Raw genomic sequence first — 121,896 nt, 5'->3', positions numbered from 1 at the left:
ATGAGGCTGTGTTAATGGGTGTATTCTCTAAGGCATACTTTTTTTACCATCTCCACCTGTCTTCGTGCTCTTTAGGGAAATTGCAGTGTAAAATCCATCACTGTCATTTCTTTTGAAGCACATACTCAGGACTGCAGAATTGATCCTCAAAAAAGTCTTGGCTTTATCATGTGGAAAATAAATAAAAGTGGAAAGATTCATTTCAAATATGTACACAACTTTGGATGCTTGGCTTTTCGCTATAGAAGTCGTGCTCAGAAGTCCAAATTGAAGGCCCTCATGAGCAGGTCCAGATCCCCAATGCTGGCTGCCTGGAACAGCTCAGGCTGGTCCATCATGGAGAGGGCTATCCTCAGGGCAGCCCAGATGTTGCCAGATGTGACCTGGTGGGAGAGCTGCCGACTTTTGCTCTTCCTCTGCAGGTTCAGTGCTGTGAGGAAATTACTTGCCGCCTCCCTGCAAGACAATCAATCATTACATCTTGATTTCCCATACAGTGCAGCTCCACCAAACTCATTTCTCTTGAACATGTGATTTGGTGACTGTAAATGCTTGAGGTACCACATGAATTTTATATCAGTGGTTGCCTGGATGGTGCTGCTTGTGGTCCTTGCGATGAATTTTAAGGGAATAGGACACATTTTAATAGACACCACACAATGGGAGATTATGCAGCACTACATATCTGGTCTTCCTATAGTTCTGCACTAATGTTGACATCTTCCAACATCCCATGTCTTAGAGAGTGCCCCTTTTGGTCATTCTAAATATCTGAATAAATATGACCACCCAAACCAATGTACCTATTCCAAGGTGTGGCTGCAATAATACACTTGTTTAATCAGAGTTGGATGTTGTATTAGAGAAAAGCATCTGCCAAATGCAAAAATATAGAAATAGTGGCTTTGCATTCACACACACACACACACACACACTCGCTGAAACCGCTTGTCCCAAGCAGGGTCGCGGCGAACTGGAGCCTAACCCATTTACATTTATTCATTTAGCAGATGCTTTTTATTCCAAAGCGACTTCCAATGAACTCTATGTAGTGTTATCAGCCCACACACCTAGTGATTGACATTGCTAGATACACTACTTACAATGGATCACTCATCCATACATCAGTGGAACACTCTCTACCACCAGCTATGGGGGAACCTGACCAGCATGTCATTGGGCTACGTTTTCTGACCTATAGCAGGATGGTTTAAGCTTTAAGCTTTAAAGCTTTAGAACATGGTACTAGTAAGGAGGGAGAAAGATCCTCTTTCACACACTTAACTGTGATTCCACCTGTCCCCTCTGACACTTATGTGTAACTCCACCTCCATAAATATATCCCCACCCACTAGCATATCTCTTTGCCCCCATGCTTTGTTGCCCCATCCATGCTGACCTGTGGGCTCCCAGGTTGATACAGCTGATGCCTAGATTGTAGCGAGACCTGATGAATCCTGGTTGGAGCTCCAGGGCCTTGGTGTAGGCGTCCACTGCCTCCTCACTGCGGTCCCCATTGGCCAATGTGGCCCCAAGTCGGTTCCACAGAAGATAGTCCTGGACAAAATTCCGAAGGAAATAAAGAGGTAATTATTCATTCAGAAGTACACACAGATTTATATTTGAATTTCTTAAAAAAAATATGCCTCGGTCTAAAGAGTAAACAAATTAAATGAAATTGTGCAAAACAAGTATATTAACTTTAAAACTTACAGTTAATGTAATGAAAGTGTCATTAATTCAAATAGAAAAAAATATTATTCTTAGTTTGATAAACTATCATTATTATAATATTCATACAAAGGCATACAGAATGCAAACTACTGCAGTATTTTTTAAAATACTTTATTTCTGAGTACATTTTAACAAACAGTGTTATGCAACAATTCTATTTATTCTTATAGAATGCTCTCCTCCTCAGGACGAACAGAGTATTGAACAAAGTAATATAATGATACAACAGAGAGAGGCAGCAGTTACAGATACACACACACACACACACACACACACACACATTTTCAGAACCGCTTGTCCCATACAGGGTCGCGGGGAACCGGAGCCCACCCGGCAACACAGGGCATAAGGCCGGAGGGGGAGGGGACACACCCAGGACGGGACGTCAGTCCGCCGCAAGGCACCCCAAGTGGGACTCGAACCCCAGACCCACCAGAGAGCAGGACCTGGTCCAACCCACTGCGTCACCGTGCCCCCCTCGCAGTTACAGATACAGCTATAAAAAATAAGATAGCTGGCAGCTGAGGAGAAGAAAACAGAAAAACTCTTACTGTTAAGAAGAGGACTAAAATAAAACTCTTGCAGTCCAAGTACCAGTGGTTACTACAACTTTCATACACATCACAAAGCAGACAACAGGTAGTCCTCGACATAAAATGGAGTTCGACTCTGACAACATTTTAGTAAGTTGGAAGTGCCTTTATATTGTATTATTAAAAACTACTGTATATAAACCATTAAGTTCTATAACAGAGCTGTGTTACATTTTCTTACAAATTTTGAACATTAATCGTTAAAATAATAACAGAATAATAATAATAATATAAATACTGGACAGTATTATAGTTATATTTTCACGGCGCACTATTGCTTTTACTTTCTTTTGCTTATTCTTTTCTGCACCACCAGAATACTCACGCTTTTGCTTGCAAGCCATTGTGAAAAAAATTGCTTGAATGGAATCAGAAATGGGGCAGCACGGTGGCACTGTGGGTAGTGTTGCTGCCTCACAATGCTTTGGTGGTGTGCCAGAACGTGGGTTCAATATCTATGAGGAGTTTGCATGATCTCCCTGTGTCTGCATGGGTTTCCTTCAGGTGCTCCAGTTCCCTCCCATAGCCCAAAGACATGCAATTCGGGTGGACTGGTGACTCTAACTTGTACATAGTGTGTGAATGGCTGTGTGTGTGTGTGTAAGACTACTCTGTGATGGACTGGCGTCCCAACCAGGGAAAACTCCCCCCCCCCAGCCTTGCACTCAGAGCTTCTGGGATAGATTGCAGATCACTATGACCCTACTCAGTAAATGAAATTGGATGGAAGAAATCACAAACAAAATGTTCTGCAAGACAATCAAAGTTTTGTACATAACATAGAATTGCTGACAAATACACTGAGTCAATAAGAAAAGTTGGTACCTTACGCCAGTACAGCCAGCTGATGTTATTGTACAGCAGATGCAGTGTTTGTTATTAAACGTTATGACCAAATGTCAAGACTTTGAAAATATAAGGTTGGGACAATGACTCACAGCACCTTTGCTGTTTGGGTATAGGATTGAGTCAGGCTCAGTCTGGGTAGAGTGTACCTGTTCCACTCACAGTCCAAAGACATGCAGTTCAAGAGAACTAACCACTCTAAATTGCCCACAGAGTGTGAATGGGTGATTGTGTGCAAGTCTGGCAACCTTACGACTCTCTCGTGTCCTGTCCAGAGATGTAACCCAGCTTTGTGTGCCCAGTGATTCTATAACAGGCTCCGGACCATTGTGACCCTGACCAGAGCAAGTGTTTAGTGAAAGGAAATGAATGGGACAGCTGTTGTAAGTCTGACTCGTTGTAAATTGTATATGTCATAAATGAAGGAATACCTATAATTATGAAGCTTCATTGGAGCCCCAATCCATCTCCAACTCAAATTCTCTGGAAGGACATTATTATTTTACCCTTATGGACCAGCATCTGAATAATGTCACTGACATCCAGTCCTGTATGCAATATTCTACATTCTGTGTACCAAGCAAGCAAAATATGAGTACCCTTGCTGAAAATTTTTTTTCTCCTCATTGAGGCATTCAGTTAATAAGTGTGACCAGGAAATTACACATGTCTACCCATCTCTTCTGCAGCAATTCCCAGAGATTTAGGATGCTCATAGGTTGCTTTACCACTGCTCTTCTCCCCAATTTGTCCCATGCAAATACTACCCCTGTGTGCTCAAACTTTTGACAAGGTGCTGTATTAAATTAAAGCCACAACAAGTTATTTAAGTGAAAGGATCTGGAAAATGTCAAAACAAATCTTGGACATCAAGAAATGGGCCTTATGTGTTGTGTACCAGTGTCAACAATTTGCATTGGGTGGGTTGCCCGTCACCTGCGGTCGAACAGACAAAGCTTTGTTGAAGGCCTCCACGGCCTTGTTGAACTCAGAGCTGAGGTTATATAGCACACCCAAGCCTGTCTGCAGGTCAGGGTCAATCACATCTGCGTTCTTCATTGCTGCCTCCAGGAACAGTTCCTTGATGTCTGCCATGAGGGTGCTGAAGAAGTAATGAAAGGTCAGCAGGTCATGGAACACCCTTCCTTCATGCTTCACATATACAACCTTACATCAAGGATCCTCAACCCTTGTTCCAAGTGACCCCTGTGTCTGGCTTATTTAAAAAACTGTTCCAACTAAACTTTTAATTAGTTTTTAATTAGGGACAATTGAGCAGTCAAATTAATTCAGCCCATGATTTGAATCTCTTGACCTTCCAGACATTTTTTCAGAACTGTGTTTGTGAAAGTGGAAAGAAAAGACATGTTTGATTAGATTTATTCATCTTCTGACAGTTGAAAGATAATACCATGTCAAACAATTATAATCAGTTATTTAATTTTTGATAACCCTTCATTACTCAGGCAAGTGAATGATTTATTAATCCCAGATAAGATGAATTCTAATTTGTAAAACAATTTAACTAAATCATGTTAAGGTAAAATACAACATTTTTATCTTAACAAATAAGTTTTGTTTTAAACGATTTGCTGTGCAGCAACTGCCGCTGTAGAACCTCATAGTGTTTAACTTCTGTGTTGTTTATGGAATGCTTGGGTTGCATCACATAAAAACTGAACTTCAGTATTTTAACTTTTGATAGCTGGTTAGTCGGCAGATAATATTTTAACTTCTGTATCTTAACTTCTGATTTACTTTGCAAAGTGTGGTAAATCTTCTCACCCCTTATATATATATAGATATTTTGCTTAGTGACTTCTTTTCAGACCAGATGTAGCTACAGGACCTTGAAATAACTTCCAAAAAAACTTTTTCCTTTTGCAAAAATAAAAAAAATTATTCGCTGAACTGACACAAATAAGATGCTTAAACAAGCAGGCACAAGAAGTAAAAGAAGAGGCAAGACTGTTCTGTGATGCATTTCAGTCATACTACATGTGGCACTGTGCTATATTTACATTCCTGCTGTACAGCCATAGTGAATTTTTATCTTTCTAGCTACTGAACAGAGTAAAAATGGAATGGCACGGTTAAATCAACTCCAGAGACTTGAATCACCTTTTTGGACTTTTGGACACACAGGAGAAATACAAATGTCCTTGGAGTATACCTCATACTGCTATTTTTACAATGCATTTACAGGTAATGTAAAGTCCCTCAAAGTCCATTTACAGCAACATTGGCTGATTTACAGTAACATCTTACTGAGCATGTGTGGTACATGGGTCCCATTTTTTTGAGATCCATACCTACTGCTGGCAGAGGCCCGAGACGCCTTGTGCTGGGGGCCCGGCGAGCCAACGCCTAGGGCCTGACGGCCCTTGAGCAGGTACTTGTACTTGGGGTGGTAGCGCAACCAGCCCAGCAGGGCCTCGCATGCCTCCTGCCGCATGCCTGAGTTGGTCAGGCTCACAGCCAGCGCCATCAGGGCCTGCAGGTTGCTGGGATGGAGTTCCAAGCACCTGAAACAGAGATCCAAGGTTGTAGACCATACTTTGCAGCCAAACCTTCTTGGTGGGACAGTCGCCAAGCGTGCTGGGCGTCAGGTAAGAACTGCCAGAGACAGCCTGGTATCATTGAAAGTATCACCGAAAGTCCCACTGGTCATTTCGGACCAAGGCTAGAGGACCACCCATTCAAAGTGCCTCAGATCTGTGGCTTTGACACAAATCATTTCTGAGGCCCTCAAACATAACTGTTTTCATGTGAAGTATCCTGGCTAAGAGATGCATTCTTTTGTGGTCCTTAGTGTTTTTAAGCGCTCCGTAGGGCCTTCATTTGCATTCGCTCATTGCTGCAGCAACCTCCCCCCCCCAAGGGACACTAAAAAATTACTGTCGGTGAAAAGAATCTCTCAATCTCACACACACACAGTCCGAACCCCTTGTCCCATACAGGGTCGCGGGGAGCCAGAGCCTAACCCAGCAGCACAGGGCGTAGGGCTGGAGGGGGAGGGGACACACCCAGGACAGGACGCCAGTCCATCGCAAGGCCCCCCAAGCAGGATTCGAACCCCAGACCCACCAGAGAGCAAGACCCGGTCCAACCCACTGTGCCACCGCACCACCACGCCCCCCCCCGGGTGAAAAGAATCTCTGAGATTTAAATTTAGTCTTACTCATTATGTCTGCCTACTTGCATTGTTATCAAATTAAAAAAGGAGGCATGTATCTCCCTCTCTTTCCTACGAAAGGCCTTTCTTCACCTTTACCTGCTCCTCTTTCCAGCTTCCAGCATCACATTGACCCAGTGTGGTTGTGCTCTCAATATTTACAGTGTCCTTCAGAGTGACTGCTAGAAATCATGAAAACTGCTAAATTAAATCTTTTATACAGTCAGTGACCTGTGGGCCATGCTGTCTTGCACTCTAGCAGTGCTATTTTTTTGGAAAAGAAGTTTATAAGAGATCCATGGGCAGTAGTAGACAGGAAAAATAAAAACATAATTTTGGTCATACACAGATAATGTGCAGGTGACATTTACTGAATTCTCAAAAACTTGGGCATTTGCACAATTTACCATTTTGATCTCAGCACTTCTGGACTTTAGGAAGAAAATCCAAGAAAAAGTCAAGATGGATTTAGAAACAGAAACTTGGCAGTTCCTGTCCTTCTGCAACTTAGGGCCATCCATCCATCCATCCATCCATCCATCCATTGTAAGACACGTTGTAAGACAAATCCCCAACTTGCATCTTCGATTTGTTTCTATGGAACAAACTGTCGAACCATGCATTAAATTTATTTGCTCAAATATTGAAGTTATGTCTTGAAAATATGTTTCGTTTTCAGTCTGTTTTCAGTGAAAGTATGAATCTGTGTATATATAATATTCACATAGGTGTTTGCAACGAATGCTGCCTGTGCACCCTGCTTCGCCCCATCTAAACCCGAAGTGCAGCGCACTACAGTATGTTTGACAAAGGAGTCATTCCAAAATAACAAATGTGCCACAGAATTGTGACTGCATATAACTCCATTACTATGACCGGAATGAAGTAACAGTGCTTCATTTTGGTGAAGTCAAACTAAATCACAGAGTCGGGACCGGGGGTTTACCGCTTTAGGGATGACACTGGTGATAAATTAACCTGCCTGCTCTGGACTTTGCTGCTGCAGCTGCTCAGAAACTTTCACGCGATTAAAGTTCCTTCTTTTCCTTCAAGGATCACAATGTCTCCGAATTTGCTCTCATAAAATGCAGTTTCGTTTGATCTCCTGTTTATTGTACTAGAGCCTTTGAGAGACAAACCACCATCGTTCAGAGTCACGGCTTGTCCGAAGAGGTGTGTTCTATACCTGAGTTGCCCCGTTGTTTCGAGAATGTGAAACGCCAACACAGCGACACCCTTCTCCACTGCAGTGTTTATGCTTCTAGGTTTCGTCTGCTTTTCTACGCGTCGGAGGAAGAAGTGTGTCACCTCTCTGTGGGGAATGGTCCCAGAGCAATCGTCACCCTGCTGTTTCCCAGCACCATGACTGCCGTTTTACAGGCGACTCACTCAGGGTCTGCCTGATCAGCTATGCTGTCAGAAATTTCCATTTTCCAAAATGGCTCCACCAAAAAAAATGCTGGAAGCTGTTGTTAATGCATCATTGCACATGTTTGCATCAACGGGGAGGGTGTCGTTTTCATTCCATGACGGGCCGAACTCAACGTTTACTGCTGTATTGTGACCGCTGTTGAAACTGCACGTGTATGTGCACAGGAAAGGTAACAGTATCATTTAGAAAAGCCATGTGTACAGTTCAGTAATGAGTTGAGAGAAAAACAGTAAAATTTTTACATTTCATTTAGAATTTACATCATCAAATTGCATGTGATAAATCCAAATTTCACATTAAAAATACAATGCTTCTGCTCTGCAAAGGGTAATAAGACCTAAATTGCTCTTTTCACTTCATAAGGAAATATCTTGTTATTACTCTACATCCTATATATGTGCACATTTCATAGTAGCTTAATTTTTCCAAAAAGAGGCAGAAGCAAAACAAAATGAGAGTCAATTATGACCAATGCAAATCCATGCAAATACACCAATCCCTCACTTTATAGTTGATTTGTTCTAAGAAATTACTCAATCAAGAAAATTTTTGTTGTGAGGGGACTGAATTAACGTTATTTTTCAAATTAAAAATTGCCAATTTTCAGACATAAAATGTGTCACGTAAAATTAATTATAAAACTAAAACAAAAGGTATTTTATTCATGACAACGACAACACCAACATTTATCACATTTTTAACAATGAATCTGCTGTTTCAGTTGTGGTATTAGACTGATATTAATCGATAGCTGTAATTTTTTGAGGTTGTCAATAAGACATTTCATTGATTTCTCAAGTTGCCTTACAATGTTCATAATAATAACAGACTATATATGACGCTAAGTTTGTGCGTGGTTGTATAGCCTGTACAAAAAAGCCACTGTACTGATGTCATTGGCCTGTTTTATGAAAAAAAAAAGGTATATATTTTCACAAGTTGTTATAGCCATTTTTCATTGTATGGGATCCAGTACTGTGAGGGATGAGCCATACATTCTACATGTTATTCAGTAACACCTCCTTACCTCTGGAGGCATACAATGGCTGCTTGCTCATTTTCATTCTCTGCCTGGGTGGTCCCCAAAACTTGCCAAGCCTATAAAAGGAGACAGTAGAGTTTCAGGGTGTCCCTCAGGAGGATGGGGATGCGTTCCAGGAAGCAAAGCCAAAGTACACAGAGTGTGTGACAATGACACCTTCAGCTTATACACTAGCCATCTGTATGTCAAATCTTTCAATTAAAGCCCAGTGCAAGAAAGCCATCAAAACTAAAAGATGTCTCACATAATGTGGTTTTTCAAAAACCAAGAAATTACTGAGCAAGAAAATTATATGAAAGGTATTTTTATTGAGCTGTGCTTTTGGGAATAAGTTCAAATTCCATGCAGGACATGCATGGTCACAACCGAAAGACATACTGATTACTCCGTTACCATGAAAGTGATTACTTGGCAATCGAATGGAGTCAAATTCAAGTTGACACCAGACAAATTAATGGGGTAATATTTTAAAAATAATTATAAGCAGTCCTATATATAACATAATTGCCAAACCGATTACAGAATCAAGCCACATTTTTGTCGTCTTTCTTCCCTACAATAGGGATATCTTTTAAAAGCATGAGACAGCAACCTATCAGGCAATTTAAAAACTGCAAGTTAAGGCTTATGTCCTGTCTCAATAGGCCCGCTATTATAAGTCCAGTATTAGAGGAATGTTAGAAGAACCTGGCATCACATAAACTCTATTTTGCAAACTTAATGATTCATCATTTCTCATTAAGGAGAGTCTTTATTGGAATGAGTAGAACCGGACTGAGTGGGAGTAAAAGCTGAGCCATGCTGTTTCAGTGATTTTTTTGTGCTTACACAAATAACAGAAGAACTTTATTATTGCAGGAAAGTTAATAAGGCCCAAAACATAAAACACAGACAGCAGATGGCGTAGTGGTGAGAACTGCTGTTGCGCGCTTAAACAACCTTGGTTTGAAAAGCATTGCCTGCTGTAGTACCCTTGATAAAGATACTTACTATAGTTTGCTCCAGTAAAATTGACCTAGCTGTTAAAATACTGTAAGTAGCTTAACATTTTACGTTGCTAAATGTAGATGTAGCAGTGTTGTTCCCATTGCTGACCAAAGACTGGTCCCATGCCATGGCTGTGTTAATCAGTGCGTTTCATTATTGCATGTTGTAACACCGAGATTCAACTAGCGATACATTAAAATGCTATTAATGAAACATCCCAAAGGTCTTTCACAGTCAGGGGTGCGCTACTTAATCATGTTGGGAGTATGTTCAGAATCAAATTAGTTACAGAATAAGCTTAATAATCTTTACTAGAAAAGGGGAATATTCACATACGCTATCTGGGACACTGAATATAATTCACAGCACATCCCTGCCATAAACAAAGTGGTTTCTTAAGGGAAAGAAAGGGGGAACTAAAGTGCCAGTTTCCTTACCTGAAAGGACATTATTATAGACAAAGGAGGCAACAGATTTGTAGTAAATTTCATTTGTTCATTCCAGCAACACACTCAACACACCAGCTTTCGGGAAATCTTCATGTTGCTATACAGTATGAGCAGCCAATGTTTCTTTAATTCAAATTCGTATACAGCTGGCATTGTCTTTCATAAACTATGGAGCGTGGGCCATGCTGGGAATGACCTGATTGTAAATTAGAGCTGGGGTAGAGAGTTGTGGTTGGGTTACTGAGTTAGCCAGTACTACCTAGTAAGGCAACATGGTGGTGCAGCAGGTTGCACTGGTTGCTGATGGTATCTGGGCTGTATTGCTGGACATCGGTTCAGTCTGCATTCAGTTTTTATGAAGATCGCATGGGTTTCTTCAGTGTGCTCACAGTCCAAAGACATGTTTTAAATGAATTGGTGGCTCTCAAGTGTGTATTCTGCCTTTTTAAGGGGTGAAAAATCAGTTGAGTGTAGTACAGTGTATCTAATATGTTTTGTCGCCTTGGATAAAGGTGTCAGCTAAACACCACATAGTAATCACTGTATTTTGTTTTCGAGAATAATACTCAGTGAATGAATGGGAATGTGCTCTCAGCTCACCTCTGAGTCCTGAGGGTCCTGGAGGATGGCAGCCTCCAGGAGCAGCACAGCATTGGGAAGATCTCCCTCTTTGACCTTCTTCACGCCCTCCTCAAAAGCATTGGTCCAATCTTTGAATGGGTTGTCCGTGTGAAAGTAATAACCCTACCGCAAATAGAATAGATGTTTGAGCCATCTACAACACTTCTGTTTTCCTTATAATCAAAGTTAGAAAGTTAGAAATGCAAAATATTTGCACAGCGTCCTACTACCTCTGATTACCATTGGCAAAACCCAGTGAGGTTTGATGCTCTTTTTAAATGTTAAACTTTGCATTTCTCCTCTTATTTTTCCACCGATTTGCTTTTCGTACAGAGGAGCAGCATTACCGAATGGATTTTTTTACCCCAATTACACATGGGATTAGGTTATATCAGAAAGCTGACATTGCAAAAGTGTCTCATTAATTCCATGGAGAAAGTCATATAAACAGAGAGTGAATATCACAAACAACATATGGCTCTGAGACTCCCACTCCATACTGGAAACCACAGGTTTAGCCGATAGCAAATTCCTGCTGAAACCCCACCTGCACATCGGAACAGTGTACTGTAGCTATTAATGCGATCGAAAATAAAGGCGTACAAATTAATTGCGGTATGAGGGTGGTACAACAGATACTGTAGTTGCGGTACCTCATAGCACCTGGACTGTGGATTTGAACATGGACTGGAATCTGGCTTACTTAGGAATTTAAATGTCGTCCCCTTATTTGCATGGGTTTCCTCTGGGTGCTCTGGTTTCCTTCCACAATTCGCAGGTGAATGGGGACTCTGAACTGCCCTTGGTTTGTGTGTGTGTGTGTGTGTGTGTGTGTGTTTGTGTGTGTGTGTGTGTGTGTGTGTGTGCGTGTGTATTTGTGTGTTATACTGCTCTGCTGTAAAGATGGGTGAATGCTTATAAAGAGTTTAGAGCTGTGTATGTATAATAATAATAATAATAATAATAATAGTAGAACAGAATAATAGAATAGAAGCAATAGTAGTAGTAATAATGAAGCTGGATATAGACAATCAAACAGTGGAGGGTCGATAGATCTAGAAGGGCACCTTTTCGTGAGGCGAGACGTTAGAGGGAATCTGCGGCTGCTCGTTCTCACTCAGCCAGTTCCTACGAGCAAGTTCTTCCCACTCGGCCTGCATCTTATCCCAGAACTCTGTGTCGGACTGGACAGTAAGGCAGGGGGCAGAAAGGAGAAACAAACTGCTGAATGGCAGCTTCCTACAGGTTATCAGAAGGAGTCCTCAAAATGGACAACATTTATATACTCATGCCCGTGACAGATACTGCAGCTGTTGCTGGAGTGGGTCTTGTCACTACAAACACAAAGAAGATACACATTGATACAAGTAATGTTTTGTTTACAGTGCTTCCCAGTTCACTAGTACACTAAAGCTAAGAAGTAAAAAAAAGTATTTGATTTGAAATGTTCATCCACTATGGAACTCTTGCATTTGTGTTTGTGAAATGTTAGCTTTTCTATATGGGGCATCTCAGTCATGCACTGGATGCATTGCCTCTCTTTGAAAAGTGAGATTTTTTTATGTTCTCCTTGTCTTCAGTTAACAAGTGGTACAGAAATAGCACAATGAATTAACCAGGAAACCTTTACACAGTTGCCTAAACTGTATTCTGTAACCAAGTAGCTTGTTGCATAAGTGAGAAAAAAGATGGTAGAGCGCTTTCAAGCTTGGAGAAACAAATACTTCAATTTGTACAGCATGGACGAGCTTTGGCAAGATGCCTTCCTCAGCATGTGTATACATTTCACAAAGAATGATACACCCACACACACACACACACACACACAATACACATAGTATTGTCTATATATATATATATATATATATATATATAGACCAATAGCAAGTTGTGTCATTATTCTTGGACCAGCAGTTGACAGCAATACATAAATGGTAATCATAACACAAAGGTAGCCTGAATAATTTGAGGGTCATGAGTATGAAAATAAGTGCAAAATTACATTAGTGAAAATAATAGAATGAGTTTGTGACTGACTAAAAAGAGACTAACTGAAAAATACAAAGGAGTCAGAAAGGACACCTTAAAATTGATAGGCAATCAAAACACATTACCCATTGGTGAAAATTATGCTTGCTGTGAAAACTGGATTAAGAAAAGGGTTACAAAAACAAGTTACAAAAAAAGGTTAGAAAATAATGTAGGGACATGGTGCGAGACCGTTTGGTGATATGGTGTTTAAAACATTTTAAAAACATTTAAAACATGAACGTATCACTCTGTCCTCTGTAACAGATGTGTGTCCTTGCCACCTTTTCTTCTAGATAACTATGAATTTGAGACCCATAAAATGGAGAGCACTAACGTCTTTGTTTCCAATAAAACATTTATGCTCAGCAATCCTCGATTTTAAAACCTTTTAAGGTTTTCCAGCATAGTACAGGTTATATGCACAGCGTAAGATAATTGATAATTCTGTTGCATATAACAAAAATATACTTTCATATTTTACTTTAATTGCTATATATGACAAAGTCATGCTTTTTCCAAAGCAATCCCCAAAAGTGCACAGAAGCATTGCTATATTTGGCCTTGCAGATGAGAAGAAGTCCACCAACTTCTTTCAGTGATGCTCCATATTTCTTTTAGACTATTAATCTCAGGATCAAACAAATACACTCAATGAGCAAAAGTGTCTAGTGCGGCTAGCGTTGCTGGTAAATTCTAAATTTAGCACATTTTTTGATGCTCATGCCTGCTACATAATAATTTATGAAGACCCCGTGGAACTTGGTCTTCAGATGAAAATTATTTAGTGCAATTCTGCTTAGCTGACCTGTAGTCCAATTCATAATTGTAGCTCTAAAGCTCTGAGAGGTGTGTATAATTGGCAGAAATATGACTGCAGGCAACGGGCTAACCCCTGGTGGCTCTGAACACCATCAGATCAATGAGTCACAGCTCTCAGGTAAGCATAATATGAATTTTATATTAACAGAAGTATAGATCAGAGGTGAAGAACATAATCCATTACAGCAAACTGAGAAACAAACTGGAATTGTATATTTCACCATGTTCCCTGACTGCTGAAATGTGCATAGCTGTGACAGTGATTCAGGGGAACTCTCTAGTGAGGCTTGTTTCTCAGACAGGAAAACATCTTAGGTAGCTGATTTGTTTTCCACGAGCTATTAAAGTTCCCTTTGAAAGAATCTGTAATTTCCTTAAAGTGATGCACTTGCGCACAGATTAATAATTTGTCCTACCGCTGTGTAACCGCTCACTATGGTCCTTTGAAGTTGTTGAGGGGTATTTAAAGGAGCACACATCTTACACTTTCTATTTATGGGCATCTAATGCCTTGCTTCCCTTTAGGGATCAATTAGATTGCTGGATCTTATTGTGCAGAAAGGGGGGATGGTCGAAATAGACACGGAACTGGACTTATAAAAAATGTCCTTCGTGTGTTGCACAAATTGCAGCACTGTCCGTCTGAGCAAAGTGATGCGCTATAAGGAAATCCCATTACTCCTTACTGGCATTTTTGCCATAATGAATAGAACTACCAGTAAAGAACCATAAACAACGAGTGGGGCAAATCTCCAACTTCCAACTAGGTGCAATTTCCTGTCTGCTGATATCGGGCAAGGCATCCATCATGCTGATGCCGATTGTTCTGTTCCTGCCATCGGGATACATGATGCCCTTCTGCCTCTCTTGTCAGAGTGAACGATGACTTCATGTGTGTGATTAGGATGGAAGCATGCTGGGAAAGTGGAGCTGCGGAGCTCTAACTGTCATCAGAACATGACAGCCTGCTGAACCGGCGGCTTGCTGGCGCTTCCGGGGTCTGCAATCCACTACCTCACCCTCTGAGCCCTATGACTGATGACCTGGCTGTCCCCCCTGCTGTGGGTGAGAGATTGGGGTAATTGGTATCTACTCGGTGAAACAAATTGCCTGCTGGCTTATTAGTAGTGTCTGGGTTTCCCTGCTCTAAGGGGGCTCCATGGCTCTGGGACTGGGCGGGGCTGGGGGTTGGCAAGCACTGGGTGAAGACATCACTGCATCACGGCTCTTTTGAATATTTCGACTGCAATATCAACCTGTGATTAAGGCAGCTGTAACTACGACTATAATGTTGATCAAAATTGTGACCAAACCCAAAAGGAAGTTAACAGGTATGTCTACAAACATAACCCACAATTCAAGCAAAGCCTACACAAAGACCACAACTACTAGCATAATCCAGAAACCAACCACAGTATAGAACAAGACTACCAAAATGAACATATTGCATAAGCCTATACCAAGATCACCACCACAAACATAAGCCACAACACACACACACACACACACACAGGAGAAACGTTATAGATCTTTTTTTAATGTGCATAATGTGCATAAATATTCATTGGAGATTGTCATGACCCAGAATGATTCAATGGATCATGAAGGATGCTGCTCCAGGTCCACCTGATCCCAAATTAATGACCGGCTCTATAACACGGGCAAAGGGGGTAACACTGCAGATTACACACACACACACACATTTTGTCCCATACGGGGTCACGGGGAACCGGAGCCTACCCGGTAACACAGGGCGTAGGGCCGGAGGGGGAGGGGACACACCCAGGACGGGACGCCAGTCCATCGCAAGGCACCCCAAGCGGGACTCGAACCCCAGACCCACCGGAGAGCAGGACTGCGGTTCAACCCACTGCACCACCGCACCCCCTCTCACTGCAGATTATTAATATTTATATTAATAATTAGAACTTATTTATATTATACTTAATTTAATATTATAACAGTTAATTATACTTATATTAATTATTAATTATACTGTTTCGGATTATTAATCAGGGTTCAACAGCCTTACCTACAATTTTGCAAAAGATCCTTGTTTATTACCTGTTTCCTCTAAATCTTCTTCTCTGTGCATTTACGTCCTTGTCCTGTCTGCACCAGTCCTTCGTGCACCTGTCAAGGTCCCATGTTCCAGCCCTGTCTCCGTCACGCCCCTGTGTACTCGTTCTGGTCTCATGTGCCTGTTTCACTTATTGTCCACGTAAGAACACTGTTTGGGTTTCTTTGTCCTGTGTTCATTGCATCACTCGAGCACTTCACTTGTTAATCTGCACAGCACACTTTTATTTACACTCTGCATTTGAATTTCCACTACTTTCGTCCATATCTGGACATTACAGTAAAATACCTCCGTGTTTGTGTTACGTACAGACATTACATATTGTTTCTGGATGCAATATAAAATGAAACCTGACCCACTTAACCTTACAAACCATTCACAACGTACGAGGTTATCTTGATGAATATATTATTGCCAACATAATCAGTAATAGGTGTCCAATATGGCAGGAATGACTCTTGTGTGAGTGATCAATCTAAATCTGAACGAGAAGGATGCACTAGCGGCTTCTGGTTTCATCAATTCAGGAAAAGTAACTTGTAAAATTTGTGTACTTTCTATTTTTCATTTATGTACTACATACATAAATGCTAGCAGTGTGGCATGGTGGCACAATGAGTAGCGCTGCTGTCTCACAGCGCCTGGGTGGTGCGAGAGGACATGGGTTTGATCTTGCTCAGTCTGTGTGGAGTTTGCATGTTCTCCCCGTGTCTGCGGTGGTTTCCTCTGGGTGCTCTGATTTCCTCCCACAGTTCAAAGACGTGCTGTTCAGGTTCCCCCATAGCGTGTATGTGACACCGAGAGAGTGTGTTTCACTGATGTATGGATGAGTGACCCATTGTAAGTAGTGTATCTAACAGTGTAAATCACCTTGGTGAATAAGGTGTGTGGGCTGATAACACCACAGGAGAAAAGCATCTTCAAAATAAATAAATCTAATGCAGCATATTAATGGCACTGTTGTAAACTATTTGACTTCCAACAGAAATTTAGGTTGAAAATATCTGACTTGCTTAAACATTTGCCACCAGACAGCACTGATTTGCAACTGAGTTCTCATAATTGGATTTGTTCTCTGAACCTTGCGGTTTCTGCAATCACAACAGGCCAACCTCTGCAATCAGCATTCCAGCAATAAGTTATAAGTGCTACAATTTCCAGTGTTTACTGTAACATAGGGGCTCGGCTGTCAGAAAACAGCACTTGCGACATTGCATTAATCCAAATGATCACGTTCAGCTCCGCCAGGCAGCAATTATGATCTTGGGTGATACAGAAAAAATAACACCTTCGCTGATATTTTGCCTGTGACAGATTTTCATTTATTATTGAGACAAAATAGAGCCAACGTCTTCGTATCACTGTGAAGAAAGCTCCAGATTACAGCAACTCGTTTTTTTGGTTCCATCTGTTAAGGACAGCTATGAGAACCAGGCGAGGCTCCCTGTCACAGGTGTATCTAAGTATTACTGTAAAACGTATCCCTTTCTCTCTGAGGTTTTGTAATAGGGTTTTTCTGCATTTACAGGAATATGACTGAATGATTTAAATGTTAGGTAAATGACTGAAATGATTGAAAACACACAGCTCTCGTGAAATGAATCAAAATAATCAGGTAAAGATTAAAATGGTTTTAGCAGGGCTAGCTGGTGACACAATAAAATTCAAAAATGCACATGGAAAATATATAAATATCCTCATATGAAAGCCACAGAGCAGAGGGAGTCAAACCTCTAGGAGGTCCGCAAGGCCTGCAGTCTAACAGGTTTGAATCAGTCCACATTTTAACTAGAATCTGACTTAAGTCGTAAACACCAGGTGATGTGATTTACATCCTAAATTGCTTTGAAAAAGCAATTAAAATTCAAGATAAAAAAAAAAAACAGTTTACAAAGTGGTCCCTGAGGATGAGCATTAGTTACCCTCATCCCACCACTTCACCACAAATTTTCAGACAACTCATTGGTTGTCTGAGTGGTGGGGGTTGAAATCTTAGAAATTCTTAGAAATTAACTATGGTTAATTTCAGCCTAAAAACTGATAGCCTGGATAATTTATTAATTTAGGTGATGCTTTTTTCCAGAGCAACTTATAGCATTAATTTACTCACAATTATTTACCCATTTATACAGCTGGGTAATTTTACTGGAGCCATTTAGGGTAAGTACGTTGCTCAAGGGTACTACAGGCGGAGGTGGGAAAAGAACCTATGAGTCCAAAGGCAGTAGATCTAACCACTACACTATCTGCTGTCCCATAATACAGAGATGGTAAAATTAAATGTTAATTGCTTTGCTTATGTAAATATTTGTCTGTGCGCTATATGCACTGCTACAGTTGTATCTCTAGCAGTTCATAGTCTATTCACCTAATAATGTATGCACCTAGATATCAGCCTACATGATAACTGGCCCCATTTTATCATGTTAATGCACCTGCCTTTTAGAGTGGCTTATTCCTGGTTAGTGAGCTTTTCAGCAGATGAAGAAGTCAATACTATAGGGGTCATTAACACTCATTCTCTTTAGCTGAGGATAATAAATGACATGTAACTGTTAGTATCAAAACTGTATTTTAATTATTATTGTTAATAATTTGTATCCCTCCATAAAAAAGTTTTCATAACTGATCACAAATGTCAATTTTAATAAACAAATGATAAATTTCTATATGATGGATGCAGGGACAATATGGACATTGTCTGTGGGGAGATTGTATACCCCAGTGTTGATACCAAAGCCATTACCATTCTGATTATAGGTCTGAAACAGCTTGTCTATGGAAGTACAGCAAGAAACACTGAGGTCTTTGTGGTGTCTGGGTACACTGAAATTCATAGAAAATTATATGGTTATGGTTAAGATTGGATAACTGTTTCATGAGAGGAGGGAAAAATGAAAGAGTAATTCCTTGTGTTTGCATCATGATAATTACCTAACAAGACCAATTCAGAACTTGGAAACAGTGACTGTTGCCTTAAAAATCTTAGTAAGGATGTCACATGTTAAAAGGTGTGCTGTTTTACTATAATCTTGGAGAAAGAATTAATTTAATCCTGACTTTCACTGGGCTGTGCTCGTGGGCTCTCTTACTCGATGCAAAACACCATTCTTTCAGTAGAATTAACCTTGTGGCTTTTATTACGAACTCAAGTGAATTTTTTAATAGGGCAGGGCTAACTTCATTACCGACTGGTAATTTCCATAATGCCACATTGCTTCACCAGCCACATTCCTGCCTTTTGCAGGCCCATTCATCCATATCAGCGTGTATCAGAAACATACCCACTACTCTGTGATCTTTACTCCACAGCAATTTTATGCTGTCTTGCGTTTTCAATATTTTCAGGTTAATTGCACAGCAACCAAAACCAACACACTTCTGCTGTTTTACTTATTAATTATAACTTCTTACTGTGTAATGTTACTGTGTATGGCTTTGAAACTCTAGAAATAAGATACACAGAGCAGATTATCTAAAACTGGGAAGAGGAACAGATGTTATCTCGCAGGTTCATAATTCCTGCTGTTATTATGAAAACACACATGTGCTCTTTAAAAGGTGTATGTACAGTATTCTTAATAAATATGCCTATGTGTAACTTCTTGGGGGACATTGTCTGCGAGGAAGAATCCTACTGTTGAAAGCCAAGTCTTTAAATGGCACACAGTGGAAGTCATCTTCCAAGCCTGGACTGAAGCATGGCATCGTGTTACTGATCGATCTTTCTTTCGACTGGAGTCATTCCGGAGTATCGGTACAAACTGCCAGTACTGGTGTCTGCTGAGATCTAATGGAAATTCCAGTGATGGTTACTTGCAGTTCAGCAAAAGAGCATGTAACACTGCATGGCCTGCTTCTTTCTTGAGTCACACTGATGCAGTACTACATGGTCATGAATCAATAAAATTACAAATAAAGTAAAAGATGATGAATGAGATCGTTTGAGAAGCTAGGATTAGAGGAGAAGGGTCACATGAGTGCACATATGTGTTTACAGTATATTTAAACAACTGGTGGTACCTTTTTTCATCTGGTGGTACCTTTTTCTTGCTATCCAGAACTGTTATCATATGTATGAAATATGGGAGGGCAGTTACATAATATGAATTATTGTTCACAAATCTTAACCATGAATTCTGGAGTTTAATGTTTCTTGAACTGGTCAACAGTCTTATGACAAATAAGCTTGCATATCTTGTTTCTGTAACAAGAACTATAAATGCGAAACTGATATGTTTGTTATAGATATGGCAGAGCTGATTAACCCTCCCATTGTTCTGCAGTGGAACCTTGTGGAATTTTTAAAGTAATAGCTGAGGTCATTTACACTACACACAGGTTGTATTTCAGCCTCGCATTTGAAATTCAGCCAAAAAGAGTAATTAATACTTCAGCCACTATTGTCGACGATCCTTTAGCTGCAGGTGAACAGAGGTGGGAGGAATAAGAGCTTGGGTCCTTGTGAGCTGCAGATTGAAAAGGAATATATTTACCATGCCATCTTGAAAGAACTTAAGGAAGAAATGAGGGAGAATGAATTGCAGGCTCAAATCTCACTAAGGGAATTAGTGTTGTACCCTAAAGCAAGGTACTTAATTTTAATTGTTTCAGTAAAAATTTTGCTGTCCACTTGGGTCAAAGTAGAAGCTCAGTATGTTTCCTTGGATGAACTTGTATGCCTCATTGTACCCTTAAGCTAAGTATTGACCTTTATCATTTCAGCAAAAACCCAGCTGTATTAATAACTGTGTGTGAATGATGTTGCATAAATTTCAGCACATGGCAATGTGAAGAATTATTAAAATGACTGATGAGTTACTTACCTCTACAGCTGCTTTGGCTCGCTCAAACTCCTCTTCCAAGGACTGGTTTCGGGACAGCAGTGCGCTGCCCCACCTCTGCTCCTTGCTCAAGCGACCCTGATGTGGGTAAAGAGACAGATGGAACTGCCAAGTCAGCCACTACCACCCCAGTCTGCTGGGAAGAACTGCCTTGGCAACATGCTGACATGCCAAGGAGACTGGTAGGAATGGCTCCCCCTGCAGCCCTTAGTCTCAGCTAAGATGCTGATCTCAGCTCTAACTCTCCAACCCTCACTTTTAATTAGAAAATCGTGAATTCAAATAGTGAACTGGCCCTTTAATGCACTGTGCATATCTATTAATATTATGGATATTAACAGGTCGAGCCAATTGCATTTCTGTCAGAGAACTTGATTTGCGACAATGCTCAAGTTGCAGGGGCCACCTGGAATTGCTCCAGTAAAACTAAAAATTGCTTAAGGATAAACACACACACACACACACACACACACACTGAACTGCTTGTCCCAGACAGGGTTGCAGGGAGCCAGAGCCTAACCCGGCAGCACAGGGCACAAGGCTGGAGGGGGAGGGGTCACACCGAGGACGGGATGCCAGTCCGTCACAAGGCACCCCAAGCAGGACTCGAACCCCAGGCCCACCAGAGAGCAGAACCCAGTGCAACCCAGTGTGCCACTGCGCCACAGCACCCCCCTTGGAAAAACACCTTCTTAGCAAATAAATAATGTCACCTATTTGTTATTGTGATAAAAATTTGCTTATCTCTCCCTTTTTGAGAACTAATACATCCAGCCGGGTTTACTTTTTGGCTGGCAATAACCTCAGTTGTAATGAAATCCTCTACATACAGTTTTCTAGGAGATAAAATCCCAGCCATCCCATTTGTTTATTAATTGTCTACAACAGAGACTGACTTTAAATTCTAAACACAACCTTGTTGACAGGCAAGGATAGTGTTTGTCTTATCTACATTTACATTCAGTTATTTATTTAGCATGTCCTCAGTGAGGAGGCTTGGTTAAAAGTACACTATCAATGTACATTCTTAAAATAATAAGTAACAAGTAACACGTTCACTTTAAAGCAATGGAATACAAAGTGCAAATTAGAAAACAGGTCCATAATCAAAGATTCTAATTAACAACAAGGTAGAACGCAATCCTTTTGTTCATTCAGCATTTTGTTTTCTGCCGCTCTGTACATTGCAGCAGCTGCACAGGGGAGAAGTGTAATGAATTAGTATTACTGATGATGTGGGTACATGCAGGGATTTGGGGAGTGTGTGTGGATTCGAAATGCATTTGGAATGCACAGTCACAGCTGATGGTGTTACATTCAATCACATATAGTGTTGAGGAACTATTCATTCCACAATGCATGTTTAATTACAGTAAATAAGTAAATGAATATTTGTAATAACCTCTGATGTATAATTTAATATATATAGTGATTCTTTCAGGGATCTAAAATATATTCCTCATAATATATACATACATTACAAATATACACATATATAATAAAATGTATATATTATATATTTATAGTTACATATATATATAAGAAACTTTTTATACATAGCCCACATTTTAGACTTCTATATATAAATTTCATGTACTGTCTTTTGGAGCAGTTATTGGCTGGTTTCAAAGTGATATATAGGTTGCTTGTTGTAAGAGCTGCCCTTAACCATAGATTTTGATCTCCATGAACAGGACGTTAAAAAAATGGTTCAAGTTTTTTTATAAGGTTATATGGTGATAAGTTAAACAGGAATTATAAATTCTATTAGCTTTCATTCTAACATATTCTGTGGTTATATTTAGTTTTCCATCACATGCTGCACACTAACACTATCACATAGTGTAACGAATTCTGTGATTAGGGACGTTTTGACAGAGATCAGATTTAAAGTTTTAAATATATTTATCTGTTATTGTTATTATTGTAAATGCATATGATGATGTCAGTAGGGTGGTGACAACTGTATTATGAGAAATAACTTAGAAATATTCTTTGTTTAATGGAAATTCACCTATCAAAGAAATTGTCAGCAAAGAACTGTGTCCAATATTTTAGGGAAATGTAAAATATCTACACAGATCATAAAAACAAGGTTTTTTACCTGAGAAAAAGGGAGTGTTTCCACTTCTATGTTGGCATTTACTTCCAGTACATTTTTTGTGGTTGATTCAGATGGAGTTTTGTACTCTGTGGACCTACAGGCAGATAACAAATACATTATTCCTTCTTATACAGAATCACTTAGACATAATGCACTTCCTTAGGTTATACATTGAGTTTTTGGGATATGTCAGAATGCATAGTTATGCTGTTTTAATTTCTCTAGTACTGCAGTTCGTAGTACATCACAATTCATCAAATTAAGTGCTGTTTTTTATTCTGTTCAATTCAGCACACAGACCCTCATGTTTCACTATGGATAAATCAGACATTAACATTTTACTGATTTTAATTATTGTTATATTAATATCATATGTACCTTGTCACATGTGTTTTTGGTTGAGATATTGATATTTTGGCTATGATATGTTACACTGTTCTAAGTTTCATTCCATGCCCATGCATACACTATGGACCAAAATGAAATGTTTGAAAAAATTTTGAAGTTTTGTGTGTTGAATACATTTTGCAAGCTTGAAGAAGTTCATACAGATTTAGAGCAATGATTTTAAACAAAATAATACACATATGAGAAATTGTTTTGTAGATTTTTTTTAATTTAACTACATTTTAATGTCTGTCATAGTTGTAATAAATATGCAGTTGATTAACAAATTGAGTGAATCATAGGCAGAAGCTGATGAAATGTAGAGGAAAACCGCTTACCACAAAAATTCACTTGAGGAATTCTTTGAAGAACGCCGTCTTTCCAATTTCCATTTTCTGCTACTGTTCCTCTCAGGGTGGAGCGTCAGATCCTCCCATTTCTCCAAGGGAGAGGACACATTGACTGCAGTGTACCAGGAGAAAATCAAGTTATTGAGTTTATTGCTTAGAGCTTAAATCTGTGTAGCAACTTTCAAGATTCATGAAAAGATGTTCACTTTTTGAAGAATAAATTAAACCCCGAAGATGGAACGTATGTGGAAAAGCTATGAATAAAACACACATCACCAGTTTGCTATTTCCTAAGCAAATATGTACAAATATGAACACTATAGGCTACAGAAAAACTATATATTGCAAGAGATACTGTATTGGAGTTAAGGCTTCCGTTATGTAGCACATCTGTTAATATGGCACCTTTGTTTTATTGCTGTTACAGGCTCATCAAGCTCAACAAACCCAACAAATGCCTTTCCCAAGTTATTGCATCATTTTAGAGTAGATCCATAAATATCCCATTTTCTAACCCAGCACAGCCTTCTCACAAAATACTTCTTCTCAATTAGATGCATGTTTCAGATGGGCTCTGAATGTGACTTTACAGCTGTTGAATGCTCTACTTAATAAGGGAATGAAAAATATGTTCATTCTATCATGGCTCAATAAAAAAACATATCTTTCCATTGTCTTCAGAATCTTGGAGAGATGGTTTGATAGGACTAGCACAGGGTCAACACATCTACAGGGCATGATGTAGTTTTTGGGACCAGAAGGTAGCATACAAAAACTGAATACCTGAATCGAGTGACACTCTCTCAGGAGTCCGGGAACTGGGAGCACTTTGTTCAATATCAACCTGGATCAGCTCTGTCTCATCGGCTTTACTTCTGTATGGGGCACTTTTAGAGCTATCGCCACAAAAAGCCATTAGGTTCTTCTTGTCATTACTTTGTTTCTTCTCATTGGGTTCACTGAGGTCCAGTAGATCCAAGCTTGATGACAGGACTAGATATGGAAAAGTAAAGCATTTTCATAAATTAGTTTCCATAGAACTCTTTATAATCTTAAACTCATTGTCATATAATGGTACATATGGGTGATTTTGGTAATATATATTGTAATATATATTATATATATATATATATATATTGGAATAAAATTTTAGGGGCATGAGAATCCAGTGATTCCACATGAAACCACAACAGAAGGCCAACCACTGTGTAGTGTAAAACACATCACATTTTTCCTCTCATCTGGAGGTTAAAGATCTACATTTACATTTACATTTATTCATTTAGCAGACGTTTTTCTCTGAAGCGACGTACATCTCAGCAAAAGTACAAAATATCTTGACTCATTTACTATAAAATGAATACCTTAGAGACTTTGGCGATGGTGTAGTTTCCAGAAAAAAACCACTTCCCCAACTCTAAACACCATTCTTCCACATGAAATCATCCAGCTCCCCTTGAATGACCTCAACATCCATTGCCCCTGAAATAGGCTTATCATACATGGGCATGATGGACCTGAAGTGAAAGGTTGATTACTGCCCACTGGGAAGGTGCTTGACTTGGTCAATTAAGCAATTCTAATTTGGGCCATCAGATTGGCAAGGACAGTGTCACTCTTTTTGTAATGTGTTCCCCCTTCTTATGTCATTGTGTTTTAATCACATTTTTTTCACTGGCAGGCAAAGTGTTATTCCCTTCTCCTTTTAAAAGCCTGGATTGACACAGATTACATTATCATAAGCCCCTGCATTAAAGAATTGTGTCCAAATTAGCAAATCAATTTCTGATTCCTGGCACTGATGGCAATATTCCATTTTTTTAAAGCTAATTAATTTATTTAAATTGTGTGGCTGCTTGCCTTGAAACTGGTTGTAGGCTTCTACAGCCCTGCTCTGCCCTGCCCAGCTATGTAAATTGACAATTGTGAATTGTTTCATATTATGTAGATAGACTGGGCTTTAAATACTTTGATGGAGCCAAGCTTAGATGGAGTATGAAACTGAGAAGTAACACATTGTACAAGCATCCTTAAATATTGAAAGCTATCAATCACCTTATGTTAACTCCAACAATATTTTTTTGGACTGAAGTTGCATAAAAACAAATGACTACTACTTCTCCAATCATAATTTATTTTGCAGAGCCTTTAACTAACCCTTAAAGCATTTTGAAAACTTGTGCAGTTTTATATATGCAATTTTTAGATATGAGTCAATGGGCAAAATGAACACCATTTCTTAATCCAAGACATTTTCTTTTTATAAATTATGTTGTATTTTTACATATTCCTATACTTCTATAAGTGAGTGAAGGAGTTTGAGGCCTGATTCATGTATTTAGACAGCACACCTTTTCACTCTCCTTAATCAAATCACTAGACCTTTCTGGTTAGCGAATCCAACAGGACTGTGCTAACAGGACCTTTGAGTCCTTGCCAAGGGATCCTACTGCTCTAAAGTGACCTTCTTTGTCTTCTATAAAACAGCAATATAGTTCTCTCCCAAGTCTCCTCACAAGCAACATGACTCCACCAACAATAATATCTCCCACTTCGACTTGTTACCCCTAGATTCAGAAGGCAAAGAAAAATGAATTTTGCTTACATAGAGAGAAAAATTTATCAACATCAAAATGTTGCTGTACATTTGGTCTGCAGTCCCTGGGTGCTCAACAAGCCTGTACTCAGCTGTCTGTGATACTGTAGTCTCTGCATATATCAGCTACTTTTATCACTAGACTCATACTGTCTCCTTGGCAAAGACAAAGGCCTATAAGTTCTTCAGTTTGTCTATGGTATTTCTCTACCATAACATCTAGACAAGGGTCTAGGTTTGCTGAGTGTAACAGTTGTTCATATTCAGAGGCTCATGGGAGTTGGTTAAAGCATTGTTTGTAAAAATGCTGTTCTATTGTCATAATAACCCCTCATCACCAGGCTGGATCTCATGGAGTTCTGCAAAGTCAAATTCTCCCCTTCAGGCATATAAAATGTAGCCTCTTACATTTTCTCATTAACATCTCATCTCAGGATTGCCCAAGTTTTCTGTTAACAGAAAGGTACAATAGAATAGAAATTATTCTCATAATTAAAAAAAAAAAAAAAACTTTGGTATAAATATTTTACAGGATTACTGCTCTAAAATAATAAATTATTAATATATAAAAAGAAACAAAATGTTCTCAGTAAAATAATATTTTATTGTTCTCTATCTAATGGCTTCCTCTTCATCCTCCAACTACAAGCCGAAACAAACCGTAATATCTGCTGCAATTAAAACCCAGAAAATGCACTACTTTTAGCTTTTAACTTTTTTCTTATTTTATTCTGTTCTCTTCTCTGCTCCTGACAGGCACGTTCTTTTGGTTACATGACTGGCATTCACCAGTTTGCACTTGTGGAATTTGTGAGTTAGCAGCTCACTTGCAAGTGCCAGAAAGCCCTAAGTTGCTGCTTATGTCACTTATTAGATAGGGCCAAGTCGGCTCCATCATGCCCATCATGCCAAAAGAGGAAAACTGGAGCATATCTTCAACAGCTGCACAAGTGCTAAGTGAAGGCTGCCATCACTGGTCTCTTGACCACATGCTCAAGGCTGTGGCAGAATCTATTAGTGTGGAGAAAGAAGTAGGATCTGCAGGCTGACAAGGCAGGTTATAACACTTATCAAGGAAGGTGAAAGAAGAATTAACACTCAGCATCAGTTAAGAGCATCTTACGGTGGTGCTAGTCTGGCAGCTTATGGCTGACTTAATAAAGCAATTTAGATTTCCAGCTACCAAAATGGAGACTCTCTAAGGCTAGACATTGTACTGATGTCTGAAACGTTTCATCAAGTTATCATGTCTTGGCTTCCTTGGGAAGAATGCATGAAAGAGTGTAATGAAATAAAGGTGGTCAGGTATGAGGAACTGGTGAGCAGTGCCACTTGATAAGCTGGAGGGTAAGATATGTGCCCACTGAAGTAGGCTGCACGGGTTTACATGAAAATGACTACATAATGTTGATATCATAGGCCATTGGAGGAGGAAGGCTACAAAATGTGTACTGGAGCCATGGGAAGAGCATGTACATAGCTATGGCTCAGAAGAGGTACTGTGTGGGTTCAAGGTAGTGTTATCTGGATGCCAGTCTGATCAGCTATTGTTGAGTTGCCTGGGTGAAAGTGTCTGATGTTGAAAGGCCAAAAACACCTAGTGACCCCAGGATACTTTACAGATGATATGTCATTTTGAATCACAAGTGATGTGTAAAAAATTAATTGCATCTTGTATTGAGCACAGAATGTATATGTAATTAGCTTATCTAAAAGTTAATTTTCAGTTTACTCACTGTAGAACATAACTATGAGTCAAACACATAATTAAGTACAACTACCCTTGCATGTCAAGTTGTATTTACAGTACAGTGATCCATTTAGTACATTGTTTTAAAGTAGAGTCACTGACCTTTGAAGCTTGAAATCGAATAACTAAAGGTCTGCCATATTAAATCCTTTCAATCTTGCTTGAGCAGGGCACAAAAGTTGAAGCTTAGAAAGTAAAACTTAAAGAGTTCTCAATCATCTACTCTACATCACTATTACTACAGCACTATCAAGTTTATTATTCAGCATACCTGACTTCATAATTTACTGCTCAAGACTGTTATGGTAATGATCTATAACAAGAACCTGGGAGCTCACTTTTATAGCAAAATAGAAATATCTGTTCAAATAGAGTATTCAGACCCTTGACCAGTTCTCTCATTTTACTGAATCACAAATGGTAAAGTGCAGTTTTTCCCTCTTTCCTATTTTATGCAAAATTCAAAATGCTATATATGGCACAAGCCTTATACTGGCTATGTCTCAAGGAATACCATCCCTGCAGTGAAGTATGGTGGTGGATGCATCATGAAGTGGGGCTGCACAGCAGGGACAGAGTATCTTGTTAAAATACAGGAAGAACTGATGGGGTATATTTCAAATATAAATACTGAGAAATACTTACAGAAAACCTAATTCAGTATGTAAAAAAATTGGAGCTTGGGAGAAAGTTCACCTTTCAGCAGGACAATGATCCCAAGCAATAAGCCAAGATAGAATTGGAATAGCTAAAGAAAAAAAAATGAATATCTTACAGAGGCCCAGCTAAAATCTTCCCACCGAGAATCTAAGGCACAATTTAAAATTTGCATCATCCAGCCAACCTGAACAAACAGAAGCAAACTTACCTAGATCAGTGGTTCTTAACCTTTTGGAACTAAAGCCCCCCCAAACCTCTCCTATTATGTGGCAAGCCCCCCACCCCCATGACTAGATAGATAGATAGATAGATAGATAGATAATTTTTTTAGATTTTTTGTTTTTTGTACTTTTTTTTTAACTTTTTTAACTCTTATGTTTTTTTTTTCTTTTGAAACTATATAAAGGACAATAGTGGAACATGCCCTTAATTTATCAAATAGTTTTTGAACAATATAGACTAATTTGTAACATTTTGTGTAATGTAATGTGATATTCAAACTGGGACGTAGGGTACGTTTCGCTAGCCATGCCATTATAAATTAGTGGGAAACCTGCGCTTGCTACAATGCGCGGTTCAATGTCGGACAGCGCAAGCCTGAGGTCATCCTCCACCTGCAGGCGATTTCGGTATTTTGTTTTCAGCACAGTCAATTTTGAAAACTTGGCCTCGCACAAATAAGTTGAGGTGAATGACTCGTGTCTACACTGCCAGCTATACATAAAAGACGGGCTTAAGCGCCGCCTCTCCAGCTCAAAGAAAATGCAGAGGGAGAAGGAACACGTTTTTCAAAATATTTTTAATTATAATTATTTTAAGGGGGGTATGGTGGCGCAGTGGGTTGGACCACGGTCCTGCTTTCCGGTGGGTCTGGGGTTCGAGTCCCGCTTGGGGTGCCTTACGACGGACTGGCGTCCCGTCCTGGGTGTGTCCCCTCCCCCTCCGGCCTTGCGCCCTGTGTTACCGGGTAGGCTCCGGTTCCCCGTGACCCTGTATGGGACGAGCGGTTCTGAAAGTGTGTGTGTGTGTGTGTGTATAATTATTTTAAAATATTTTTTAAATTATATTTTTTAAATAATGAAGAGATTTTTACATAGATTTTTCTAGGTTTTTAATTTTTATACACATTATAACTGAAAAGCAATTAAATACACTGAGTACCCAAATGATGACCTGTCTCTGTGCTTTTTTCTTGGAAACAATTTGCGCCCCCCCCCCCCCGTTAAGAACCAATGGCCTACATGAAGGGGTTGAAAACAAGTGCAAAAAAGTGTGTAAAGCTTGAATATACTTGGCCCAAAGAATTACTATTACTATTGCATTTACATTTATATTCATTCATTTAGCAGATGCTTTTCTCCAAAATGACGTACATCACAGAGAAGAAAAAAGGTGGAACTTTAATGAATTCTGAGTATCAGTGTTTTGAAAAAAAATGTCACAGAGAACAAAATGTCATTGTACTTTTTGTGATTCAGTAAAGTGTTAGAATTAATTAAGGGTCTGGATACTTTTGCAAGGTGCTGTATATTCAGAAAGACACAAAGTTTATGCTGCAAACATTTTTCTTTCCTCATATGGGTAGCTCTTGGGATTGTCTCCAACAGTTATAAAGTATTTATGCTTTGCAACACTTGCAACCTTTTTTTAATTCAAGGGTGGATTTAAAAGAAAAAATGTTTGATAAAATCTGAACTTCCAGTGTTCTCATACAAACAGAAAAACTGACAGTTACAGACACAACAGTGAAACAGAACATGGGCATGTCTCTACAGAAAGGGCAGTGCAAGCCATACCTGCTGTGTTGGATGTCACAGGACGGACCGCAGCATCACACTTGGTTTCAATGAGGAAGTCATCAATGGAAGGGCTCAGCAGGGGGCGACTCTCTTGTTGTTCAGTCACCAGCTGAAAACGGAGGCAAAGAAATGTATCTTTAACAGATCTTGACTTGAGTTTTATGCTATTCGCTTTGGTAGTTCCCCTTCAATCCCTTGGTCACAATGATAAGTTCATCCTCTTTGTTTCATTTTGAAGTTATCCCCTCAGAAATGGGATTTCCAGTGATTATTCTGCTGGTGACATTTATTTGCACTTCATTAGCTGATCTACAAATACAAACAAAATAATAGGGCATTCTTGGCAGGGCTTTGCGTTTGACTGAGCCCTCAGGGGCTCACAATGGCACAGCAACTGCGGGAGTGCCTGCTCTGCAATTGGGGCGCTCCTCGATGCGACCCTAAAAGCATCACACACTACCCAGCTCTCTTAATGCTTATTATACACAGGCCAAAGGAAGCTCTTCTTATGTTTAATTGCAATGCCAATCAAAGCATGTTCACTTGTCACATGTATTCACTGGCTTTTTAATAATTTCTTCTGTTTTGTATTTATGCCCTAGTTACAGGGTTCCTTTCTAGTAGTTCTCAGTAAAAAATATTATTTCGTAAACATTTTCCTCCTTTTCAGCACCATTTACTCCCTCTCACGATTGCAGCAAACTGCCAAAACCCGAAAAGCTGTTTTATAGCACTTCTGTGGAGTACAAGGAAAAAAAAAAAAAAACATTCCATTTGCTTCACTTTCTAGCTTCGTTCAGTAATGGGGTGTTAATGAGGGCAGTAAAAAAAGAAAACTAATTACCAGCCATGAGGTTATGTGCTGTCATAAGAAAGGTGTCCTATGCTTCATTTGTGTCATTTAAGAACTGTTCACATGACTTAAGTATATGTGCTTTAGTTTTCTGGCCCATCATACGCATACCCATTTTGCACTTTTTACATAAATGTTGTTAGAAATTTGTGCAATCACACACGGTGCTAAAATATATATATACTGTAAGTCAGGTAGGTAGCTGTGAAATACTGATTCTACTGGCTTGTATTAATATTTAAAAATGAAATGTGCCACTTAAGACATGATACAATATGTGCATTGCCTCTTTTAAGATAAACTCTTTGTGAGCTTTGATACATATTGTGTTAGTACATAGTTATGGTATTATAATCATCATTATTATGTATTACGGTTTTGAATGGTCTTACATATTACACACACCAGGCCTCCACGAAATATCTGAAAAGCTTGCCACCTCCCCCAAGACTGATAGCTGGCATCCATAAATTGAGCATCATCCTCCAAAAAGAACATGAATGAGACATGCAGGGTTTACAGTAAATAACTACATAAAAGACATGTGCGGATGACTGCAAATATTGCTCTGTGGTTTTATGAGCCTTTTTGCACATTTCTAAAGGCAAGGTAAAGAAGGAACATTACATAGAGGTGCAGATTTGTCACCTGACTTGTGTTGTCCAGAGGGAGAAGGGCGCACTGCTGGAGAGAGTTATGGCAAAGGCATTGTGCAGTTGTCTGATCGTACATTTTCCAAGACAATCCCGCATCAGTCCAAACAGTTTTATTTTTCAGCAAATTGTTACATCACTCCAAAATTTCATTAGTGAACTTAGTGAACTGAACCCAAATTCAACAGACTCTCCAGTCAGTGCCCTGGCTGTATGACTGCAGATACTCTGAAGTATTATTGTCAGTATTCATACTGTACCTCTCAATATTTAGGACAGTTTCAGAATCACTTACATAAAGGCTAAACAAAGTTGTTTTTCATTGTTTCCAAATGATTTTACAGTCACTGTTGTCTATCCTCTAACATTTTTATATCCACTGTCAGGAAAAAAGACATTATTATTATTATTATTATTATTATTATTATTATTATTATGTCTTCGGCATTTCATCAGTTCAGAATCAGGGACAAACACTGACAACAAAGGTAAGATAAGGTGGTCCTAATAACAGTTTATGAAAACTGACAGCATTATGTAAAATGGCTAGGAATACAAACTCTAAGGCTGCAATTTCACACAGTCTGTGGGACCTTGCTGTAGTACCCTTCAATGTAGTACTTAAATCCTAAACTGCTGCAGTTTAAAATTTTTATATAGCTATATATAAGCAGTAAATTACTTTGGATGTAAAGTACTGGTGAAGCAGTAGAGAAAAGCAATATCCAAAGGTTTGTGACAGTGATGTCTGGATGCATGGTAGCCATGAAGTACAACACCAGTTACAGTTTGCAAAGAAATTGCTTCATAAATTGATAACTGTCCCACTTGGGTTTTACAGTATTTTGTTCATGCATCCTCATTAAAAAATCCTTTTGCATAATTGGTAGAAAAATATGGCCCCTGATGAAAGGAGAGAATGAATTCAAGTGTCTTTTAAGACCCTGGCAGTTAATTAGATGACTTTCCCCCTTTTCAATTAAAACGATTCTGCACTTTCTGGCACAAATATAAAAGAACTGCTGACATTAATGAGAATAATTAGGGGGCCTGCCACCATCATGTTAATGAGAAAACACAGCTAAAAGTAAAAGCACGAGATGACTGAATTGCTTAAGGACACAGAGGAACAAACAGCTTCCTTCCATTTCCCTTTATTAATTCATTGCGGGAAGACTGGGCTTAGAGATCCTGCTTGGGTTTGGTGGATATAATGTCCCTCTGTAGGAGTTCTAAAAGAAGAACATCAGAATGGATTAAACTGTTCAAAAACAGCCAGATGATACTGAACCAACCTTTAATTGCAAACAGATTCACATCTTGATTTTACTTCACCTTAACACCAATTTCTCAACCACTTCTGTGGAACAACAGCAAGTGGCCAGACATCAGGCGGCAAAGGGTAGCCATGTGGCTTTTACAGTTTGTTTTCCCACACAGTAAACACAAACGTGAAATTGCAATAATCATGTACCACAAAGAAAAAAACATTTTAAAATGGCTATAACATTAATCTTCTGATTCAGAAAAGACCCAACTTGAACCAGTACAAACACATCTCCTTCAAAAAGTGCTCCAACTGGATATAAATGGCAAACCATCAGTCAATAGGATGGAGGTGTCGCTTACATTGTCACAGCTTCTATTCTAGAAATTTCATTGCTTCATATCTTTTGAAGCATGGCAACTCTCATGGCCTTTACTACTCTTGACATATTTCTCTTAAACTATCATAGTTCTTGCTAAGAATGTAATATTTCCTTAATTATCTGTTTATGACTATTTGCCTGATGAGCAAGCGCAATCTCATCATGAGATGTGATAGGAAACAAATCATTGTTGACTTTTCTTCCTCTTTCAAGAAAAAAAATGTTGAATAGCAGTGGAAAATATATAGAATAATGCTATTTTATTGGGGAAACCTATGAAATATGTAAGAATGCAAATTTTTGTGACATATCTCAAAGAAGATACGGCATCCTCCAGATTTCTGAAAGACAAGAAACTGAGTAATAGTAACAAAGACCATATATAAAGCAGAACATGTTAACGCATCTACTTTTAGAGTGTATGAGACTTTATAATGTACATGAATCAATCAAACTCATTAAAGATTGATTTTGATTCATTTACGGTGAATGGAGTCTTCTCTGTCACCTTGTTTTGAAGACATCCTTACATTCTTTGTTGTAAAGCAAGCATTTGAGGATTAATTCTCAAAGGATAATAAATAGGTGCTTTAAGTGAAGAATATTTTTTCTCAAGTTGCCTTTATTGCTGGCCTTACTTGCTCTCCATGTTCTCTAAGAGCTACTGATATGGCATTCTTAGCCTTCTGCAGCTTGGTGATATACTGTACTAATCAGCAATGCTCCACCCTGCAGCAATACAAATGCTAATGTTTACACATCAGTAACAGGCAACTTTAAAAAAAAAAAATTGTTTCAAACAACACAAATCTAAGGTTAAAACTTCAGAAAAAAAATCATCTTGGTTGTTTCTTTATTCAGGAGGAAATAAGAAGGCAAATACATTTTGTTTGTTGTGCATCTGATGGTGAGCTGCAGTTATTCTTAGTTTGTTGAGTATCAGTTAGAAATTGCTGCTTTCAATGCTTTTAAAATGCACAAAAAAATAAAATCAACAGCAATGGGCTCACCAGTCAGAATGATGCAGGAGAAATCTTTAAGTGCATTATTAGCGTGAGCCACACCTATGTGTTAGCTGCTGTTCTCTTTGTTAGGAATGAGAAAATCTCCCCAACCAAAAATAATATGCAATGTCTGCAGAGCCCTTCTTGCAATACGCCCTTAAGCGTCGAACTTGTGCTGAACTGCACACATAACAAGGTTTGTGTACTGTCACTTCTATCCCATTGGGTGTGAAACCTGTTTTAATGTTTTGTACGTGATGCTCTGGCCCTGTGTATGTCACTCAGTCGCTTTGTATACAAAGGCTCTAGGGGTAATCCAGAAATTATGTAATGGAAAACTCCAGCTAATTGTACCACCTGGGCATGACTCCAAGAGAAACGTTTTAGATGCTGCTGTCAAGGGAGTCCAGGTCTGCTAAAGTATCACAAGGGTTTCTGGGAGGAAGGAAGGTGGGACCAAGAGGCCTGTCTACCGAGGGAGATCAGCAATGAATTTATAGCTAGCCTGATGACTAGACATTTCTAAGGACATCGCATGCAGTACACTGGCCATTCTTGAAGGGAAATCCTCTGAATGATGGGTTTTTATGTAGACCAGGAGGTCTACCTACATGTAGATTACCTGCTTAGGTTACCTGAATGCAATTTATGCAGAAGTAATTTTGAACATTGTTCATTTGGAGATATGAATGCCACAAAATACCTTAATTTAATACACCACGAAAGAAGCTAAGGTAAATATCCCCAGTTTGCATATATTTGCAAAACAGAGACAAATTTCCATAATACATTACTTCATTATTTATCTCACTGTAACACACATTTTAATGAACTTACAACATCTAATATAAGTGTGGTCCAAAATATTTTATTTTCAAATATCTTTCACAGTTATATCAATTGTTCTGTCAGAAGACCATCAATTTTAGTCCACTATATATTTTGTATGGAGGATATATATATATATATATGTATATATTGTAGGGAAAAGTATATCTTGCCCCCAGACGTTCCCAGACATATTTACATAACAAACTTCAGCTGAGGTATGCAGTATTACTGTGCCCGAAAATTTCAGGCCAGTCCTGTTCTACAAAACACACATTCATAAGCATAACTCTCAAACCCAAGGCAATGTGTGTCACATTTTTCACAATATTGTTTTATTAGCTTCATTTTACTATTCACTTATAAAATATTACTTATTTACGCAGTACTGGGGGGGTGCAGTGGCGCAGTGGGTTGGACCGGGTCCTGCTCTCCAGTGGGTCTGGGGTTCGAGTCCCGCTTGGGGTGCCTTGTGACGGACTGGCGTCCCGTCCTGGGTGTGTCCCCTCCCCCTCCGGCCTTACGCCCTGTGTTGCCGGGTAGGCTCCGGTTCCCCGCGACCCCATATGAGACAAGCGGTTCAGAAAATGTGTGTGTGTGTGTGTGTGTGTGTGTGTGTGTGTGTGTGTGTACACAGTACTGCAAAATAATGGACTGGGGTCCCGTCCAGGGTATGTCCATGACTCGTTGCTGGGTTAGGCTCTAGTTCATAGTGACCTTGCTAGGGACAAGCATTTTCAGACTGTGTCTGTGTGTGTGTGTGTTTGTGCGTGCAGTACAAGGCTAACTGGAATAAGGTGCAGTATTGTCTCATCAGTATACTTCTTAATGATAGTTTACAAGCAGTTTCCTTATAAGATCATGTCAGAATTTCAAAAATTAAATAAAGAAGGGAAAAAATAGATGTTAAGCAGAGATTAAAAAAATAAAGCCCAGTTTCACTTTTTTATTTGTATATGTATTTCTAACCACAAACACATGCAAACTTATTTGCTTGGGTATGATTACTCAATTAATGTTACTGAAAATACCTTAGAAATTGTGATATTCAATTTATGATTGCTAAATATGTAACTTTATGCATAAAATCGTAATGTGTGGTCCCCCACTTACAATGGGGTTACGTTCCGCAAAACCCGTTCTAAGTCAAAAATTTCGTAAGCTGAAAATGCATTTAATACCCCTAATACACACCTCTGTGTAACAGACTAGGAGATGCGGATCGCTGCCGCTGCCCAGCATCGCGAGAGAGTATTGCCAGCTCACCATCATAAAGTTTAAAAAAATCACAAGTCGGATACCACCTGTATGTACAAAATAACAATAATACTAACAAAAATAACAACAATAAAAATGATATCAACTATGGATCTCTTGAAAAGATCAGTTACTTCCTGTGACTATTACCATAATGTGAAGAATCTTCAAAAAGCATCACTTTTCAAGTCCTGCTGTTTCAGTGGTGCATACACTGCGCACTCTTCTCAACTGGGTGAGACGCTTCTCATCAAAGGTACAAAGCCATTAAATGTGGGTGACCTGGACAGCGAGCGAGAGCAAGCTTCCTAATTGAAGACTTCAGCGTAGTAAAAAAACAAAGTGAAACAGGAGACAGGAAAAGCTGGCCGAACTAATAAGGAGGAAGAGCCAAGGCCAATACTAATGAGCTTTCAAGAAAGACACATGCAACGCAAGTCAAACAAACCTCTCAATCAGCACCTCACTGCAAAAGTGCAAATCTTACATGTCCAGGTGACATACCATCGCTTGAAGGAAAATTTCTAACACATCATCTTAGGAAGAGTGAAAATTTTAAAACCAAATGAAAATAATATAGTATATCACAACAATTCACACTTGCAAGGCTGGTAATATAGAATCATTTTAAAATTTAAGTATATCACATGATGGCTGAGAAAATGACGAGCAAATGCATATGGATGCACGTCAAAATGAAATTCACAAATCGAAGAGCGAGAGCACACACAAAAGCAAGAAATTTAAATTGCCTGCAGTACCAACGAATTGGTATCCAGTTTACTGGGAATGACAATGAAATTCAGCATGAAGCACACTAAATATTAATTGTGTGCTGAGTATCAGAATAACTTCAACTCATAATTTAATTCTGCGCAGTCAAATTTTGCTGGAAAGGAAACAATTTTAGCTGATTATGAGATATAAAAGGGTGTTTCTAACATTGTGTGTGGGTGTTCAATTATTTCTCACCCACCTGGGTAACAGCATTCACTTTTCCTGATGTAGTGATGGCTCAATGAATTAAGCAGAGATAAACCTGTCAGCCGGATATTGCAGTTGTATGGCCACACTGTTTGCATGGGAATCTTTAACGAGGCACGAGCTTAGTGAAGGAAATATCCTTGTTGCTAGTTTAGAATGGGATGGAAACATCAAAATTGAAGATTGCCCTTGGATTTTGAAAAACTTAATTAACAAGGAGAAAACTAAAAGAACATAATATTGCTAGCACTACAATTGGCTTCGCAAAGATAATAGATGGCAGCACTTTTTTTAATTTGGTACTCAGATGTTAGATGGCTGGAAATGTATCATGCTATATCACTCAGTGCCTGGCTGTTTAATTTTTACTTCTTAGATTAGTCCCTGAAATGTATATCCTGTGTAGTATTAGGAGCCAAAGCAAACCAAAGGGTATTAGATCACAATACTTTTCATGTTTCTGGAAGTGTTAAATATACTGAAATTAAAATGCTGTGACTGGAGTTTAGGGATAGGTATGGGATGTTCAAAGCCTTTGACTGATACTGTAGTCACCAAGCTAGAAAACTATTACACCTATGTCATTATAACGGTTCTGCCCACCTTGGTTGTCACAGTGAGGAGGGGTTTTCCTTCTGAAGACGCCTTACTTGGTATCTCCTTCAGCACCATGGCAACAGCCTTATCTGCCGCCCTAGAGTCTTTCCCCTACAACAGTGAAATCAACAACGGCTTGCGTCAGGACAATTTGTTCAATGCCTTACTCCCTCCAGCACCAACTTTAAAAAATGAAAGAAAAAACAGTATTATTGATCTTATTTACACTCACCAGCCACTTTATTAGGTATACCTAGCTTGTAGAACACTCTTTTACATCCAGAACATCCTGAATGGAGCAGCAAGGTGCTGGACACATTACACAAGTTTTTTTTGTCTAAGCTCGCTTCACACCTTCAATTTTTGCATATTTTTGGCAAGACATTCCTTCTGTTAACATCACTTTCCACCTTATCCCAAAGATGCCCTATTGGCTTAAGAGAAAGAGACTCTGCAGTGAAGTAAAGGCACTGTTATTTTTCTGCAGCAAGGTGGTTGTTTTTGGGATGCTGGAACCAGTTTTTCTGGTGTCAACAATCAAACCACGTTCAAAGTCAGTTGGATGTGTCCATTGTAATGTTCATTTGAAATATAACTGGACCTTTTGATCTTGTCTGCGTCCTTTATGGACCAAATACATGTGTCTCACTAAACGTGCATATGGCAGGGTGTATCTAATACAGTGGCTAATGCTTGTATATCCTATCCTATAAAAACAGAAGTGCATATTTTAAGTTTTCTAAGACATTCACAGAAAACAGACAGCACTGATGATTTGACCCCATCAGCGCACAAGTTAACTAGTTATCCTGTCTCTCTATTCTCTTTCTGTGTGACCATCCGATCCACATTTGGGCTCGAGGGTCAGGGTTATCTCCGTGGCTCAGATTCCCAGGATTTAATCAGGGTGTCACCAAGAGCAAGTGAATAGTATGTGGCTGCCGAAGAGAGGAACACTTTTCCTTTAGAATATGAGTCTGTATGTGGAAAGGGGGCAGCCTAAAAACTAAACATAAGGTTATTTTATATATTGGATTCACATTAAAATCCTATACATGTATACAAATAGTGTAATTCCACCAACTGAGGGAAACAAATGGAATTAAACAAAAGGTAATATTTTGCATTTTGAGTTCTATCAGGGGTACTAGATCCTTTTATTTAACATCATTTGAATATCAAACTAGTTTCACATGATGGCCACGCAAATTCAGTCTATGCAATACATAGCTCTGATATTAACCTGTTTACATGTAGGAGTTTACATATTTCTACCTAAAGTCACAAATGTTCAAAGGAAAATACATTAATGAGATGCATCTATTACTTTATACCCAGATTTTTTGACAAAGCTGTCTCCATTGATTATGTTGTAAACGCTGATGCAGAATCTTGAGGGAACACCTCAGTAGAGGTTAATAGCTTTAATAAACCAAAACAGCACCTTGTGCACAGATTCAGAGTTCATTTACAGTAAGTACTCAGCACTGACAGAGCCATTCACAGTGCAGTGTTCATACACTAAAAATTATGCAAACTTCCCAGAGGAAGACACCCTCTTCTATAGATTTGCAGTGCTGTTTGTTTGATTTGTTGTACATGCTGCACAGTTGACACTGAAAAGTTAAACAACCACCCTTACATATTTAAGGGTCTAATTTGAATCATTTGGTATTCCTATCCTCCAACTCCCTTCTACTGAAATACAACAGTCAGTTAATAAACACAGTAAGAAGGTAGGCTGGGGGGCTAATACTTTTCTGTAAAGTACCCTGGGAGTGGGAAGCTTGACTTTCAGACATTTTAAATACCTGTGCCAACTGAGCTCAAGAAAACTCAGCAAATAACAACAACTCAAATATTCAGGTAAGAAATTTAACTTGTCAATGGATGACTGAATGATTTTACACTGCTCTTGCTGGGGTGATACAATGACAATTTAAGTGACAGTCTTCAACAAAAAATATTATTGTTCGTTGCACATTTGTTTCCTTATTATATAACGTTACACACCTTGAAAGGGTTTTGTTTTCCAGAGCTGATCAGACTGGAGAATAGAGTTTTATTTTTAAAATGGGTCTATGTGACTCTGTCCCAAAGGACACGGCTCAAAAACATGCCAGAGTAATTACATTTGCAATGGGTCTAAAATCTACTGGTGTTCCAATGTGGGGTGCACCACTGGCCACTTAAACCCACACTTGCGGGTGGTTGCTATGGGTCATGTTTGACTCGACAGCATCAGCAACAACATGTTTATTCATTTAACTGACACTTTTCTTCAAACAGACTTCCAATGATCCAATGAATACTGTGTAAGAATATTTAGCCCACACCTTCCCACCCAAGGTGACTTACAATGTTAGATATGCTACCTACAATGACCTACAATGTCACCCATCTATATAGCAGTAAAACTTCTTACACTGTGTGCACATTTAGAGTAATCTATTAATTTAAACCCGTATCTTTGGACTGAGGGAGGAAACCCATTTAAAAACAAGGAGAACATGTAATCTCCACAGAGACTGAGTGGGGATCAAAACCACTCCCTCTTTGACCATCCACGTATTGTAAGTCAATAGCACCACTTGCCATGCCACTGTGCTATGCATTTTGTCTTTAGGAATTCTGCAAAATTGAAATGAGTAGCATCAAATCAGATGTGTAGCTACAATGACCAACAAATACAATGTCAGTCAAAAGTCTGAGTAAACCTGAGACAAATCAGACAGAAGAACAAAATCAGAGCAACCCCCAAGTGTCTTACATTTTTTGGGAATTTCTTCAGAGCAGCTGGAAAGCCATGCTGAGAAATTCAATCAAACATATCAATTTTACTGTAACATGACTGGATTTGACTAACCCTACAATAGTAAAACAAACTGCCCGTGATACTTTTTGAGACATTACAACAATTTATTTAAAATTTTGAATAATGTATAAGACAAGTCAGGCTTAATTCAATGTTTACACCTTTGTACCTAGTCTGGTTTTGGACTCTGTTATTACACCTAAAGGTAATATCTGAACTTTGGTTTGATACATCTCCAAACATGCCCTTGGCAATAGCCTCGTGAGCGGTCAACTCCTGCAGCGCTTCAAAGACCAAGCTCACAGGTCACTTCCCAGTCCCCACGACTGGAAAATTACCTGAATTCAGTCCAAAGACAGGAATGCACTATGTACTGCTTTGACAGCACCCTGTTAGCCTGAGGACTTGCCAGCAAGTTGGCTCCATGTGCTGGAGGGACACCAGACACAGATACAGTTCTCCTGAAGTTAAGGGGGGTAGCCCTCAAACCCCTACAGGTACTCTGTCACTTCCCACTGGGAGGCCATGGTGTTTCTCAGCAGATAAGCCTTGGACATTGAGACATGGCCCAGGGATGCCAGGTTTTCTCTGTCAGCACATTCCTTTGCTGTGTGTCTGCCACCAAAGCTTACAACACAACATAAATACACCACTGTGTCTTTCAGTGATCTTCCAGCAATGCTTTCAACAAATCTGGCAGGTAGGCTTTCGAGAAGAGTCGTATGTGTCATGTTTTTACTCTAAGGTTTATTTTTTTGAAAAACACCACAATGGACAATTAAGGCATTATGAGTACAACAGTAAGCCATATTAGGGAATGGTCTATCTATCTATCTATCTATCTATCTATCTATCTATCTATCTAACTGTGTAGGCAAAGAAGCATATAGCTAATAATTCTTACAATGCACCCACACAATTTTTTTTTAATTTCATAGGCTCTTACCCAGTTCCACATATTGGGAATGTACGACGGTTCCATGATCCCATTTGCATGTATTTCTGCAACTGGAATTGGCGAATATTTAGTCTTGATTAACAAGAAACGAAGGTAAAGTTGTTTGCTTAAAAGGAATACTTTCCAGGCCGCCAGAACAGGCAGTTCCATAGAGATAAGCCTGGGTGCCGTTTTAAATCCCTCTGTCAACAAAGGTTTGGAAGCCATTTGTTAAAAGCAGTCCTGCAGGGGTGGTATGTGTGTATGAATGAGTGTGTGTACACATTAAACTGCTTGTACCTGTGCAGGTAGAACAGAGGTAGCTAAACATATATGCTAACACTAACCCTCGGGGCAGTAGTTAACATATTTATATCATCCAGAGTGGTAGACAAAATGCAGATATTTAATCTTATTAAGGCTGTTTTGGACATTACCAATAGGGGTCAAATGTGCTTACTTTTACAAAGGCAGCCATTAGACCAAAGGACAAATGGCAGACAAATGCCAGACTCAGCATAACATTTAATGTAACACAGACATACAGTATGTTAAAGGAATAGGTCTGACTTTGGGTCTCTAAAAACCCATTTATAGTAGGAATTTTAAAACTACTAATTTTAGAACTTTTACAACTGCAGTAATGTGACAGTGCTGAACTGTACCTTGTTCAGCATTACAGGAAGTGCATGTTTTATGAAATACCTTTCATAAAAGAGCCTCAACCTTTGCAGTTTTAAACCCTTTCCCATTTAGTTCATCAAGAGGCTGCATTCTGAAACAACACTTTTTATTTTTTCACATTTCCAGCTGTGAAGATGCTAATGCTTTCTAACGGGGGTGGGGAGCAGAAAGGGTTCCTCTGAGGACAAGCAGGCTGAGCTGGCCTAGAGGCACCCTACGGAAAGAACAAAAAGGAAATGTAGAGGAGTGAGTCCCTGAGGATCTCTCAAGTTTACGGGCATGGAGTGCCAATGAGTCTGGGAACTTGAACTGTGGTTCAGTATTCCTCCCCCCAGGCCCTAGTCAAAAGCATCTGGTTAAGGGATCAGCTCTAGGGCTTTGTTAGCAGAGGGTTATCATTGGAGAAGGAGGGAAATGAAGATGTTTCAACATCACGCCTGTCGAAAGTACCTCGTAACTCAGGAGCGTCCAACCTTTTTTGGCCAAGGGCTACTGTGACAAATGTACTGCTTGTGGGACAAGAGGATACTCATTCAGCTACAGCCATTAGTACTAATTGCTGTTCCTCCTTGGCACCTGAAGTTCTATTTGAAAGAAGTGAAAACCTTGTCCTTGATCTGTTCAGATGTTCGGAATCATCAGATTTGTGCAATGAACAGTTCAGGAAAGACAAATTTCTGAACTGCTACAACAAAAATGTAAATGTAATGTAAACCAGGGGATATTCTTACCACATACTTGAACCACACCAACTGACTCCTCTTGATCCAGAAGATCAGCTAATCTAATTTGAGACTCTCCCAGATTGCTGAACTACTCGCCCTGTCATGAAGAGTGATCCCAGTGACCCTGCGGAGGAACCTGATTTTGGCGACTTGTATCTGTGATTCCATTCTTTTGGTCATTACCCAAAACTCTTGACCACAGGTGAGGTACAGGATTTAAACTGAGCAATAAACTGTAAGTTTTGTCCGAGGAATCAGCTTGGACTTCACCACCATCAGTACAGTGCCTGCAAGACTGCTAATGCTGCACCAGTACATCTTTCAATCTCCTACTTCCTTCTTCTATCTTCTTGTCTGCTTTTTCCAAGTCCACAAAGTACATGTAGACTGGATTAGCATATTCCTATGCCCACTTCTGGTTTCATGACCAGAATAAGATCGACATGGTTCCTTCTGAATCTGAGGCTGAACCAGAGGATCTCGCCTCCAATACTCTAGTATAGACTTTGCTCGGGAGGCTGAGGAGTGTGATCCCACATAGCTGGAACACATCCTCTGGTCTCCTTTTTAAAATATAGGACCATCATTCCAGCTTCCCAGTCAAGAGGTACCTTATCTGCCTTCCATACAACATTGAAGAAGCATGTGAGCCACACTACCCCGTACTATATAGTACTTTCAGCATCTCTGGATGAATCTCATCTACCCCTGCAGTCTCACCACTCACTATGGCAATAGCAACTTCAGGACAAGTGATGGGTTTTAACCTGCCTTGAGTATACGTAGTATAGATTAATATATTTAAAAATGTTTTGCAGGCTGCAATACTTGAAATGGCTGCATGCAGCCCTTGAGCCAAATGTTGGACACCTCTATTTTAACTTGTTTTGCAACTGTGATTAGAGTCTTTCATTTTTCTAGAATCACATCCTTGCTGGCAAGGCAGAAGCTGGATCACAATAGCAGCACTGAGCTGGGAGTGCCAGCTGTAGAAATAGTTAAACTAATCCAGAGACTGTCTGAATTCAGTGGATGAAATCGTAGTGCAGGGAAGCAGGATACACCCTACATGGGGCGCAATCACACACATTCACTGTTGCATACACACAAAAGGTTCACAGTTACCAGTTCACCAGAAACACATCCTTGAACTGTGGGAGGAAACTTAAGCATACAAACAAAGGGAAACCATGCAGCCTCCACCTAGACTGAGCAAGACTCGAACCCGAATCAAACGCACAGCCCAGCAGTTGTGAGCCATTAGTACTAACTGCTGTTCCTCCTTGGCATCTGAAGTTCAGATGTTCAGAATCATCAGATTTGTGCAATGAACAGTTCAGGAAAGACACATTTCTGAACTGCTACAACAAAAATGAGCATAAAAAGGAAATCACCAGGGCATGGAACCTTTAGGCTTGGCATTAATTAATATGGTACAAGCATGAGATCAAGTTAACCAGTACAACTGAATGTTGAGGTGTATCAAAGCTGGCAATGCATACACCAACATGCTTGTTTTGTACACTGTGCCAACACCAGGAGGTCACTCTACTTTTCTCTGTGTCAACCAGATGGAGTTACAATCATTATATGGAGTGATTTCAGAAACCCACTACTCTGGTAAGATGTGAGAAAACCTTTATTTTACTATATGAATTGCATTGTGTTGCACAAATGGCCCTCTGATTCCATATATTTGTCCTAAGCTGCAGCATTTTACCATGACATTGTAGTTTCACTCTGAAGGATTTATTTAGTTTTATTTCAACTTCATGTTTTTCAGTTTTACTCTGTGTGGCCTTAAGTGTAAAGTCTTAGTGGCTGATCATGATTCAGAACTTGGTAAACTTCAGATTTGAGCTGTGTATCTACACCCCCTTAACAAGGTCAGTTGAGTGCAGGACACCGCCTCCTTGAATAAGATACGGTAGCTCATTTTACATTAAAAGAAAACCTCTGTCATTGCTAAAGGCATTTTTATGTTGAAAGACCACCGCCACGACTGGATCAATAAATTACCATCCTAAAGGATGCTGCAGGGACAGAGTTAAATGCAACAAACTTAGCGATGGTAAAAGTTTGGTCCAAACTGAATTGCAAATTTCAGATGACTCACTGCTCACTGTGCTCAAGCCTGACCTTGACCACAGAGGTAAAGCTGGAGGCAGCCTGACCAGAAGCTGCATTCCATAAATGCTTGTAGAGAGAAATTTTGTATTTCACCTAGTGATTTTTCTTTATGATGGCTGGAGGAAACAGGCATTCTTTCTGAAGAAGAAACTGAAAAGAAATGATGCACTGCATTTGTGTTGTCACTCCAAAAAATTCAACACAACAAATGTTAGTGTTACACCTATGGTGTTAAGGTAGACTTTAGTGACTGTTTGTCACACAATAAATCCCTCATAGATCATCAGAAACAAATACACACACACACACACACACACACACTTTCTGAACCACTTGTCCCAGATGGGGTCGCGGGAAATTGCATGTATACGTAGCACAGTGTAAAACCAAACAACATCTTACTTTATTAAAATGCAGTTTTGATTAAGATTCTTTGTTCTTGAATAAAACATTTCAGAACAGCACATGATAACACAAGCTTTTCACTAAGAGCTTGATGACTTAAATGTTAATCATTTTGTCTGTGAGTAATAGGTCATTAAAAGCTGTCAATTCCACTCAAAGAAATATCAGCACTCTATAATCGTATTTGAGTGTCCAGTTTGGGATCAATGCAAAATCAGAGCAGTTAAAGAAATAATTGAATTTGATAATGATCTCAGTCTCTGGCAACTGGATGTGTCTGAGTGCTTTCCCTTCGTATTGATCAAGACAAATTAAATGAATAAGCATGAAGAAATCTGTTGTTTATAAAATTAAGCAGACAGAAAGTAGAACAAACATCTCAATGTCTGCCTTTTTCTAAAACAGTCATGGTTAATGTGTCTCTTGATCCCATTAGTGGGGTAAGAATAAGCAAAAAAAAAAAAAAAAAAAACCACAAACTTTGTGGAAATATAGTCAGTATAAATTTTAGGAATATGCTCATGGTGTCATCGAAAATATAACCTCAGCATTATTAATTACTTTCAAAGGCACACGAGCCTGGCCCATCTATCTATGCAAAATAAATGGACAATGCTGTGGCACGAAAATACATAAATTAAGCTGCAAGAAATATTTACCAGCAACTTTCCCCACTTTGTTGGGCAGAAGTATTGTCAGACTGAAGGTGTTAGAGCATATTAACACCCTGGCTTCCTACGTATCTGAAAAATGAAAAAGCAGCAAGTCCACCCATCCATCCATCCAAAATGCCTTTAGCAATGAAAAAGGTTTTATTTTAATGTAAAATGAGCTACCGTTTCCATCCATCCATCCATCCATCCATCCATCCAATTTAAATAACCACTTTTCGTGAGCAGGGTTACAGGGTCCCAGAAGCACTGGACGTAAGGCTGAGGGGAATACACCATGAACAGCATGCCAGTTACATATGACTAATGTAATGAAATTTACCAGACATAAAATATTTTCTGCATGCTTCAGCTAGATTTCTGGATTCAGTACCATACAAAACAATATAATACAGTTTATTCTTATTCATGGCTTTATCCTAAGGACAAATTCAGAGTGAATTCACTACACGATGGATAAAGTAACTGACAAACCATTCCATGCAACATATATTTGTAGTAAACATTTTATATTTTTTAGGAATTATTACAACTTCATTTACATTTAGTCATTTATCAGATGCTTTTCTCCAAAGTGACGTACATCTCAGGAAATACTCTGTATGCATTACATTAGCATAAATGGAGACTCAGGTTCAGATGCGTGATTCTTAAGTACAGTTAGTTTCTTTCCGCTATATCATCCAATGTACATGACATGAGTAGCTGTATAAAACTTTATCCGAATATCAATGAATCCTTCCTAGTAATATAAATATATTTTTAATATATATATATATATATATATATATAAACATTTACAGTACAACCAAAATAATAGGATCAAATGCAAACAGTTAAATAAGTGAAGGGATAGTTCGATAAATGTAAGAAACGAAATCATTTATGATGTACTTCATGATGATGAAGTAGTCCCATCAAAACACAAAAAATGTTTTATTAGGAGAACCATTCTTAAATAAATGGTCTAGAATGATTTGAAGACAGATATTGCCATAAATCCTTATCAGAAATTCTTAAGTTACATTAAAAAAACTCTGTGTGTTGTACCCAAACTGGTAGGCTCTGATAGGTTTGTTAAAGTTATTTAACAAACCAAAGATGAAGTTAAAGTTATTTCTCTGAGATGTATGTCGCTTTGGAGAAAAGCGTCTGCCTAATGATTAAATGTAAATGTAACGTAAAGTGAGAAACCAATTTTCTTCCGCATCATCCTTCAGCTCTAGGTGATCAGGGTTCTGTTTTAGTATGAGTAGAAGGGTGGGGTTATAAGGTTATTTTTAAGAATATAAGCTGCTTGGACAGTCTCTTGTATTGAGTACCTAAATCAGGGTACAGCTATAAGCAGCAGCTAGTAGTGTAGTGATTATAGCTGCTGCCTTTGGCCCCAGGGTTGTAGGTTTGAATCCCACCTAAATCTGTAGTACTCTTGAGCAAGGTTTTTCCACTAAATTATTCCAGGTTAAATTACTCAGCTGTACAAATGGATAAGTAATTGTAGATAACATTATAAGTTGCCTTACAGAACAAAAAAACATTGTTTCCTTTATTAATATAGAGATGTATTTGAATTAAGGCTTACTTATTGTGCTGGCAGTGTGCCATCATCTGTTGGCAAGAAAACAAGATTTTTGTCTTGTTTTATTTGCATATTTAAAGTTTTCTGGTCTCTCAGAACAGTGGATAAAATCTCCTCAATCAATTTTAAATTATTAAAGGTGGCAATTTCGACGCTTTCTTTACAGAAAAAGACTTGCCTTGCCTGGTTTCCCAACCTCCTCCGTCAAACCTCTCTAGGTAATACAGAATGCTGCTGCCTGAATCGTGTTTCACCTGATGAAGCATTCCCATGTATCCCCCTCTATGTCCTTCTACATTGGCTTTCTGTAGCTACCCATATCAAGACCACTCAGTGGTCCAATGCATAAGAGCTTCAAAATCAAAAACACAAAGGTTCTTGTTCAGATGTGGTACTTTAAGAACAAGTTTCCTTTTGAAATTATTTCTTAGGTCCCAGCTCCCTTTGAGCCTCCATCATTTTTGGACTCAGCTGAGTTCATAGCTCAGTAACGACCTCCCTCTCTCGCTCAGGACTGCTGAATCGCTCTCTACGATCAAGAGCAGTCTCAAAACTCACCTCTTTCGCACTCACTTCTTCACTTATCTCCTAAGTGTGCTCAGTAAACATGTTATCTGTTTAATAAAGCCATAAATAAACTAACAAATAAATAAGCTCTGCATTCAGCCACTTGAGTAATGCATACTGGGTTATATGGTGGTCTGCGACAAACTGACTTAACTGAAGAATCATGAGGATGCATCCAGATCTATCCTTTTGTTAATGTAATGCATTGTTTGCATTATTTTCTGAGATGTGTGTTGTTTTAGAGAAAAAAGTCTGCTAAATGAATAAGTGTAATTGTAAATGTAATGAAAGAAAGGACTATCATTTCTGCTCAAGGATGCAATGCTGAATAATTAAAATATGTTAAATATGTAAAGACAGGTAAGGTTTCCTTTGCAACATTGCCACAATATTTACTTTATTATGAGCACCTTGGGTTTCTGGATGTTCTCAGAAAGGAAAGGTAAAAGATGAACCTCTGTAATGATGATATGGCCAGGGAGCATGTAGGATGCTGTTCATCTCTGATGTTAGGTGCGAGAAAAGTTATCAAAAAGTATACTTTAAGAAGAAGTTTCCTTTTCATATTATATCTGAGGTCCTGGCTTTCTTTGGAGCCTCCATTATTTTTGGACTCAGCTGAGCTCAGAGAAAAAGGCCTTAGTCACAGTCGCAACACAGTAATGCCTGCTTACACAGGCTGCTCCAGCACTCTTCCTAAAGCTCCTTTTCATAGTACTCTTGTAACTTCATTCTCCTTAGAGAACCAGCCAAACCCTTGCTTTCCACAGAGACTGCACCCAGCAAAATGTTCACAAACTCCTAATAGCTAAATTTGAACTGACTCAACTGTGATTTGACATTTCAAGTCCACCAGATTGTTCCGCTGGGCCCACTTAAAGTTTAACCTTCCATCAGCAGCTAGGCGAACCGTTCGTTTTGAAGTGCCTTCAAATGCTTCTGTTTTGGGAAGAAATGCCAGAAATAAAATTATAGGCTCATTTACTCATCCAGGAAAGACTGCTAGCATAGTTCAGGATGCCCAAATGTCCCTGTGCTAAAACTAAAGAATCAGACAATTTGTGTGTGTTTTGTGCCAGCGAAATTCCCACCTTGGGCATTTTAAGTGGAACCGTGATGTATTTTGGTGAGGGTGTGCATAATTTCTGTAGTACACAATGTACATAAATATAAGACTTACAAATAAAAAAGCAAAGCATTTTTCCAAAACTTTGCAAGCAAAAGTTAAAAATGCTAAAAGAGAACAAAAAGCTAATGTGTAAATAAAACTGAATTCTTGATTTTTCTATCTTTCATCATTTATTGAAGGGAAGTTCAGTACACATCAGAAACGATAATTAAGGAGACTGCAACCCAATGTTTCGGTTAGGTTTAGGTTCCCTCGATGTGCTGTGACTGATGGCTCTTGCCACAAATCCACCATGTATATCTTTGATGTGGTACAAATTATGAAATATCTGAAATATAGGGGGACAAAGCAACAAGGATAGACTATAATCATGGCACAATGTGTTGCAATTTTGTAGATACAGTCTATGTTTAGGCATTGAAGGAAAGCCTGTAAATAAGCAATCAAGATATTGCAGTATAAATTCTTTATCAGAACATTTCATCAAAGGTGCATTCTGTTGTTTATTGCAAGTTATGGCTTAGTTAAAGTTCCAAGTGAAATGAAAGCAGGAAGTATAAACTCAGCTGGATCCTATCTAAGCCAGTCTCTTTATTTTGGTTAACTATACACTTAGTTAACAGGTGGGAATTAAATTATATAATGGTAATGAAAACACTAGAATTGTTTATGTTTTTAAGTCTATTGCTGGCAAGCCAACAGACATTTGTCTTCTAATTCAGCCCTGAAGCATTTTCTCTATGGTGGAATATCACAGTCCTCAACCCTTGATTGCCTTTCAAAGACAATTGTATGAACAACAGCTAAATTCACCTGGTGTATAGGTATAAATGACAGGTGAATTGAAAGTTAATTGAATAAAACTTGTCAATACTGCATGTAATCAATTCTACTGAAACCCACACTAAATTGTTCTATATTTCAGATGGACAGACAGACAAACACGACAAATAGAAACTTTGTTTAATCCTCAGGAAATTGTACAATATTAGGGACTCTTTACAGAAGAGGTGTACAACTCCAGTCACTGAGTATCAGCCAGGGTCCTAACTGCTTTGTTGAAGTCACCTCACTTGATGTTTAAGGCATTCTTCTCTTCAAGGAGTGGAGCTGAATATTTCTGATTAACACTAATTTTCCATTCGGCATTAGAGTGGCTTCAAAGCTTACCTGGACCACATGGTCCCTGAATGATGTCATTAGTGTTGGTACTGAAGAGGAGAGCTGAAACTATAGCTAACTGTATCATGAACAGAACTGTGCAAGAGCTGTTGGTAGCATCAGGACATTCTCAGACAGACACTGGAGCATCTGACTGCACAAAGAAAAACTATTTCAAGAAAGGATTTCTTTTAAATAGAAGTTTACAATTATGTACTTTTCATTTACAAATGGTATTTAGAAACACTAAGTGGTCACTTGAAAAGGCCTTTATAATTGATTATGATGAGTATTAGAGTTTTTTCAGACTCTTACTTAGTTTATAATATATACCAAAGATAAGAAATATATTGTGAATCAGTAACACAATTCCATGTTTCCACCCTCCAACTGGTGTTGGATTCCCCACATTCTTTTAACCATGCAGTATTTTTTTTTATTTTTAGTTTCAGTATTCATCAGTTATGTATGTGGAAACACTTGGAATTTCATTATAATTTCATAAGAATTTGTTTAATTGCAGATTAATCTATGTATAAACATTCTGTCTCCACTTTTTAACTGAAAGAGTAGCAAGATGAGGACTTAAAAAAGGTCATTCCTTTGAGAGTCACTGCACCACAACAAAATGCAGAGGAAACAGGCATGAACTTCAAATACATGACACTCTGTTCAACACAAAAGCAACAAATTTTTACCCTTAAAGCATTTCTTGTTTCATTGTAGTCAAACAATGCACCTTGAATTGTCTCTTGCTTCCAGCAAGAAGATTCATTTTATGAACTTTCAACATGCTCCACTTGCCTTACCTATCAACTTCCCCTTCACTTCCATAATTTCACTGTAGCTTCAGGGGCCTGATCATCCTCTACACATCAGCAAATCCACTTGGTGACCTCACTCATCAGGCATTACTTTTACATTTACATTTACATTTATTCATTTAGCAGACGCTTTTGTCCAAAGCGACGTACATCTCAGCAAAAGTACAATTTATGCATTACATTAAGAGAAGGAGACATAGCTGCAGACATGAAAGTCTCAAGCAAACCTAATTTGTTACCTACCACTTGCTGAACCGAGGTTCCTCAAGGTTCATCGTTCGAGTACATTCTTGGTTTTGGTTCTGATGTAGTAGAATGAGTGCCTTTTGTACCTCAGAATGGGAATAGTCTAAAAATGTATCTCTTTCAGACTCACATCTCTCCAGATTTTCTAACTGCTCCATAAACTTTGCACCATCTGCCATGATCACCTCAGAATTTCATACAAATTTTGTAGGGGCTACTCATGTAATGTGCTAGCAAAAATGGTGCTATTGGACAATTTGATGTCTCTATATAAAACCCTACTCATGCAGTGAAATGCACTTTCGTCTAATTTGAGGTCAATGTCACTTCTGGAGAAAAGTGTCTGTTAAATGAATAAATGTAAATATATGTGCAAAGGTGGCACACTGTCATGGACTGGCATGTTGTCAAGGGTGTACTCCCCGGGCCTTGTGCCCAGTGATTCCAGAATAGGTTCTGGACCACTGTGACCCTGACCAGGGCAAGCAGTTAATGAAAATGAATGAATGAATGAATGCCAATGTACTCAGCGACTAATCACCTAGGGGTATCTTGGGACTGATCTCCTACCAGATAAGGCAGCCAACACTGCTTGTCAGGACCAAAGGTAGCCTACCATACTGTATTTCAGCTATTATTTGATTTCTGCTAGTCTCATATATCTTCCACATCAGGATTAGGGGCAAAAAGTCCAAAGGTAGGTGGCTTGTATCTCAGCAACTTATTGTCTTGCAGTAGGCAGCTGTTAATCGTAAAAACACCATAATGCCCCAAGTGCTCATTAAGCATATGTGCAGTTCACAATGAAAGATGCATTGTGGGATTGTGGTTCAGACAGAGCATTAGTCTTCTTTCTGTGGAAGGCATGGGGTGAATTAATAGTTTCATGGATGATGCATTTTCCGCAAATTTGCTGACTGTTCTTATCACAGGTCACATACAAACACATCATCAATAGCCGAAAATTAAAACACACCCTGGTCCCACCCCAGTCATTACCCATCTTTTCTTTGAAGGTTTTACAATCTTCACTCAGAACCGTGATAAATACTGTATGTATAAGGGGTTTTTGATATGGTAAGTGAACGTTAGCCCTCAATTCTGAGCCTCTTTACTGCTATGTAGTCAAGGCATGCCTGCAATATGTAGCATATCTGTGCCCACCCACCCCACATAGTTGCATTTTATTAAAACTAACATAATCTAAAGGACCAGTACTAAACTGTAAAGTGGTACTATTGGTCCTATGTGACTAACCATCACACAGGTTGTGAATCCCACCAGACCACCAAGACAACAAAGACACCAAACTATCTTAAAACAGAGAAAAAAGTTGTCCATAATGTCAGATACTGCCTGAACTGGATCTCTTTCCCTTTGTATTGCCAGCTGACAATTATCTTGTCTGTTCTCAGCCCAGATTAAGCAGGAAAGCTTCTAAGGTGACATAATTATTTCAAGGTGTTTCAAGCCTCAGAGTTAATCCCTTATGTATTCTGAATAGGATGTCCTTTGAAATCATGCTCTTATTCCCAAATCTTATATTCAGCGCACATACAGTATGTTGATAGTTTGTTGAACAGCATATGCACCTCCAAAATCACCAACAATCACTCTTACTTGGGATGCGTCTGTCTTCACCTTTATTTGCTGTCGCTTTGTTGTTTGAGATTAGTTTAAAAAAAAAGAAAAAAAAAAAGAGAAAAAAGATCAATCCCGGAATTTAAAAGCGCAGGTTCTACAGCAGCGCTGTTTTTAATTGCTTTGAATTTTCTTAATACGCTGTCTGCCCTGGCATCTGTGCCAACCCCTCACACACCCCACACCTGCTCATCCACATGTTTTTGCCTCATGTCAGTTGCTAGGATAACTGTACATACAGGAGTGAGTGAGGTGAGGGGGGGCAAGGCAGGTAGGAAGAAAGAGGGGAGTAAATCCAGCTCCCATGTCCTCATACTGAACTCATCCACACCAACATCCCCCCCGGTTTTTCCTTGGTGGACAAGAAAAAGGAGGCACAGCTGCTTCTTTTTTTTCTAAGGAGCTGATGCCGAAGAAGGCAATCTAAACAACCTTCCTAATGAGCTTGTCCCTGCCCTCTTCCTTTCCTGCTCCTGGTGCAGTTTGGGGGACGGGGAGTGACTGGAGCACACAGGCTGATCCACGGGGAGGGCCCCTCGGCAGCGCCGGGTGTAACCTGATTACCCTGCCTGCGAAATGGCAATTCATTTTCATTAGCGACCCAACGCTCTGTCCTACTTCTGAATAGTGATTGGGTTCCTTACTCTGGCTCTGCTGGAGCTTCCCTTCCAAACATACATGCATCAGTGTAGTCATGCTCACCTTGTCCATCAAGAAAACACTAGGCATCATCTGTTTCTTTCTTATTTTAGTAGAGACAATCAAGCAAACTTAAGTTTCAGTTCTTGTGCATATTAATATGCAACACTTCTCTCAGGTCAAAACCAAAGATGTAATTGCGGGTAATTATTCTTTCAGGTTATTAGGATCCTTCCGAAAACAACCAAAAGGAATGATGGAGAATGAATATCTGCAAATATATGTATGAGGATCCAGTTATCATAAATGTGCAGATAACCATTATAGATAATGCTTATCAGTATTCTACAGATACTATCTTAATGGAAGATAATGCGATATACTGAAATGTATGAGAAATTGAGAAATGCTTGTGTTGCACCACAGGGGAGATGTACTTTGACCGAGAAACACATGGACTGGACTGGGATATTGCGTGAGCTGCAGGGGGGTTGGTTGCTTTGTTACCTCAGGCAACTTTTTGCAATTAGGGTAGGAGACAAACAGTGTGCAAGAAAACTGGCCCTTGTGTCTACATCAGCAGTCTGCCTGCCAGTGCTGCTGTCGCTAAACCTCAGCGGATATCTGTCAGTGACCCTACTATGTAAACAACAGAGACCAGCGTTGCATATTAGCCCCCTGCCCTGTATACTCATGCTCTGTACATTTTACAAAAATGTACTGTACATGTACCATGTGTTTACGAATTAATTATGATTTATGATATATGAGTTATGGAACTGAAAGTTTTTGAAAGGTTGTTTAAAATGTTAAACATACAATAAAACAGGAATGTATATCAATTTGGCTGAAGGATGCTAATTCTGTGAACCTGAAGAAGTTACATTACAGTACATATAATCCCCCATAACAGTGCTAATTTGGTTGAAATCACCACCTTAAGAGAATTCCAGTTGTGCGGGGACTGAATTATGCTTTTTTCCAAGGCAACTTCCAATGAACTTTATGTAGTGTTATTAGCTCACACACCTTGTTTACCAAGGTGATTTACACTGCTAGATACACTACTTACAATGGGTCACTCATCCACACATCAGTGGAACACACTCTCTCTGTGTTACTCACACACTATGGGGGAACCTGAACAGCATGTCTTTGGACTGTGGGAGGAAACCAGAGCACCTGGAGGAAATCCACGCAGACACGGGAGAACATGCAAACTCCACACAGCCTGAGCGGGGGTTGAACCCATGTCCTCTAGCACCGGCCAGGCGCTGTGAGACAGCAGTAATACCTACTCACCATTATTTCTTATGGGGGGGAAAAAAAAAAAAGCACAACAATGATAACACCAACATACTTTATTATGTCTTTAACAAAATTATTATTTCATAGGCATAATATGAGGCAGTGTATACCCTGGATGGAGGCATTGTCATATTTTGGCTCACGGATGTTCATAGTATAAATAAGGTTCCCAAGAATGCTGCACATGTGTTTCACTGCGCTAATCACATGGACAGTATGGTGTTAGGGGCTCTATGCAGCGCTATTTTCACACCTCACATCTTGGTTTGGGGTGAATGTGCTTGCTCTGGTTGTTTCCTTCATACAGTGGTAGGCTACAACACACCATTTTAGTGCCAAGGGTGTTTATTAAAGTGCCCAAGTAGGTGAAAACAAGGTCACCAGACACACACACACATTTTCAGAACCGCTTGTCCCGTACGGGGTCACAGGAGCCTACCCGGCAACACAGGGCGTAAGGCCGGAGGGGGAAGGGGACACACCCAGGACGGGACACCAGTCCATCACAAGGCACCCCAAGCAGGACTCGAACCCCAGACCCACCGGAGAGCAGGACTGCGGGCCAACCCACTGCGCCACCGCACCCCCTAGTCACCAGACAATATTTACAAACATCCACAATGCTTCTCCTTTGCCATCAACTGCACACACCATACCTATCTACCCCATCTCTCCTCTAAAGCACAGAGAGAGACCTTAAATAGCCTTCTTTTGGTTCCTTTATGAAGGACTGAACCATTTTCACCAACATAAAGGGGACATCAATTATACAGACAGGGATTTAGCAACAGAACTGTACAGGTGTCTAGTTACAGTTAATACGAGGTTCCCTTACATTACCCTTTGTCCTTTTCATAAAACACAATGACAAACTTCCATAATTATTTGTTTTTCCCTTTTACTTGGCATGGGCCACCCCGAAAACAGGCAGTATTTAAGGTCACCTAAAACCTTACTGGGGCCTTTTTCCAAGTCCAAAACAAGAATGTCTGGTACGTGATGTAGTGAAATAAACATAACACGCAGAAAGACACGAGGGACAGTTCAGTGTATGTGTTGTGTGGTTGAATGTTTGTGTATGATATAACAAATATAACCAACTCAATGTGTCCACCCATTAAGTTAGTTTAACTGTGCAATGAAGGAGTGATTTTTCTCCTCAACCATAATTGAGACAGACCTGCTCTGTCACAGCTACTAACAAATGTATGCACAGATTTTATTTTCTGTGAGCGACATACAACTCAAAGAAAATACAATCTGTACATTACTTTAACAGAAAGAGACTTAGATCCAGAGGCGTGATTCTACAGTTAGTTTACTTTCCACCATATGAAACAATGTGCATCACACAGCTGCATAAAACTATATCGGAATATTAATGATTCCTGACCACATTCCAAATATTTTTTTTTTTAAATTTCCATTTATATTACGTTACACAAGTAGCTTAGCTAGAAAGTAGTGGGACTGATACTACTGAAGGACAAAAACCTTTTATAGACTTGAGGCACAAAATGTCTGTCTCTGTTCTAAAATGTCTGATATAAGCTGTCGTACAGAATAAAATGTCTATGTATGGGACACAAATGCTGTTCCACTGAATAATTAGCCCACAGTATTGTACTGCGCTGTGCTCTGCATCTGGATGAGGCAAATGGTGCACGGATGGCGTTCAAAATGAACATTTATTGGAACACCAGCACACAGCAAGAGGTATAGGTGTGAACACAAGGAAATAACGCTGTGTGAGGACCCCTTTTTTCTCAAGGACCTGCATTCGAAGCCTGCTTAACACCTCTCAAGCTTTCCTTTTGTCCTACACTGATTAAGAGACACTCGTCCCTTTGTATTCCACGTGACTCTTCACAGTGGTTAAACAACCATTTCACATTTCACCCAGAATTCTCAACTATTTACAATCAACCCATTTTCCTACTCAATTATAACACTCCCCAGTAACACGAGCCATTTCATTGCCCCCATTAAAAAGAACGGCAATGTTCTCGCTGCCTACTTGCCTCAGAAATGTCCCGCTGTCCGGCGCTGTCTGAAATGTGCCTTCGGTCAAGAATGCAGGTCCCGGACGCTAAGCAGTGGTTGTTGGGGCAGGGAGTAGCACAGCCATCCTCAACCCGTGTCCGCCCGGCCTTGGTCCCAGCACAACTTCTCGACGCACACGTGACCAGGCCTGATGGTACTGATGTGGTTTTTCGCTGATTGCCTTGCACTCCCCGCAGCTCAGTGACTTTTGCAGGAACACTGGGTCGACTCACTGCAGACGCTCCATGTTGTCCCAGCAACGTCGTCGATGGCGAAAACCCCTCTTGATTGTCTGATGGCCTCGCCACACCTCCTGTCACTCAGTCACTTTTCAGTGGAGGAGCCAGGCTGGCTGATCTACTTGCTGCTCGTGCCCCTACCACCTTGCTGCATACAGAGTCCATCATGATGCTGGTGAGATCGGGTGCTTCTGGTTGCGAAGCCCTCAAGCTTTTGCGGCATTGTCACTTGCTCCACCGCATTGTCCTTTTTTAAAGAAAGTTTGATGGGGCTTCAGGCAAGCTAGGGGCTTCCTTCGCTGTAGAGATGACGTCTTTAAAGGTGGGCGATCTTGTGTTTGAGGGTTCGCTCACCTCGGCTGGGAAGCCCTGCCTGTACGTAGACTGGATACACTGTCCTGTGCAATCTAGCATGTTGTCTGGCATCTTTGGGGAAAGTGCTCTTTTGTATAGGTGCAGTGGTTCGATGCCTCCTTTTGCCGCTTTTACCCCAGGTACAGGGAGACCCAACTCAACCTGCTCACCCACATTCAGCATCACCTTGTAGCTCTCCTCTGCCGTCTTCGGCGAAATGAAAGCTTTCCTAGGGTTCCCCTGGACACCTGTGCTTCGCGACAGTTTCCCCGCCGTGGGCTCTAATTTTACTAGTCGCACTTTTATTGCCCCACTGGTTACTTCCGTCATGCCGATTCCTGCTTCTCTATCTTTGGGGTTCCATAGCTCCCAGTCCAGCTTCTCATCGTCCTGCCCCATCCCACTTTTAACACCAATGTAGTGTGTTGCACACTGAATTCAGCAAAGAAGGACACTATTCATAATGAATGTTTATTGGAAAACCATCACGCAACGAGAGGTATAGGCACAAACACAAGGAAATAATGCTTTTGGTCCAAGGACTCCTTTTCCTCAAGTCAGCCCACTTAATGCCTCTCAGGCTTTCCTCTTCTCCACATCCTAGCCAACATACACTCACCCCCTTATATTCCCCATGACTCCCCACAGCAGTTGAACAACCATTGCACCTTTTACCCACAATACTCAACTATTTATGAGTGACCTATTGTAAGTAGTGTATCTAGCAGTGTAAGTCACCTTGGTGAATAACGTGTGTGGGTTGATAACACTATGTAGAATTCATTGGAAGTCGCTTTGGAGAAAAGCATCTGCTAAATAAGTAAATGTAAATGTGTTTACAGTAAACCCATTTTCTCGCTCAAACATAACACTCCTCAGTAACACGGGTTGTTACAGTATGAAAAAAGGATTCATACAGTGTTTTTGCAAGCCATTCACAGTACCTCATTATATGAGAGCTGAATGTATTAAGCTTGCCGATGGTGGATACCTACTGTGGGATATGCCATATTTAACAAGATGAATTAACTTCTTAAGAATCGTCTCTGCTCTGTGAGCAAGGTCCAGTGATGGGACAGTTGATCAACATTCATTCATACTGATCTCAGCAGAAAATGAACAGTACTCCAGATGCACTTCAGGGTTGCGACCTTGTTACTAACTTTGTTATACTGAACTATTGCTTAAAGGTTGCAAATACAATGTGTGGACTTACACTTGGGACCTAAAAGCTAAGCTGCTATAACTCTAAAGCTAAAACCAGATGCATTTAATTTTCCTCCCAGTCTATTTAGTGCCCATTATCCCTCAGTAAATGCAGCTGAACTCCTGCCGTTGGGGGCCTTAATGCACTGTAGTAACAGATGTAAAATGAAGCCAAACAGCTTTTGGACTTTGACACGACAGCCAGATCCAAGCGATTAAGTAAACACTTGCAAAACCCATGAGCTGGAATGCAAGCTGCCAGATGCTAATGTTCCATGGCATTGCTTGTGTGCTCGGCGTCTCCTACCGTCAGCCATGGCCTGATATAAATAGGACTCGTTCACGCGAAGATGGGTCTGCTTTCACTTAAAAAATGATGAATCACACTTTTTGTATAGTAGCCCACTGTCATCTGATGTCAGTTAGTATTATTTATATTTTTAGCAGCAGGAATCAGAAGAAGTGCATGCTCCAGACCACTGAAAGATGTTCCTGCAGTGATTGGAGGGAAACTGGCTGCCAAGGCACCTTCTGATAAACCCTTGTGCCCTCACAGGTAGCATTTTTGGAATTTTGTAACTCCATTAAGGTCACCATCTGTTCTCAATGTTATTCCAGCCAGTGCTCAAGAAGTACCTGTCTTAGGCTGACTAAATACCTGTCCAGTATCTGTCCATCCTTCTGTGTGTCCACAGGTCAAAGAAAGCAGCAGCTCCATTGAAAGCGGTGCTAACAACACATTAGTGACTGGTTAAACAACCAGAAATAAACAGAGACATTTTTAATATGATTTTTCTCTTGGAAAAAAATATTTTAAATTATGTGGCATTTCCAAATACTAATGACCATAGTAAAATTCACTTGCCACCAGTTTGAGGGATTCAAGACACTTTGTGTTTGATAAAGATGCAAGTGCAAAAATTATTCACAGGAAATTTAATTTCCTTTTACAGATTGCACAAATGTAGCCCACAATTGGATTTAAAACACATTTTATGAATGGTCTCTTTGCGTACTTTAAATGGCGCATTTTCAGAACAGTGTGACTATGAAGCACCGCTCCTTGGGAGGCCATTCAAAAGCAGGGGAAAGGGAGAGCACTCGCAGCGAATATGGCAATATATGACGTCAAACGAGAGACTGTGAAAGGAATTGCCTTTTTCACACAATGGTGTTTCTGCTACAGGAACTGTTCCAATGCACATCTTAGTCACTGTACAGTCCTTTAATGCTAAATGCAAGCATACAGTATCTTGGCAATTCAAAATTTCCTGCCAAAATAGATGCAGGACAAATCAGCATAAATTAAAATTAAGTTATCAGATTAGAAACAAAGTAATAATATACTGGTTGCTGAGTAAGAGGGGGTTATAACTCTTATAGTTACAGTACCTCTATTTCTACAGGTACTGTATACATTTGGTACTTTTATAACTACAGCTCCTAAAATAACTACTTTTCAGCCAGGCCTTGAAAATAAACAATTTTTCCTCAGAAAAATGCATTTCAAAGTGATGGCAATTTGGCCATTGTTGTGATATAAAAAGAATTTCAGCACCCAACCGAGCAACATGCATCTCAGCACCTTGGACAGCCTCTTCACTTCTCTTTGAAGGCTCTCAACTGGAAAAAGCTAAGAGCAACTTCCGGAGAATGGAGCATCACAGCTTTGTCCTACCTGTCTGCAATCACAGCACTGCTCCTAGTACTAATGCTAAAGATGACATATATTATATATGTACCCTGCGGTAGACCAGCGTCCCATCCAGGGAGAATCTTCCTGAGCCTTGTGTTGTGTACTTCCATGATAGGCTCTGGACCACTGTGACTCTGACTTGACAAGCTGTTGAAGCTAGTAAGTGAATATGATTTGTATAATGAGTAAGTACCTATTCATCCAATTTCTATAACCCCTTTCACCCATTCACATATACATACAATACACTGTAATAAACTGGAGAAAGACCAAAATTGCGAACACTACGTTATAAGTAAAATCATACGATTTTGTCTAATTTAGAGAACGAAAAGCAGGAACAATGAGTACATTAAGTAATAAAAAACTTATAGACTTATAGTGTCTATACAAAGAATAAAGTTTTATTATGCTGTCTATCCTGCAAATGAATGTAATCAGGTGCAAGTTCTGCTGAGTGTACTGAGAAGTTGGGTGAATTGGAGCTGAGGTCTACCTGTTGCTCCTCGTTTTGCACAAAGCCACCTTTTCGAGGGAAAGGCTCGATCCAGCACTCATTGTCCCCCTCTTCAGCAAGGTCATATTGAAAGAGAGAGCGCCCCCCATGGCAAAAGACTCTGGGTACCATATCAGACAAGCAGATTAAGAGAAATATGGAATCCGTTTGTGAAGACCATTGCGGGAGGATAGTTAAAGGCCTTTATACTTCTCACTATTTTCTTGCGGAGGCTGGACAGATGTATGTACATGACTATAGTGAGTGTTGCAACTGCTCTCCTGGTGTAACAAATGTCACTGATCTATTAAAGAGAATTGTAAAATTTCCACCAGTCTATAATATTTAATCCTCCAGGACCATGCCTCATGCAATGGCTTGGCATAGCTTTTTTTTTTTTTAAACACATTTATACCTTTCAGACGTTAGGTTGAAAATACGAAGTGTCTGTTATGGTATCGCAATGGATAAGCCAGTGTTTCTGGTTCTAAGAGTGGGGATTGAGTCCTGCTTTAGGGTGTAAGTTTGCATGTTTTCTCCTGTATTTAGAACCCCCTGCAGACATGCATAAAAGAAAGCACTGGAAAACCAGTTAGTTATCATAGACTCAATGGCAGGTCCACCATCATTGCTGTAAGACGCCCTTATTTGCCCTTATGACATTTTTTAACATTTTTTAACTTTAAAATCACAAAGCCTCCTGTGTCCCATCTTGCCCATGGATTTGATCCTTTTTTTGCATCATTATTCCCCAGGCTGTAGCTCAGGCATCCCACTCGCAATACTGCTAAGGTTTCAGATGTTCTGCATGATATAATTCACTCTTAGCCCTGAACACTCTGGCCTCTGAACAAAGCCTTCCATTAAGGAACACTTTCCATTACAGCGCATTTAACAACAAACCGTTATTCCCAGGCATTCTCAGCCTCTGAAAATAGAGAGGTAATTTAATAGAGGAGTACTGCCTCTGTGGAGAAAGGGGTTGGTGGGAGGAGGCTGGGGGATGGGGCATCCCATATGTATCCATCAACTGTGACAGTGATTGACGCATGACGCCAGCAACCTTGCGCCACAAGGTGGATATTATGTGACACTTGATCTTGGTGAGGGGCACACAGCAGATTAATTCTCTGGCATCGTCCTCTTACGCAGCCCCATGCAGGAGGTAGACCTGGTCCAAATAGGAACCCAAAGCACAGACTTACAAAAACAGCTTTAGCTTCCAAATGTGAAGAGACTTTTCAAAAACAATCCCACAGCTGCTTATGCTCCACCCTGCCTTACACTGAAAGTGTTTTATGGATTTAAGAGTCATTGCTGGGACTCTAATCTAATTGGAATGAAATTCAAGAGTGGCATCAGTCTTTAAAGGGCTAAGAAGGCATACAGTCTGGATAGGAGGATGATTTAACATTATGAGAATGTGTTCACTCCAGCTGTTTCAAACACAAAATCTGGATTGGTTCAGCCCAGCTAGAAGGAAATGTTAGAGTTCCTGTGATAATCACTTAAGCTCTTCCAAGGAGTTCATTATAAAAGCCTTGCTGACTTCATCATAATTTTCTTAAATCGTCTTGAATAAGCACATGGCTTCAGATTAGATCAAAACTATAGTCTTGATGACCCAAGGAGCTGAGAGGCTGTCAGTAGGGTCCTCCATCCACACACAAAGTCTGGTTGCACAAAAACTTCCTCACCTGGTCAGATGTTTAGAGAAGTCAGATGCAAACATTATACCTTTCCCTCAAATAGTGGGGTCCTGTGTATTGAAAAACCAAGGGCTCATGAAAATACATACTTTTTTATACTTTATACTTATGAAAATATATAGTTATTTCATGCAAATGACTAATTATTCAGTACACGGACATTTCCCCCAGTAATGCAGTAATTTTACATTTACATTTATTTAGCAGACGCTTTTCTCCAAAGCGACTTACAATGGATACTATGTAGTGTTAACAGCCCACACACCTTATTCACCAAGGTGACTTACACTGCTAGATACACTATTTACACTGGGTCACTTATCCATTCATCAGTTTTGCATCTATAACAAGTGTTGTATTTTATCATTGTTTTATTTCATTAAATGAAACAGGTGTTTCATCTACCATGTGTTTCACTCTGTGAAGAATATCAGAACGAGCTTTCAGAATCAGATATAGACACTACACTTCTTCCACAAAGACACTACTGAATTTACTTCTTGTTTTTATAGCTTTTAAAGCATAAATACCCTTACACTACTTGTACATAAAATGTTTCACTATTTACAAGTCACAGTTTGAAGGTGACAAAGACCTAAAATGGTGATTTCATGGAATGAATTAACCCTGTTAGGAGAGGGATGGGTGTAGTATTTCTCAGATGCATAGCTGAAGTTTTTCCATGCAAAGCCATGTGCAGCTTTATAGCCAAAGTTTTACTGGAATAGACCAAGTTAAGCACCTTACCCTTCTGGGACTTGAATGGACCATCTTGACGTTATGTACCAGGTTGTGTACTACCTGCCTGCCTTGCTGACTTAAAAGCTTTAATTAAATATTGAAAGGAATACTACCAGTATACCACATACCACCGAGAGATGTGATTGTGATTATGAAATGTTAAGGCTTCGTTTTCAAAGCAACATCAATAACTGTCAGAGTGGGTTTATGCTGAACTATCTAGATAGCATCTAATGTCATTTACCGGAATGAACAGGGCATGTAGCAAGGGCTTTCAGAATGAAATCAAATGAAAAAAGAGTCTATGACAGCACTATGGAAATTAGCAGAGCTGGTAGTAAGTTAAGCGCAGTAGAAAAAATCCTTCTCTATACAATGAACCATAATTAAAAAAGATATTGTGGTTTTGCTAGAAAAGAGCTGCGGAAGTGCTGAAACTGTTTATAAAGCCATACTGACTTTTAATTGCTAATTAAGGGGAGTTCACACCATAATCTGAAATGCCCATCATGAGGATCAGAAGTGCTATCACTGCAGGGATTTGGAGAGAGATTAATAAGTAATAAAGCAGGCTTGTGTTGTTTTCTATTAATACCACCCATCTTCTCTGACAACAAAATCCTTTGCCAGGGCTAAGGTCGTGACTGACCTTTTGCGTGGGTGTTTCTCTGACAACCAAAATAATCGCTGCCAAGGAAAAAGATTAAACTGACATGGCACACTGGGGAAAGCTTCAGGTTCTTGGCAGGTATGAAGTGACAAGGTATGTCTCATGGATGAGTGGTCATTATACTTTTGGATTTGATAGACTATGGTGCACTATATAATAGCACTTGCATTTAGGAGCTTCAAAATGCAGTGTCTGTAGTATTAAAGTTATGAATGCTATCTCACTCTGGTATTTACTGTAAATCATAAACTGGAATTTTTTATTTTTATTTTTACAAATGGTAATTGTACTAAAGGGGGGTGCGGTGGCGCAGTGGGTTGGACCGGGTCCTGCTCTCCGGTGGGTCTGGGGTTCGAGTCCCGCTTGGGGTGCCTTGCGACTGGCGTCCCGTCCTGGGTATGTCCCTCCCCCTCCGGCCTTGCGCCCTGTGTTGCCAGGTAGGCTCCGGTTCCCCGCAACCCCGTATGGGACAAGCGGTTCAGAAAATGTGCATGTGTGTGTGTGTGAAATTGTACTATTTCGTATGAACATCTCTAGCAATGACATTTTCAACTAAAGAATAAAAAGAAGTTGGTATGGAAACATATTTTCTACTGGTTGAAAGTAACTAAAATATAATTCTTTAAAATACATTTCATTACAATGTTACTGTTTTAATGGGAAAACAGCTTGTCAACTCAGTAATAAAGGTTAAAATGACTCAGTATCAGTAAATAAAAAAAAAAAAAATCGACAACTTGTCATAAACCTTATGAAAAAAATGTTTTAATTTGTTATTGTATTGCTGGGTTATACATCATAAGTGTTCCGGTTTTGACTAATTTGATTTTGAGACATTATTTATGCTAGAAACTTCCTTCAGGTGCTCATGCTTCCTCCTACAGTCAAAACACATGTTTCAGGTGAACTGGTCACTTTTATTTGCCAAGACTTTGTATATTTGTGAGAGAATAAGTGCATGCATCATCAGCGTCCACCTATTCCACGTTGTTGAAAGTGGAAGCACATTTGCAAATTAAAGTTTTAACAATATTTTTTTATTTCTATTTTTATTTCATTACTTTGAGGAATTCACTGAAAGATGTCTTTTATGCCATGCATACACACACATTTTTAGTAAATGACAATTCCCACTTGTGATACTCTGCACTGGACAAGTAGTTACTGGTGATGGATGGATGGATGGAATCGTGACAGACAGTAAAATTTCAGCATCTCAGAATATATGGAACATAAATAACAAGAAAGCAAACGAAACTTATGGTGCTGCCTGTTCATTTGCAGAGAAGACACACTCGGGGGTAGAATCCTGCAGTCTCAGCAAGTGGAACTCCCTAGTGACGTGGCAGGGCTTGACTAACCAGCGACTGCATGCCCAGACTGTCCAGATGCCAAGCCAAAGAGGTCACATCCTCCTCTGACACACTACTGCAAGTCAAATAATTATGCAAATTAACATTCCACCTTACTGGTACTAACAAACAAATGAACAGAAAGCTCTGTGCCATCACAAAATAAATCAATAGCTAAATGAACAGTTTTTAATATTAATATAAACCACATAATAATATTCTCTCTCAACATCATAGTAAAACACAGACCCAGACAAGCACTTGGCTATCATACTCTGCCTCGGTCTAACTGAAATTTATGCTTTGTTTTCTGTGATTCCAGTGTCAGTACTCTGTTTAATGCAAACATACATTGAAACATGTGCACATGCACACACCTACAAACACTCTCAGAAGAATGTGTTTATGACTCATCTTTGTGTTATTTCACCTCTCCAATGCGCATTCTTCATTTCCACATACATAAAAGTAATCTAGGACACCCGAAAGCTCCACATAATTCAGAGGTAGATGAATATTGTGAGGAATTCAGTGATACAAGATGACATTTGAGACTTGTCCAACTGAATAATATTCAAATTGAGTTTAGTCTCTTAGCAACCTCCTCTCTGCTAGGTAGTTCAGTACATCCATCCATACATCCAATTTCTAGAAATGCTTATCCTGAGCAGGGACATGGTGATCCAGAGCCTATCCCAGAATCACTGGGCACAAGGCTGGGGGTAAACCTTGGATGGGACAGCAGGGTATTATTTATTTGCTTGCTTTTTTTCCTGCTTGCTCAGCAAAACTCTTCTAGTTAAAAGTAAGTGCCACACTTCACAGCCTTTAACCCACAGCCAACATGCAGTCATGGTAGTTTCAATTTGAAACCCTGAAATGTGTTTTTGCCTTGGAAAACAACAAAGTTTGTGTACCTGTTTCTTAATCCAAGCAGATCTTGAAGGCTATTCAGTAAAATTATAACTAATTTATCCTATGTTATCCTTGGTTTTCCTTTGGTATTTCAGTATGGATTGCAATGAAGTGGAATCCTGTCCACGGCATACCCTAACTTGTCTTGCACCTTACACTCTATGGGATGCTCCAGGTCACTGCAATCATGTGTTAGGATAAGTGCTTCTGGATAGTGAGTGAACGACTTAGTGATTTCAATATAGAATTTATAACTTTCTTCTTTTATTACCTGAAGAATATTATCTGATTAAGGGAAAATACATTGACAGGAAATGTGTGGAAAGAGGCATTTGCATATATTTGTTAGTCAAACGTGAATGCTGTAGTGTTCTATTTGAATAGCTCTCATAATTTGAATTCTACCTTTCTGCGCAATCACACATTCAAACTGAGCTTTTGGAAAATACATGTTTTAAATTTTAAAGATGATGCTGTTGGTACTTTGCTTGGGGTCTAACTAGCAATCAGCTCTTTCTGAACACACTGTGGTTATTTCAGCAGGGGATCTTTGCAGCGTCCTGCCTTCCTGGCAGCCGAGGCATGATGGCCAGCACCTGAGAACATTCTATTTGTCTCACTGGCAGAGGTCAGGGCAGAGAACATGGCATGAATATGTAATGCCCCATAAGTGTTTGGCGTTCTGCTTACATTCAAAGGGGTGCGAGTCCATACTGTCACATGTGATTCATCCGCTAACGGAAACCAATGAGGTTCACAGTGCTTTCATTCCCCCAGAACTGTCTGGTGCTTAAAAATATATGTTACTGCTGAAAACGACAGTTCTGCAGCCAGAAAGGGAGCTTGCAAGAACTTTCACGTATTAACAAGCCAACCAGGAGTATGGGAACATTCATATTGGTTTGCTGCAGTTTGAAACATTGGCAGTGCAGAGGCACAGCAGGTAGCACTGGTACTACATATCTCCTGGGCTGAGCACTCCGATGTAAAACTGAATGCAGTTCAGTGTGTGCGAACTTGCATATTCTCCTCATATCTGCATGGTTTCCACACAAGGTCAAGAGACAGGTATCTCATGTAAACTGGGGAATCTATATTGCCCAAATTGTGTATATGTGTGAGTGTGTGTGCTCATTGCTGTCCTGTAGAAATGATGGACTAATCGCATAGAGTTTACTGTAGTATATCTAACACTGTAAGTCACCTTGGACAAAGGTGCCAGCTAAATATTAGATAATAATAACCAGGGCACTGGATTTCATTCACTTCTTGTCCATTTTAGTCTTTAGTGACTGGAACCCTGTGCCACATTGGGCATTAGGAGGTGTCAATGCAATGTGGGTAGTTGACACACTAAAGGCAATTTAGAGTTATCAGTTTAAATACCAAAGGGAAAACATACAAGCTTTGCTCAGACAGAGCCAGGGGCCTCTTTCACGTCTAGAACTGTGCAGCTAAAACTCTATCAGCTCAGCCACCCTGCCACAGTAAATTCACAGATGTGCTTTATCAAATGTGAAGTAGTTGGATTGGATCAGTTTATTTCAGGGGCATGCAGTGCTTCAAGGAGATGAGGTATAGAGAGAATTAATGAAAAAAAAAACAAAGACTCCTGCCGCTTGAAGCAGCACCCCATTTGGCATTAAAATACAAGTCCCTTTTGAATGTAAAATAAATTTCTTGTGAAGTGGGAAAGAGAAACCTGGTACCTACAGCTGCAATCAGCCTGACCCTTGCTCCTTTAAATATGATCAGTTTGTCCAACCACTCCATAGCATGTTTAATTCTGCCAGAAGAGTCCAGAGGTATGTTTCCTCCTTACTGTAGTCTTGTGAAGGTCCAGGTGCTTATACTGGATTTGGATGCTTATACTGGATGGTGTCAGAGTGGGATTCATTCATCACTGAAGAAAGAATGAACATCAAGGGCCCAAAGCCATCAAGGGGGGCCTCACTCAGGCACCAGCTGGCCACAGATGCAGGCTTAGGGACGATCCTGGCATGCTTCTCACAGGGCATGGGTTGTACTTCTGTGGCAGCCCTCTGATGTTATACCCTCAAACATTATGGTTATGCTTCTACGATATGCCGCTACTACCCAGCACCTTCTGTTAAAGACACTGCACATTGCACATTGTCTGGTTAATTCACAGTTATTATGCAAAACAGAGAGTTCATGCTTGTATTGCTCTTCATTTATTCATCAGAAAGGATTTTGCAAGAAAACTATTTAAAAAACAGGAAAAGAAAGTCTGTAGCTGAATTAGTTTTTGCCAGAGTAAACAGGTTTATCCAAAATGGTATCCAATTTACAGAAGATTGGACTATTACTACAAAGCTTTATTCAAAATACTTCATGGCAACTAGAATGAAATATCATTGATTTGTGTGCTGTGGCTGAGTGTTAAACGTAAAACCTAAAGAAACTCAATGAATGCAACTTTTCTGATTTACAGATACATAGCATTACACATACATTCTTCCACATTAAGAATAATATGTTTATCAGATACTGAAAAATTGAATAGATGTGCACAGTGTTTTCATGTCCTTTTTGTAGAGTGTCTGTCTCTGTGTCACATATAGCTCAAATACTGTGAAAAAAGAGGGATGGAAGTATCTTGATGTTGTTTACAGTATCTCAGTTTTTCTCCTGCTGTGATAATCTGTATTATTTTTAGCGTCTATTACCAAGGGATTTCTCTTTTCAAGTGAACATGACATAACAGGCTTTTGAGGCAAATTATTTTTCTGAGCCACAAAAAAAAAAAAAAAAAATCAATCGAGAAAATTAGGACAGTTTTTATTTGTTTGTTTTATATCTACAAAACTATTTTTGACAATGCTGGGGTAAAAGGATATCAAAGATTTATTTTTATGCTTCACATTCATTTTTGTTGATCACCTCACTATTAAGACATGGCTATAATTGTTAGGTCTGGAACATTGCTAAATGTATGATAAGTCTTAACAAAATTTTTGGTGGTTTGACTGCAGTTATCTGGGATGCCTTCAATTTGGAATGCTTTGCTGCAGATCTTAGGGCAGGTAACTGGGTGTGAAGTTGAAAAAATAGAGAAAAAAGTTTGTTTTTGCATCGACAGTCTTCTTCCCGAGGGACGTCACAAACCATTTCATCAGCCCCCTGGCCGAAAGTTTTCAGTACGTTAGATGGTTATAAAAACAAATCACAGTGGTGATGGTATCCTGGGAGATTATGCAAGCCAAATAATTGTATCCTGCTCTTGGTCAGAGAGAGGCCAATGAGCTCCAAAGCCCAGCGGAGTGCAAATTACTTTGCCTAAATTTATAACCCATTTTAGTACGTGAGCACAGTGTTGCTCAGTACAGCTCACTTGATTAAATTGCCAGCCCTGTGACAGTTATCCATGTATTTATTACCATTCAAAGCAAAGACAAGGGATTGTTCCCAAACTGCATAGTCTGTGTATTCCAAGCTGTTGAAAGAAAGATGCAGCACAATGTTTGCAAAAACAGGTACGGAAAACTTCAAAGCCAAGAGAAATATGACAGATTCTTGAATTCTTGTAACCTGAATGGGTGTATCTTGGGGCATGACTCTATAATTTCCTCTTGTAATGGACTGGTGTTCTGTCCAGGTCGTACCTTATTTTAATGCCTTGTGCATCCAAAATAGACTCTAAACCACCATAACACTACACTGGAGAAGCAGTTTTGATAATCCATGGATGGATGTTCATTTCAAAACCCCAACTTTATTGCAGTGTAACTGACACCCAGGCTTTGATCGCACGATCTGACAATGTGCCACCACAAACCCCCCGAGCAGTAGTGTCAACCAAGTTTAGAATGTATGTATTACACACTCAGCTGATCAGGATGTTCAGGGGTAAATTATTTCATATTTAGTATCTCACTTTTATGAATGGGGTGTCGAAGATGAATGAGTTTGTCCTCTTCCCTGTGACGGGGTCGGGTACAGATCTGGCCTAGTTCTGTGAATGAGATTTATATTGTATCTCCAGGGGACCCAAGCATGGGAACAAGACAGGAATGCTACACACAAAAGCAAGTCTGTGCTTTTCAGGGGAGTTTGTAGAAGCAATAAATCAATCGCCAAGCAATGAGACCAAAATAAAAGTTTTTTTTTTAAACTCCTGGATTTATTTATCTCGTTTCCTACTTCACTTTAGAATGGGTTCCTCCCCTATTGCTTTACTACATTATCTAACTTGCTTGTATTTTTGCATAACTGGGTGTAAAGAGGTCTGCTGCTTCAGAGCCCATCTGATAAAGGTGAACGTTCAAGACATACTGAACACTTGTCCATAAAAATTGATAACTTCAAAATACTTTTACGGATATTTTTCAGATTTTTTTCTGACAACTCTGGCTTCGTAGACCAGCATAAAAAGCTTTTACCAAATATATTATGCACTTGGTTAAAGGAAAAAAGAATATGTAGTGCATAATACTGGGCAAGTCTTTATATTATGTGTGCCTTGTAATAGCTTAAGGGTGATTCAAAGTGTTTGGGAAAATAAAGAATTACTTCTTCACTGATGTGTTGGTGCTGGGGTAGTGTCATAGCAGTGTCAATATGTCTGTTCTGGAGAAGAATGCAAACTGTAAGTTCTCAATTTAAAATATATGAGTGTGATGTATTACTTTCTCTCAAAAAGTATGTAGCTATAGAGGCATGTGTCTCTAAGCCAGGGACTTTTTTGTCTATACCTTATGCTCAAGATCTCTCCTTGGATGATTCCCTGGTAAGTTAAACAAAAGAAGAGGTCCATTCTTTGCTCTGCACAACATCATTTGACCTCTTATCCTGTGCTTTTATTCAGTGCAACTTACTGTATTTATCCATTCAAACAACTTGTATTTTACAGTAGTATTATTCACATTAAGCACCTTGCTCAGGTGTTACTAGAACAGGGTGTCATCTAAGACTTGAAGCAGCAACTCTGAGGTGACATGTCTTTGCTGCACTACAAAAAAGATGTGGTGGTGCAGTGGGTTTGGTTTGGTCCTGCTCTCTGGTTGGTCTGGGGTTTGAGTCCTGCTTGGGGTGCCTTGTGATGGACTGGCCCCATCTTGGGTGTGTCCCCTTGCCCCCTGTGCTGCTGGGTTAGGCTCTGGTTTGCTGCGATCCTGCTTGGAACAAGTGGTTTCAGACTGTGTGTGTGCCACATGCATCCCAGTCTGTTCTCCTATATTTTGTTTCATTTCTTACTAAACAGGCAACATGGTGGCACAGCAAGTAGTGCTGCTGTCTCACAGCACCTGGGTGGTGCGAGAAGACATGGGTTTGATCCCCGCTCAGTCTGTGTGGAGTTTGCATGTTCTCCAGGTGTCTGCGTGGGTTTCCTCCCGCAGTCCAAAGACATACTGTTCAGGTTCCCCCATATTGTGTGAGTGACACAGAGAGAGTGTGTTTCACTGATGTAAGGATGATTGACCCATTGTCCAAGGGCTCCTATTCCTCAGGTCAGCCCACTTAATGCCTCTCAGGCTTTCCTCTTCTCCACATCCTAGCCAACATAGACTCACCCCCTTATTATATTTCCCATGACTCCCCACAGCAGTTGAACAACCATTGCACCTTTTACCCACAATACTCAACTATTTATGAGTGACCTATTGTAAGTAGTGTATCTAGCAGTGTAAGTCAATTTGGTGAATAACGTGTGTGGGTTGATAACACACACACACATTTTCTGAACCGCTAGTCCCAAATGGGGTCACGGGGAACCGGAGCCTACCCGGCAACACAGAGCGTAAGGCCGGAGGGGGAGGGGACACACCCAGGACGGGACGCCAGTCCATCGCAAGGCACCCCAAGCGGGACTCGAACCCCAGACCCACTAGAAAGCAGGACCTGGTCCATGGGTTGATAACACTATGTAGAATTCATTGGAAGTCGCTTTGGAGAAAAGTGTCTGCTAAATAAATAAATCTAAATGTAAACAACACATGGTGACATCCCTTTAATTTGCAGAGCACCAGAAATCAGCTGAACTCTTAGTTTGAGCTTTGCATTAACCTGAGCTGTTAGTTTAACTGTTTTGAATAAGTAACATTTACTGCAGTGGCATTATGTTATTGAAGGAGTGAAGCGCCTGTTACGAAAGGAGTCTGTCAAACTTGCTATCCAGATATCTCTGTGCTTAATGATATTTAAGAGAACCATTGGAAACCTCACGACTTGGCTTACCAAGGTAGACAACTCAGGTTTACCTGGTAGGTTTAAGGCCTGGATTTTTCAACATGCCATCTTGTCTAGACTTCTGTGGCCTCTGTTAATATACACAGTTCCCAAAACAACAGTGGAGTTCCTGGAAAGGAAGATCAGGAGCTAACTCTGTAGGTGATTTGGCTTGCCTCGGAGTCTCAGTAGCATGGCCTTGTACGAGAGAAGTAACACCTTGCAACTCCCATTTTGAGGTCTTCAGGAAGAATTCATGATGGCACACACAAGAGAACCATTCTAGTACAGAGACTCTACAGAACCCAAGGTCCCAAGGCCAGAGATGGAGGGCAAAGAAAGAGCTGGAGCGAGTGGAGTCACGCCTGAGAATGAATGAATGAATGGCATTTGTGGGCATGGTGGCAACAGTTAAAGCAGGCTTAGACCCCTTCCCAAAGACCCAGGTGGGCAAGGCCTGTGGCAAAGAAAGGCACCATATGACTCAAGAGGAAATACAGGAAGGCATGGAGGAAGTAAGAGTTAGCAGGATGGTAGGACTCAAGCAGCAAAGTTCATAGACAAAGTGGGAGAGTGAATTGTAACGAAAACTTACCTGGGGTCCAAGCTGTATATGACATCTTACCGAGTCTAGCTAACCTCTATGTCTAGTGGAAGAGTGAATCACCCTCATGCCCTCTTTGCACCAGGAGAGGACCCTTGGAACACCACCTGAATAGTTGTCTAAAAGCTCTTGGAGAAGGTTGGTAACAACCAGGTGCTAAATGTAGTTGTGAACCATGTTGCCACAGCCATCAACACCACTAAGCATCACCACATCTCCTTCGTCAAGGCCAGCCAAAAAGCCCACCCACAGCCTAGAGCAAATACAGCCCTCTTATTCACACTTTCCGACTGGTAGCTGAGAGTAGGCTTGGGCAAGCAGTTCCTTGAAAATATCATATTTACAGCTCTCCACCCAGACGTGATCATTTTTTCAGAGGCTGCCAAACAAATGGTCATGTTGGAGCTCACAGTGCCTTGGGGGAACCGTCTGGAGGAAGCCAATGAACGGAAACGTGCAAAGTACCAGGAGCTTGCGGAACAATGTTGGAGGCAAGGCTGGTGAACACACTGCGAGCCCATTGACATTGGCTGTTGGGGATTTGCAGGGCACTCAGTGTACAAAGCCCTAATGCTGCTGGGCATCACAGGGGAGGCAAAGAGGAAGGCCATCAGATCAGCTACAGAAGCCACGAAGAGAGCCACCAGCTGGCTCTGGATTAAGAGGACAGATCCATGGTCAGTTGCTGCTGGGAAGCAAGTCAGGGCTTCGCCAACCCTCGCTGGGTCACCTGGGCAAAAGTATCTAGCGTTAAAATACCAGAAGCACCCGATGTCTGCAGTTCACATCACTGAAGATGTGTCCCAGTGTATCCACAGGATGTATCTCACAACAATAACAGGATGTTAATGACACTATGAGTGCTTTGGATATTCTATTTAATATTGATTGTGTTTATAAAGTGATAGCATTATACATACACTCAAGGATAATAAGGGTATTAATGAGCAAACGTCGACGACTCAATGCTGGAGTCAGCTGTTGACTCTCACTAGGTCCTCTTGCACCTATTCACACCACTTTTTTATATGGTCACATCATCGACTCCTATTAATTGTGCAGAAATGCACCAGTGACTGACAAGAGTAATGTGCTCAGTCACTCCACATGTTATCCATGTCACATATGCACCCCAAAGCTGGGACAAGGTGCATTACTGGTGTTGGGGTTGTTAATCACATAAAGGCCTAGTAGCAATCCTCCAGGACTATTGCAGTATGACCATGAAAGGGTCAGTGTACAGTAGCTTCCAGACCCTTTACCTTTCACTCTGAGATGTGACTGAGTGGCCTTTGTCAGGACAGGACTGAAATGTTCGTATGGTTGAGAAAATTTGCTTGCATCCCATGTTTAATAAAACCATGTAATTGACACAGCGCCAGGTCTAGCCAGTGTTAATTCATGGATGGTTTAGCTCATGGTGTGATCCATTTGGGGTCAAAGTGAGATGGCCATCTTAAATGTCTTACGCATCAGCACTCACATAAATTATTTTAATCCAAATTTATCCTTTAATCTGGGCACAAGAGCAAATTGTAATGGCGTTTGGTGGGCAGGGCTGAAACACAGTGGAGCCAGCATCATACAACCAGATGAATCTGTCAAAATCTTATTGGCAATGAAATTGAATAGCAGAAGTCTACACTGTAGATAAAACAACAAAAATGTAGTGAACACGCAGTGATCTATATATGACATGAGTGTATCTATATATTCTTCCTAATAATTCACTAATAATTCATATCCGTTTATGTTTTGACAATAACTACATGAACACCACGCACCAGCCACAAGGCTCAAGACATTATCTACTGATTTATATGATTTTCCTGTAGGAATAGATGGAAAAAGGGAAGGTGAAGAAAAGCAGCTGAAGTGTCATATCTGCCTGAAATGTATTAATATAATCAGCACTAAGTAGTACAGCTGTGGAAACATATACTTTTCACCTAGTTCTTGCCACACAACGGACCAAGCAATAGTCACGGTAATTCATCAGAAACAATTTTTTATATTATTTCAAATATCACAACAAGGATAACAGTGAAAGCACATTTTCACGACTACTCATTCAACACCTCATGGAGCTGTAAAGTCAGACTTTGGTATGACAAAGATTCAATCACTCCTCAATGACTCTCTGGAACCTCTGATGGCTCTCTAGAACCCCTGAGTGGTCGTCCATTCCTACCTGCGTGCTCAGTGGAGAGTCATGCTCTTCCTCTTCTTCTATCGTGCCACTCAATGATGGACCACATCCTTTTCCCACCCTGCACCTCAACAGCGCTGAACATAACCACAGAGACCCTTCCCAGTCATTCTACTTTGCCTCTACAGATTCTAGAATTTTTCACTTGTCATAATATGTAGCAAATTATTTTATTAAAAAAATCTTAATGTTCGGTTTTTAAATACATGATGATCTGCCTCCAGCATGAGTGTACAGCTTTGGACTTTGTTAAACTCCGTTATTCTGTTTTGCAACGACCTTGTACACTAGATAATTAGCAATTCTACACGTTCTTATTTAACTATTAATTTATTTGTTTATGTGTCTTTGTTTTCATAATTGTTTTTATTTAAACAACTATCTAGTTTTTTTCTGCTGTCCTCTCCTTTTTTCCTCCTGAGGTTCCAACTAGGGTTTATAGATTTGGGGTGAGTAGGGAGAGTTGTGCTTGTTGGTGTTCTTGTTGTTTTAGCATTTATATCCAAAACAAAACTCCAAAATTAAACGTTTAAAAAATGGAGGTGTGCTATCTGTTATTTTAAAAAGTAGTGTTTCAGACCCATTCAAAATTTTGTACTTTACTGTGCCACAATGAGTATTTATGCCCAGTGGGCATTTCCAGTCTTTGTAACTCAAGGATAAAACTTTGAAGCTACTGTTGCCGCTGTTGTACTGTATTGTACTGTACTGTACTGTTGCCGCTGTTGAATTAGACATGCTACTAATGCTGCAAAACTAGAACTTGAAAAGCTCACAAACCTCTGCAGTCTTGTGTCAGCTACTTAGGGCATCCCATTTCCACCTCATCTCCATCTTAATCAGTCCTTACAGTGCCCAATGTGGAGATCAGCAGACTTCCAGGCAGCCGCCTGCAGTCCTCAACTAAAAGCCAAAGAAAGTAATGTACAGAAGAAGCAGTCCTATGCTTCAAACTACTGGTGGGCTAAATACTTCCATGTACTGATTTGTACCTTGCTAAGATGGTTGTGAAAGTCATTACAAAGAACAACGGCAGGCAAATGAATGCATGTAAATTAATCTTGCACATGACACCAAGCCAAACAAATCTAAGGGGAAAGAACATTTTCATTCGGAAAAGAAGTACCAGCTTTGCCCCACAACCAAGATTGTTTACGGAAACCACAGCTGTGCTATCATATACTGTAAAATTTTGGAACTGTGAAGTGCATCAGATTGCATGCGATTGGTTTTCCCCATGGGTTTATCCCACTCATCACCAAGATTATCCCATTACATAAAAAGGCAGTGAGCTTGTTAGCCTGAAGAATGTGGGCACAGGAGTGATTATGCAGTATACATGAAGTTTTGATTGCGTTTTCAACCCCTAACAAAGACAGTTTTCTCACTGCCTCAAATGCATCTTCATGCATTCTTATTGCTGGCACAGTGCACCTGCATTTCACATGGAACCAAACCTGTGTGATCACCCATGAACAGTAGTTACAACTGCTCTATGATATGACTGACTGAAAAGCAGTTTTTTTATGTATCAAAAATATTCATAAAAATGTGTTTTTTGTTAAACTTAAACCTATAAAGTTCTTAGACCCAAACAAATTATTGTCATCACTTCACAGAGATGCAGTTAGCATCCTGACACATCTGTCCGTTTTGTACAGTCCAAATTGTGGGAATTTCACTTAAATGGAGGATGATGGCTCTGGGGGGGTGCGGTGGCGCAGTGGCGCAGTGGGTTGGACCGGGTCCTGCTCTCCGGTGGGTCTGGGGTTCGAGTCCCGCTTTGGGTGCCTTGTGGCAGACTGGCATCCCGTCCTGGGTGGGTCCCCTCCCTCTCTGGCCCTATGCCCTGTGTTACCGGGTAGGCTCCAGTTCCCTGTGACCCTGTATGGGATGAGCAGTTCCGAAAATGTGTGTGTGTGTGTGTGTGTGTGTGTGTGTGTGTGTGGAGGATGATGAAGTGATTGAAAGTAGAGAAACAAAAAAAAAAAAAAAAAAAAAATAAACCCCAAATTTGCATTGAGGTGACTTAATACTGAATTCCTTGAAATTGGCAGTTCCTGCTGTTTAATTCACAGATAAAGAACAAAATATGTTATAGCACCTAGTTCTTGTGTGAAAAATAATTTATTGCCTGTTGCACATGGCTGGACAAGGTCTTGCGGCACTGGTCCCACCCTTTGGGTACTTCCACCACACATGACTGGAAATGGGAGTAGGGTGCATAGTGGTTATAATATAGATTTAGGACTAAAAAATTAGAGATGAAATCTACAAACTTGCTTTTGTGCCCTTAAGCGAGGTTTCAATCTGCAAGTAAAAATATCCAGCTGTGGCACATGTACCCAGCAGGAGAGCAAGTGACCCCCATCCAACTGCTTCAGCCAGGAGTAAAAATTTAAGAAGAGCACTAACGCGGTTGTGGGTGGTGAGCAAAAAGAAGAGAGTTGTCAATCACTATGTGTACTTTTGAACTATGTGTCTTTACTGTCATTAGCTGATGATGACTGATAGCAATGAATGATGACAGTGACTGATCACCTCAGCCCTTACAGTCTTTTTTACTCTATTTCTAAAGAGTATTGCACTTGTTTTTTGGACAAATTTTCAGTGCAGTGACGGTGAGCAGTTGATGGTTTTGTCATAGTTGCAGTAAGAATGTAAGGGTGTCCAAAAGGCTGCAGGTTTAATGGCTGGTGGTCTCATGCCAGAATCTAAAAATAACCTCCAGTGCCTCTCTCCTTGGTACCACAGTCTGCAAAGCTGGTTTAGAAAAATGGCTTGGCATTGTTAGTTATGGATGTGCATTGAAGTGAGGAGCAAACACATCTGATTGGTCCAAAAGAGTAAGTCAGTCACTTCCTCAGATGTTTCCAGCTGTGATTAATGGTCAGTGGGTTTAAAGTTCCATGAAGCTCTGCTTGCTCATCACTTGAGTAAATCACTATCTGGGCATTAAGGTGCAGTGCCAGGATACACTGAGAGGTTTGGATCAGCACAGTTTACCTTCTTTTCCTATTCATTTTTCACTCTCTAGAAGTGAGAGAATTTTGACCTCTTGTCCATATAACATTTCAATCCCTTTTCTAAACAAAGCACTTTTTAAAATTTTATTTCTTACGGTAATATATTTTCACACATTATTATTTTGTTGCTTAAGAGCAATTTTTATCAGTGTTTAACAGTCTTACCTATGCATGCAGTGGGATATTTCTACCTGAATAATTCAGGTGAAGTCCGTTCAAAAAGATATTACAAAGGTGTCCTTCTGAGGAGCCAGAAGCAATGTACATGATAAATCTCAGTGTCCATAACCAGAATACCACTTGCTACTATGGCAACATCAGTTGATTATATGGGTACCTGAGTTGCCCATTCTGCTGTAAGAATTTTATTCATTCACTTGCAATGACACGCAGGAAAAAAAAAGAACACTTTTTCAGATTTTCACTGATAAAATATTGATAATCATTGCATAATAATGATATATGGTTTGTAAAAAGTACTGAAGTCCCATTTATATATAGTAAATATATTGAAAAATTTTTTCTTCTATAAGTGGCCAGTAAATGGTCCAGAAACTTGCCAACCGATATTTATAAACAAAATGATTTGAGGATTTCATATGTAAAAAACCTACTGTGATATTTTATTATTTATTAAAATGCTATAAATACAGTGCCAATTTCTATTATATGTACATATGTCTACACACTACATAAAAAATGGTAATTCAACAACTGGTGTGCAGTTGGAAAAAGCAGAATGTATTTTTAACAAATATTTTAAACACTTCAGCAAGATGGTAGATTTAATATCCAAAAAGAGATTTTGTCATACTTTATTTATATGTACCACTAATCTGAAATTCCACCCAGCAAATAGGAAGTATTTGGCATGGAGTATATATTGCATTCTTTTACTGTGGCATACCTATTTTTGGCTGTATTGGCCAACAATCATCTTCAGAGAACTTATCAATGCTATTTGCCTCTCATTGTGTATGTTGCATTCAGAAATTGCTGAATGCATTGCCATTTATGTTTGATACAGGGTCCTGCCGAGAATGTCCTGCCCCCAGCCCTTCAGGGGGTAAGTGAGAAAAGACTTCTGTTGCGCATCATTTTCCTTCCTTCACCTGAAAGTGTAAAAGCTTGATGGGCCTTTCAGTCACACATTACTGACTTAGTTAAGAATTCTGGCTGCATCCCATTAGCTGTTTTTGAAATTGTCCTGAATTCCACCCTCTTTACAGAAGAACTTAACAAAATGATTGCTGTACATGACTCATATGCATACTGTAAATAGTAAAAAAAAAATGTATTTTTATTTGTGTATGACTCATTAAAATTCATAAAGCTGAAAAGAACAGGTAATACAAGTTCTTTTGGTAGGGCTTCATTAATGCAGTGATTGAAATATGATTGTGAATAGTCACTCCCAAGATAAGCTTGTTTGAGTTGCAGGAATTCTGCTTTACAGACAGTTTTATTTAATACCCCTACTTTGGCTTATAAGACATTTCTTTGTGTTTTTGTTACAGAATTTGAGTTTTTGTGCCTCCCAACAGCTGGGGTGCAAGACATTTATATTTATTTACTACATGCTGAGGGGGTGTGGTGGCACAGTGGGTTGGACCACAGTCCTGCTCTCTGGTGGGTCTGGGGTTCGAGTCCTGCTTGGGGTGCCTTGTGATGGACTGGTGTCCCCTCCCCCTCCGGCCTTACGCCCTGTGTTACCGGGTAGGCTCTGCGACCCCGTATGGGACAAGCGGTTCTGAAAGTGTGTGTGTGTATTATGTGCTGTTTTACTCCAAAAGTCACACACTCATTAGTAACTAGTATGTAGTTGGCACCTTTATAGAAGGTCATTTACAGTGTAAGATGCACTACAGTACAGTCCCTACAGACATTCACCAATTTATACAGGAGAGCAATGTAACACACACAGATACACACACACGTGCACATACACTATGGGTAAATAAATTGTCCACCTGAAAAACATCTTTACACTGTGGGAGGAACATGTGGAGATGGATTTATATTTATTCTGCATGCACTGGTGTTACTGCAGTTTCTTTTTCATAAGTAACTAAAATATATATTTTTTAGAAAAAAGTTTGTGTTTTATCAGTTTTTACATAAGTACAAGTTCTGTGGTGAAACCTACTCTTTGTTGAGTGAACAATATGTAATAACTACAAAAGAGCTGAACAAGCACACTCAGACAGGTATGCAGTATTATGGAGTAATTAATGAAGGAAACTGCCTTACATTACATTTATGCGTATTAATTTAGCAGATGCTTTTCTCCAAAGCGACATACATCTCAGAGAAAAATACAGTGAGTACATTACATCAACAAAAAGAGACATTTGGATGCAGACACATGATTCTAGAGTACAATCAATTTGTCACATTCCATCATGTGAACCAGTACACATCACATGATAAGCTACATAAAGGTTTATCTATTATTCAACAAATTGGTGCTAAAAATTATTAAACATAAATATGTTTATGATGCACTTACAAGATCAAGAGCTTGTGTTTGATAATCATTATTCACTACAAATGCTCCTTAGCTTACGATAGTTTACTTACAATTTTTCAACTTTACGAAGGTGAGCTGCCAATAGACATTCGGTAGAAACCGTACTTTGAATTTTGAATTTAGATTTTTTCCCAGGCAAGCAATATGCGTTGTGATACTCGTTTGCAATGCTGGGCTTGCGGCAGTGATCTGCATCTCCCAGTCTGCTATCATGGTCGCTGTACAGATACCCCCTGTATTTACGTTGTTTTGTGCATTCATAATGTCACAGAAATGCCCACCTGTGTCTCCTGCTACTGGCGGGAAGTAGAAGAGGAGGGCAATTACTCTTGAGGAGAAACTCAAGATAATTCCAAAGCATGAAGGCGGCAAGCCCGTAATGGCCATTGCACATATGCTAGACTATGATGTTTGGTAGGTTAGGTGTACTAAATGCATTTTTGACTTATGATGTTTTCGACTTACAATGGGTTTCATGGAGCGTAACCCTATCGTAAGTCGGGTACCTCCTATATTGAAGTAATTGTGTGGTTCTTGGTAATATTTCAGCAAACCAGTATATTTGGTAATACTTTATATTGGTGTTAACTTCTGGGGCTGAGGAATACATAACAATTTTTAAATAAATAAATCTTTGAATTATGACAGTTTGCACTACGAAGGGTTTTTCAGAAAGACATTACCTTCATAAGACTGTTTACGATTTCAAAAGTTGAAGAGAGGTGCTTTTTTCTCAACAGAAAACTAGAAAAGGCAACACTCCAAAGGCAGGAGTACAAGCTGTGCAATGTAAGTACTGCATGCCATGCCTTAAAAATTCTTATTTGAAAACATTTTGAAAGATTATATTTTCAAAATCTGTAAGTGCAAATCATAAATTACAGAAGAGGATTACTAGTGTTTTGGCACGATACTTTCTCAGTGGAATAAGATCCTTTTGGGGGAAAAGGAAGTAATTTCTCATTAGACTATAAAAGGCACTCTTTTTTCATTTCAGTTTTTTGCACCTACAAGAGTCCAGATTAACTTATTTCATCCTTAAGGACATGTTGAAATGTGCTGTGAGACTGATTGCAGAAGATCATCCCAGCTCAGTCTAAGTATACTGATGTGCATGACTTGAGAGCAAGATGATAGGTGGGAAAACAGCCATGCACCACAGCAGTCCAAATCTAAAAATCAGACTGCATCTTCTACTTTAATGCCACAAAGTGATATTCTGCATTGTGCTAAAGTCAGTGTATAATACATTTTTATTGAGTAATTATCTGATTTCCTGTAATTAAAAGTGAAAATGGTGACAAGCATAAATAAGCCTTTTTGAACATAAATAAGTTTTCAATATGCATTGATTTAATTTAGACTGAGCTACTGTGAGCAACTTTGCTCCAGGAATGGCAGTGATGATGATAATGATTTACTGGTCATTATTAACTTACATACCTTACAATAAAGTGCCTTTACATTGCTTTAAAAAGTACAGGTGTATAAATGCAGTAGGTGTATGTAAAATTTCTGGGGCTTAATCTAGTTCCTCTAGGCAGTTCCTGCTCTAAGAGTTCACACCTTAAATTCTTCCTTAAACTTTTGGTTACAGAAGGTATGTTTCCATTTTAGAGCAAGAGTCTTGCTGAAAGCTGGAGTGCTCCCTGTAAGCTGAGTTGTATGAAGATTTGCCAGCTGGTATCTATGTGTTACGATTTCTTTGACCCACCTTTATGCATGTGGTTATTCACCAACTTGTCCCTGTGCTTGTAAAGATTTTACCACAGGTCATTGTGTGTGAAGATTCATTGGTGTGCCTTCCCAGCACTGTGTAGAGTGGATGTGTTGATGCAGCAGTAATTGCTTTTGTCTTGGACTATCACCTCACCATGGTCAACAGCAAATAATAATTGTTGAGTAGACCTCTCTCATGGTGATTAAAAAACCTCATAAAGAGACAAGTGAACATAGTTATTAATATGAACAGAGCTACTTAGCCAAGCTAACTTTAACACACAGCAACCAATATTAAACTTTACATGTAAAAAGTCAAATTTAAAGAGATGAAGGATCTTGGACATTCTCCTGTGTTCTCAATTCAAAGGTATGGGTGGAAGAAGGCAATGGTAATCTACTTCTGTACCCTCCCTTAGTGTGAAAACCATGCAAGGGGTCATCATGACTCAAATTTCACTCGAAGGCACTTACCCTACCCTGAAGAGATGAACCCATAAATCAACCAAAAGGTCTCGAAGACACATATCAAGTCCTCTTTGACTTTTCTTTCCGATAACAAAGGTTTGTATAAGTGATTAACAAGTGGTTTATTAGAGCCACTTTTGTCAAAATTAAAATCTCTGCTTGCCCTTTCTGAACAAAACCTTAAAAAGACCACAAGAGTACAGCACTTGAAGAGTCATGACCAGGCTTATTGAGGGTAGGGGTTCAAATGGAAGAAAGTGTTTCTGTTTTTCTGACTAGGACAAAAATTATCCTTTGGATAAAATCCCTGAAAAGGTTTGAAGCATCTGTGGCCACCCCCCCTGTGAACACAAGCACCTGTGGAGGAGAGCAACACATTAGGTACCCCAGGGAATGTGGTTTCAGATACTCAGCTCAAATGGCACACAATTACTCGAATGCTTGATTGGCATAATGTTGCTGGCCTCTCTAAAGTACTCTGTGCCATTTTACGAGAGCGACCAGCACTTCAGTCTAAATTACTTTTCTGGATGACCAAATTGTCATCCAGCTACCTTAGATGAAAAGCCTTTTTCCCTTGTCATAGATCTTCCTTGGCATCAAAAGAATACTCAGAATCTTTTCTTGACTGTTAATTTTCCCCATTATTCACTATGTCTACTCTAAGGGTGTTTTTTTCCCATATTTTATAAGGAGACATCACAACAGATAACCAAAGTCTCTTTATCCAACAGAGGCCTTGCATCTAACTTCGACAGAGGTTAAGAGCACAGTTTAAATAAAAAAGATTTATTTAGTTTCCAATCAAGATGCTTCTCAGTGTTGATGTCAGCGGAACTTCCAGTCAGATTTACTGAATTATATCAGGAATATTGTTAAAAATCCTTGGATGAACAATTTTTAAAAAATATATTTTTCACGTTAAATAGAAATTCATAATTGAAAATAAGGCTAAAAAATATTAAAAAATAAAAAAAAGTATTTTCTTTTAAAACACAACTTAAATAGCTATAAATGTACATTGTGAATGTGCACATAACACAAAATTATGAGTGTTATTTAAAGCCATCCTGTGTCCTATAGACCATAGTAAGTATTATTTATTTATTAGAAAAATTCTCCCCCAAGGGTTGTTTGAACTAAATTTTAATCAGACTGTTAGGTATTTACGAAACCAATTTATACAAGGTACAACTGGAATTTCACTTCAGGGATTTGAATAAACAATCAAAAGCTCAGTTCATTAAAATATCATGTGGTTTGTAAAACATGGGCAATTCTAATCAGGTTTTAAAAATATCAACATTATTTAACCTACCCAGCATCTCTAAAGATATCAAGAAGTAAAATTTACAAGTGAGTTTAAACCATGTGGCTGCCTTGGAATATTCTACTGTACCTCCAGAATAAGTAATGCTCAGCAGATTCAAACTTGACCTTTGGTCATTTGCTTTGGAGAAGTAAGAGAAGTAAAGAGAAACCTTTGGTCATATGACATATTTAGAGCTCTTGTGCTTATTATGACTTACAAGTTAGAGGTGACATTCTTTAGTTCTTACTTTCAAGGCATATTTTAAACTAATAAAGAGGGAAAGCTTTGCTCTGTGTTAAAGGTAACCAATATCTAAAAGGTTCACATAACAAAACAGTGCAGTCAACAATCAGCGTTAGGAAGCCCCTTGTCTCCTAAGTATGGCTGGGCTTCATGATCCTGCGAGCAATACAAAAGCCAGTTGCATCCCACTCACACCAGGCTTAGCTTTGGCCTGTTTTGAAGGGTGACAAGCAAAGCCAGTGCCATGTGAGATGTCTACTTCAGAAATCAGAAATCACGATGAGTTTTATAGGCCATTGTGCTGACGCACACAAGGAATTTGCTGTGGTTCTCGATGCTTCCAGTATTTACAGACAACAAACAGCTGATACAGAATTACAGAATAAATAAATATTTAGAGTATATAGATACAAGAGTATAAATAGTAGTATAAATACAAAAAAAAATGAAAATAAAGAAGAAGAAGTAAATTACAAAAGTGATGGGATATTGTTGCACTGACAGGGGACCTATAGTGGAGTGTTAACTGTTCATAAGAGTGATGGCCTGAGGGAAAAAACCGTTCTCATATCTTTTCGTTCTGGTGGACAGTGCTCTGTAATGTCTGCCTGAGGGGAGAAGTGTAAAGAGTTTGTGCCCGGGGTGTGTGTGGGATCAGCGACGATTTTACTCGCCCGCTTCCTCATTCTGGACTCGTACAAGACCTGAAGGGTAGGCAGGGGTGCACCAATGATCCTCTCGGCCTTCTTCACTGTCCTTTGTAGCCTATTTTTGTCCGATTTGGTAGCTGAATCAAACCAGACATTTATAGCGCTGCACAGGACAGATTCAATGACAGCTGATTCATGCAGGACACATACTGTATGTGTACATAATATGCAGTACTTTTTGAAAACATGTGAAGCCTATAGGGATGGTGATTATTCCTGTATAAAATATTAAAATAAACTTGCACCAGCACTACTTTCCTTTTTCTACTATGTGCACAATTTCCTCTAAAGCAACATATGGAATTGGTAATTACACACCTATTATGTCAGATGAGAAAGCCTGCTTCTTTTTGAGCAGGGACAACTGGTAGTGTAGTGGTTAGTCCTGCTGCCTTTAGAGTTGAAAGTTGCAGGTTCAGTTCCTATCTCCAGCTACAGTACTCTTGAGCAAAATACTTACTCCAAATTGCTCCAGTAAAATTACTCAGCTGTATGAATGGGTAAATAACTGTAAGTAGATTAACATTGTAAGTCATCAGCTAACTGAATTAATGTGATGTAAACAACCATTTCATGGAAAGACTAAGGGATTCACATACTTTCAAGTAGGACTGTGTATTTTGCTTGACACATTTGCAGTTTTTTTCTGAATTGCTAACACACTAAAACTGATTCTTTGAATAAACTTTACGTTGAATTCACCTGGTTCCACACAAATTGCAATTCTTTTTTTTTTTTGCAAAGCATAAGTTTCACCACAACCTACAATTAATCTAATTTTCTCACAGCCAGTTTTCCACAAAAAATTGGGACTGGTTAACAGGGGATAAGATACATGTATATGACAAATCTGTTCAACAGGAGAAATCCTTTCTACACCATAGAATTGGTCTGTGGAGATATAGCTATGAAGTTGTGCCAGGGCTGGCTTTGGAACATCAGGGGACATTTCCCTCACTGTCTGGTCAGGAAAAAAATTGTCTGATGCAAACAAAGTCCTCCAGTCCGAACCAAGCAAGAGATGGGAAGCTGAGAGATAAATACACCTTCAGTTTTATTTCTATGTCATAGTTTGTTTTGGTTAACTACTCCCATTTTTTATTTGTACTTTTGAATTTTTAATTTTTGCACTGTCTTTGCAGAAACCGCAGTTGCCTATCTCAAAATAAATGGATAGAACTTGATTTATTTTTACTGTTTCTTGTATTTAATTATTAGACACTTTTCTCCAAAGCCACTTACAATGGACAGTATGTAGTGTTACCAGCCCACACACCTTATTCACCAAGGTGACTTACACTGCTAGATACACTACTTACTTACAAAGGGTCACCCATCCATACATCAGTGAATCTCTCTCTCTCACACACTATGGGTGAACCTGAACAGCATGTCTTTAGACTGTGGGAGGAAACCCACACAGACACAGGGAGAACATGCAAACTCCACACAGACTGAATGGGGATCAAACCCATGTCCTCACACACCACCCAGGTGCTGTGAGACAGCGGTGCTACTCATTGTGCCACCCTACTTTCATACATTTTTAGAGATTACAGAAGCAATCAAAATACAACATTTTTATACCTTTCACCTCAGTTTCTGTGGGTACTATTCATGAACACATTTTCAATTGTTTGCGCTGTTGTTTACTGAATATTCAGTAGTGTCTATGTATTTCACGGCTTAGTGTCAGATCTGATAGCAAAGTTTCATTTTGAGGAAAATTTATGTGCTTTTTGAGTCATTTATTTAGTTTTGACAAAGAAGTCAGAGGTCTGGTGAGTATAGGGTGAGTTTTAAATTTTGTATTAACAGCTCTGAGAAAAAAAATATACCATAAATTCAGGAAATGTACTGTATATTTTGCTTAAGATTACCTCATAATGACTTCAAGAAAGCTATAGTTATACTTTCATGCTATGTGTAAGTGTTAAGTAACTGTAGCCCTTAAGAGAATCTCACCATCACATTTCTTTGTGTTTCATTCTTACTTCTCCTCTCCAAAATTGAGATTTTCGTCTCTTTTCATCAAATAGCAGTTCACATTCTGGGCTGAGGTGCACACAGAAGATGTTCCTTGAGCAGGACATTTATATCTCAAACAGAACTGGAAGGGCTCCCAGAACCAAGTGGTCAATTTGAGATAGACCTCCAATGGATTGGATTGGTTTACAAACATGCCAAAAATAATCTGAACTAAAAAGAAATTCAGCAGATCATATGCAGTTTTTCTTCATTAATAATAAAAGTTTTGACACAAGTCATCACTGAAATGACAACATGTTCAACACTGTTAAAAAAAGGTAGTTTTAATGGATACTTGTTTTCAGTTTTTAAATATCCTACACATCGATGCTTTCTACAAATGTTTTTTCTTTTTTTTTGAAAACTGGCTGTATCTTTTTGGTTTGGTGCCACTAAATATGTCTCATCTCAGACAGTCAAAAATTTTTCATGGGAAAAATGTTGCTCAATAATTGCATTATAACCCCTATAAATGTCAGACAATACGGACTCCTAGAATTCTCACTATTTTGTTAAATGAAATTAGATGTTAAATATATTTAAAAATCCAGTTTGTTTCCTTCATCTGCTTCTATCTTCACTGTATATCTGTATGTATGTTTGTGTGTACATATGTTGTATATCGTATGCTGCCACAACCAAACCAAATTTCTCCCCCCGACGGCATTAATAAAGTTTCATTCATTCATTCATTCACTTATTCATTCATATGAAAAGCTAAAAATTACTTTCCTTGTCAAAGATGATTAAACATAACATAAACAGCTTGTACTTAAAATATTTTCCTCTCTATAGCCAGCACAGGACCACTGTTAGACCAGTAGTCAAATAAGTCCTATAACACAAAAGCCACTTTCCAGTCTCAGAAGAATGGTAGCGCAGAGGGCGCACAAAGTGCCCGAGCCCCAGCTAATTAGGCCGGAGAAGAGAAATTAGAGAGGGCACATCTTTTGGCTGGAGTTCCACTGTGCTGCCGTGGCTCCTCTGTGGTGAGCTTGGCAACAGATTCAAGTGTGTGATGCTGAGTTTGCTCACACTGCCAATGTCCTCCCTGACTAGCCTTCAAGACCCATTTAGAATTAAAAAAATCAACCCCTACCAGCAAATCAAGTTCTTGTACACTCTCTGAAATAGGTCACAATGGGCTCCAAGGAAACAATTGTTTTACAGCATGCAACACAAAGTGGAGTGAATTCATGAACCTACATGTGTGCTATTTCACTCGTGGCGAGATTCTGCATTGTGTGTTGTTCTGGGGGTTTGGAGGAACAGCCAAAAAAGGAAAAATAAACAAAGCTGGCGACTGGTTCCGGTGAGGCTGATGCTAAAATTTGACTTCCAATGAATTTAGCGTCACAAATGTTTTCACAGTACAACAAGAAGAAATACAAAATGAGACAATAACTGTGATTTAACAGTACTCATACACAGCAATATGCTGACAAAGGATACTAATGTAAAAAGGCCTATGGTAAACATATCACAATATCCCGGAAGGAGTAATTAATCATTAGCCACAATACAGTTATTTTTCAGATATGATGAATCATAAAACACTTGAATATGTGAATTTTTTCCGCATGTACATGGATAATTTATGTGTTCCCTATAAAGACCCAATATTAGTCCTATAGAATGCTAACTTCTAATTTGTGCCACTGGGGGTTGAAAGGGTTTCCATTCAAATTTAGTTTGATTCTGAAATATATACAGTTAATGCAAATAAATGTAACCAGAGCCACATTTACAGGGGGAATTTAGAGTACCATCTAAAAGTGCTATTGATGTTTCTGTATAGATAATTGCATCTGTGATGGATCCAATTACAACAGAGCAGGGAGGCGAGGAGCAGAATGAATGACAGGCAAAGCATATGGCATATAGAAAAACGACAGAGCATCTCTTACAACATGACCTGGCTAATTGACAAGGGTAGGGCAGAGATGCAGCTGCTGCGTCTAATTCCCCCGTGTTTGAAAAAGAAGTGTCAAATTAAGGCGCATCGGGTTTGGCTGGTGCCCGCTGTGTGGTAGGTCTTGGGTTTGAGCCCTGCTTGGGGTGCCTTGTGATGGACTGACATCCCGTCCAGGGTGTATCCTCTCCCACTTCAGCCTTGTGCCCTGTGCTTCCGGGATAGGCTCCGGCTCGCTGTGACCTCGCTTGGGACAAGCGATTGTAGACATTGGTTGGTGTCAGACTGAAGTCAGAATCAGGGTCATTGTGAATAGCTTAACTTGCCTTGCAACCACTTTTAACTGCCAACTGCAAAGCCCTCTACACTATGGTAATCCATGGATTGTGTGCTCCTTGAGCATTTCTTGCATTTCACTGTCAAAGAAAAATAATGCAGCTAAAGGAAAACATTTCTCTATTGACTGGTACACCAAATGATAGACTAATGTCTCTGACTGTAGCAACTTATCCCAGGAGTAAAAGCAAGTAAAGTTACTGTAGCTGAAAGGGCATAAAGAAAAGCACTTAAATACTCATACTGAGGGAAACATGAACAGAGAGAGAAGGAGACAGAGGAAAGGAAAGTGATAAAGAGAGAAAAAAACAGAAGTTGAGAAAAACATAAAGAAAGACATGGGAAAGACAGGTAGACAGAAGAGAATATGAGTGAGAAAAAGAAAGAGCAGGAGAAAGGCAAGAGACAGAAACAGAGATGGAATAGGGCAGAGAAAGAGATAGGAAAGACACGGAAAGAAACTAAGTAAAGAAGACAGAAAGAAAAAGAATAAAAAAGATGAGAACAGAAAAACAGATATTTGAGAAAGATCTGACAGAGGAGGGAGATATGAGAGGGGGATATGAGAAAGATGAGAGAGGAAAAAATAAGGTTTTCTATTCCAATTTTATATTGTTCAACCAGTGTTTTGGCAATACAAGTGTATCAAAATGTTCCTTCCCAATAGAGCACATTAAATTAATCTGAAATTGAAACTGAGAGACATAAATCTTACAAACTTGCAATGTGCATCTGACACCCTTCTTCCATCCATCCATCCATCCATCCAATTTCAAAAACCAGCTGTCCTGCTCAGGGTAGCAGCAATCTGAAGCCTATCCCAGAATCACTGGGTACAAGGCTGGGAGGTACCCCCTGGATGGGACACCAGTCCATCACAGGGTGGACCTTCTGATACCCCATCCAAAGTATGCATACTATCTGACAACAATACCAAGTTCAAATAACTAATACTGACAGTGAAAAACTTATTTTGAAATTTACAAATATATAGTAATATTTTTTCTTGTTATATAAAGATGAAATTGGAGTAGGACAGTGCTGTCAACAGTAAGTTGTTCCTCAGGTCATTACAGTGTTACTAACAGGAATGTTGCAGCAAGTGATATATTGTGCTTAGAAAACTGATTTTACTATGGGACTGCACCTCAGTTCTTCTGTCCTAACACACGTGTGTCACGTCTTCTTTAGATAGGTCACATCTTCATGTTTCTAAAAAAACCCTACAGTTTGACTTAGGACTGAAGTGTCAAAAGAACGTCTTTGACGGTACAAAAATACAGTAGATGAGAACTTTATTTATTCCCAGGGAAGCTGCAGGAGGCTACAACAGCGATCATACAACAGCTTAGTTACATAACACTGGAGGCAAATAAATTACATCACATTTAGACATGTACAGCGCTGCTTGAAAGTATGTGAACCCTCTGTATGCCTTAGTTTTATCAGGAAACAGTTATTTAATGGAAATCAGTCTTGCTCATGTGACATAATAGGTGTGTAATGACCAATTCCGTATGTTGGTTTAGAGGAAATCATGTGTATAATAGAAACACAGAAGTAGTGTATATGCAAAAATAAGTGAACCCTAAGGTGTATTGTTTAAACTAAGTAGGTAAGTAGAAGCACATGTGCAAACCTGTATCATTTATTAATTTTATACATTTAATTTATGATTTAACATTTGAATTTTATAAGTTCATTTTAATCTTTTATATGAGAATAATGACCATCTCTATAGGGTTCACATACTTTTATGCAGCACTGTATATAAGAATAAACACATAAATAAAAAGAAATAAGGAAAACAGAAGCAAAAACTAGAAAATAAATAAAAATAGTAATGACAGCTCCGTCCCTCTTAGACTGCAGTTAGTGTTAATAGAAGCCAAAGAAATATGGGCAGTTTTAAGAGTTTATACAGATGATTTTTAATCACATTTCTGTTCTTCAAACAACAACTCCTATTTTTCAAAAACAATGAGTTTGCAGTTAAAACAGGCATTGCAGAAGTGTGGATATATATATATATGTCGACCTTTTCTCACTCCTCCACACCTGTTTAGAGAAATGTCCTCAAAGCCCAGATTATTTCTCTCAGCAGTTTCGTAATAATTCGGAGTTCTGGCTTGTGACACCGAGTGCAGCACCAGTGTGGTAAAACTCATGTACTTTTGTGTGTTTTGTGTGCATCTTCCTCACCCACAGCACCCAACACGCCCATGTCATTAACTTGGCCAGTTTAATACAGCAAAGTTCACATGCCAATGCCTGTGACTCGCAAAAGCCCATCTGAACAGATGAAATGAATGGACAGAGTCCAATTACACATTATTAATTTCGATGAAGATACTAACCGTGAGCTGCCTGTTGAGTCTCGGATTCGGCCACTGCTTTGACTTTGATGGTCGAGATTAAAAAATAAACAAACATATTTATTTCCTCATGCTGCTAGTTGTGTACTTATGTGAGTAAACAGCATGTACCAAAATAATATACACATGTAAATACTCATTCCCATTGAAGCCACTGAAGCCCTAATCACCCGACAAATACACACAAATTACAGTGTATCAGACTGGTATATGGGTTAAACCACATACTATTATACTTACTTCTGACAAAAATGTGTCATTATGAAACAAATATCAAAGAAAACTGCAGCAGGCTACAGTAAGGACGTCGTTTCCTAAGAAAGTGTTGTTTCTCTTAAGCAGTAGTAGTAGTAATAATCATAATAATAATAATAATAATAATAATAATAATAATAATAAATTGTTAGACTGAACTTGTACTGTTCAGTGTCTCCCGGTGGCTGCGTTTCTTTTCTTTCAAGAGATTAAACACTATGACAGATCCAAACTAAGTACTAATTAATTTTATATTATACCATCGGCCTCCAGCTCAAATACACCAAACTGTCAGCGAGCGATTCGTTCTGCACTTAAACCCCAGTCCGCGATGCTGTCCTAGTACGGGACAACAACAAGCGTGCGCTTCAGTAACACCCTGTACGTGTGTATGCGACCGCAGAAAGGTGTCATTTAAGAACGGCTCGTGCTCAGTTCATTGTCTCCTGCCGAACGTACGCGCGACCTCAGGCTCAGCTGCGCTTCACCATCCATCGACCATCCTGTCACCACACCTCACCTGTCCTCGGTTTGAAGTACATGAGCGGCTTCAGCCTGAGAGCACAAACAAAGAAAAATCCGGCAAAAAACAAAGAATAACAGTTACAAATCTTACCTGTAAATGGCCCTGGTACATATTGAGCGTAAAGTGCGAATTCTGCTTCTTCCCAGGTGCGATCTGCTCAGCAACGCTCTTGAGGTGCGAATTCACTCCAGGTGTTCACATACGTGTCCGGTGCTGACGGAACTCGAGGTGAACCTTGGAGCGTCAGCGTGTGCGCGCTGTGTGTGCGACGTGCGCGAGACGTGTGCGAGACGCGCTGAACGCCCGGAGCACTTTCCGCGTGTCTCAGCCGCTGTTCAGTCCGTTCCTCCCACTTGCTGACTGAGCCGCACGGGGCAGAGCAGCGGAGCGCGCTTCGGACCCGGCGCTCCACGGTGCGCGACGAACCCCGACGCGGGCGATGATGCTGACGACGATGATGCTGCTGGTGATGGCGATGATTATGATTATGATAATGCCCCGGCCTCCACCGTTCACGAAGTGACTCTCTTACTAGACGCAAAGAGTGACGCCTGTACGGCCACTTCGTCCGCGTGGCGCTTCCTCGTGCGGCTGCTCATGCTCTTCCCGAGTTGCTCCTCTCCTCCTTGTCTCTTCCCTGCCGGCGAGGAGCCGCCGGAGCCGCCCTCCTCCGCTCACGTGCTCACGCTCAGGGTTGCAAGAATGCTCATCATCAGGCAGCAGCAGCAGGTCCACACCAAAGGGGCAGTATCCTTTCATAATAATAATAATAATAATAATAATAATATGGTCTATTTGCTTTTCCATTGCCCTCGATTTTTCACTCTGAAATTTAGTTATTTATTCCTTTGTTCGACACTTTTTTCCAAAGCCACTTTCACTTACAGTTAGATTTTTTTTTTTTAACCAATATCCAATATCCGAAAAATCCAATATGTCCACATACGGAGAGTGAGTGCTCAGGGTCGAAAGGTAACAATACATCACAGGTATAATCATGCAAAACTTTCTAATAACTTTCAGAAGGCTGTCCAGATAATCCAGAATTTATTAGAACTGTTATGTAAATCAAAGTCTTCAAGTGGGAGAAATTTAAACTCTTCAGTCATATACATTTATCAGAAGGGACTTATGATTTACACCACAGCATTAAAATACATTTCTTTGTCAAATATGTACTAGTCCGTGGTAGTAGTTAGTCCATGTACCATAACATCATCAAAAAAGGAGTTTAGACTATGATTTCATGAGACAATAGTATGGGGGGAAACAAATTTTTTTTGTTAGTGAGTTCTTGGATTGTTCTGTGTACCTCAGTCCAGTCAACTTGTTATAGTTGAGTAATTTTTGTTGGAACAATTCAGGGTAAGAACCTTTGTCAAGGATTCTACGGGAATGGGATTTGAACCTGGGTGCTTTGAATGGAAGACAACAGCTTTAACCACCATGCAACCTGCTGGCCCAATTTCACATGATCAATCATTTTATTAATTTAATTAGCTGAAGCTTTTCTCTATAGCAACTTACAACGATAGGTTTGTACATCAATCTAACTGCAGTTATTTATACATTTGTACAGCTGGGGAATCTTCACCATACCAGTGCAACCTTGATCAAGGGTACTGCAGCGAGAGCAAGTTTCAAACCTGGGTTCTTTGAATGGAAGGTGACAGTTTTAAACACTTAAGTACCTGCTGGACCTTAATTATTGTTATTATTACTATAATAGCATGATCATGGTGATACTGATGATAATGATATTACTAGTACTACTACCAGTAGTAGTACTATTATAACTTGGTTATACCACTTTCTCAGAAATAACTCTTTGTACTGAGAGATATGAGATCATACTGTTTCACTTTCACTTGCGTTTTGTCTTTTGTAAATAGGTCTACAAAACCCAATTAAAACATTTTGCAAATATGGCACATGTAAAGAGAGGTCTGCAGGTACTGAGTGTGAGTGTGCCACTTGATGAAGTTTATACATTTTTTGAATTATACCCACATCAGATATGGATGCACTACAGAATGTGGTTTTATTTTGTGATACGGTTCAGCCAACTAATCCAAATGCTCACCACATGTATACAAAACATTCTCATAGGCAAGCCTATGTAAAAGAAGCAAAAATTATGTCAGGAGGTGGCATAACAATCTGTTTGCAACACATTCATGTAAAAGAATGCGCATTTGCTATTTGTACAGAGAAGTACTTGTTTGAGGCCCACATGCATGTGCATTCACTTTGGATAAAAGCGTCATATCAGGAAACAAAATCATAAGCCGGGTGGTGTTTGGTGTTAACTCTGGAATTCATACCAGACCAAGATTGATTGAAACTGCTGCTGTGACGTTTGGTGGTCGAAGATGTTAGACTAATTGGTGGAGAGCTGTGAACACATTGCTCCGGTGTCCTTCTTTATTCTTGCTCCCTGTGGAGTTTGAGGCCCTTGTTACATCATCACCAGCTGCACTGTTATTGCTGCCCGCTGCTGGTGGGTCTGCATCCATCTCTCATTTGTGCTGATGCAGTCCTGCAGCTACAAAACCTTTTGCTGGAAACTTCTTGAGCTTTAAACACTTTTACCCAATTTAGTTACAGAAACATGACACCCACGCCAACTCAGCAGAGGTGAATGCATGAACACACTCTTCCTCTGGTGTGTATGCAATGAGCCACCTGCTCCTTTTCATTTTGGGGCTGTAGGTTTCACTAGGAGACAGCAGCAGGTAACACAGTTTTTAGCACTACCTCCATATACTTAAAGGACCCAGGTTTGAGTCCCACCTTCTGCTGTTGTACCCTTGGTCAACGTCCTTATCCTGTATCAACAGTAAAAGTTACCCAGTTGTATGAATGGGTAAATCACTGTAAGCTGCTTTGGGGAAAAGCATCAACTAAATGTAAGAAAAACTAATAACTAACGAATAAGATGTAACACACCCAGAGGAGAGTACTCTTCAGCCAGTTATCTCTGCTGCCCTGAAGCTGATGATGGGTAAATTTGACAGTACATGTCACTGTGAGTAACATGGAGGGGACCTCAGCAGTCTCTATCATCCAGAGGAGCACAGTAGATACTGAAACTCAGGCCATTTACTGATGGCCCACTGGGTAGGCAGTAGGCCCATTTTTATTTGTTTCAAGAATGCTAGAGGCCTTCCTTAATCAGTTTGGCATGTGGCAATGTTGCCTGGAGGGACTTCTGGGCACATCACACATAGCATCAGGGAGCCTGGAAAGGTTGCTGATGACGCCAGGCGGGTTGGCATTCTGACTGTCTTGCCTACCCACTGACCATCAGCTACTTCCTCTCCTATACCACATATTGATGAGTTAACAATGGAATATTCCACATAAATTATATTAATTATACCATAAATCATTATGCTACAAGGTAAAACTGTTGCTGTTACCTCCAGTTTCACAAAGTAAAATGAACACAAATGGCATTTATTTTACACAGGGACTGATAATGTTACTGTACTGGAATTGATACCAATTGCAATCATTTCACTGACCCAATGAAAGTTCTGGACCTGAATTTTTTCTAAGAAAAACCCTCAGCAGTGATGATGCAAGATAAAGTATGATATTTTTAAGATGTGGCATATACCCTTCAAAGGGAAAGTTACCCTTATTTCATATCAATACTCTTCTCAAAGACTTTTTGATACCTCAGTTTTAAGTCTAAACATCAGTTCAGCTCAGTTTATTTAAGTTTCCATCTGCTTGCCCTGATCAATGATTGATCCTGGAGTCCCACCTGCTGCTGTAGTACACTTGATCAAGGATTACTACTGCAGCAACACATCATCAGTAGGGTAAAACTAACCTGTCTCACAACGATCTAATCCAACTCACTATCCCTATTAGTGGGTGAACTATCTAACACTTAGTGAATTCTGCTTCACAATGATAGGAAGCGCCAACATTGAAGGATCAATGGTTGTAGGTTGAGCAGCACCAAACCCTCTTGAACCCATTTTCAGTATTCACCTCCTCCTGGGTGATCTCTATGGATTGCCAGGCTTGCTAAGAGATGTAATCTCTTCAAAACTTCCTGGATTTGTCCTGTGGTCTCCTTCCAGTGGGACATGCCAGTATCTTCAGTGGGAGTCAGATTGCTAAGGGTATTCTTACAAGCTAGTACCTCTCGATCCATCGGAACAGAGATTCTACTCTCAAGCTTTCCAGATCACTGAAATCCTTATCATGTTATGAAGTGTGAGCCCAGTGATCACGTACAAGAACTTCAGTTTGCTGGTTACATCTGTGATATCCTTCTTTCAGTCATTGCCAAAAGCTCGTGGTCATAAGTTGGGATGGTGATGTAAACTGAGCAGTAAACTTTCAGTTTTGTCCAAGAGCTCAGCTTCTACTTCACCACCACTGATCAGTACAGTGCCCTCAGGATCACTGATGCTACACCAGTGTGCCCTTCAGTCTCCCGTTCCCCATTTCCATCCAGTGACTGCAAGACACTTGAACCTATCTACTATGGCCAGTTGTTCCCCCCTCATCTGGAGACATTAACCTACTCTTTTCTATGAGAAAATAGCAATGTTGAACTGAGACTTAGAGGTGTGATTTTCAAAGCACATTCAAGAGTGAATTGTTCAAGTGATCATTGAAAGTCAGGGTCAGACGAGACCAAGAGGACAAAATTATCTGCAAAAAAGCAGGGATGCCACCCACTCAAATGAACACTCTCCATGCCTCAATTGCAACTTGATATCATGTCCGTGAAGATCACAAACAGAAACGGAGGCAAGACACAGCCTTTGTGGAGTCCACTGTCCACATTAAACAAGTTTGACAATGTTGAGAATATGGACACAGCTCACACTGCACTCATACAGGGAATGAATAACACAAATCAGTGGCACATGTACATCATATTCCAGTAGTATCCTGATTGGAAACATGCCAAGGGACACAGTAATGTGCTTTTACAAAGCACATGCAGAGTGCATTATTATTCTCCCATGCTAACTGAAACGGCTGTGCCAAGGAGAAGAGCTGGTCCACTGTTACATGACGAGTATGAAATCCATATTTTTCCTGAGTCTCAGGCTAAAGTATTGGATGGTTTCTCTTTTCCAGCACTCCTGCATAGCATTTGCATTTTTAACTGTTTTGTATTTTTAATCAAAAATTCAAATTTTTCCAATAACCTAAAAAGCTAAAAGTAAAAAAAAAAAAGACCTGCCACAGTCATAATTATCATATTCTTAAACAAAATTTATTCTCACATAAGGTAGGATGAAGTTTTATTGTCCTCCACTAAAGCCAATGAGAAGTTTAACGTACAATTTTAGTTTGCTGTAGTAAGGTTTGGTTCTGCATATTTCCAAACCTTTCATATACACTGTGCCACTTTGTGTCAGACAACAAAACACAATGAAATAATGCCACTTCCTTAATTTTCAAATTGCTAAATAATGCTAAATAGGAAATCACAGGAATTCTTTATCAAAAAATGTGCAACTTTTTAATACAAACCATAGGAATTAATTTCAGCAACGGGAGCTGGAGAGAGTTCTGTTTTTAAGGAAGGTCCTGCAGAAGTATGAGGTTTCTTAGGAAGTAGGGTGTAATTAGAACTTACTGAAGTATGTCTTTCTGTACAAGCACTGGATATAATCACAGTTAGAGGTATTGACCAATGGCCTATATTGAAGTGGCAAACTTTGACAAAGAAACATTTCTCTATGAAGATGTAACAGTCTTCCATTTGTGTTGTGCTGTAATACTTCCCCTGCTTTGTTGTTACAAGACTATTGTATAGTTCTTTGGATCTAAGCAAAACAGACACATACATATGCTGTTGTCTGAATGTATGCAGAGGTGCCTCTGTAGGCAGTAAATAAGTTTCTCCAATAACTTTGTTTTGGCAAACAACATGGCTTTATGGCAATTGTTGGCAGATTGGGAGAACTTTTGACTTGGTTCTTAATGGCAAACCATTAGCTTTGCAGAACAGAAAAAGAAACGTAGGCACAGATGGCATCACTTTGGGGAAAACAATGCTGACCATCAATCATCACACACAGCAGACCATATTCACATCATTAAATACATCAGCTTCCTGTAGCTTTTATATATAGTTTAGCATTCCCTACGTTGTAAAAAGGGGGCACGATGGCACAGCAGATTTGGCCGAGGCCTGCTCTGTGGTGGGTCTGGAGTTCAAGTCCTGCTGAGGGTGCCTTGTGGTGGACTGGCATCCCAGGTGTGTCCCCTCCCCCTCCAGCACTATGCCTTGTGTTGCCGGGTTAGGCGCTGGCTCCCTGTGACCCCGTGTGGGACCAGCGGTTCAGACTGTGTGTGTGTGTGTCTGTGTGTGAATATTGCTGACTATTTCTCCAGCTATAGCAATCTGGCAGACTGCAGCTGGCTCTTGCCAACCTTTCCCTTAAGCATTTCCTTAGGTGTTTTGTGCTCCTACTTAGTTTATTTTATACAAAATAATAACTTTGAATTTATTGAATGTAAGTCTACCAGGCACAGACGGAGATGCAGCTTATTTTTGGCACATTTATTGATGACTGTTGTTTCGCTTTGTAGACATTTCTTTCAGATCCTCTTTTCTGCCAAATTCATAATTAAGGAAGCAGTTCAGAGAGTGTCTATGAAAGTATGCAGCAGTCCAGTGAAAATATTAGCATTTTTAGACAATGCATGTAGTGCACATAGTTTGTGCTGTGTTCATGAGCTCCAAAACAATTGCATTCTCTGGCTTTCAGTTTACTAGATGTATTACACCTGGCCATCAGGATGACACTGATAATCCCACAGTTAGGACATCATACTTTAAGCAATAAAGCTGGAGGTATGAGGTAGGGGCAGAGTGAATATTCAGATACTGAAAACACCTCTAAAAGACCTGTGCCATTTAAGAATTTGGAATACACTTGTAAGATTTGAACTATTGCGTGTGGTCGCTTATGAACTCTTCTAGATCTTTGCTGAAAACATTGCACGTGCCTTATAGTTCTATTTATGTACAGACTCTGTTCTCAAGATCTTTCCAGAAATGCTCAATGAAATTTAGATCTGGTGACTATCCCATGGAAAGTGCTTGACCATTCTAGTGTTCATGAAACATCTTTAGAAACTTTCTAGGTGTTAACTGTTGGGCTTTTATTCCTCTGATTCATGAGGAAACAATGTTTGCACCACAGGGTGTGCCTGTTTGCCTAAAATACTTTCTTATTTTGTGTCAGTCATACCTCCATTTTTTCATAGCCTCCGTTGCCATTGTTTTGTAGTTTTTAGTAGCTATTTTGTAAGTGCCTGTTTACCTTTTATTCCTATATATGAGATTATGAAAGCTGTCTTACAGAGACAATGACTGAAAGAGCGAATGAGTTGGGTGTAAATGGGTTTGAACTTTAGAATTTATTGATGTTACTACTTGTGAGAATACGTATTGGTTCAAAGTTTTAAGTATGGGCAAGAAATGTAATGAAAACTATAAGTACACACTTCCTGACTCATGATGATCTCCGCCCAGAGCAGACATACCTGACAGAGAGTCATTCGTTGTCCTGACCTGTTTAGGCACATATTAACTTTTTCACTATATACCATGAATGTATCATAAAAATAGCATCATGTACCAAATATATTATCCATTCCTAGATCGTCTTATCACACAATCTAATTAGCAACTGAAAAAAGTGTAATTAATTTCCTCATTCAAATATTAATATTATGAAACCAGAATAGAAATGTTGGCATGTTAAGAATATTAATCAGAAATGTAACCGAGCATATATAATTCCAGTACAACTTCCTTATTAAAAATAGATAGCACCTTTAAATTCTATGTGTACACACACGCACACACACAGGCTGAAACCACTAGTCCTGAGCAGGGTCACGGAAAGCCGGAGCCTAACACAGCAACACAGGGCGCAAGGCTGGAGGGGGAGGGGACGCACCCAGGACGGGACACCAGTCCATCACAAGGCACCCCAAACAGGACTCAAACCCCAGACCCACCATAGAGCAGGACCCAGGCCAGCCCCCTGTGCCACCGTGCCTCCTCTATGTGTACAGTACTGCAAATTTATTATTTATTATATTTTTTTTTACTTTGAAACATAAAATCCTACACTCATATGCACATTCAGTTATATGGATTTGCCTTTCCATTGCCTTTCCATTTTATCTGTGTTTATCTGTATGTTCTGGTTTATTATACAAACAGTTATGCAAACAACATAGTGAATTTCAAAAAATGCAAGTTGAATAAAATATGTCTGAGGTTTCAGTACGAATGCTTTTTGGCAAGAATGTAATGGGATATGATTTGCAGCTACATGTATAATACTGTACACTATAAAAATTGTAATATATTTGTAGGAGAGCATCCAGATTATTTTGGTTTTTCACTTTCATATATTTCTGGACACTGCTAATCTTCTTTTTGTTAATCTCAGTAATATCATGTGATTTGAAAAAAGAAAAAGTGCTACGGTTGATCAGTCTGTTAGTGAAGGGTTTTGAGATTATTCTGAGATTAAAAAGCATTTATTCTCACACAAGTATGGAAAGCTGTGATGCTAGCAGCATGTGTCCTTGCTCAGAATTTATGTAACTAAGAAGACTTGGGGACGAAAGAAAGTCATACTATCTATCACTGTAATAAACGCTGTCTACCTCCCAGACTAAACTCTTGACAACTAATTTCATTCGCCACTGATGCCTTAAATTGCCAGGGCTGACAAGTACAACAATGGACATGTTGTTGCCTCTTGTAGTATTTTTGGTTGAATAAGAATGTTTGCACCAGTACCCTGGTTTATACATTCGCTGACTTCTCTCGTTCACCACACATTACTTACAGATTGAAACACTAATTGATATTTTTAATTTTTGACAAAAAGAGCATCTTCTGAAAATGTATTATTGAAATGATACTGGCAAAGAATGTTTGTCTTTAACATGCTGTAAACGAAAGCATGTATGCTTGCATAAGAGCTCTAGACAAGCTTGGGAAGTGGCAGGTCATCTGTGTGTATCCTCACAGTACAGCTATAAGGTCACATGTGTTAATATATTGCAGTAAGCATTACAAGCATTACACTTTGCGGTTGTGTAACAGCTGGTGACACCCTGGTAATATGTGGTGGGATCTGATAAATTCCATAGAGTCTCCTTGGTATGAGCAAAACTCTTAGCAGATACAGCCATCTTTTCAGTAAATTAAATTGACATGATGGAAATCATGCAACTGGTCTGAGGTCCATCTGAAAGTTAATTAATCACATGCAACGTTATAAATAAACAACTCACAGCAGGTCAGATAATTTGGCATAAGTCCAGAGCTGTACTGCACACACAGTTTTTCCCCATCACAGACACAAAACACATACAGTACATCTGTGTTTCCACTATGACTTGGAACTCCCTTTTGCCTCAGAATGCATTTATTGATGCATTGCCTATTGTTGTTTTTTTTAAATCTAGGTACATTTCTATAGATGCCCCTTTTTTTGCTTTTTAATTACAATTTTATTTGTTTATTTATTCATTCTGGGGGCTGGGAGGGTTGGGGATTGTTTTTGCACAAAATGGGATCTTGTACAGTGCTCTCTTTCTCTGTATTGGTCAATGTATGGGTTTCATTTCTTATAAAATCTCCAAATACATAAGTGAATAAATAAATAAACACGTGTGTCTATGAAGACTTCCCCTTGACTCAAATAAAAGATCACCAACGCCACCAAAATAAAACAGACATACACACACATTGTCTGAAACCGCTTGTCCCAAGTGGGGTCGCGGCGAACTAGAGCTTAACCTGGCAACACAAAGCGCAAGGCTGGAGGGGGAGGGGACACACCCAGGATGGGACGCTAGTCCATCACAAGGCACTCCAAGCAGGACTCGAACCCCAGACCCACCCTAGAACAGGACCCAGCCAAGTCCACTGTGCCAACGTGCCCCTCAAAATAAAACATGAAATATAATAATGTGCACTCTGGCACTTTTTACATCATGAAAAATCTAGCAATGAGATTTTTTTGGGAAATTACTACACTGGATATCAGAATCCTTTTGAGGACACTTCTTTAGAAAATGTTCCCACAAGGCAAGAGAAATGTATATGCACAGTGTACACACAAGCATACAAACATTATATAAAGTAGTCCAGATGCTAGGAAGATGCTAAAAACACACACATAAACACAAAAATCTACCAGCACACAAGCTTCTTAGCTACTGTTTGAGTACCTAATTGTTCTTTTCCTAATTCCTTGATTACCGAGAAGGGTTATGTAATGGTGTAAATACTGAATAACTGAGTTCTGGTAAACAGAACAGTGCTCACAGCACCGCACTACAGTTTTTTTCATGTCTCATTGAACTCCAATTTATTTTGGTGCAAGTCTGATGGAATTCCGTTAAGGCACGTGGTGACAGCACACATACCTTCTTTTCCACTGACATTTACTGCATGAGCTCCTTGTCTCAGAAACATGTTTTTCTCCTTCTGGAAGAAGCAATAAAACAAAATGGCTGGTCACTGATCAGCTGAACAAACTTGAAGGGTATTTATAGTGTTTTAAAATTTGTAGCACTCATAAATCACAATTTTGTGAGTTATAACAAAACCTTGGGTTGTCATTAGTTCATGAATCCCATGAATCAGGAATTGTCAGGCAGTCCGGTAATGATCAGAGATGGAACATGCAGCAGTGGTAATGAACTTTAAAATGATGACTAGCTTCCAAGATCACACACACATTTCCAGAACCGCTCACCCCTTACGGGGTCACGGGGAACCGGAGCCTACCCGGCAACACAGGGCGTAAGGCCGGAGGGGGAAGGGGACACACCCAGGACGGGACGCCAGTCCGTCACAAGGCACCCCAAGCGGGACTCGAACCCCAGACCCACCGGAGAGTAGGACTGCGGTCCAACCCACTGCGCCACCGCACCCCCCTTAGCTTCCAAGATCATTTCTTAAAAATAAAAGTTGGATGAAATGCCTTGTGGTAAAGATAAACATGTTGAAACATCCATTTTCCTCACATTATCCTTTGACTGGGGTCATGCCATTTTCATCAGCTTTTCTTAGTTCCAGACCAAGGATACTGAAGATGCGCAGAATACTCTCAAAGAATCTTGGAGATGATCTTCATAAATTGCCACAGTGGACGAGCTGTGCAGCTGCCAGGCTGGGGGCATGAGAAAACAGTTTCATCACACTCTTGCTGAGCGAGGTGCTTACCCTAATTTGCTCCAGTAAAATGTAATCCAGATATATACTGTAAATAGGTATATCACTGTAAGTAACTTGCAACATTGCGAGTTGCTTTGTTGAAAGGTGTTGGGCTAAATAAAGGTAATATTTAACAAACCACAGCAAAACAACAAACCAGACTGTTTTCTGTGCTCACGGTGGCGCCACCAAAAGCGAGCAAACTAACTTCAACGTAAAAAGCAAGTTGTTTAGGGTATGTTGACACCTATTTCAAGGCCTGTTTTCTTAGCCACTCGTTTACCAGTGATGTATTAGCTGTTGTCATGGCCTCCGTTTCCTAGGGCTATCCTCTAACGGGAGACAACAGATATTTATAGGAACCACTTGAGGGTGTGGTTTTTTTTTCTTTCACCTCACCACGGTGCTGTGGCCTTCACTGAGATGTCTGAGCTGCCTGAGCTGCAGAGGTTTAGGAGGATGTTCCCTTGAGACTTGCTTGTTACACACATTCACTCCCAAAGTAGGTGTGTGGCATTGCAATGCATCTTCTGAGCAAATATTAATATTTGAAATGTATTACATAGAGGGGGTGCAGTGGCGCAGTGGCGCAGTGGGTTGGACCACAGTCCTGCTTTCCGGTGGGTCTGGGGTTCAAGTCCCGCTTGGGGTGCCTTGTGACGGACTGGCGTCCCGTCCTGGGTGTCTCCCTCCCCCTCCGGCCTTACGCCCTGTGTTACCGGGTAGGCTCCGGTTCCCTGCGACCCCGTATGGGACAAGCGGTTCTGAAAATGTGTGTGTGTGTATTACATAGTCCTTACAAGGTTTTTAATTTGATGAAGTCTGAATCTGGCTATGGAGTAAAAATTCCCTGGGTATGTAAAAATGCAAACAAGATGGAATTATTTAATCTCATTGCAGAGGTTCATTATCTCAAATAAAACATTTTCTATCGTGCATAATTAGAACAACAAGAAATACATTAATGGAAGCCTTTTCTTAAGTCCTTGTTTTACTGAAAAGTGTTTGCATATCTGCTAAACAAATCTGAATCAACTAGCAATACTGTTTCCAACATTTAAATTGTTTATGCATGTGCTTCATGTTACAGATTGCTGATAAAACAGTTAATACCACAAAGACATTGCTCTTACTATCAGGTGCAGATAGCTACATTATTCATGTAAGCTAAAAAATTGTTTCAGGAAAGAATACATTAAAATAAAAATATTCATTACTTCCATTAGTTTCTTTTTCTTTCAGGAAACCTGCATTTACCAATCCTTCTCATGAATGCATAATACTGAAATATAGTGCTTGGAGTGTAACATAGTGTTTAGTTTAACCTGGTATTCCTAAAATCAGAATAGAAGATGACAAAGTTGCTATAAATGGCACCATTCCATCGCTCCCCGGTTGTGGAATCTCATCGAGACAACTGTCCTCTCTTACCTAACCAGTCTCTTTTGTCTCCCTTCCTCGTTTCCCCTTGTCCATCCCCTAGTCCCTATATCCTGTCTCCCATGGCTATGACCATCGCTTGTCCCTTCAACCATGTTTCTGGATTATCCTTGGTGCAACGTTTCCCCTTGGATCTGAACCTTTAATGAACGATTTCGCATGTGGGTCCACTCTCCAGTTCTCCAATGCGCTGGCATCACAGTATCAAATTGACTTTCTTAGCATAACAATCATAATTTGTTCCTGAAAATTTGGTATGGTGAATTCTTGTAAAAAAAAAAAAAAATCATAATTTAACTGTCGTTAAAGTGGAAAAAGTCTCCTAAAGTTTCCTAGTGTTCAGGAGAACACCAGAGGTTCCTGTCTCCAGAGCTGTTGGAGTCTCTCCTTCACACCAGACGTGGGTTGTCCAATCAGAGCTGCCTTTAAAACAGAAGCTGGCTGTAGAATCATCTTACAGAATGTTCTTTGTTTCCTTAAAGTTCAAGATTGTTCTTGGAATCGGCACCCCTTGTGATCATCTTAGTGCTGATGTCCAACCCTGTACCTCCATCTTTGTTCTTCGTTACGTCATTTGTCTGAACATGTTTTGTAAAATTGCACTGTTAGCACTGTAAATAATAAGTTGAACACCTGGATTCACCCTCACTCACTTGTTCGAATTGTCAAAGATGACCCACCCTATGCATCCAGCAGAGTGAAGACCACCATCACAGCCCAGGATGCTCTTCTGGGGAATGATAACACACTCTTCCAGTAACTCATAGACTCAATCAAAGAAGTGTTGTGTGTTCTTCAAGAAGGCATCATGGCAGCACTAGTCTCATGCCCTGCACCAGTGCCAGCAGTGCAGTCTCCTGCAGCAGCAGAACCACCACAGGTGATCAGGCTGGCAACCCCTGAACAGTACGATAAATCATCTGAATCAGGGATTCTTGTTTACAGTCTTCAATCTTTTTTTGTGCAACAGTTCAGACTATGTAAAAGTGGTTTTCCTGATCTCACTTTTCACAGGATTCACCCTCAACTCATTGTCTGTTAAATAAAGGTTGTGCAAAACCCCTACCTTATCTTTGAAATACATAGAAATTCCAGTTCAAACATAAGTTAAGGATATCTGAACTACTCTAAATCCAGACTCGCGCTAAGTTCCTCTCATTTTTCAGTCATCAACTTTCTCCCTCATTCCTAATTTTACAATTTTTTCTCTTCTTCGACAAGATGGTGCAGTGCGTATGAGTTTAAATGCAACTCAGTTTGAAAAATGCTTGAGAGTGGGCAAGTAACTATAAGACAATGAAAATCCATGGGAGCAGACATACGAAGCATCGGGGGGGATTTGCCCAGTGTGGTGCTCAGGGTCATCTAGGCTGATATTTTGAATTAAAATTCCTGTACCGGTACAATGTTTCAAATTACATTCCACTGATGTATGGATGAGTGACCCATTGTAAGTAGTGTATCTAGCAGTGTAAGTCACCTTGGTGAATAAAGTGTGTGGGCTGGTAACACTGCATAGAGTTCATTGTAAGCTACTTTGGAGAAAAGCATCTGCTAAATAAATAAATGTAAATGTAAATGTAAGTGTAAGAGTGAATAGTTAGCTTATTCTGTTAATTTTGGGATACAAATGACTGGTGCTCGTGAGTTTGAATTTTCGTAATGTGACATTCTTTATGCAAGAAAAACCTGTACATCTGAGTGGTACCTTTGTGTTCAGACATACTGTAGTGCTTATTATGGCTAATGTGTAATTAGCAAAATCCAACAATAATTCACCATTGGAGGTAAGACAGCACAGGACCATGTTCCAGAATACTCCCCTTCAAAAATCTACATCAGAACCCATGTGTGCTTTGAAATCTTTCATCATGACATCCATGATTTATTTAATGGCTTGACACTCTACACTGTTTGACACTCTGCTCTGTTTGATGTACAACACATGACCATCAGTTTTCCAATGGGAGTTGCATCTGTACTACAGGGACACTGTTGTCCACTGGGACAAACTCCAGGTGTGAGGATCTATTGTGGGGACAACTCAAAAGAAATAGAGAGATCATCAATTAATAAGTCTGGAGCCAAATGTGAAGGTAAGACCTGTTACAACCAATCTGCACCTTTTCTGACTCTCACACTGTGGCTTGCTCCTTCTCACCAGTGTGGTGACAGTCCATCTCCCAAGAGCAAGTACACTCAATGATCACATGACAGATAAAGAATCATGGACCTTTTTGCATTCCATTAGTTCTCATTTAAGTTTTTTTTATTTCTTAGATTACCATACTACAAGGCTACTTAACCTCAAAGCATGTTATTTATGAAACAGGAATAACGTCACCTCTTTAAAGAATGAAGCAGCTAAAAGTACAGGCTGCAGCATTTTACAGGGTTCATCTCCTTGTCGTATAAATCCTATGACAAATTTAAATGAGAGTTTTGGCAGGTAGCCAGCTGTTATTCAATGGTTTAGTGGCTGAAAAATAGCTATTCATGCGAATTGGCTACATCAGTCTGTCTTTGTGTACAACTATGTGACTAATGAGTGAGGTCTAGCCATTGACCTATCTGGCGGGTGTCCCATTTGCAACGAATGCTTTCCCTGGTTGGCTCTGGATCGCCGAGTACAATTGGTTGTTCCTGATAATGGATTATAACCTGGGTCTGTTTTCGTTTTTCAGGTGGGTTGTCTTCCTGCCTTTCTTTTGTCTCATATACTGTTTCTTCTCTGGTTCTTTATATCACTATGTATATTTGTACAGTAGCTTTCATTTCAATTTTTCAAATTGCCTTATGTCAGAAAGGTTATTTTATTGTCATGTCTTAATTACATTTTTTGCAAAGAAAGCAATTCATATCTTGTCCATTCTCATTTTAGTGTAACCATTTGTCCATTCTCATTTTAGCCTAAATTTAAAGCAAATAATATGCTGTTCAAATTCCTCATGAAATTATAGTGCAGTTGATGTAGCAGAAGGACTCCCAGATGATGCAGCTGTTCTATCAACTGTGGCTTGATCATTGTCAGGTCAGAGATTCTGAGATCCTGACCAGATGGCTTCTTTCCTGACCAGAAGGGTTAAAAACACAACCTCATTCCTGACCAGAAGGGCACCACCCCGACAGCTTCTTTGCAAAGCTGGTAGTCATAAATCTAAATAATTACTTTGCTAAATAAAATCAATGCGTGACAGCTTTTATTTTATAAATATTCTTATTCAAGTTAAGTTGCTGATCACTTTTTTCTTGTAGACATATTTAGTAATAGACATTGCAAAATAAATATTTTGGTGCAATAAAATATATTGGCTTCTCAACTTCCTAGTACAGCTGGGACCAGAAGCCTGTTCTAATTTGTTCCTTACTCCACAGTCACTTTTTTCATAATTAACAGAAGTTACACAGCACAGATGCCTCTCTTTTTATTGATGAGTTAGGTTCTATAAAAATCTCAGATAGAGCTATAATAATTATAATATGCCATAATGCTTCAATTCATCCATTAATTATGAACAACTGCTTTTCCAGTGCCTGGGTTAGTGGTGGTCTGCAGCCTATCCTGGAAGCACATGGCAAGACACAGGATACACCTTATACGGGTTGCCGGTCCATAGCCATGTAAGACTTTTTCTTTTTTTAAATAAAGTTCAAACTATGTTAGAATCAAAATTAATTTAAAATCATTAAAATAAAGATACCTGAAAGAAGAACACAGAAGAGTGACAAAAACCTACTAAAAAATTAACTGGAAAAATGTTCCATTTCGGAAATGCATTGATCAAATGTTGGTAGACAGAATGCACTTATGTCATCTGGCAAAGTTATTTTCCCACTTTCCTCCACCAAAGCTAGATAAGACTTACAACCTCACCAGAGCCACCATAAACAAATTGACAGCCCTCTAACCATACAATTCCAACTATTTTGTTACTGATGAGTTCCATTTATGTAGTTCAAACACCTGCATGACTTTTTCTGAAATACTGTGTTTTGTTTTCATTATCTGTGACTGAAATCATTAATTCATGTCTTAATTGTTGTAATTAAAGAAATATGCCTTAGGGTTACCAAACTAATGATTACACTAATTACAAGTCTTATATCAGACCTCAGAAATGATTTCCCATAAGAATATCAAGCAGAGATTTCATAACTGAAAAAGATTTATATAGACTAGTTATATGTGCTAGACTAGGACTCCACAGTATAATTCATATGAATACCTGAGCCTCTGCTGACTCAAACTCAGCTGCTAAAATTTCGCATTGGGAACCAGTTTAGAGATTTTGATAGAAATTAAGAATTTTGCACAGTAATACAGGCATCCCTTGGTTTATGAACATAATTTCTTCCTAATAATCGTTTGTATACCAAGCATTTGTATAACGAATCCCAATTTTACATTTTTTCTAATTAGAAAAATAGTAATAATTAGTTCCTTCTCTCTTACTGTCACTGTCACCTCCCAACCACATCCCGATTGTGTGCCTGGCGACTGCGCCCCTGAGGACTGTGCGCCTGATGATGACCGCGACCACCCTGTGAATAATCCCTTGGATCACCTTGTTTCTGTGACAACATGGCCCCTACCCCCACCACGGAGGCATCCACCTCCACTACGAAAGGCAGTGTGGGGTCCAGGTGCTCTAATCTAGGCCCCGTTGTGAACCAATTCTTCGGCTTCTGGAAAGCGCACTGTGCCTGGTCATTCCAAGTCAGACAGGTCTCCTGCAGTGAGTTGGCAAGACCCAGGAATCATTACAGGGCCTTCACAGTTCTGAGTTGAGACCATTCAGTCACTCCCTGGACCTTCTCAGGGTCCATGACCACTCCCTCATCACTCAGGATGTAGCCCAGAAACGACACCCGCAGCTGGTGGAACAAACGCTTTTCTCCCTTGACGTAAAGGTGGTTTTGCAGGAGCCATGTTAACACTGTCCTTACCTGTCATACATGCTGCTCCTTGGTCCTGGAGAAGGCGGAGGTGCTGTTCCAGCAGGTGTTTTGCCTATTCGGCTTACCTGAGGATATCGTGTTGGACCAGGGCCCCAGTTCATCTTGCAGGTTTGGAAGGCATTCTGGAACAAGATGAGGGTCTTGGTGAGCCTCACCTCCGGTTACCAACCCCTAATCCAACGGGCAGGTAGAACAGTTGCAGCAGTACATCAGTTGTTCCTCTGCAGGTACTGCACCCATAGGCAACATCAATGGGCTAAGTACCTGCCTTCAGCCGAATACGCCCACAATGCCCTGACCCATTCCTCCACAGGTATGTTGCTGTTCCAATGTGTCTTAGGTTACTAGCCCGCTTTGTGTCCTTGGTGCCCCAACCCAAGCAATGTACCCGCAGTCGATGCCTGGTACCAGGCAAGTGGGGAAACGTGATGTGTCATCAGGAGGCACCTACAATGGAGCACCCACCGACACAAACAGCAAGCGGACCGGCATTGACACACCTTCTGCTTCCAGCCGGGGCAGACACTGTGGCTGTCTACACGGGACCTGAATTTGCCTCTCCCATCCAAGAAACTCAGCCTCTGCTTCATTGGGACCTTTAAGGTCCTTGGCTGAGTCACACCTCTCTCCTACAAACTCCATTTGCCCCTGCGCTTACGTCTCCATCCCACCTTCCACGTGTCCCTACTTAAACCCTGTGGGACTTTCGTTCTCCAGACCCCAAGTGACATTGCGCCAACTACACTAGTTCAAGTAGACAGGGGCCCTGCCTATACCTTCTAAGCACTTTCGGACTCTGGTCGGTGGCAAGGGGGGCTACAATACTTGGTGGAGTGGGAGGGCTATGGGCCGGAGGAGCAACGTTGGGTGGCTGTGCGTGATATTTTACACCCTGTTTTTATTGTTGCTTTCCACAGAGACCATCCGGACCAGCCAGCGCCTCTTCCCAGGGGGCGTCCTCCCTCCCAGAATAGGGCAGCAGAAGCCACCCATGGGGGGGGGTTACTGTCACTGTCACGACCACATGCCTGATGACCACCATGACCACCCAGTGACTAATCCCAGAGATGGAATATAAAAGCAGCTGGTCAGATGCACTTGGCTGCGGAACCTCAACCTGAGAAGACGCACTCCTTACCAACACTCTGAGACCTCTACAACCCTCCGTTCTGTGATTACGAATATGACTCTTATGTTAGAGAAGTAAATGCACTTGCGTTTGAGTCCGTCAGCCTGGTTTCCTGTGTTTGCCATGACACTTACACTCCACCTAAAATTTCATGGCTTTTCATTTCTAAACACAGACTGTTGTAAATTCAATTATACTTCAATATATGTCATGAGAAATAAAAGGAAATATAAATAGAAAGTAAGACACATGAAATAAGAAAAAAGCGGATAGTAAACTTTATTTACTAAAACACAATGACAACAGAATACTTGAAAATCATTAAGAAGAAACTTCTGTGACAACATTACAGTATGTTTTTGAAGAGTTTCATCCAGTGATGTCTAATTTTTGTCTTTGATTGCTCTTTAAAGACATGCCAGAATACTGAAAGAAAAGAGAAAAAATACAAATTATTAAAATTAATTAAAAAAGACTTACAACTGGTGGTCTCTGTATCACAAAATGAAAACTTTGCTCAAGGAAGGGATCTGTATGAAAATGTGAATCAGCTCGTTCCCAAATTAAAATGCAATTTCATTAAATTCGTTGTTCAGCTGAGAACAAAGTCTTAAAAACATCTACGCGCACCTTCTCCTACCTCCAGTGTGCTCGTGAATACCTGAAAATGTTTGGGGCACACCCATTAAAGGCATAGCTGTGGTGTTACGTCATCACATGGTGCCATACATACTGTCATGCCCCCGGGAACAAGCAGATCGCCAACACCTGAGTCTAATCAATGAGACCTGGGATAAAAGGTGCCCGCACCATGACGTGGATTTATGCAATCGCCCTTGTGGTCTTACAGTATCAGTGGCTTCGTCTGTTCTTTGCATCTTGCGTTGTTTTAGTGTTCCTGGTTTTCAGCCCATGCCTGTCTTCTATGACTACCAAGTTTTGCCTTGCCCTTGTTGAAATGTCTATGCCTGAAAGACCTTCGCCTGTCCCTGACATTGATTGTGTCCTGCCCTTCAAACCTGGAGAAAAGAATAAAACCAACCCGCAATTGGGTCCACAACCTACCTGTCTGTCTCCAGTCCGTCTGTTGTCATGACACATACACTGAAGTGTTACAAACAGAAAGGTAAAAAAAAAAAAAAAAAAAAACCTTTTATTACATGTATTGTTACTTTGCCGTTAACATCACTCACTGGTGATGAACATATTCTATTATGATCATGCATTTTTCAAATACGTTGAAAATAATATAATATATAGTATGACTAATAATAATAATCAACCGACTCTTGCACAACTTCCTACCATTCTTGTGATCATCCGTTTCAATAAGACAATTTACCCGCACCTGAGTCCGTCACTCATTCCAGACCCCCGCCATGACACCATGATTGAAAATCAACTTTTCCTATACAGGTTGGTATACTAAATAGGACATCATAAACTGGATCAATAATTTATTTAAATTTGAGCTGTGCCCACAATACCTTATGTTCCACTGTCTGTTCCCACCTTTGTCCATGTTGCTTGCTGCTGCATTCCTACCATCCATTCCTCCATTACTATGCACACCTTCTCCAGTATCAACTCACACCTGTCCTACCTTCGGTCATATTATATTACCATTTTACAATACTGCCCAAAGCAGTTCTTCCAGATACCACTGTACCCACCACCATGCTGTGCTGGAGCTAAGACTGCGGAATCCACTGCAGCAAGTGTAATCCACTTCTTTCTGTCCTTTCCTCAATGCCAGTTCCCACTTCACTCAAGTCCCTGTCTTTCGGCACCTCCCTTACTCATTTCACCCTATAATTATTGCTGTCATTGCTACAATGACCATTGCTGTTTATAAAAATGGGGAAGCAGATAGTATACTGGCCAGTGGTCCCTAGTTCAAACCCCTGCTACAGCTGTAGTACCATAGAGCAAGATAGTTATGTAGTACTAATTAAATGAGAAACTGTTCATTTTGCCATTTCTTCACCTCACACCAGGATTGTAAATCAGATTTCAAGAAAATGTATGCAATGCCCTTTTATTCCAACCAAATACATGTTTTTCATTGTGTTTTAGGTAAAGGAGTAAGGTTTTTATCAATAATTATTCACATATCAAGAAAGGTACACAATTACTGTAATGTATTTGCAGGTAATAGAAATGGAACAATTGATTCAGAGGTGTGTAAGTTTTCAGATATTATGTCATCAGTCTTCTACACTCACACATCTCTCTGTTCCTCACCCTGCTGGATGAGTTCAAGCTAGTAGAGGAAAGCTAATTTGGTAGAAATTTATTAATCAACATGCAAATAGGGATGTGCGATGGAATGTTTTTGGGGCCAGAGCCTGACACATAGGTCCCCGTGCAGGACTAAAAAATCTGTCAGCTCTTCATACTGACAAAAGTCACAATTCCTGTTTCTCTCAGCTCTGTCATATCATTTTGGGGTAAACTTTTACTTTAGTCATGTATCAATGCAATCACAACATTATTTGGGTTACAACCTCAAAATAAATTGACAAATTGACGTCAACAGGCAGTTTTTAAACAGCTTTTAGAAAAAATTTGGCAAGTATTTGTTTTCCACAAAAACTATAGAAAGCTTTCCTTTTCAAACTTTTGTGAAATCTGTTGCAAGTGTCTTATTCTTAATAACTAGTCCAGAAAGTAATCACTTAATTTTTAGCAACCACTTAAGTAATCAGGGCCACAGTGGTCCAGAGCCATTCCCAGAAATTAAATGAAATAATTTAAATAAATTAATATTTTCCTAAACTTTGCCACCTCCTTTGGGACAAACTTGAATACGTTGAGATTTAATCTTCGACTAGAGCAGTGATGGCTGCTCATGCTGCATTTGCATTATTTCATTTATTTATTTAAAAGATAAATGACTGCCGCCCAGTAAATATTAATGTCACGAGCTGTGTATCTTCACAAAAACTCATTGGAAGAGTTTACTTAATTTTTGCTATTTTGAGTTTTCAGTAAGTTAAGCCTGAAGTCTAAGGTTACTGTTGTGCATTGTATTCACACAATATTCAGTTTACTCTCCCCTATTTTCATTTACACCGCCTAGAGTAGCAAACACTGAACTTTCTTTGGAGGCAAAGTCACATAACTAATGTTGCATGTGCAAGAAGCTGAACAGTAACAATCGAATATCGTTTAAATCTCTTACCTGTGCAAGGTTTTATGTTGGTCTGACATTATTATTTATTAGGTATATTAAAATATAATGATGCATGAAGTTACTAGATACATATTGCTGTGTCGCTTTTGATCAATGGGGATCGTAGGAAAGGTATAGTAAATTTAATCATGTCAGATTAGTTTAAATTCATAATCTAATTTTGAGCAAATGATCTCCTCAGTCACACTGATATTAAAGACTGTAAGTAACATAATTTTTAACTAATAAAAAGCGTCTACTTTTCATTTATAAAAAGTGGGTTGAGTACAAATGGAAGACAAATTCTTGAACCCTTGAAAAAATGTTACTCCATTTGTTACCTATAGAGAATACAAATTGAAAATGAAATGCATTCTGCTCACATAAATGTATCAACCACATGTTTTATTTTACACATTTCTTGTCTTCAGAGAGCAGGTGGTGTTACCTGTAAAATAAAAAATGACAATAAATGGATTCCAGTCGTACAAATATACAAAACCATGTTTTTGACATATGACTTTCATTGAGTCCGACTTAAATAAGGTCTTCCAGTTATGTCCATTTGTCTGAGGAAAGACTTTGGCTACAGCTTTGCACTCCAAGCACAGTGCCTCTCATGTTGTCAGATTGTTTTCATTGCTTTCCCAAAAAAAGGTGTGAACAGCAAAATGGATTTTCATAGATTAAGGCAAAACCGTCTCAATGCCTTTGGCTGATCGATTCTTTTTGTAAATCATAAACAACATTAGCATCATGGTTGGTACTTTGAGTTCACTAAATACATTGGAAAACAAAGAAGTCACAAGCCTGGATCCTTACTTGAGAACTTAAGTTAAAGAATTTATTCAGGTTGTTAGCCACATAACCACATTGTTACCTCAATGCATCGGAGAACAAGTCTCAAGTTTCTGAAAACTTCTCTGGCTCTCTTCTGACATGTAAAATGTTGTATAAGTAGCAGATGGTACATGATTTGTTGAGTTAATCTTATTATTAGGTTATTTTAAAAATTCATAAGTTAGGTAGTGCTGAAAAAAAAATAATAAAATAAAATAAGTAGTGATGGAAACAGACATTCCATCATTCTTGCAAAGAAGCCCCAACTGGAGAGATCATATCTCAAGGCTAGACTGGTGTCACGACCACACCTGCACCTCAACCAGAAGCATCTGGCTCTAATTAGAGCAAGTGGCTATAAAGAGCACCACTCCACCACTGTCCAGTTGAAGAATCTCACACGAGACAACTGGCCTCCCGTCTGTGCTATTGAACATGCCTTGTCCCCTGTCCTGCTCCTCTTTGCTCCCTAGCATAGCTTCACATCTCCCTGGTCATGACTGCTTGCTTTGTCCCCCAACCTTACTTCCTTACTCTTGTCCTGTTTGCCAGTCAGCCAAATGTTTACATGACCATGAGAATCAGCCTAGTCCTGTTTTGAATAAATGAGCCTTCACTTGGGTCCAACCTCCTCCATGTCCTCTGTTTGCCTTGACAATTGGGAATGCTTAGGGATCCCCCCAGCTAATTTGGTGACTATTGCTGTGGAAAGAAGTATGATTTGCTGCTTAGCTCCTTGCCATTCCAGCTCTTACACAAAGAAGAGGCTTTAAAATGGTGGATAGGATGTTCTGCCATATGTTCAGGCAGTTGGTAGTGCTTCATTTAAGCATGATTTGAGTATCTTAACAATGATCAACAGGCTAGAGCTGTTTGTATTGAGAATTTCAAAGTCAACATGGAAGATCCAGATATGAAACAGGAAGAAAGATTGCTGCCTGAACCATCAAGCGTATCAGTATTGTTAGCTTTTTGGGCCTACCAGCTGTATTTCAAAACTCTGAGGTTCTGTGGGATTTCATCTCATCTCTGGATACAGCAGACTTTAATAGTGCTTTGTATGCTGCTTGTATGAAGGGTTCAACTGGCTAATCTCTTCTGCTGGCTGGGATAACAGCAGAGTGGCAGTTGGTCAGCTGGCTACAATTTTTGTGTATCTTGAAGTCAATTCACAAGAGTTTGGGTCAAAGTTTAGTGTGTTGCTTTTCTCACCTCTGGGATGAAATAACAGCTACTACTCAGAATCACAGTTACCATGGACTGCCATATGGAACCACAACAGGAGCCTTGATGCTGCAAGTCAGTAATTGTCAGGAAGAAATTCTTGCAGCTTCCTTCCAGGCCAGTGGCCAGTCAGTAAAATTATGGACAAACCAACATCCAAACCATACAGACGGATAGGCAAGCAAAAATATAAATTTCACAAGAAAGGTGCTTGAAATAGAAATGTAGTAACTACTAAGCTGTATTAGATACACCATGCCATTCTCTGGATGAAGAACTAAGCCCCTCAGTCTACAACTCATTATTCCATTGTACCCAACAGATAATTTGCTGTGGTTTGTCTAGTAGAAATAATGACTGTTTAGTTGGTTGTTCTATATATGTTCAGTCAGAGAAATGTCTACTGTTATCTGTATCCTACCCACAGATGGACAAATTGTTAGACTGTACTCCTTGCTTTTGTTCAACATTAAATATAAATGAGGCTACTGACAGATTCCCTTGTCTCCAGAGGCCAAGGAAATGTGAGAATTCTCCACTCAGTTGCCATGCTCCCTTCAACTCAGAAGGACTGCCTTCTGCCTATCCTATAAACCTGCTTTGCAAAGGGAGTCCACAAGAAGTACAATGAAAGGAACAGTACTAGTTAGCCTTCCAGAAATGTAAATGTATGCTCTGTTATGCTTCTTCATTGATAGATCTGATTTCTCTCATCTTTGTTTTACAGCCGGCTGCCTCAGACAGTCCTTTTGCAGGTGGTGGAAAGAAGGAGCAGGCCAAGGAATTCTAAAAATAGGAACACTGAAAAAATTTCTGGTTATTAAATAGGCCGTCCTCCCCCTTAGTGACTATCTCTTGAACTTCCTGCTCTGTACAGATCATGAATACCTCAACTAACTGAGAGGGTAGTTCTGAACTTTTTGCCTTTGTCAGGACATTTTTCTTCTTGACAACAGTGTTTTGGTTTTTGTAACTTAGTTTCTGGTTCAGTGTAACCCATGAATGTTTTGTAAACGTTTATTTTCTTGTTTTTCACTAATTCACAGGATTTCTATTACTGTTTTTTTTTCTAGAAACAGTCTCCCATCTCCAGTCAGTCCTCTTCCCCATATGCTCTGTCCCTTGACATGTCCTCCATATCCTGCCTTAACTTTGAGCAGCAATTTTCCCTGGTCTTGCCCCAGTATTTCACAATGCCTTTAAAATTTAATTCATAACCAATATGAAAAAAATTTAACCGAGAGTCACTGTATGTTACAGTTGCAATGATATGGACGTATCTTACTACAGCACGCAAGAATGAGTACAACTCACATTGGATGCTACCACTCAAATATTTACACAATATAGAATCCCAAAATAATGCACACAGCAACCACAGCAGTTTGCAGAAAGCTTACAGAAATAAATGTATAAACTCCACAAAGACCTAGCAGGTGCTAGATTTTAACCTTCAGCCCCAAACCTCTGCAACAGTGTCACTTCCCATAGTTTTGCTTACTTTAATGTTAATATTTTTATCAAATTGACCCCTTTTATGAACTGCCTACAAAATATCACCAGTAATGAAGAAGAAAGAAACTAAAACCAATAACATTTTTATAACATAAACCAAAATCTATGAGGAAAGCTTAGTTGTTCCTGAGATGTATAAAACAGTAAAAACCCAGACAGCGAAGAGATTGTGGACTCCATAGTTTGTACTAGAGTCCAACCAGGTTGAAAGGTGTAATAAAGAAATAGACCTCAAGAGGAAGTGGGCTTATTTTTTTCTTACAGAATACTGGTTTGCATATTGTCTGGTTAGCCATTCCCTTTTTGTAACATACATGAACTTTATGTATGTTTCCCATAATGTGGAATAGTAGCAGGAGTACAACTGCCTTTCAGCACAACATACAGGTAAATTTGTATGTTTTGTGACAAAGACAGCCTTCTACTGTGTTGACCTCTAATGAATGGCCCTTTTGTACCAGATGAAAGCAGGGTGGAAGTCATTGTAATTTCAGATATCTTAGTGAGATAGTTTGTTCATGGGGTAGGCTGAAAAATCAAGTTCTCATGAAAGTTCTTAATGAATCCTAATTTCAAGATGAACAGCGAATTATAAGAAATATTTACACATCCACTTGCTTTCGTTAACCACTAACCAAGTTAGCACCATGGTGGTCCACAGCCTATCATGAAGATGTCAGTTGCAGATAAGAAATAATGTAATAGTATATTACATCATATGTGGGTCAGAAATTCTGAGACAGAGAAGCAAATTTGATTTTTATTTGGATTAATTTAATTTGCATTCTCATACATTGGTAACAAACTGCATTCTCATACATTGGTAACAAATTGTCTACATATATATATATATATATCTCAACAATCTTAATCATATCAGCAATCATAGGTATATATGTATATTATATATATACTGTATATATAAGACCAACCTGTGCACTGCCTGGATTGACTACAAGAAAGCCTATGACTCGATGCCTTGCTCATGGATCCTGGAATGCTTAGAACTATACAAGATCAACAGGACACTAAGAGCCTTCATCAGGAACTCAATGGGGCAGTGGAAAACAACCCTAGAGGCCAACTCAAAGCAAACTGCGCGGGTCACCATCAAGTGCGGCATCTACCAAGGAGATGCATTGTCCCAACTGCTGGTCTGCATAGGCCTGAACCCCCTCAGCCAGATCATCACCAAGACTGGCTACGGATACCGACTATGGAATGGAGTAAACATCAGTCACCTCCTCTACATGGATGACATCAAGCTGTATGCCAAGAGTGAACGAGACATCGATTCCCTGATCCACACCACCAGGATATACAGCAATGACATCGGAATGTCATTCGGACTGGATAAGTGTAGTCGGATGGTAACAAAGAGAGGGAAGGTAGTCAGAACTGAGGGGATTGTACTATAAGAAGGCAACATAGCAGATGTTGAGGACAGCTACACGTACCTTGGAATACCGCAGGCGCATGGAAATCATGAAGAGGCCGCAAGGAAAGCAGCAACCGCCAAATACCTACAGAGAGTAAGGCAAGTCCTGAGAAGTCAGCTGAATGGGAAGAACAAGGTCCGGGCTATCCACTGGCAAAATAAGCTGGCCAAAAGAGGAGATAGAAGCCACTGACACCAAGACAAGGAAGGTCCTGACAATGCATGGAGGATTTCACCCCAAATCCAGCACCCTGAGGCTGTACACTAAGCGGAAAGAAGGAGGTCGGGGACTAGTGAGCGTCAGAGCCACTATCCACGATGAAACAACAAAGATCCTTGACTACATCAGGAAGATGGCCCCGACTGATACGATTCTTAGTGAATACTCAGGCAGCAGAAACCCGAGAAGGAGGATGAGGAAGAACAGGAACCATCATGGAAGGACAAACCCCTACATGGTATGTACCACCGGCAGATTGAAGAAGTGGCTGATATCGAAAAATCATACCAGTGACTGGACAAAGCTGGACTGAAAGACAGCACAGAGGCACTAATCATAGCAGCACAGGAACAAGCTCTAAGTACAAGATCAATAGAGGCCGGGGTCTACCACACCAGGCAGGACCTCAGGTGCAGGCTGTGCAAAGATGCCCCTGAGACAATCCAGTACATAACAGCAGGGTGTAAGATGCTAGCAGGCAAGGCATACATGGAACGCCATAACCAAGTGGCTGGCATAGTGTACAAGAACATCTGGAAGTCCCAAGATCAAAGTGGGATACATCCCCAAGGGTGGTCGAGAATGACCAAGCTAAGATCCTGTGGGACTTCCAGATCCAGACTGACAAACTGGTAATGGCTAACCAACCGGACATAGTAGTGGTGGACAAACAGAGGAAGAAAGCCGTAGTAATAGATGTCGCCATCCCGAACGATGGCAACATCAGAAAGAAAGAACACGAGAAGCTTGAGAAATACCAAGGACTGAGAGAGGAGCTAGAAAAGATGTGGAAGGTGAAGGCAACAGTGGTCCCCGTGGTAATCGGAACACTTGGGGCTGTGACCCCTAAGCTGGGAGAGTGGCTCCAGCAGATCCCGGGAACAACATGCGAGATCTCTGTACAGAAGAGCGCAGTCCTAGGAACAGCTAAGATACTGCGCAGAACCCTCAAGCTCCCAGGCCTCTGGTAGAGGACCCGAGCTTGAAGGAGTAAGACCATCCTCAAAAGGGGGGCGAGTGGGGAATTTTTTTTTTTTTTAATATATATACACACAGTATATCATAATGAAAACTGAAAAATAGCAATGATGTAGGGACAACATTCTGTCCACAGTACACACACACACACTTTCTGAACTGCTTGTCCCAAATGGGGTCGCGGAGAACCGGAGCCTATCCGGCAACACAGGGCATAAGGCCAGAGGGGGAGGGGATGCACCCAGGATGGGACGCCAGTCCGCTGCAAGGCACCCCAAGCGGGAC

At 39.8% G+C, this 121,896-nt stretch overlaps 1 protein-coding gene across 1 annotated transcript; it reads right to left on the bottom strand.

Annotated features, from left to right (window-relative positions):
- Window positions 1–254: 254 nt before the first annotated feature.
- Window positions 255–93,591, bottom strand: LOC108939689 (PEX5-related protein-like). The gene is made up of 14 exons (XM_018761237.1): window positions 93,539–93,591; window positions 38,131–38,235; window positions 30,297–30,408; window positions 24,278–24,487; window positions 23,483–23,606; window positions 22,758–22,851; window positions 20,636–20,731; window positions 11,947–12,063; window positions 10,859–11,002; window positions 8,808–8,878; window positions 5,486–5,698; window positions 4,110–4,275; window positions 1,400–1,557; window positions 255–456 (listed from the first exon to the last, which is right to left on the bottom strand). Exons 1-14 carry the CDS (start codon window positions 93,557–93,559, stop codon window positions 255–257), a joined length of 1,833 nt encoding a protein of 610 aa, XP_018616753.1. The 5' UTR covers window positions 93,560–93,591.
- Window positions 93,592–121,896: the final 28,305 nt, after the last annotated feature.

Source organism: Scleropages formosus, chromosome 2 (genome assembly GCF_900964775.1).
Source record: "Scleropages formosus chromosome 2, fSclFor1.1, whole genome shotgun sequence".
In the NCBI taxonomy this organism is placed as follows: domain Eukaryota; kingdom Metazoa; phylum Chordata; class Actinopteri; order Osteoglossiformes; family Osteoglossidae; genus Scleropages; species Scleropages formosus.
This window is presented reverse-complemented; position numbering and strand designations above follow the sequence as displayed.

Bases quoted from the DNA above. Each gene is read 5' to 3' on its own strand.
- LOC108939689 (XM_018761237.1), bottom strand. From the start codon at position 93,559: ATGTACCAGGGCCATTTACAG. The intron at 24,488-30,296 runs GTATGGCTTGCA...TTCCATATCTAG, and splicing joins TGTGACATCCAACACAGCAG to TCCTGTCATCAAGCTTGGAT. The intron at 1,558-4,109 runs GTGACGGGCAAC...AATTTTGTCCAG, and splicing joins CTTTGTCTGTTCGACCGCAG to GACTATCTTCTGTGGAACCG.